We start from the raw sequence: 108,581 nt of genomic DNA on the forward strand, positions 1-108,581 counted from the left end.
CTCTTGACCATCTTTCGAATCATAGCTATCCAACGTCTTCGGATCGTAAGCTGACTCATACTCCGACTGCCTCTTGTCTTAGCTGCCAATCGCTCTTTTGCCTGACCCCATCGAAATATGGGCAGAAAGAAAGGCAATTTGCCCGCCGAGGGCCATGTCTCCGGCCAATCAAACAAGCCGCTGACCGCGCCCGCCCACGCCCTCACCTTCAAACAGGTTGAGCAGGAGCTCAAATCCGACGCCCTGAGCGGTCTTTCCGCCGAGGAAGCCGCCTCTCGGTTGCTGGAATTTGGTAACAATGACTTGGGCGAGGCAGAGGGCGTTCAGCCCCTTCGGATTATCGTTGCTCAAATTGCAAATGCCATGACAATGGTAGGTACATCTCTATGTTTATGCTCTGTTGTGAAGAATCGAGCCTTGCCAAAACTCGCGTGCCCGGTTCCTCAGCCCAATTGAGTCTGATATGTTCTTCAATTTCAACCCCATTGGCATTAGATGTGAGTTTCACTAACACGTGCCTGCGGAATAGGTCCTTATCCTTGCTATGGCTGTGTCCTATGGCTTCAAGTCTTGGATTGAGGGAGGTGTTATTACCTTCGTCATTCTCTTGAACGTCGTCGTTGGTTTCTTCCAGGAATACTCGGCCGAAAAGACCATGGATTCCCTCCGATCGCTTAGCTCTCCCACCGGAAACGTCGTCCGTCAAGGCCGGTCTCATGTCATCCCCTCCGGCGAGATTGTTCCTGGCGATCTCATCGAACTCAAGATGGGTGACACCGTCCCCGCTGATGTCAGGCAAGTTCCACTCACATCATTTCTCAGTCCAATGGTACTTTTCATTGATATTGGTCTAACAACTCATCAAATTGTGTTTAGACTTACCGAAGCCATCAACTTTGAGACCGACGAGGCTCTTCTCACCGGAGAGTCACTCCCCGTCCGAAAGGATGAGGATCAGGTTTTCCCCGACCACACCGGACCCGGCGATCGTCTGAACGTCGCCTACAGTTCCTCGACTGTTACTAAGGGCCGTGCAAAGGGAATTGTTTTCGCGACCGGTGTACACACGGAAATCGGCGCCATCGCCTCGGCTCTTCGAAAGAAGGACTCCAAGCGCCGCCCTGTCAAGCGCCGCCCCGACGGCACCGCCAAATCTTACCGATACCTCGAGGCCTTCACCCTCACCATCACCGATGCCATTGGCCGATTCCTCGGTGTGAACACCGGTACCCCGCTACAGAAGAAGCTGTCTCGCCTGGCGATTCTCCTCTTCGGCATCGCCGTTCTCTGCGCCATCATTGTCCTTGCCGCCAACAAGTTCGATAGCAAGACCGAGGTCATCATTTATGCCGTCGCCACCGGCCTCTCCATGATTCCCGCCAGTCTTGTCGTCGTCTTGACAATTACCATGGCGGCCGGTACCAAGAGGATGGTGGAGAGGAACGTTATTGTCCGAAACCTCAGGTCTCTCGAGGCCCTTGGCGCCGTTACCGACATTTGCTCCGACAAGACCGGCACGCTTACGCAAGGCAGGATGTTGGCTCGAGGCGCATGGATCCCTGCCCTTGGTACCTTCACTGTCGAGAACTCCTCCTCGCCCTTCAATCCCGAATCCGGCGATATCCGCTTCACCGAGAAGCTTCCTACCAAGATCGACTTCAAGAAGAGTGGTGACGCGGAAACCGGCCCTATTACCGCTGCTGCGAATCTCATCGAGAAGGGCAGGGATGCCTTGGTCGATTACCTCCGTATCTGCTCCTTTGCCAATCTCGCGACCGTAGTACATACCGACGGCGAGTGGAATGCTCGAGGTGATCCTACCGAAATTGCCATCCAGATTTTCGCCTCTAGGTTTGACTGGAACCGCCTGAAGTTCACCAGCGGCGAGCATCCCGCCTGGACTGACTTGGCCGAGATGCCTTTCGATTCGGACGTCAAGCGCATGTCTGTCATTTACAGGGAGAACAACACCGGCGCACTTCACGTTTTCACCAAGGGCGCCGTCGAGAGGGTCCTCGACCAGTGCATCAACTACCTCCCCACCGCCGACAGCACTCAATTGGTGCCCTTGGACGAAGAGATGCGCACACAGATCCTCCAGAACATGGAAGTCTTTGCTGGCCTGGGTCTCCGTGTGCTCGCTCTCGCCAGCAAGCCGTTCCAGGGTGTCCTTAAGAAGGGCGACGATGTTGATCGAGCAAGCGTCGAGTGCGAGCTTACCTTCCGAGGTCTCATCGGACTCTACGATCCTCCCCGTCCCGAATCGGCCCCCGCCGTGCGACAGTGCCACGAGGCCGGTATCTCCGTCCACATGCTTACTGGTGACCACCCCGAGACTGCCAAGGCCATCGCCATTGAAGTTGGTATTCTTCCTCAGAGGATGGACCGCGTGGCCCGCGACGTTGCGGCTGCCATGGTTATGACCGCCACGCAATTTGATGCCCTCACGGATGACCAGGTCGATGAACTTCCAGTGCTCCCTCTTGTTATTGCTCGTTGCGCTCCTAGCACCAAGGTTAGGATGATTGAGGCTCTCCATCGTAGGAAGAAGTTCTGTGCCATGGTGAGTTTCCATTTCGATCGACTTTAAAACGGAAAAAGTAGTATTTACTAACATGGGCGTTTTAGACTGGTGACGGTGTTAACGACTCTCCCTCTCTTCGACGCGCTGATGTCGGTATTGCCATGGGTCAATCTGGGTCTGACGTCGCCAAGGACGCTTCCGATATTGTGCTTGCCGATGATAACTTCGCCTCGATCGTCGCCGCCATTGAGGAGGGTCGCCGTATCTTTGACAACATTCAAAAGTTTGTGCTTCACGTGCTTGCGGAGAACATTGCCCAGGCTGGAACTCTGCTCGTCGGTCTTGCTTTCAAGGATGCGCGCGGTCTCTCGGTCTTCCCTCTTGCTCCTGTTGAAATCGTTTGGATTGTAAGTTTTGCTCACACCTACACACCCAGATTTGTTTCAAAAAAAAAAGACGAAGTAAAAGCTAATTCACTTTAGATCATGGCTACTTCTGGTATGCCCGACATGGGTCTCGGTTTCGAACGAGCTGTGCCGGACATCTTGCGACGACCCCCGCAGTCCCTCAAGACCGGTATCTTTACCCCCGAATTCTTGCTCGACATGGTTGTCTACGGCCTCTGGATCACCGCCCTTTGCTTGTCTAGCTTCACCCTCGTCGTCTACCGATGGGGCGGAGGTGAGCTCGGAGAGAACTGCAACGAGAGCTACAACGACTCCTGCGACGTGGTCTTCCGAGCTCGCGCCACAACTTTCGCCTGTCTTACCTGGTTCGCTCTCTTCCTCGCTTGGGAGATGATTGACATGAGGCGCTCGTTCTTCCGCATGCAGCCCGGCTCGAAGAAGTACTTCACCCAGTGGATGCACGACGTCTGGCGCAACCAGTTCCTCTTCTGGGCCATCATGATCGGCTTCGTCACTCTCTTCCCCCTCCTCTACATCCCCGTCATCAACAAGGTTGTCTTCAAGCATAAGGGCATCTCGTGGGAGTGGGGCATCGTCTTCGTCAGCGCGGCTCTCTTCTTCGGCGGCGTGGAATTCTGGAAGTTCTGCAAGCGCGTGTACTTCAGGCGCCAGGCGGTCAAGAAGCAAGGCACTGCTTGGAAGGACATGGACATCGAGCAGAGAGTGTTCGGCGAGTATCTCCAGCACGATTCGGGGCCGGCTTCGGACGAGGAAAAGGCTGCGGCTTCCAGGAACCCGGTGGAATGACTACGAAGGGGCTGGAAGCCCCGGCAGGTGTGCGTTTTGGTGGCGGCTGTTGAGCGTGAGGGTGAGTCTTGCGAATCAGCTGTGACCTGTTGCGGAGGGGAGGAGGTGGTTGAGGAAGTGGCTGGAGTCTGGGGGTGCGGTGAAGAGGAGACGGAGACGGCTGTCCAGAGGGGATGGTGGGCAGCACAGACGTCGTGTTTTGGCTCGCTGGTGGCGGCGTTACAAGGGGGATCGGAAAAGTCCGGTGGTGTTGATAATGATGAGAGGGTGCTCGTGAACGGAGCACCCCCGGTGTCCTCAACAACGGAGGACGAGGGCCTAATGGCGAAGTTTTCTTTGTATCGCAAGTCTTGCTACACTTTTGGGGATAGGAATGTTTTGGGTGGAACCAGAAAATCGGGCTCTCTCTCTGGCCGATTCTGTCTGGAGGGAGAGCTCTTAAAAGCTCGCCAGGCAGTCAGTCGTTACAGAGATAGAAAATATGAATTATTTCCCTGGCGAACAAGCATATCTCACGTACACTTTGTAGACTCTCACTGGATGATTTCAGGCACAGTGGCGTTGATCACCGTCTTCAGTATCAGCATTAAATCTGGGCTTCAATACCGCCGAAGAAGTCTCGTCTCTGGAGACGGACGACACTTCCCGGCGCGGGTTCATTTTGAGAAGGCGGTCGGAGCCCAGGCAACCAACACATTCCTTGACGTTGGATCAACCCCCCTCACCTTGAAAGTTGGCAGACCGTCACTGAACTTTTTCTCGTCAAACGAACCGGCTGCGGAATGGCCACGGATAGCTTCCGGAACTATTACCTTACTTTTTTGTATATTCTATATCCTACATCTCTTTTTTTTTTTTTTCCTTTGGCGAGATTGATTCACACATCACTTGAGCTAAAAGCGTCAAGCTTTTTAACCATGGCGGACCCTGCCCCCAACATTCAACTCCTCCAGGCATGCGTCGACCCAGAAGACGAAAGCTACTTCCGCCTCCTCGTCGACAACAAATCTTTTAAATACATCACCATCGACGTAGGCCTCTACGACCCCGACGACATGTGCTTCGGCCCCGCCCTCATCTCCCTGCTCCCACCCCTTCCGCAGGGCGATTGGAATACGGGCTACGTCTCCCGTGATGCCGTGACTGGAAAGCCTCACTTCGCGACGGTATCGAAAGCGAATCTCCCGAGGGTTACGAAAACGTGGCATCCCGTCGAGATCGATTACCTAGAGCTTCGTATGGGGCGGAAACTACGGTCTAATGTCTACGAGGCTACGTGTCCTCGCTTGGGCGAGTCGACGGTGATTGTCAAGTTTGCCCGGTTTCACTGGGAGGTGGGCTATCTGGAGCGCGAGACGGAGGCGTACGAATGGATAGAAGGTCACGGCATAGGCCCTGCTTTTCTCGGCCACTTGGCAGAGGAAGCGAGGATCATCGGGTTCATCGTAGAGCGCGTTGAAGACTTTCGCCACGCGGGGCCGGAGGACTTGGAGCTGTGTCGGAAGGCGTTGGGGAAGTTGCACGACTTGGGGATTAAGCATGGGGATACTAATAAGCATAATTTTCTTGTTCATGATGGGGAGGCTACGCTTGTTGATTTCGACCATGCTGGGAGGGGGGTTGGCAAGGACAAGTTGGAGGAGGAGATGGGTGGGCTTGAGGAGCAGTTGGGGGATATGTCTGGGAGAGGAGGGAGAATCATAGAAACTGACAGTCCTAGTTGAGATTCAGAATCCTGGCTGAGATGGGAAACTGTGGGTAGTACATCAGGACTGTGAATAAGGAACCTTTTTTTTTTTTTTTCTTAAATTTTATCTGATACCAAATCAATCCGCTTCAACGTTTTACTGTGACCTGGACTTACTGATGGAAAGGGACGAGTTGAGGGATTGGAGATGATTCCGTCAACGTGAACGCATCCGTCGCCTTTGCCATGGAGACCTGGAGAAGGAGAAATACTAATCAATACATGGTCGCATTGCAGCCCAGATCCAATGGTTCGGTCCGACGTGGAGATGCCGAGAAACCAAGGCACAAGCAGAAAATACGGGACGGCCTAAAGACGTGCCGCTCCAGAATGCTAGACACAATTCTTACCCTCACTCATCCAAGCCCTCAGTCATCGAGCTTTGGGCATGGTTACCTGTCACCCTCGTTTTGGCCCTGCAGTACGAGGACGAGAAATCATTTGTTGAAGATTGTTTCTATTTTTGGTAAATTTCCGGGGGCTGGCGCCGGGAAATATGTCAGTTGATCGGCGATATGGTTCCTTGGCGGACATGTGTGGCTGGAGGGAGTCGGAGTAAGACAAGGTCTAGCTTGGGCAAGGGGGTTAAGAAATGCCGATCTACTTGTCGAGCCTAATAGAGCTGATTACCTTCGATGATGGCAGGAAGCAAACGAGTAACCGATGAGGGATGGTTATTCTTCTCACTCTTCCGAAGCCAAATGAGCAGATGTCCAACAAGCAGGTGTTAACGAGCTAGCAGCCGTCAGGTCGCGATGTAAGACATTGACACGTCTTTGACGTCCTTGAGAGGTTGGTCCAGTGACTGGAGCAGACTCAGCTGGTTCCGAGAGAGGGGTGTTGTTGACTTGGCAGATGTCATGCCGTTCAGCGGACCGGGCAAGGTTGACCAGGAGAGGGAAGGAAACGCGACGAAATACGAGGATATGCGCTGGGAATGCTGGCCCACTTCGAGAAAAACACGAGGTTTTGGGTTCCTTCTCTGGTTCTCTCTGCGGCGAGACAGGTGGATGATCTTTATTTTGGGTGGATCTTGGGCTGGAGATCACAGAGGCTCTGTGGATGAAGAGGGTGATTAGAAAATATAAAAGGGGCACGTTGGTCCCGTTCATGACAGGAAGGAAAATCATTAATATCCACCCGCTCCGTTCGTTTCCCACAAGCCATACAGACAGCCAGACAACTACCACTGCTCTTCAAGCTTCCGCTCGTTTTACACCACGCTTCTCCAAAGACAAATTCTCAACTTCACCACCCTCAAAGTATTCTCTCTCCAAAACCAACAAAATGAAGCTCCTCCTCGCCCTCCTCCCCGCAGTCGCCCTCGCCGCCTCCTCCAAGCGCGCCGTCTGCACCCCAGGCACCTACACTTGCGACCAGTCCCCCACCGCCGGCTGGGGCTGGGCCGTCTGCAACACCGATGGCAACTGGGTGCGCGGTGGAGACTGCGCCGCCAACGAATACTGCAACATGAACCCGCTCAACGGAAGCCCCTACTGCTTGCCGTACCCCGCCGAACCGGAGGAGTGCTCGCCTGATTTGTTCCAGTGCGTCGAGGACAGTGAGGGTTGGTTTATTAATGTTTGTGAGGCCGGGAAGTGGGTGCAGAAGGTTAGGTGTGAGACGGGCAAGGTTTGCAGGTATGGGGCTGTTAATGGGTATCCTCAGTGCGTTAACCCCTAATGGGCTGGGGGTTTCGAGGTCCTCTCGTTGTTGATGGAATAGCCGTGGAGATGAACACCGCCATGGAGATGAGCATGGGGTCTGAGAGTGAAAGATGTACATAATCTGTTAATCACAAGAATTTACATACGCATTCATGGCGCACGCCGCCCGGGATCAGCGTCTTGTCCTGACGTTCCAGCTTAGTGAATGAATGAAGGAATCCTGTGGTTCGAATCCGCCCCGTCGTGGGCCGTGGTAAACAGCCACTCGACGCGAAGATGACCCATCTAGAAGAAATAGGGTTGTCAAGAGGCTGTATTCAACTGTTCGAGCCTAGTCCGTAGATTGCGTAGATCGCGTTTGTATCGTTAATATTACATAATTTTGTGTGTATACACCATTCATTACAGGTATGAGGGGGGTTTCCAGGTCGGTATGTCGCTGTCTGCTCTTTCCATCTGAGCAAATCTTCAATATCCAGAGGGGAGAGGGGATGTTGGCGCTCTACAATCGAGTCGGGCAGCAGCTCGCCACGTAGCGTCGCACCCAAGCCCAGGAATAGACTCGGCTCTCCGTGCTGCGCCATACCCGAACAACCTTCAGCAGCCCTTTTTCGTAGCCAGACACAAATCGACAAAGTCCCCAGGGCTCAAGGAGAAGCTTCCTAGCTTTCTTCCTCCCAATATCATTCCCTCTCATGAACTTTGCCCGAATCCAAGTCCATGTGTGCCTGCGGGTCGCATAGCCTTCGGGACAATATCGCCACGGAATCGTTATCGCATGCGAACTCTCTCGGCAACAACTCTCTCATCACCTATGAGGCGGATCATCTTTTGTCGGGTTCCCCTTGGCCTGATTCTTCAGCTCGCTGACAAAATGCCGGAAGAATGACGATTCCGGGGTCGACGGCAGCTCTGTGTATTCCCCCATATGTCAGCCTCAAAACACGCCTCCAATGCAGAATGAACTAGAAAAAGTGAACCCACCGGTTGCCTCGCCCGGGTGTAATGGCTGATCCGGATGTCGCCCATTCTGCTTCTCGTCTACATAACGTTGTATCCGACCGACAAACCGATGGAAGCCTGGACGTCTAAGGATCTAAAATTTGCGATAAGGATCACGAGGCGGTCAGCCCGATGATCGACGGCGCGGCATTATGCGAGGTCGGTCCCAGCGCCAGTCAGGTGACGGCTAACGGTGGAACCGCGAGACAAAGACTCACTGTTTGTATGATGTGATCCTGTTTGGATTTGTTTTGTTAGCTATGGCGTAGGGCCATGAATGGTGCGAGGAGATCGACACTGGGAAGAGTGCCGCAAGGACGCTAGTTGACGTACCTCGAATTGGATGAGGAGAACGAGGAGCGGGCGGAACATGGTGGCTGGCAAAGGAATAGCTAACAATAGTAGCACGGATCTGAGTGACCGCGGATTGATACGAGAAGGCGAGAGAAAAGGCGTAGGAAGTCAAGGATGGGGGGTGGCTTCGTGTATCAGATTCTTTCGATCTTTCGGAGGCGCGGAGTGGCTGAAATTGTAAAGCTCGTTGACGTATGCGATTCTGACTTTGCTGCTATTCCGGGAGCCGTATCAATGCGACGAAGTCGATAAATAGAAACTCGGCGTATTCGAATTCGCAAGGATTACTCGCTTCGGGCTACATTGAGAGGGCAGAGGGCGAAGGTGCACGCACCTGAGGCAATAATAGATGTGAGCATCATGACATCTCTGGAAGCAAAGGCGGAGATGCGATGCGTCTTCGACAAGAGGTCCGGATTACTAAGGCCCTTGAAGAGCTAGACCCCGGTAATTGCTTAATTCCCATCGTTGAGGAATATAGTGCTGTACTGAGTCTTGTATGTTGTTGTTTTTCACACTGTCTCTCCCATCGCACCTGCATCCCGCATCGGCATCGTCATCAAGGCAAGACGAGAACAAGCGCAATGCAGCAGCGTAGCTTAACTCTCGGAATCAATTCGCCACCTGCTATTATTACAAGCCCTCTGCTATCGTATCGTGCCCTGCAACCGCCACTACTTGCGTGCTAGTACCACGCCTGCTATAATACCCCATGTCTGCTAAGGAACCTTATGCAAGGCACCCGGTATTTGTATGCACCACATCCGTCATCTCGCCGTCCTTGCCGGACCGAGACCAAGAAGAAGAGAACAATAATCAACTTCGGCTTAGCCATTTCGAGGCATGAACACACAAGCCATGTGGACGACTCAGGTAAACGAAGCACAAGCGAGGGGCTGCATTGCACATGCTATCATAAGGCCACAGTCGGAGTTGCAGCGGCACCGTCAGACTTAGATGGGAGAGCTCTCCTCGGTCTGTGTGGCGCATTGGCGTCTCGACGTTTCATCATCCAAAGTCCCCTTCATCGAGCCAGAAGCCGAAGATAATTCGGTATTATTATTAGGCAGAGATGAATGATCTTGACGCCGTCTGTTAAGATGCGACCAAGATGTTTTCGAATCGAACAGGAACACTTCGATCCACACCACACCACGGCAGCCTGTCGATGCCGGCTCGCTCAGCTCTTGGCTTGAGCCCTGCTCGTGGAGCTAGAAACCATTGCTTTGTTCCTTTTTTGCCCTTTTCCGCCACCGCCGCCCGGCCCTTGCTCCTTTGCAATCGAGTGATTTGTCAATGCGTGTGCAACAAACCCACCAGGGGATCTCCCAAACATTCATGCGCAATCCCTTTCACTCGCCCTATGAGTCGACGTCACACGTTCGATACGTCGGCACTGGCTCATGGGCCTGCCGAACACCACTCCAATGGAATGGTAAGATGGAACAATTGAAGGAGGGGGTGCGGATGGCCAGATGGCCAGACGGGTGGGAAATGTGACCAGTTTAGAGGCCGTGGTTGCTTTCTATTCGCGTCATTCTGCGTCTGGGCTTTTGATCGTGGGGGCCAAGCCAGCCTTGGGCTTGGGATTGCCGCTTTCATTGAGCACTTGCGGCTTTCATTCTCCATCTCTTGCCTCCTTGCTCTAGAGAATCTGGGGTAGTCGAGGTTCTACAGCCGAGGCCGTCTGGCCTCTTTTTTTTTTGGTTGTTCCCTCTCTTCCCATCCCTGTTTTCTCAGACCCTCCCTCCATGACCCTCCTGCTCTTCCAGTGCTGTGAGTCTGACTCTTTCATGCACTCATCGTCCCACGTGCCGCCCTCATGATCTTCCCTCGGACCTCAGAATGAGCACGCAAAGCTCAATTGCTCACCCACACACAGAATCTCTCCATGACATCACCTCGGGACGATGTGATCTGACTCCTCGCATCTTGTTCCGCCCTCTTTAGATCTGTGCGGCCAGATGTAGGCAGCTACCTCTCCCGTCGCCATCATCGTCTCCCAATCCCGTTGAAAGTTGGCCCGTGAAGCACACAACCCCGAAACAGCCGATTCGGGTATTTCAATCTACTCTCCATTACAAGCCGCGCTCGCCTACCCGACTTAGAAAGACACCTTGATTGTATTGTATAGTATTGATCTCTTCCTTCTATGCACACCCCGCTGCACGCTCCGCAGCCACGCACCCGCACAACACGAGGTCTGTAGTTAATGCTCCCCTAGGCAAGTGTTCCCTAGCTTGGGGAAAGCATTGCATGTGGCAAACTGCACTTGCCTGTTCCTATCTTTCCAATCTTCTCGGTCTATTACTGTCCCCGTCTTAATCTCTGTCGTATACCTCCCCCAAGCTGCCTCCGCACGCCCTCCCCTCAGCGCGGATCCCATCAATCCTCAGCTCCGACCCCAATTCCTGCTATTTGGAGTAGCCACCGAGGATTACCTTGCGCCTTGCTCTCACCTTGCCACGGCCCGCAGCCGGTATTACAACGCCTCGTCCTAGTAAACATCATACTTTGAATATATATCATATCGGGCCTCCTTCTTTTTACCCTTACGTCTCCGCCTGCATCTATACCGCACTGCATCTGCGTGATATTGATAGAGAGAGAGCGCGCCAACTTGTTCGACCTCGTTTCAGAGTTTCCTCCACTTTATCTTCCGCCTCAATAACTCCCCGTAATAAACAGCCTAATTATATTATAGGACACCGACCCGGGAGAAACAAGCAGACGAGCCAGAACACGGAGAGACGCTGCGTCTGCCAACACATGCCCTTCTCCCAAAAGGGAAGAGGACCGATTTCAATTGAGTAGTGAAGGAGGGAAGAGAAAGGCAGCAAAAAAAGAACAAGAAGAAAAAAAAGAGAAAAAAATCTGTCGAGCTAATCCTTTTGGAGGGGTCTCCTCATAACACCGATCCGCATTGAAAGCTCTGTCCTTCGAAGATCATCTCCTTGCCCATTCCCCTCAGATCTGACCTGATCATCTGTCTTCCTTGCTTGGGTCTTCACGCTCTCTCTCTCTCCCCACAAGAACTCCACAACCATATCGTCATCAATCGTGCATCGCATCGACCGACGCGCAGGTACCAAGCTTTCGGGCTCGCCCGTCGAGAGCGGTAAGGACAAGCACGAAAAGAAAACAGGGACCTGCAGACTGCATGCGCTCCACCTGCCGATAAGCAGGAAGCAAGGTATTCCCTTCCGTTGCAAACTTTATATATACGAGGTCCTCACAAGCTACCCCGTCTCGCCTCTGATGCAATCGTAAACAACACAAAGCCTTCCATTGATACACACAAGCAATCGATAACTGATACCCCGAAATCATCGAATTTCTTTTTGAACCATGACGAAAGTACAACACACGTGGCTCGTCTCTCGATAACATGCCGTCAACATGAAAGCAAGTCGAGACATCATCACCGCCGTGGGGCTTACTGTCCTGTATGAGCCAGAGGATCCAAACGCTGCCGTCGCCGAGTAAGTCCTTTCCTATTCACTTCTTTTTTTCTGTTTCTTGTTTGCTTGGTATTCAAGTTGTTCGTACCGTCGCCGCTTACAAGCTCGGAATGCAATGCCAGGGCTGTTAAGAAGCTGCCTCAAACTAACACGATCATAGTGTAGTATTCGTCGCCGGCATTGGTGGCCACCCCGTCAAGACATGGCTCTACACACCGCCCACCGAAGTTCCCAAATTACCTCCAGCTTCCAAACTTCCCCGGAGAGCACGCTCCTTCCGATCAAAAGACGCCAAGGTCCTCACAAAGCTTAACCCGGCCCTGTCCAAGTCCTCCTCCCACCTCCGCCTTCTCTCCCAAGACAGCATCCAGACACAGACCGAACAGGAACAACAGCAGCAGCAGGCCTCCTCAGCGGAGCCGGCGCCGGAAATCTATTGGCCGTTAGATCTGCTGCCTCACTCGTGCCCGTCGACGCGTATTCTCACCTGGGGGTGCAGTACGGTGGCGCCCAATGGGCGGCTGCAGGCGAATCAGAATGATATTTTTGCGCATGCCGAGGATTTGTTGCAGGAGCTTACATTGTTGCGCAATGAGACGAATACGGTGACGAGACCGGTCATTTTTGTTACCCACTCGCTTGGTGGTGTAATTGTGAAAGAGGTACGTCGAGAAGACGCGTCGTCAAAGTCTTGTTCCGGAAACATCCATCACACAACACACACTCTCTCGACTAACACAACACTCTTTAGGTCCTCCGCCGCTCCGAAGCCGATTTTGAAACTCATGCGCGTGACCTCCTCCCTTCCACCTCAGCCGTCATCTTCCTCGCCTGTCCCCACCGCGCCAGCGAGCACGCCAAGCTCACCGACGCCGTGCGGTCCATGGCCAGCGTGTGTCTGGATATCCCTGCCGGCGACCACGCGCTGCAGTATCTCACGGGTACGAGCGGGTTCGAGATCGATCTGGGGCGGGAAGCATTTGCGCGCATGTGGAATGATTATAACTTTAGGGTTAAGACCTTTCAGGAGAATTTGCCGGTGGATGAGAAGAAGAGGCAGTCTGCCGCTGATTTTGTGAGTAAATTTCATGCCCCCCCGAGGACCACGAATTTTTATACGTGAAAAGAAAGGGTGGGAATAAAGCTGACTTGTGTTTTTCCTTTAGGAGGTGAGGAGAGCGTCGAGCGCCATTGGCGATCCGAGGGAGAGTGCCGAAACTTTCCAGGCCACCCACCTTGACATTTGCAAGTTCCGATCATCGCAGGATCAAAATTACAAGATATTGCTTTCTTCGCTGTCCTCCTTTATATTAAACGAAACCCACAAACGCCGCGAGTTAAACTCGAAAGAAAAGGGTACGTTTCCAGCCCGGGCATTTCCGTGACACTTGCAGAATTCCCAGCTAACAATCAATAGAATGCCTACGAGCTCTCCTTCCTCCCGGCTCGGCCTTCCGAGACACGCAACCCACCGCCTCCTACCCTGGAACCTGCCTCTGGCTCTACGACATCCCCGAGTTCCAAGCCTGGCACCACCGCCAAAGCGGCTACAAGAACAAGCTCCTCTGGATCAAGGGGAAGCCCGGCTCGGGGAAGACGATCCTGCTCAAGTCCCTCCGGAACCGCGTGGACAAGCAGTGGACCTCGGCCGGCAGCAGCGTCATCTGGAGCGTGGCTGAGGGCCGCGACCTTGACACGGTGTTCTACCTACCTAGTCAGAACAGGCGGTATGGACCTAACCCAGCGGGGGTGTATCGCAGTTTATTGGGCCAGCTCTTTCCCCAGGATTTGAAGTTGCGCAAAGCCATGTTGGCGCTATATGAGCGCAACGAAAAGTCCGGCGCGGAAACGCCCATCAGCGACGCCCAGATCGTATCCTTCTTCCTAGACGATTACATCGACCAAGTCATCGAAACACCAACGAAACGAACCTTTATCTTCGTCGACGTAGCCGACGACTGCGGCCCCGCATATCTCCAAGACCTTCTAGGCCACCTCGCTCAAATGGCGCGTAACTCCGACTTTAGCATCTGCATCGCCTCCAATCACTACGCAAGCGTCCAGCACCACGACACCATCGAGGTTGTCATGCGCGAGCACAACACGGACGACATCCTCCGGTACATAAGCCTCAACCTCATCGCCGAGTGGGAGGACCGGAACATCACAGTGCATCGGATCGCTGATAAAGCCAACGGCGTGTTTCTGTGGGCAGAGATTGTCGTCAATATTCTCAACGCCGCTATTGAGGAGGGCGCTATGCAGGAGCTTATAGACGATACCATTGCTGAGCTCCCCGCCGAGATCGACGGGCTGTACGAGTGGATCCTGAGCACGCTTTCTCCTGAGGAGAAAGATGACGCACTCTGCTTGATGCAATGGGTCATCCTCGCCTCCGAGCCCTTACGACTAAACGACCTTCGCGTAGCCGTGCGCCTCACGCGGCCCTGGAACCCGCAGAAATCGTCCCCCCTCGCTGCGTTGCAGGTCCACCAACCTCCCACATCGATCCGGCACATCCGCCGCCCGGGGAGCGCCACCTTCGAATCACCCTACCAATTCCACCGCTTCATGCGCTCCCGCTCCGTCGGACTCCTCGAACTCAAACCCGACACCCGCGACGGCGTCACGCACGAACCGCTCGGTCTGCAACGCGTACAAGTCATCCACGACTCCGTACGGAGCTTCTTCCTTTCGGGCAGGGGATACGCCTGTCTCGCGGGTGAAAAAGCCGCATCGACCGCGACATTTCCCGACGCCGCGCATTACGTCCTGCTGAGAGCTTGTCTGGATTACCTCAACATGTCGGATTTCGAATCTCTTGGCAATGGGCCGCTGTCACCGCAGACACCGCCGACGCCATACGAGGCCGAGAGTAAATTCTGGCGCAGGAACGTGACGGATCAACGGAACCTCGTCATGTCGTCTTACCCGTTCCTGCAATACGCCGTCGACAACCTTCTCTACCACCTTCTCTCCCCCTTACCCTTCCGCTACTTCTTCCCACAGATGGCTCTCCTCAGACTCCTGTCCTCCAACCGCTCCCGTCTCTGGCGGAGATGGACGTCCCTCCTCGGGGCGACGACGCCCTCTACCATCCTCTCCGCGTCTAAATCGGCTGAAGATCTCCTTACGCCTTTATACCCCGCCCGCTTCGCCCTCGAACGTGTCCTCCGCACCCTCTCCCGCCTGTCTTCGCCCCCCTCCCCCACAGCAGAGGCACCTACGTCTCCTTCCTCAGTCCTAGCGAGCAGTAGCAGCGCCATGGGCCTTTCGTCCCCGCGGTCCCCTTTGTCACCAATCACGCCCAGATCCGCGAGCGAAGTCACGACGCTGTGGAGTGCTGCGAGGGGCGGCGCGAGCACGGGAACGGGAACGGGGTTCGGGAGTTTGAGGACGCCGCTTACGCCGCTGAGTCCCGGGGGGGATTTTTTGAATTTGGGGGTTTTGTGGGAGGGGGAGGATGGGAAGAGTCATGAGCAGGGGTATGTTTTTCGGGAGGTGAGCGCTTAGGTGGTTTTCTTTCTTGTTTTTTTTTTTTTTTCTTGCTTTCTTTCCTTTGTCATGTCTTTTTTCTTATGTCGGCTATGGATCGTGCGGAGTATAAAAGAGGGATGGAAGCGCATGGAGGTCAGATGTGTAACGAAAGGGACAAGGAGGTTATCGAAGGCGTATATTAGATGGCCAGCCTTTTTTTTTCCCTCTGTTATTTCTTTCCTTGCTTGTTCTGTTGATGAAAAGAAAAGAGTCTGGTTCGTTTCAAAGTTTCTTGTGGTCGGATCATTCACCCTTATTCTATTCTGCTCTGTTGTTATTACTGCCGGTTTCACTGTTTTGTTTTGGGGAGATTCTTATTTGTACATCACATTTCAACTTCAACTCAAGTCCTTCCTTGATGCCTTACGAAGCAGGAGGCAGTGTCATAGAATAGTTAGGGAGACGCGAATATATCGTTGCTAAGTAGATACCTCAATATGTTATATATTTGAATCCCCTCTCTGGCGTGAAAACCGAATGCAGAATGAACACGCTGAAAGGGCATGTAAGACTGGACAGGAAGCTGGGGGAGAAAAATGAGATTAGGATATAATAGACATCTCGAAAACGCCAATTGCTATGCAAACTCATTACAGCAAGCACTTCGTAAACCATTTCCCCTCATGTAGACTTTCCACCCATGTATATCCGATTCTAACACCAAAGCAAAGAAAGAAGAATGCAACCCACCTTTGCCCAAAGCCTAAAGACAACCGCCGCCCCCTACTACACATCCCAAGCGCTCCCGCCGTCTCAACCTCTTCACCCTAGCCCACTACGGCCGCAAGTCATGCACCTTGAAGGCGAGCTTAGCTACCTCGCAGACGTGTCCTGCCGGCCGCAGTGCGCCGGTGTAGATGTTATCTATGTGGTGTTGGTGGAAGGTTTCGGTCTTGCTACAGTTGAGTATGTAGGGTAGACCGGGTGGGTTGGTCAGTCGGAAGATGCCATACCTATTAGCAAAGGCGATGTTAGTTTATAAGAAGACCACGGAAGAAGAAGAAGGGGAATATTAGGGGTAAACAACGTACGATGGTTCATGCCTTGGAGAACAGACAATGGCAATACTCTCCGGCATCATGACCTGGTACCCGGCCTGTGTGTGCAAATCTCTCGAGCTCATGAAGCACGACTGTGTAGGATGCGTGTGGATCCAGCCGATGACGAGAAGATCTTCAGAAATACAATAGTCCAGCATCGCCGTCTCGTTTATCGTCTCACACGTGTCGGGAGTTGACTTTTGCTCGGGGATCAGGAGACAGGTAATGAACAGAGCATTATTTACCGGTGTGCCACACAGGATTCCGCACGTCTCCAGGCCCTTGGCGGTGTTCGGGGCGGCGATTTTGAGGAACGACGAGCGCAGCTGGTCCGGGAGAAAGACGTAGCGGACGGGGTCGCCGTTCTCTAGATATGCCGCCGGACGGAACGAGACGCGTTTTGACGATGGTGGATCTTCGGGCGGACGTAGGTCGTGGGGGGCGTATTTGGCGGGTGGCATGGGCGGTGGTTCCTCTCGGCTGGCATAGGGACGTCTCTCGTAAGAATCAGAACCTCGATAAGGATCGGATTCTCGAATTTGAGGTTCCTTTCGAGGCCTTGGGGGAAGGCTGTTGTTGCTATAGTGAGAATACTCGGGTTCCAAGTCTGGGGTCCTAGTTTGTGGGGGTGGGGGCGGGCGAGGAGGCGGATAGTCGTAGTGATCCGTCCTCTCGCTGCTCCTCCTGTAAGGGTCCGGTTTGGGCGGCGTAGGCCGAGGTAGGAATGGGTTGTCGTCACGGTAAGCTTCTTTGGGTGGCCGTTGCGGTCGTGGGCTCGACGGCAGATGGGTCGTAGGCGGCTCGGCGATGTAGTTGACAGGCCTCGACCGAGACGTGGTAGGGTAATACGGCTGGGCATGGCTAGAAGGACGAGACGGAATCTCCGGCTCGGGCTCGTATGACCGGCGTTTGCTCGTCATAGAATCTAGCGTCCGCCTAGTCGCTTCAAGGCCAGCTCTCCAGTCGTCATCGGGATCTTGGTGATAGTCGTCTCGATAATTATCTCGGTAACCTTCATGCGGTTCGTAGCCTGGTCTAGATACTGGGCGAGCGGGTCGCACGTCTCGTCGGTAATCGCCATCGCGGTCGTAGTAATGGTCATCCACAGCATCAGGCTCTACCCAGTATTCCTTGCGCGATTGGGCTGGTCCTTTTTCGAAATTGGCAGGCCGGCTCACTCGCCTCGAGCCGTTGCGTCTGCGCAGCTCATCCCGAGCAAGGTCGACGGCATAGTCCACATTATCAGTTACTTCGACGATGCGGGGTGCGCTTCGAACAGGAGCTGGTCTCAAACTCTGCCTCTCGGCAGCGGACTCCCTGCGAGCAGCCGAAGCTACCATGCGCTGATAATCATCGTACTCTTCCTTGATTATAGGCTTGATCTGCTCAAGTTCCTGTACGACGTTGTCGAGGTCGTCCAACAGTGGCCTGTAAAGGCGGCGGCTTTCGGGGTCTTTGAATTCGGGGTGGATTCGAAGATGGTTCATAACCAGGGAAGATTCGCGGTAGAGCATGAGGTAGGCCCGGGCGTAGTCGCCATCGCGCAGAGCAAAGGATGCCTAGACGGGGGAGAGGTAAGGTTAGCAAAGAGGCATGTGAAGTCGCTACAGACGTAGCTAAGAGATCGAAAAAGAAAGGAAAGACAAAAAAAAAAAAAAAAAAGAGAGAAACTGGCAGCTTACCTCCTGGCGCAGAGTCTTGCATGACTGGATCCAGTATTTGAAGGGAATGTTGGTATTGAAGTAGAAGTCTTCAGCGCGATCGGTGATTTCCTTGATACTGCGGGGAGCATCAAAGCCGCCACGACCGCCGCGGCCAGGGGATGTCGGCATGAAGCTCATCGCGTTTGCAGCGCTCTGCTGGCTGCTATGTGGAGGTAGAGGATATGACCCGCGACGTTCGAGAGGAGTTGATCAGGTTGATTGTAGGGCGAGGCTCCGGATCGGCAATGGCAGGGCTAAGAGAGGAGGGGTGTGGCGGGCTGTGTGGGTGTCTGCGTCATGGTGCTGGTACAGCAGAGGTGCAACTGGTGGGGTGAAATGCAAGGCAGGTTTGGGGTGACAAACAAAGAAACGAGGGGCGGGAGCAAGACAGGTGACGATGGCTGAGGGGAGGACAGAGGGGTTTTGCCTCTAGATCCTTAGATAGATTGGCTTGTCAAGTACGTAGACTGCGAGGGAGAATAGGATCAAATGGGGAAGGCTGCGAGGAAATGGAAACGATTGTCGTGACTTCCTGTCCTTCGGTTCGGACGGGGAAGCTGCGGCGGTTTCAGTGGGTGATGTCTGCCCCTCACTACAAAGAAGAGAAACTAGAGTCTGTAAACTGGTGCCTGGCAGCTGGCGCGACGTGCTGAGGCGAACTGCATGGTGGGGTTACGCGGACGATGTACCCTGGGGCAAGATATACTCGAGACCCCGCCGTTCTCGAGTGGGAAATCAGGTACTGGGTAATATCAATCGACTTTACCTCTAGCTTCACAGATTTCAGGCACCCGCGAAAAGAAGGTTTGACTTGGCCAACCTTTGATGGGAACATTCATGTGGTTCAGGGTAGGAGCTCGACATCGATTGGAGGTCGATGGGTCTGGGGACAACAGGGTCCTTGTGAACTTGGCTGGTCAGCATCGTCCATCTGCCGAGATCTTTTCAACCCCCTCGGACAGTGGTTCCCCCAAACTGAGCAGGTTGATTTCGTCTGTTTGGTGAGTCCTGGTTGCGATTACAAAGATCAATATCAACTGCCACGTTGCTTTTTAAAAGCAGCCACTTTTAGTACACCCGCAATGAAAGTAAACGTTTTCTCTCCCCGCAAAAGTTGATCCCGAAGACGTCCAAGCTCTGCTCCCCTTCCGGTTCTGCAAGGTTAAGCAGTCTTCTATTGTGTGCGGGTCTTACTTCGTACTGAGCGAGCGCGTGTCAGGTTTGTGCGAGATTCCCACGCAGCGTCGACTGCGTGACCCGTTTGTTCGACACATCGTGTCCACCCGTTTGCTTTGCCGTTGAGGGGCAGTGGAAATCGAAAGAAGAAGAAGAGAGAGCCTGGCCTTTTGGGTCTTTACTTCACTCTCACATCCAGGCAAACTTTTTAAGAGGCGATCAGGAGAGGCACTAGTGGAGGATGGACTCGAATTGCCTAGGATTCAGCAATTCACGGAAGGATAGTCAGTCCTCGGGGCTTGGCGACCTCCTCCACATGTATGTCGGTCAGGCAGCCTGAAGAACCAACTCCGGCCGTGCCATTACGCCCTCTTTCAGGGAAATTCACTCCTTTCTGTTGGCTCTACTCTCCTGGCCCTAGGCAACCCGAATCTCCTCCGAGGCCGAAGGGAAAATGAATCGTGTTCATCACTTGATCCACCGGTGCCAAGACGGGGGCGCCAAGCCTTCGAATCGCAAAAGAAATCCACAGGACTCTCAGCGCTATTTAGTAAGAGTGCCAACGCATCGCCAACGCCTCAATGCTTCGTCCTCAGCAGTGTTAGAATTCCCTCCCTCACAAAGCCATTTCCGGTCCGGTCGCGACTCGGCGCCGAAATGGCTCGTCTTGGTGGGGCAAGTAATGGGGCAGTTCCGAAAACGGAGCCAATAGAAATGGCGGAGATTACCCCCGCCAAGGACAATGTTGAACATGCCAAGACCTCACGGATTCTGTGCCAAGGCACGTGACCCTTGACCAAGATGGAAGAATGTGAGGAAGGTGTGGTGTGAAGAAGGGTGAAGCGGAAGCTCATGCTTCATGACGAAAAAATGTTCGATCAACCTTCAAGTTTACTCGATATAAGCCTGCAAGACATAAACTGTACAATTTGATGGGATTAAACAAGAACAATGATTTGCCCAGTCCGAGATAGGCTATTCTCGATCTGACTCTCAGCACCGACTCTGGTTGAATGCCTGCACCTGGCAAAGGTCCGCATTGGACCGCCAAGCCCAGCCTGTGTGCGTCTCTGATTTCTGCCCAGTCGCTGGCCGACTTTTGGCTGGCTTTCCTTGCCCGGACACTGAGACTGGGCCAAAAAAACAGCACAGTTCACCATACAGTGGTGCCAATATGGCGAGATGAGCCCTCCAAAATCGACCGTTTTCAGCCCGCTCATCGGCCCAGGATCCTACCAAATGAGCGACGCATGAGACGGCACTGGAACACTTGACACGACTTGCGTGGACTTTTGGACATTCTGAACCAGGCAGGCGAAGGCAAAAAGAGTTGATCCCGTGCTCCATTGCTCTCCTCCGCTCGGTCTCCTCTTTTCGCTACGAGCTTCACCCCCTTTTCCCCTTCCGGAGTATTTCGTCATTATTTTCCATTCTGATTTTTTTTTTCTCTGGTAGAGGATACGCGGGACGATATGCTTGATGTGCTGGTCCGCTTCCCGCTCCCGCTTTCTCCGAGTTTGTAGCTTAAACTTGCTGGCATAAGAGCAGGGAAGAGGTTTTTTATCGGAAGATATCGGGCAACGACGAAGGGGCGGCAGGGGGGCTTCGTAAAAAGAAAAGGCAGCAAAGAACGGAAGCTGACCTGTGCGTCCCGACGAGATATTGATTTCTTCTTTCGTTGAGATGTGAGATACAACTGTGTACGAAGTAATCTACGTGGGAAAGGGCACGGCTCGGTTCGTTCCCTCTTTTTTTGCTCCCTCTCGCAAACTCGCATTATCAAGCTTATACGCATCGAGACGAGCGCGAAAAAGATATGGCGCCAGCACTAAATGACGTTAATACCTCTCCACCTCTTCCCAACGGCAGATCTGCCCAGTCGACGCCTTTTCGCTGCAGCCAGCTCCATCAAGCTGGTCCGTCGAAGCTTGACCAATTCCGAAGCTCCTTTTTTGGCTCCCCCATCTTTCTTAGTGCAACCATCCGCTGTACTATGACGAGCCTGGTCGAAGACTAAACCATGTTAGCCTGTATTCTCAGGGATCTAGCATATAATCCGACCGACGTATACATATTCCTTACAAAGTGCTCGTAGCCGGCTCCTGGTTTCCGATGCTAGCAAGGAGCAGGCATGGGAATAAGACGAGTCCGCGGCAGGAGGCTGAATCCTTTTTCCTCTTGGCCACCAGCACATCGTCAAGAAAATGGCTCTCGGATGAGGGGAAAGAAGAAAGTGAAGGCAAAACAGTAAACCAGTAGAGTCGGTAATAGAGGAGGGCAGCAAATCGCCATCCAGTTCGCCGCTTCGCCCCCCTCCCACTCTTCTCCCAGGCTATCTTGATCCTTCGTCGAAAGGGGCGGACCATCCCGTCCGCGGAATATCGGCACTGTGCATCCCATCCTCATTAAAAACGTTCAACAAGTGAAGTCGTAACACCAGCGAGAGGCTTACACGGCTATACCTTGCCTTACCATTCATTCCCCCCTTCCCACCCAACCCACCGCAGCTTTTTTTCCTTTTCTCTTGGCATTCGCCATCCCCTTTTTGGACCTTATTGCACTTTTCGTACCTCGTAAGCCCCGACTCCTTATCTTTAACACAGGTGGATCCGGACGTGGGCGGTCAAATGTGGATTCGTCGTTTGTAAATGGTCCCATCGTAGCATCGGAGAACCGGTCGTTTTTTTAAATTGAGGCGCAGGTGCCCAATGCTGGGATTATGGGATTATACGTACATGCTACTCGTGCTACGACTTGTAATAGGACGAGGATGTCTGGCTGAATCCGGAGATGAGACGAGGGCGTGGGTGAGCTTGGAAAAAAAAAGTACTACCTAATAGCTCCGGCGCGGAGCCAAGAAAGTAAAGTGTGTGTGTGTGTTTGAGGTGTCCTCGTCTTTTTCTGGGAAACTATATCTAGCCAAGGATTCCTCCCCTTCTCTTGTCTTGGAAATCTTCCCGTGATGTCAGTTCGTCTTTTATAGATCTTGCAAATCTTTAAGTCGTGTTAGCCTCGCATCTGCTAAACCAACACCATCCTTGCTTTACACAAGCATTCACTCATCGTCACGATATCTCAACAAGTCCAAGCAATCGTATATTAGAGCATCCGCAACCATGGTCATCAACGCAGACGGAAAAGCCATACCTACCAGGAGCCTGGCCACAGCTCCCAAGAAAGCAACCACCATCTCGGAGAAGACATCGGGTATGTCCATCACCACTACTATATCTTCTATACACATATATATTCTAACCATATCTCAGCCGCCATCGCCGCCATGACGACCTACTTCAACGTCAACCCCGGCCACCAAGTCTCCATCCCCACCAACATCTCCCTCTACTCCATCACCCAAACCTGCTACACAATCACCCACCGCACCTTCGCCCTCCCCGAAGACCCCTCCTCCGAGCCCCTCTCCGACCTAACATCCCCCTCCCACGTCATCGACGCCATCTTCGACACCGACGCCAAGCTCTTCTTCCAAGACGCGCCCCTCCTCGCCTACCTCACCCCGGACCTCAAGTCCTCTCTCCTCGCCCAGGCCATCACGGGACTCGTCATCTTCTTCCGCCGCCTGTCTGACGCCCTCAGTTACGAGGAGCTGCCCTTCATCACGCCTTACCTCTTCGCCAAGGAGCTTGAGTCCTTTAGGCACAGCGAGGAGAGGATCGCTGCTTTGGCTGCTGTTGAGGCTAGCGATTTGTTCGCGGGGTGCAGGGGCCGCGGGCAGATTGCTACTTTGGTTTCGAGGGTTGTGGAGAGGGCTGATGATGAGAGTGAGCTGTCCGATATGATTGAGGATGCTCATGTCCATGAGGATTCGGTGGGGATGTTGGGTTGGGCTGTTGAGAGGCCGCGGAACATGGGGCTTCCGTGGGGGTTCTCCATCTTGCCTGTTAACTAAAGAGGAGGGGTGGAGATCTTGCATTTAACGGCCTATACATGTTTTGGATATTCGGGAATTTCTTGCTAGTTTCTTTGGGATCCGGTTTTGGATTTGGTATTTTTTTTTTTTTTTCTTGTTTGATTTTTTTCCTGTTATTCTTCATCTCATGGCGCTGTCACGATACCCCTTGCTTTTGGATTACTTGATTATAAAAACTTCAGTGGGACAATGGAAAGGGGGAAGGTTGATATCAAGACGGAAACAAAGCGCCAATGAGATACGAACCGCAAACGAAAGCATATACACATACGCGTCTTCTTCCGAGATCCTGCGCGTCGATGCCGAAAGGGAAAATCCAGGGCGTAGGGTGTCGGGGGAAGGGAAGGGAATCGAGCATCGAATCACCACTTATAATTAGAATACAAACACAATTCGCCGCTCACATTTTGCCGACATGGTACATCCCGTGAAGTTGAGGTATATATGAAGGGAGACATCTAAGAATGAGATCCAATGGGGGGAATCGAAAATGAGGTATTTGTGTGTGATTTTTTCGTGTCGTCGTCTATGTCGCTACCTCTTTGCCCTTTCCACCGGGGGCACCACCCTGCGCCGCTTGTTGCGCTGCCGCCTGGACTTGAATCAGTTCTGCCCTCTTAGACTCGATCTTCTTCTGGATATCCTTGATGTTGTCTTCCACCCGGTCACTACAACATCCGTTAGTTGGCCAGGTCGAATGCCATGCAGAAAAGGCGGAAGGGGGAAGGGGGAAAGAGTAGCCAAGCCCGTACATTTCCTTTCCAATAAACTCCAACCGTCCCTTCACCGTGCCCTCAGCCTCAAACTTCTCCTGCTTCAGTAACACAGGACCAACGAGCTTGTAAATAGTCTCGCCTTCCTTCAGCCTATCAAACTCCTAGAAGAAAGCGCGGGAAACCCAAAAGCGCGATCGTTAGCCGTCCTGCTCTTCCCTCGAAACAAACAGAGTGAGAAAATTTTTCATCTCTCCACATCCATGCGCCTGGATCGTCCCGAGTTGTGAGGTGTCCAGCGCAAGGCCGTTCTCCGTCTGTCCACTTCACCTTACCTTCTTAACCGATTCATTCTCCTGCCTTTGGCTCTCGAGCTTTTGCCTGGACTGAACCGCCGCGTCGAGATCTACTTAACAGGTCAGCACATAAACCACAGAAATGCAAATATCCTATCCCATCTCCTAGAACAAGATCATCGCGGGTATCTTGCCCCTATCGCGTGATGCCTAAGATAGCGCGCGGGGGAGAGAAGGGGCAAAGGTGGGGGGAGAAACCCATTTCTCACCTTGCTGAAGCTTGGTGTATTCGTCTGACAGCTGCTGGAGATGCGCTTGTAATTCATCCATCTTGTCTTAATATGGTTCAAAGTAGCCCTTCTCTAACGGAGTTGAGGGACTTTTGATCGTGCTGCTCGAGTTGTGTTGTTGACGCCAAGTTCTGCGGTGGTCGTTGATTTTGGGTTTGAATTTCCGAGATGAATTTCTTGGAGGGGTAACATGAGGTACAAGATACACGGAATTAAAGCACCTCGTCACACAGAACAAATTGTATAGAGTACAAAGGGCCGATTCTTCACATCTGCTCAAACGACGAGAAACAATGTCGAAGCGAAAACAACATCGAGACATCTTGAGCTTTTCTAGCACTTCATATCAGGCTCTAGAAAACATGAGCAATTGCTCATCGACGAATCTTGAAAATCTAACCACCAGAAAAAGGGCTTAGCTAACTAGAACAAGGGATGCCAACAGATAAAATGCCGTCTCTACTTCTTAAAAGCTCTCAAAACGCCATCAACTGCCCTCAACTTCATCTCGCAGTTTGCTTGTTTTGCCCTCACGTTTTTGTATCTTTCCTAGATACAAAATGCCTCAAAAAGATGTATATATGTACTCCAACACTCCTGTGCTCAAGAGCCAGAAAAAAAATTGGACCAGGCCCTGACATTCCCTCCAACTTCAACAAGAAGAAAAGAAAAAGAAATAAAAGAAGGCATTCCTGCTCGCCATGCTCATGTTTCGTGTTCCCAGATGCTGTGTGCCTCCCTTATCATAAGCCCTTCCAGCATTAAAATCACTGACTTGTATCACTCCAAAAAAAAAACCAACAACAGCCATTCCAATTGCAGTGCCTGTCTTATGAGCCATCAGTGCCTGCCGACTTTGTCCAGTCGACATACTTTTGCAACGAATCTGGGGTTGATGTGGGGTGGGATTGCTTGAGAGCCTTGACAACATCACGGAACTCTACAAGGGGCATGGCAAGCTGCTCGTCCTGGATATCCAGGTAGTTCATCTCCATGGCCTGGGGGTCCCCAGGCGAGCAGGGGGCGTACTTTTCGACCCCATCAATGTTGACCTAGATAAAGCATGGCAAGTTAAACTCATGTTTCCTCAATTTGTCTGGCGAAACGGGGTGCAATGTTTTCTCTAGAAAAGGAGGAAAGAAGAAAACCAACCTTCTTGAAATGCGTCGCATGCGTAATCTTCCTCACAGGATACATCAAACTCTGATGCACAACATTCGTAATATCACTCCCAGAATACCCCTCTGACATCGCCGCCAGCGCATTAAAATCCTGTGGCGTTAACGTTGACGGCGTATCCCCCACCGCCAGCTGGAACAGCCTCACCCTCCCCGCGGGGCCCGGGAGACCGATGTGCACGATGCGCTGGAATCGCCGCCTCATGGCCAGGTCGAGACCCCAGGGGAGGTTCGTCGCACCGAGCACCAGGATGCCCTGGTTGTCGTTGTCGACGCCGTCGATTTGCACGAGGAATTCGGTCTTGATGCGGCGGGAGGCTTCGGATTCGCCGCCTTCGCCGCGGGCGCTGCAGAGGGCGTCGATTTCGTCGATGAAGATGACGGAGGGTTTGGCTTCGCGGGCCATGGCGAATAGTTGTCGAATAAGCCTGGAGAGAGAAGGAGAAGACGTTAGCGACGGTTGTCCAGGCATAATCAAGAAAAAGATGAATCTATGGGCGTAGAAACCCAACTTACTTTTCTGACTCTCCCATCCACTTCGATACAAGATCCGAACTCTTGACGTTGAAGAAAGCACCGCCCGTCTCCGTCGCGACCGCCTTGGCAAGATAACTCTTACCCGTACCAGGAGGTCCATACAGCAGGATGCCCCTCCAGGGCTGCCTCTTCCCTGTAAACATGGAAGGATACTTAATCGGCAGCACCACAGCCTCCTGCAACGTCTCCTTGGCCTCCTCCAACCCCGCGACATCACTCCACCTAACGTTCGGCTTCTCCGTAACCACGATGCTCTGCAGCGCATTCCTCAACTTTTCCGTATCCTCGTCCAACCCGCCCGTGGCCTTTTCCTTTTTAGCATTCGCACCTCCGCCGTTACCACCACCACCACCGCCTCCTGCTTTCCCGTTGCCGTTCGTCTTGGCCTCGGATTCGGCGAGGTACACCTTTAGCTTCTCGGCGCGGTCCATGTACTCGGCGGCCTTTTGCCGTATCATCTCCTTGGACTTGGCGTTCTTCTCCCATTTGGCGGCGAGGATGAAGAGCTCGATCGAGTTGGTGTAGAGTTGGAAGGCTTTGGCGTATTCTTGGGCGTTGTCGGCGTCGATGGCTTTTTTAACCGTCGAGATGGCTCGGCCGAGGAAGTCTGTGATGCCCGACATGGTTGTGGGATCGATCGATCGGACGCTGTGTGGGTGTGTCGTGTGCGTGAACGTAGAAAAGACGTGGGGAGAAGGGAGACGAAGGTAAAGAAAGAAAGAAGAGGTCGGCTATCGGTCGCCCGCTTGCCTCGTCTCCGTTTGTTCGCTGCAAGAACAACTTTGGTCGTCTCCGAAAGCAGACCTTTTCTCGCACTAGGTGTAGGGACTTCGCCACTAGAACAGCAGGCAGCCGCAAGTCCTAGAGTTAACGCTTGGATTTCTAAAGCGCAAAGCGAGTGCGATCCAAATGAGGTCGCCAAAGAAGGGGTGTCGTCGTTGAAGATCTGCGTTGATCGCCAAAGGTGCTGTTTACTTTGGGTCGGTTTTGGTACCAGGCGGGGGAGGGGAGGGAGACGATGCACAACAAATGGACGAAGTTGGCGGTTGCCCGGTGGCGCTGCAAAAGTCCAAGTACTTCGGACGAAGTATCGGTTTGAACAGGCACAGGCTGGTTCAGCGTGCCTTTTGGTGGACGGTCCCCTGAATTTTTCGGACCTACGCTAGCGATGTCTGCTACACAGTGTTAACCTTTTATTTACCTTGTAAATTGTAGAAATAAAACTCAACACACACTGTTCTCCCAACTTTATCACAAGGAAACGAACGGTCATGTCTGGAAACTACGATGCTCTTCGCAAGTTCATCCTTTGCATCTCTGCTTGCTGGGCAGCGCTGCTCTCTACTGGCAGCTCTTAGGACACGATCACTACAAGCAAAGGGGAAGAAAACTGTACGCAAAATCTCATGCATTACACCCCGACTCTACTATGTAAACAAGTTCTGTAATACTACAGAGAGATGACGAAAAACATTGGAGGATCCATTCAACATAGAAGAAACAACGACATCAACAGCAACAACGGGAATCGCATATCTCTTTTGCAACATGAACCTCCTAGAAAACTCCAAAAACTCCGTTCTCGCGCCCTTGCCGAACCCCAGTGCTTTCCGGATGGCGGAAGATGAAAAAGATAGAAGATAGAACAAAACAAAGACCGTAGCTCGAGAGAGAAAAACACTGCGATGATGTGTAGATAGGATTGGGACTCTGCTTTCCAACTACGCCTCGGCCTTCTTGCTCTTCTTCTTCTTCTTTCCGGCCGGGGAATCAGCCGCCTCGCCCTCAGCCGCCCTCTTCTTCGCATCCTTGGCAGCCTTCTTGGCCGCCTTCTCGGCCTTCTTCGCGGCCTTCTCCGCTTTCCTCGCGGCGCGGTCATCCTTGGACGAATCCTTGGTCGCCTTCTCTGGCTCGTCGACGTCCATCTCGTCGGCGGCGTCGCCAAGGATGGCCTGCATGGCCTGGACGGTGGAAGCCATCACATCGGCGTTCTTGGGGGTCTTCTTGCCTGTGGCGTAGAACTCGAGCCTGTCATCGACCTGCTGCTTCATGGCCTGGCCAAAGAGGTTGGTCGGCGTGCCGGAGAAGGCGTCGATACGAGAGGCGATACTGCACTTGTTGGCGAGATACCTCGAGATCCTTCCCTTGTTCTTGGCTCCAGCCTTGCCGATGGCGCTGCTGTGGTAAAGGATACCGTACTTAGGGGTGTTTCCCTTGGTCTTGAGGGCTCGGAAGAGCGCCTTCTCGGCACCGAGAATCTGGAGAGTCGAGGCGGGGTACTTAGCAAGGGTCACGAGAGAACCAGCCTGGGAGATGAGACGGGCAGAGACGGGCGCGCCCAAGAGCTCTCGGAGATTGGGAGCCACGAGCCCGACCTTGGTGTCAAGCTGGTTTGCGGTGGTCGAGCGACGAGAAAATGTGTCGACGGTGAGCGTAGCGAGATCCATGATCTGTTGCATGTCGTATTCGGTGTATTCGGGACCCATGGAGGTGGCGGCAGCGTCGATGATGGCCTGCGCCTTCTCCTCGTCGTCATTGACGAGGGCGGCAATCTCGTGGAGACGGTCCTGGGTGAGAGTGGCCTTGTCGCCGATGGCCTGAGCAAGCTTCGCGTAGGTCTGGTTATCCGACACGATGGTGGCGAGCTCAGGGAAGTGCGAGCCATACCACTCTCGAAGCCTCATCGTCCACTGGTTGAGACCCTTATCGATGGCCTCGAGGGCGGCGCTTCGCTGGATGATGTGCACGTCGTCACGGCTGGTGTTGAATTTGACTTGTCCTCGAGAGTAGGCATGAGCGAGGGCACGGCAGGCGGCGTTGATGTCGTCGGACTTAAGTTCCGAAACCATCTTGTCGCAGTAGAGTCGGATTCCGCGGAGGAGCGTATCGACGGCCTGAGAAGTCTCACGGCTCTCATATTGGTAGCCGGGGAATCGCTCCTTCAACACACGGGCGGTAGCCGAGTCGTAAACACCCAGGGTAATCTTGCTCTTCTTTCCACTCGTCTCGGGGAGGGTAGCTGCGATGCAGGACTCGAGAGCCTCGGAGAGGACACCCTCCGCAATCTTGTTGGCATTATCGAACGCATCGGCATATCCTCTAAATGGGGTGCGTTAGAGGAACCCAGACTTAAATCGGTGAAATACCACAGTTTTCTTCTCAATCCATCTCGGGGCCCAATTAAGCACATCCTCCCTTAAAAACCTACCGGAAAGGGGAGAAGCCTACAGGCTTCACGAGCTTGCCGAACTTGTCTAGCGAAGCGGCAGCATTTTGGTATTCGGCGCTCTGGAGAGCAACCCCGTCAATCTGGTGCGAAACCTGGAAAACCGAGTAACCCAGCGACGAGTCGTAGAGAATGTAATCGATTTGGGCGGCCATTTTTGCTCCTGGACGTGCCTCAATGCCAACCCAAGAATTGAGGTTTCGAAAGAGGCTGGGAAGTTATCCTGCGCCTCAAGTAGCTCGAATCGTACGGCTTCGAAGGAGAGCCGGGAAATTTAGTCGGAGAAGGAAGTAATGGGCCAAATCCAGAAAGTTAACTGCGTCAATTGCAGCTCTCCGTAGTAGGGAATTGGGTGGAGGAACGGTGAGGTTGGTGAAGGCTTCAAACAAAAGCTTTGTTAAATTTTTTTCCCACTCAGTGTGCTGAATTTTTTTTTTTTCGACCTTGGAAGGTACAGCAGCATTGTGAGGTGCCTGTCCCGCATTGGAAGTGTGGAGCATAAAAAATCCGTTATCTTATCAACACGTGCGTTGGTGTTTCTCACAGGTGTTGCCAGCCGGTAGGTCTAACATCGTCGAAGTTGGTCCCCAGAGACAGACTTCGTCCACTCAAACGCCAAACATGACGTACAAAGGCAGGAAAACAAAGATCTGGCAATCGACATTCGAGAGAGGAATATTTGCTTCAGGTAAAATATGCCTCTAGAATCGTAGCCTTATGTGAAGATGCTCTGTTAAGGACTCGGTTGGATCAAGGTGAGAAGACAAGCCTGTCGCTCAAATCGTTCTAGCATCCCTTCCCGGCTTCTAATGCCCGGCTTCTAAGAATAGGAGTCCAGCACTCTTGCGTCAATTGAGTTTTGTCTTTTGACAATCGTGATTTTAGGACGTGAAAGTCGGAAGAGGCAAACCTCGAGACCTGCTTGATCTTGGTAATCGTGGCTTTCAATCGCCGAAGTAGAGGATCGATGCAATACAACAATTGCACGAACCACAAACGGCTGCTTACTTTACATCGCCCCCCAACATCCTGAATAATCACGGAGAGCACCATGGACTGGACATGAGCGACATGAAGAGCATAGATGTTCATCGTTGCGCTCAATCCTGGCGTGCAGGAGATGCCCGTCTGCCACATTGTTTCCATTGCCGTGCGGGAAAGTAGACGTTGATATCATCGGCTCGGCGGAGAGGTCATCGAGATCCGTTAGCTTTAGCTGGTCTAAACTAGGAGGCAACCCATACAAGTAGAGAATCCGTCATCATGCATCTCCTCGAATTCTCATTCGACGACAACGGGGTTGAGAGCGTGGTGGGGGTATAATGGAGCCTTGGATGGCGAGGTAGCGGAGAGAGGCGCTTGGTTGAGAATTAATGTGGTTGTCCAACAGAAGATGGATACTGCGTCCGCATTGTGAAGCCTCAGTACAAGGCGATTTCTGCGTACAATTGCTGTCGTTGAGTGAGACTTAGAAGGCTTATTGTTCCTGCTGTGTCTATCCTCGTCCTTAGGCGAGAGCCACAAAAATAGATCTATGCAATCATTTGATTATTGGCATGCACACTCAATCTATCAATTGATCAATGAAACCGTTGACAGATATTGAGGCTGAAGGCTGTTCTAATGTGTGAGGCTTTTCGATAGTCCGCTCAGCCAGGCGTTCAGTGGCTGCAATCCGAGTCCAAGTCTGTTCAAACCCTGCGGTCAACATCTCTCTCACCCAGAAACAGCTTCTTGGCAAGCCATCCGAACTCCGTAGTTCTTGAATCAACCAAACGATCCCAATCTCCATAACCCTTGTTCAGCTTGCGAAGCACGTCGTCATCAGCATGCCCCTCATCGCAAACCGCCTGCCCATACCCAATCGCACCGGCCTGCTGAGCTTGGCACCCGGAAGTCATCGGCTGAGGCCGAGCTCCAGATCATCGATATCGTCACTAAGACCTGCATCGGGATGCCCATCCACGCACCGAATCGGAAAGGGGTGATGAGCCCTACTAGGCCAGCTATGCCCGATGTAGCAAATTATTATGCGAGGCCTCAGTCAAGTGCGGTTACGTGTCTGTGCCTTAGGAGAGTAGCTAGAGTGTATTACTTGGAACCACCCAAACTCAGTTGCACCTGCCAGCCCCGCGCTGAGCTACTGATGAACCCTGGTGGCAGCTTCCCTGAGTTACCCCCACCACCCCTCTCCTTCTCAGCCAAGGTCGAGGGCAGCTTCTTATTACTTCTTCTGGATCGGCGACACCTTCCAATTGTTGTCATCCCCGTGTGTGCCTCTTTCCCATTTATAGGTCCACTTCTTGTGTTTCAAGTATGTCATCGTGGCTTGTGAGCTTCATCTTATGACTTCTTCTCCTCTTCATCTGTCTCATTGGTGAGCTGTCCTCGACAAACCGATCATCAAGCTCCGAGTACTTAAGAGCAACGAGCAACGGCAGCTTTCCGGCATCATCCTATCTCACGAACTCCGACATCTTCTTTGCTGGCTTTAACCTTCATTCGCTTCTCGCTTCGCTACCCTTCCAGATTTATCAACAGATCACCAATCAATCTAACATCATCCCCATCACCATGGGATACCGTACTGTCGCCTACTTCGTCAACTGGTAAGCTTCCATCCTGGATATTTCCTCCCAATTCCAACCACAATCCCATCTCTAGAGGCTAACGGAAATGATGAAGGGCCATTTATGCCCGCTCGCACCGACCCCAGGACCTCCCCGCCGAGAACCTCACCCATGTACTCTACGCATTTGCCAACATCAAGCCTGATGGTGAAGTGTAAGTGTGGCCACGAAGATGGCCAACGGGTTCGAACTATACTAACTTTCTGCTCTCCAGCCATCTAACCGATGCTTGGGCTGATACCGACATTCACTGGGACGGCGACTCGTGGAACGATGTCGGTACCAACCTTTACGGATGTTTCAAGCAGCTCAATCTCTTGAAGAAGCGCCACCGCAACCTTAAGGTTCTACTTTCCATCGGAGGCTGGACCTACTCCCCCAACTTCAAAGGACCTGCGAGCACCCCCGGAGGCCGCCAGAAGTTCGCCGAGACGGCTATTGACCTTCTCAAGAACCTAGGCCTTGACGGCCTTGACATTGACTGGGAGTACCCTGCAAATGAAGCTGAGGCCGCAGACTATGTTGAGCTCCTCCGGGTATGCCGCCAGGCCTTGGATGCCTACGGAAACAGCCTACCCACACCCTATCATTTCGAGTTGACCGTGGCGAGTCCATGCGGAACTGAGCATTACCAAAGGATGGACCTCAAGGGCATGGACCAGTATCTGGACTTCTGGAACATGATGGCTTACGATTACGCTGGCGCCTGGAACCCCGTTACGGCCCACCAAGCCAACCTCTACCACTGCGCGGAGAAGCCCGAGTCCACCCCATTCTCCACACAGGCCGCCGTCGATTACTATGTCAACGCGGGCATCCCCCCTAACAAGTTGGTCATTGGAATGCCGCTGTACGGCCGATCCTTTGCAAACACCGACGGTGTCGGCCGGCCCTATCAGGGTGTCGGCCCGGGCACCTGGGAGCAGGGTGCTCACGACTTCAAGAAGTTGCCCCTCGATAGTGCCGAGGAAGTCGATGATCCTTCCGTTGGCGCGAGCTACTGCTTCGATCCTAACACCCGCACTTTCGTTAGTTACGACACAGTGCCCATGGCTAGGACGAAAGCGGAGTATATCAAGGAGCGGGGTCTTGGAGGTGCGATGTGGTGGGAGAGCAGCGCCGACAAGTCGGGCGATCAGAGTATCATTGGGAACGTGGCGGATGCGTTTGGTAGTGGAGGCGGTTTGTTGACGGGTGAGAACTGCATCACTTATCCCCACTCCAAGTACGACAACTTGAGGAATGGATTTCCTGGCCAGTGAGAGAGAGGTGGTGATTAGACTTGTCTGAAAAGATGGATTAATTGGCGGAACTGTAATGGCGATGATGAGTATTCATAATACAGTAGCATCAACAAAGTAATGACTACATCACGATTGACCTGGGCGTTCCAAGCAGTGACATGGTCATAATAGGGCGACAGTTGGGTATGCAAGGCTACAGTTTAGAACAAGTGACGACATGAAGAAAATGAATCACAGGAAAGACGTGAAAGTTTTGTTCAAGCAGTAATTGAGTCTAATGCTACAACGCCGGTATCAAATCCTCAAGTTCGCCCAAAAAATTGCATTCCGTCGTCATTCCCGCAAACTTTTCATGTACTTTTTTTATTTGGTCGTCAAACCCCATTTTAGTTCTTGTCGAAGACGTAGGTGAGGTGGCAGCGGCCACAGTATTGGCGGTCATCCATGGCAGCCATGAAGACACCAGCACCGCACTGTGGGAAGAATAGAATTAGTTGCCCGTTCGCCAATAGAGTAGAGAGGCAGAGAGATAACTTACCGTCTCGTTGGGGCACTCGCGCCTCAAGCGCTCAATCTTGCCATCGGAGTCGACCTTGTAGTACTTGAGCACAGCGAGCTTGACCTTCTTGCGCTTGTGCTTGATCTTCTTGGGGGTAGTGTAGACCTTCTTCTTCCTCTTCTTGGCACCGCCACGAAGACGGAGGACGAGGTGGAGGGTCGACTCCTTCTGGATGTTGTAGTCAGAGAGGGTGCGGCCGTCCTCGAGCTGCTTGCCGGCGAAGATCAGGCGCTGTTGGTCGGGGGGGATGCCCTCCTTGTCCTGGATCTTGGACTTGACATTGTCGATCGTGTCCGAGGACTCGACCTCGAGGGTGATGGTCTTGCCCGTTAGGGTCTTGACGAAGATTTGCATGTTTGCCTGTTGGGAAAGAGAGCAGAGGCTCTTGCGTTAGATTGGATTCTCTATTTGTGCCCACGGGGTGGACGGGGATGGGGGGGCCTGCTGTCCCAGCCTTTTCTGCTGGCCACGATGCGATGCGAACGAATTCGGGGTTTCAAATCAAATGAATGAGTGAAAGGAATGAAGAGAACGACGAGCGCATCGTGGCAGAAAGAAGCAGGGCAGTAGAGTCCTTGAACCCCGTGGGCAAACTGAACAACATCTCAAGACATACCTCGACAATTGGAAATTGCCTTCCTAAGCAAATCTTCAGATGCTGTGGTTTGGTGGAGGGAAGAGAAGAATATTATAAAGTGGTGTGTGGAGGGTCTGCGAATTTGATATTGGTTCTGTGATCTGGGTGAGTAAGCGACCGGCGTCCAGCCCTCCCCCTCTTGCTGGTCAAAGCTTGCTGGGTGCGCTTGGGTCAAAGTGTGTGGATCAGGATCTGAGAATTTCGTCAACACGTCACGTGATGTAGGGTTTCCAAAAAATCATGGGGGCAGGTTTGTGAGCCCCGCCATGCAGATGCACTGTTGTCAGCAAGCCAATTTACTATTCCTGCTGCTTGAATTGACCCAGCCAATTCTTGACCTCGAGAATTTCTCCCACGTCCCTCTACTAACCACAACAGCAACTTCGGTACGTCCGCCTTGGAAGTTCCTCTTCTTCCTTTCCTTTTCTTTTCTTTTCTGTGTAGCTAACAGAAAGCCAAAAGACATCGTCAACATGCCTAAGAAGAGAAAGAATAAGTACGATATCTCCATTCCTCAAGTCCTCAGCTCCAATCGATCGAGCAAGCTGCTGACAGTCTTCTCAACAGCGGTCGCAACAAGAAGGGCCGCGGCCACGTCAAGCCCATCCGCTGCTCTAACTGCTCGCGATGCACTCCTAAGGATAAGGCCATCAAGCGGTTCACCATCCGAAACATGGTCGAGTCTGCTGCTACCCGTACGTTTTTCTCGCTGGACACCTACCGAGCGGCCGAATCTGGAGTCCCTTCAATTATGACCACCTCGCGGCTACTGCCTTGTGGGATGGGCACAATTTGAGCACTGGGAAAGGCCCATCAGCCAGCCTTGCATTACTAACATTCTCTCTCTCCTAGGTGATATCTTGGAGGCCTCTGTCTTCGGCTCCGACTACCCAGTACCCAAGATGTACCTGAAGCTGCAGTACTGTGTCTCTTGCGCTATCCACGGCAAGATTGTACGGTACGTTTGTCCAGAGGGGTGACGACTGCACGCTGCAAAAAGATTTCAACGCGTTGCATGCGCTTCAGACGATCCTTGGTTGTACTTGTTCAATGAACAGAAGAACAACCCCCTCAAAAACCTTTCCCCACGAGGGAATCGTTTCTCCCCCCCAAATGTCCTTCGGTCTTTCCCCAAAGCTAGGTTGGACATAACAAAAAGAGGTACGTTGAAGCGCTAACTTGGATTCTCTAGTGTCCGATCCACGGAAGGCCGCAAGAACCGCGCCCCTCCCCCGAGGGTCCGATACAACAAGGACGGCAAGAAGATTGTCCCCACCCAGGGCAAGTCCTAAAGAAACAGCTTAACAACATTTCTTTAATGATGAGGCGTTTCGTTGTTCAAAATCACATTTTTTAAAAAATGGGACGGGGTTTTTAGTTTATGAACTCAAAATAAATGACGGTTACCTGGGAAAAACAGGGAAACGGAAAAGGCATTTAACTTGAACCTCCCATAATCTTGGTTGTCTCTCTTTCCCATGTGACGTTGTGATGTGCCATCCTCGATAAGAGACTCCTATCGTCCCGCTCCTCATATGCGGAACCAAGATTCAGTTTCGAAGACATGTATCATTATCAATCTCGTAAAGCAAAAAGACGTGAACAGAACGATATAAAAAGTTGCCATGTAACCCAAACCATTCCCCAACTTCACCCTGAACGAAGACCCCATGTCCCATGACCACGTATATAGTAAACCCGACCGATCTACACCCATCCCATCAACCCATACGAAAGAAACGAGGTTAACAACCCCCCTTATATCCCCCCAGGCCTAGGCCCCACCAACATCGTAGTGTAATCCCTATTAGGATGCGGTAGAGGCGCAGGCTGAGGTGCGGCCGCCCGCCCGTGGACGTAGTCCTTGTTCTCGATCGTCACGCTCTTGGTCATGTGGTTGACCTTGTATACGCCCACGAGGCGCGAGGCGAGCTCGAACATGTTGTTGCGGAGCGAGATGACGATGAATTGGGCGTTCTTGGTGCGCTCCTTGATGTAGTTGGCGACGATGGACACCTGTAGTAGCCATGTTAGTCGTTTTCTGTGAGAGAGACAAAGATAGATGGGGGGAAGGGGAAAACTCACATTTCGGAAATCCAAAGCGGCGTCAATCTCATCCATGACATAAAGCGGCGTAGGCTTATAATGATGCAAAGCAAACACCAAAGCCAAACTACTCAACGTCTTCTCACCACCCGACAAATTGCTAATATTCTTCCAGCTCTTCTTCGGCGGCATAACGCTAAACAAGATGCCCTCGCTGAACGGATCTAGCGAGTCCACGAGCTCCAGCTCAGCATTCCCGCCCATCGTGATCATCTGGTACATTTCTTTAAGCCGCAGCGAGATGATGCTGAACCCTTCCATGAAGCCCTCGAGGCGGAGGCGACGCAGCTCGTCGCACCGCTTCTTGGCGGCGTCCCGGCTGGCGACCTCCTCAGCGAGGGCCGAGGCGCGGTTGGCGTGCTCTTCGACGCGCCGGCGGTATTCGGCGAGGACGGAGAGGTCGACGGCGTTTTGAGTCTTTTCTTCAAGGGCGGCGATTTCGCCTTTGAGTTTGTCTTTGGACATGCCTGAGAGCTCGTCCCGAGTGTACCGTGGGATCTCGAGGGTGTGGGATTTCCTTGCGGGCTTGGTAGGCTCTTCCACGGATGAGGAGTCGGCCTCCTCGGAGCCCTCGTCCTCTTCAGTCTGAGAAGTTTCTGAGGTCTCCTCCGAGTCTTCACCCTCTTGCACCTTTTCTTGTTTTACGGGAGCTGGGGCAGGTGATGACTCGCCGGTAAGGTCCTCAATGTCCTGGAGCTTAAGCTTAGAGAGCTTGTCGGTCCAATACTCCCTCCGCCTCTTGTTCTCCACCAACACCTTCTGGTTCTCCTCGAGAGTATTCTTCATCTCGATCTCAACAGCCCTTGTAGCATTAAGCTCGCTCGTCTTCTCATCAAGATCAGCCTTCAATCCCGCAAGCTCCTTCTTCGTGACAGCAAGCTGCTCCTCCGCCGCCTCAGCCCTCGCCTTGAGCTCGTCGGCGATCTGCCCCTGATTCTCGATTTCGCTCTCGAGTTTCTCGAGATCCCGCTCCGCAGCCCCAAGTTCCTTGCTCGCCTTAGCGTGGTCCTTCTCGAGCTTGATCTTGGACTTCTCCGCCTTGGCCTTGCGCACCTCGGCGTTGGATGTCTCCTCGTTGTGCGAGGAAATCTCTTCTTTGAGGGAGTCGACCTTGACGCGTTGTGCGCGGAGCTTCTCGCCACCGACTTCCATGATTTTGTCCTGAAGCAGCTTGATCTCCGCCTCTACGCTCGACGTCTCCGCGTGGAGCTTGTCAACCTCCTTGTTGAGCTTGGCGATCCCCGTCTCTAGGTCGGCAACACGCTTGTCGTCGGCCTGAGAGGGTTGATGCTCCTTGCTGAGTTCCTTGATACGACGATGCGCATCGGCAAGGTTCTTGGCTGCGCTGTCGACCTCGAGGCCGATCTTTTGCATCCGAGTGTCGAGCTTGGGGATCTCGTCGCGGAGGGAGCGGAGCCTCGTTTCCAGCTCCTTCTGGTAATCTTGGAACTCCTGGAACTTGGCCTCGATGGCCTCTCGGTCGGCCTCGTACTTGGCAACCTGCTCCTTGGTGGTCTCCTGCACGAGCTTGGAAGACATGAGGCCCTTCTTGACAGTGGTTCCACCGCCGGTCATGGTACCCGACTTGTCAATGAGCTCACCAGCGAGTGTGACTACCCTCCACCTCTTTGCACCGTAGGCGATCCTGTTAGCCTGGGCTAGGTCATCCGCAACAAGGGTGTCCTGAAGGGCATGGTAGAAGGCGGGCCGGAACCTGTCTTCCTTGGCCCTGATGAGATCGAAGAGGCGAGGGGCATTCTCTGGGGTCTGGATGGGAGACATGTCCCGGGCTCGAAGCTTGTCCAAGCAGATAAAGTTGGCACGACCAAGGTTGGTCTTTCGCAGGTACTCGATACACTGCTGGCCAGCCTCGACGGTATCGGTGACAAAGTTGTCAAGGGCACTGCAAGCAGTGGAAATGGCAACATCATATTTAGAATCAATGGTGCCCAGGTTACCCAGTCTGCCGTGGAACCCATCGATACGACCAGACTCCTTCATCCGCATGAGCGCAGTGAGGACATTTCCCTGAGTCTGGCTCTTGGCCAAGCTCGAGCGAGCCTCCTCAGCCCTCTGCCGCACGTTGGAGACCTTAGTCCGGATCCTAGGCTCCTGTGAAGCGAGATCCTTGATTTCGGACTCAACATGCTTCGCCTCCTCCTCTAATTTGGCCTTCTCGACCTTGCACTCCTCCAGCTCTTGAAGCTTGGCAGCCTTGTTCTCCTCGATGGAAGCGACCCTGGCCTGGACCTCGGCGAGCGCAACAGCTCCGGCATTGGCCTTCTCGCGGAGAATGTTGAGCTCACTCTCAGCGACGGCAATGGCGGACTGCTTCTGGTTGATTTTCTCGTTCCAGGGCTCAAGAGACTTTTGCTTAGCGGCGATCTTGTCCGAGAATGCCTGCGTCTTGCCCTTGAGGCTGTCCCTGATGCGCGCAAGCTCCTCCTCTTCGGCCTTGACCTGCTCCTCCAGGGACGCGATCTCGGCCGCACGAGACTCAATCTCCTCGCCACACTCCTCAATCGTCTGCTCGGCCTCGGCGGCGGATTTCTCAGCGTTGGCGATAGCCTTTTCGAGCTTCTTGCGCTTGTCGTCGAGGAACTTTCGCTTCTCGTCGAACTTGACGCGCTCCTGGTCAAACTTGGCCATCTCCTTAACGAGGGCCTGCGTCTCCTTCTCCTGCGCCGAGAACTCCTTGCTGCCCTTCGCGTAGGCCTTCTCGAGCTGCTTGATGACCTCTTCGCTGCCGTGGTGCTTCTCCAGCTCGGCGTCGAGCAGCGATTGGATCTGCGCGATGGCCTCTTCGGTCACGGCGATGTTGTCCTCGACCTCACCCATGTAGATTTGGTAGAGGGCCGCGTTCTTCATGGCGAGCTCGTTCTCATCGCGCACGTACGCGATGGCCTTGTTCTTCTTGTCTTCGAGGCTGTTCTTCTCCTTTTCGACGAGCTGGACACGGCCGCTCTTCTCGATGCACCGCTCATTGAGCGTCTCGACCTCAGCGGCGGCCTCTTCGATGGGAGTCTTGTACTTGGATGTGCCGATGATGTCCTCCAGGTACTCGAGCAGACCGTCCTCGTGCTCGTTGCCGGCCTTGGCTTTCATCTGGGCAATCGACTCGACCTCACCCTGCAGAATGAGGAATCGCTTGTGGTCGAGATCAACACCGCGATCTCGGAGCAGAGTCGTCACCGTTGTGTAGTCGGAGGTCTTGTTGTTGATGTAGTATTTACTCGAGTTGTTCTTGAAGGCCTTTCGCGAGATGACGAGATCGGAGTTGGGAATAACGGTATGGCCGCCACCGGGCTGTTTAGTGTTAGTAATGGAGGCTGAGATAGGTGGGAGGTGAAGGCTTCAGCTCCAACATACCTGATCAAGGACCTCTTGGAAGTGGACAGCGACCTCGCAATGATCCAAATCGGGATACTCTGCCGAGTTGTGGATAAGAGCCGAGATCTTGCCCTGCCTCATCTTGCTAGCTCGGAAACCAAAGACGAAAAGCAGCGAGTCAATGACGTTGGACTTTCCAGAACCATTGGGACCGACAACAGACGAGAACGACGCGTGGAACGGTCCGACCTCCTGGCGGCCCGCATAACTCTTGAAGTTTGTGAGGATAAGGTAGGTGATGACAATTCGGGGCTTCGGTCCCGTATCCTCGGCTTGGGGTATCGCCATGGTACGCGACTTGAGGACAATATCCATGGGGCGCATGAGCACTGTGTCCATGGGCTTAATAGGCTTTATCGTGTTGTCGTCGGCCGTCGCGGGACGCCGCTCGTTGACTGCGGTAACAGTAATATCGGCCAAAGGCGCGCCCTGCAAGACCGACGGCTCAGGAGACAGGGAAGGTTCTGGTGTTGGAATTGGTAGGGTTGTCTCCTCTGGAACCGCCTCCTGCTTGACGCTCTTCCGCTTCCTGGTCGCCGCCGCCTTCTTCACTGGCTCTTCGACAGTAGCCGTTGACATAATCGTAGTGTCCGGCTCCAGCACCTCGGAAGGTTCCACTGGAGCAATGCTCTTCTTCGGCCGTCCGCGAGCGCGGGGTGCGGCGGTGGAGGTGGAAGCGGCGGACGCGATGGATCTCCGTGAGCGCGTTTGCCTCCGGGGGCTGCTGGTCTGGGGCGCAAACTCTTCTTCGTCGTCGGCCGCGTGCTTGGTCATCGTGGTGTTCATTTCTTCGTCGTCTGAGGAGTCGACGACGGTTCGTCTTGTCGCGGCGCGCCGCGAGGGACGCGACGATGCGGCAGTGGACATGATTATTGTGTGTGTGGTGTTCTACAGACCGCTTGGCCTTGCTAGAACTGAGCAATTGAAAAGATCGGTCAAAGGAAAGAAACAAAATATTAAAACAGCGCACCAACTACGTGGGTGAACGTCTCCGAAAACGACTTTGAAGCTTGATATCTGGAGTCGAGTGGGATGGAAGATACAAATTGACTTGTGGTTGTCCATGAATGTATTGTTTGTATTATGTTCTTTCCCGATTGGGGGTTGTAAACAAATCAGCCACACTTTTGTTGACTTGTGTTGTCGCGATCCACAATCCGCCGCCACTTCACGCGGGGCAAGGTAAGCCACGCAAGTTAGAATCAAGGACGGGACGGCAACAGCTGTCAAGCCATGATTGCAAAGAGCTTCCACTCTCAACCTCTTCCAAACCGCCGACTCTCATATCACGAAGCATTGAGAGCTACAAGACGCAGCCATGGCGACCTTTGATTACCGAAAATTCGAGCATGTATTCTACAACGTGAAGCCGTTTCCCAGCCGCGAATTCTTCCAAGAGACCGAAGCCATCCGCCGCAAGTTCGACGGCGCCCTCTTCATCGATCGTGTGCTGAAAGCTCTGGGTGTAGGGAAAGGTGAGAGCTTCCTCACGACCCAAAACAGCTATCAACGGAGCCAAATTATGCGGGAAAAAAATACTAATACTTTTGATTTGCAACTTCTCCAGCTAAGATATACCCCGCCAAGACTGAACATGCCCTCCGAACACTCCACCAGCAGGTCTGCGAGGCCAACATGACGATGCACCACCGTCTCTCCATCTTCTACTACGTCCTCCTCGATTTCGAATACGCCAACAAGCGAACCGCCTTTACCGAAGACTTTGCCACTCTTAGCGGTGTGCCCAAGAAGTACCAAATTTTCATGCGGGGCCTGTGGCTCCTCGACAGGCACGAGTTCAAGGTACAGTCCCGCCAGGAACTCTCCTGAAAACAGAAAAAAAAGCTCACGCCTAACACTCCCTCTCAGAGCGCCCTAGAATACATCGCCCACCCCTCCCTCATGCCCGACTTCGCCGATGACATCATCACAACCTTCATCCGCCACGCCGAAGACGACACCCTCGCCCTCGCCTACTTCCACACGGTGCAACCCGTTCTCAAGACGCCGCAGGCCCTCGAGCTCCTCTTCTCCGCCCTGGCGGACGCGAGCATCTCCCAGGCGCTGCACTACTCGAGGACGTATCCCGAGCACACGCGCCAGCTTCTCTTCCAGCGCCTCGTTGGGTCGGTATTGGAGTCCGGTGCGGGCGAGGAGGCGGGTGAGCGGGGCGTCGAGCTGATTAGTTTGCCGCTGGATGCTGATGAGGAGAGATGGTTTGAGGAGTGTCTTACGACGGAGTTTGCTAAGCATAAGAAGGCTAAGGATACGCTGGTTATGAGGAGGATAGTAACCGGGAAGTTGGATGAGGCTGTAGCTCAGAGGGGGCTAGGCAGTCAGTGGGGGACCATCATTGAGTCAATGAAGCAGGGTTTGGGTAATAGGGTTTAAATGTGGTCAAAGGTATGATTGATACTCGTCCGTCCATGGACTTGAATGAGCGTTAGTTTTATTATGGAGTAAGGGAGTTGGGGATACCCATTTCAATTCGTCTGAGATCTTCACTGAGGGACTACATCACAGTTATCTTTTTAACCTGGCCTACAGAGCACTTCAAAGCCAATTATGAACGAGAACTTGCCTTCAATTTAAGATTGAGGCCTGCTTAAAAACAAAGGGGATGACAACCTATATCTACCCTTTTCCTAATGATCCTTTTTGAAGAAGAAAAGAAATTTCCTCAATACCACGAATTCATCCATCCATCCACGAAAGAAGAAAAATCAATCATCCATGCGTCAAATCAAGCAGCCATCATACCTGCGACAACGACAGCAAAGGCCACGAAGAGGCCAGTAGGGGATCCAATGCGAGCAGAGGCAGATTCATCACCCTCATCAGACTTTCCAACACCCTCGCCATCCTGATCCTTACCGTCGGATTGCTTAGAAGGACGAGTACGGGACGCGGTGCTAGTGCCGGTGCCGCTGCGGTTGCTTCCCGAAGACGGGGCGGCCGAGACAGCGGGGGCATGAGACGAATGGTGAACGGGAGCATTCGAAACGCTGGGGACGGCCGGGACGGCGGGGACGACCGACGCTCCGTCATCAGGGTAGCTCTCGGGAGCAGTGGGAGCGGCCTCGGCGGCACTGCTTCCCGGAAGAGGATCGACCGGGATGATGGGAATGACAGCTTCCGAAGAAGATGGGTTAGGATCTATGGTAGAGGTGGAGGTAACAGTGACGGTGACCACGGAGGGAGTTCCGTAAAGGGGAGTGCCCTCAGCAGGAGCGTCAGAGGTAGTGGTGACCGGGAGATTCCACTCGTCAAGGTTGGTGGGCCAGATGCTGTAGACCCCATCCTGGTCATCTCCATCTCCGTCCTGGACGCCAGGCTACGCGAGGTCAACAATTTGCTTTTCGGACCGGCAGATGTGTCGAGGCGTGGATAAAAAAAAATTACTTACCAACCAAGGGGGGCCAATATGAAAAGGAAGGCCCGAGGCTGAGGCGTCCTGCTTATCGCCATTGTCGTCCTGGACACCCGGCTACGTGAGGTCAACAATTTGCTCTCGAACTGGTAAATGTATCGAGACGTGGGATGAGAAAGTTTCTTACCAGGAAGGGACCTCCAACGGGGAAAGGAATGGCCTCAAGCTACGGCAGGAGTAGTCAGTAAGAACAGTTCCCTACGAGCGTGTTCTCGAGATGGGAGGGTGTCACTTACGGGGATGGGAGCCATGGGAACAGGCGACCCAAGAATGGCGGGAGCCGTGACATCCGCGGGAGCATCCGCGGGGATATCGGCAGCCGAAACGATGAGAGGAGCGCCGATGAAGGCGTAAGTGATGGGGGAATACATCTTGATATCGTCGAAAGGAATAATGGATGCTTTCTGGATAGAATATTGGAACAGATGAGGATGAGGGTACCAAGAAGGTGAGGGATGACAGGATGTAGAGAGGAGGATAGGAAAAGAAGAGGGAGGCAAAAACAAGAATGAGGATGTTTAAATAGGTGCAGAATTTTCTACTGGAGCAAGGAGCACGACAGAAGGAGCGTCTCGAAGGAAGGAACCTCTCGAAGCTCGAAGCTCCAGTCGCGCCGTGGTGATTCAGCTTCATCTTGATATCCCACAGAAGCAGCGAGGACACGAGGCGTGGAACAGCTCCTTCCCTGACTTTTGGGGAATCACCTGGACGACTTGAATAGACCAAGACCTGAACTCAATTGAACATAAAGAACTGTACATAGAAGATGCTTGGTCACGTCGATGGCCCTGTCTTCCACCATTTGATCCTTGTATCCTGTCTTCGCTCAGAACTCTGTCAACTGCCATCTCTATCCCGATCTGTGCCCGCCCGATCCATCTAGTCGTTCGTTCGTATCGATTAGTCGTTCGTATCAACTAGCCCCGAGTTTGAGTCCTTCAATGTTCGTATCAATATCCAGGGGGCTGGGTGTTGGCCAGACAGAACGAGAACCTTCCTGTGTGAACGGAGAACGCCCACATCTATTCGCACTTCATCCATATCGCAATACCAAGTCATGGGCCTCAAAGAGTGATATTAATCGAATCCTTCACGTTTCTATCCACCGAATATTAAGCCGTAACACTTCCCCTCGAGAATCGCCGCCATCCAGCACATAAACCTAATTCAACATGAACCTTTTCGAGCCACATGGCTCCTAACATTAAATGACAAGACGACAAGAGGTTAAATTTGTACAAACGAAAGTTCAATCCGAAATGTAAAAAGGAAAGCCAGATCCAGTCATAACTTGAATTTTCCTTTTGCTAACCTTTCCCAGCTTCCTCTGAGCAGCGATGTGCGGTCCTAGGTTTCTAGGGACTCCACGGCTCGTCCGCAGGAACCTCTGGCTTCACCTCACCTTCCTTGGGCTCTTCAATCTCTACCTCACCCCCGGCAGGTTCCTCCACTTCAACCTCTCCTTCAGTAGGCTCCTCAGGCTCCTCAGGCTCCACTTCGCCTTCGGCGGGCGGCTCCTCAACCACAACCTCTCCCTCGGCAGGCTCTTCAATCTCAACGTCTCCCTCAGTAGGCTCCCCAATCTCAATCCCTTCAGTAGGCTCCTCCTTAACTGGCGGATCAACCGGCGCAGTAGGCTCAACAGGCTCCTCTTCGACTGGAGTCTCCTCAACAGGCGCAGGCTTAAAGTCCACGTCTGGAACATCCCCATTGCACGGAACCCACTCGAACTCAACCTCTTCCCTAACAGGCCACTCTTCGGATCCGAGGAAGAGACCGACGGCGTTCTCTTCAGAGGCGGAAAGACGCGCCCTCATCCGTATCGTGAGGGGTCCGAGGGCGCCGTCGTCTCGGACGCAGCGGCTGACGAATGGAGTCTCTTTGAAGTCTTCCTCGAAGGTGACGCGTTGGAGAATGGCGGTTTCGTTCTGGATGGGGTAGTCGATTTGCTTGGTGACCTATGATTTTGCGAAATTAGATACTTTCCTCTGTTTTTTAATTTATTTCTTCTCTCCGTTCTCATTCCCCCTTTTTCTTCGATTTTTCCACAGACTCTATTGTCAACTTACAGCAGGATCCGTCTCCCAAAACATGGTAGCAAATAAAGACAACGCAACTTTAGGCGTCGCATAAAACGTCCCCTCGCCCGAAACCTTCTTCGCCGAAAGCGCGAACCCGGGCACGCCGCCGACAAATGTCAGATGGGTAGCGCAGTTGACGAAGCGGTTGAGGGGATCGTCGGGCCCGCCGACCATGGCGTTGAACTCGGCGAAGGAGACCTTGATGCGGTTTCCCTCGAGGTCGACGTGGTTGAGGGAGTCGTTAAAGCAGCTGGTGCCGGAGAAGACAACGTCTTGGATGAAGGGGGCGGCGGGGGCTGCGGGGGAAGCGATGGCGGCTGTTGCCATTGCGGTGAGGGTTGATGTGAGGAGGGCTTTGGTTAGGATGCCCATTTTTTTTGGTTTCTTGTTTCTTCGAAGTCTGAGCTGTGTGAGTGCGGTTGATGGATGGGGAGGGCGAGGTTTGCTCCGATGTTGGGCTCGGGAGTGGGTATCAAATGATGAGAGCAAGAGGAAAGGAAGAAAAAAAAAAAAAAAAAGGAAAGATAAAGATGAAAACCTATTATTCAGAGGCCGAGCAATTCAATATATTAATTGCGATAAGTGTGATTCTTTCTCTCATTGCTTCCATTCAAGGATCGAGTCCAGCATCGTGAGAAAGGCTGGGCGAGGAGGCGGGTACGCGGGAGGCGGCGAGAGAGCTTTGCACTTTATACATCAATCGAATCAATTCCATCTATCCCGCGATGCTGAATGACCCGGAGAGAGATTGACCGACCCGCCGCGTTGCCAAACTTGGGAAGACCAGTTCACGAAGGAACAAGCCGTTTAGATTGGGAGAATCCTGATTTAGGAACAAGAAATCGGAGAATATAATCGAGGTTTCCTCGTCCGCACTTTTGATCCACCGCTCGCTTCACACCCACCTGTGACATTTGATGCGGCCGTAGCTCCAAAGATGGCGGGAAGTAGAAGACGTTCTCTGGATGCCCCTGAGAAGAAAGAGGAAAAGCGGAACTTGTGAGGCCACACGTCCTGGAGCGGTCAACCGCATATAGGCTATATATATTGCGCCGCAGCCACAAATGTCCGCTCTCTCGCCACCCCAACCGTTAGAATTCTGGAGTTTTCAAGTAACGCTACCAGTTGAACTGTTCAAGGAGGCAGCATATTGCTCAGAGTTCTATCATCGGATCTAGATGCTCGTAGCTCGGTCTTGGAGTGATCTACACAAGCCACGAAAGGTCGATGTAAAGTCGCTGATGAAATCTAATAGGGTTTCGATTTACACTGAAAGAAAATCCATACAAGTTCTCAGTCTCTCCTTTACAAATGAAGATAACTCCCATGACTAGGCTAGATCGGCTCTCATGCCCTCTCATTCCCATTCAAAAATGCCATCGGGAATCCTTCTCGTCAACATAAACTACCCTATATTCCACTATGATGAAGGGTCCGAAAAGAAGAGAAAGGGAGATTTGTTGCCTATTCGTCCCTGAAGAGGCAATTTGGAGCCGCGCCACGTTGACTGGTTCAGCGGATGCGGTTAATATCAAACGGTGGCTCGATCAAAGCAGCAATGGCTGCATCTCAGGCCCCCCCCCCCCCCCCCCCCAAATATATAATACGACAGTTATTGGTTATAGCATATAGTGTTCCTCACATGCCTCCTACTACCCTCCTACTATGTCAAATGAAAATAGAGAGGCGAGAGGCATATTTGCATATGCATCTGCCCACACAGTCTGATGATGGTAATGGAAACAGGAAACCGTCTGGGCGATCCCGTCTATCGTTGACATGTCCATGACCAGGACCAGGCAATTAATTAATGTCTGTTCGTCAATGCCGTGGTATGTTTAGACGAATTGATCAATTCTATATTTGTCAGTTTGATGGGATGGGAAGAGTGAGAGAGAATTCGAGGGGCATTAGAACCACAGCGGGAACCTGCAGGCTTTCTATTCAGCTGAGCTTGGAGTTGTTCTTCTCGAGAAGTAGACGCTCTCAGCTCGACGGGCATTCTCACGACGCTTGACCAGGTCACCATTGGATTACACGACACCCAATAAACGTAGCCTCAACTCCTGGTACCATCCAACGAAAGGCCCATGGCCGACACCGTCTTATGCGGGGGGTGCCGGGACCTTGGGGGCCGGGCAGCCTCTTTAGGGGCTCTTCACAGCCATCAGGCATCAACGAATTCGAACCCACCTGCTCCTCTCTGCGACACGCTTCAACGGCAAATACATTGTTGTTTCTCCCTATCTTCCCGTCATCATGCCTCCCCCTCCTCCACCGCACCTGCGAGTCATCAATCCGTTCTACTACCACCCAGAGGACGTCTCATTCCCAAGCTTCCCCCAGCTCCCAGTGGAGCTCCGAATAGCCATCTGGCACGCCTCCCTCGAACGGCATCGCCTTCTTGAAGTCGAAATTGCCCCTCCACCGCATGACCAACGGACCCGATCACGATCGCGGCGAGCCCATCGTCCACCTCGTCCACCTCATCCACCTCGTCAGCCTCGTCCCTACCGAACCAAAAATGCCCTCGGAAGGCTGGTTAGCGGCCGAAATTACAGCATTATAGTCCACGGCATCCAAATACACAGCAAACTGCTCCGCGTAAGCCGGGAGTCGCGATGCGCGGCCCTTTCCTTCTACCGCGTTCATCTGCCATGTTCTTTCGAGTGGTATCCGAAATATGGGCGAAAGGTCGAGGCGATGCTCTACTGCAACCCCGAGTTCGATTTCTTTAACCTCGAGGGGCAGGCGAAGGACGTCGTAGCCTTTATCCACGACCTTCGCGCCCACGATCCACGAAATGTCGGGCTCGTGAACGTCGCTCTGGGGGCTAACACCCTGACGAGCCTGCGACATGACGGCCACGAAATCACCCACCCCTGCGTGAAAGCCTCCTTTACCGACTTCCTATCGCAGGTCCGCGAGGTTGTCTGGGTAGCCCATTCCATCTGGGGTCGCACGATCCGCCCATATAATGGCCATGATGACAGGTTCGGGTTCAAGTTCAACCACTCCTTGCCCGTAATGGGACAGACGCCTCGCTTCGAACTAGCGAAGCGAGACCCGCGACCCATCGGACCCGAACTACAATACGTCCTAACTGCTGCTTCTGACCCACGGCGTCTGCGAATACAGTGGCGAGAGCTCCTAGACATGTGGCAGGCACGCCCCGCCCGACCGGCGAGGGAGCGTGTCCTCTACGCCTATCGCGAACCACCGCACCGCGGTCTGCTCTGGGACGTCGCGACGGCGCACCGCATGCTGAAGGACGAGGAAGAAGGGTGGCTTAAGACGCAGGAGATCTGGCGGGGCATCTTTCGGCGGTTCGAGAAGAAGGATCCTCCCATTGAGGGGCCTGAAGAGCTTGCTAAATCTGTAAGGCCCGCCATTGGGTTCTGGCTGTTTCCTGCCGAGGCGGCCGGGGAGACGGAGGGGTATAATATGGAGATGAAGACGGTGACTGATCTTTCAGGGTACTGGCCTGAGTTGGCGTTAGAGTGCTTGTCATAGTTTGTTCTGAGCTGGGTTCCGCAAGCTCTGGGTCCCAGATAATTGATACCTCACCACCACCCAACTAGGGGCTATCACGAAAAGCGTCTGCGTTCATCTCAAACGTCACGTCGTACTCATGACCTATTCCTTGGTCTCTGAGATTCAGTCCTGTAGATATCTTGCTTGACTAATGGGACGCGAAGGGACCCAACTCGCAAATGGTCAGCGAACTTCTGATCTTCGAAAAGAGATGAGAATGTCATGGCCACACGACCTGGAGTGGCCAACCGTATGTATATAAGCTATATGTTGTGCCGCTGTCGCAAATGTCTGCTCTCTCGCCACACCAACCATTAGAATTCAGAAATTTCAAGTAACGCAGCAACAGTTGGGCCGTATTGCTTAGGCCTCTATCATCGGATCTAGATGCTCGTATTTTGTCAGAGCTGAGTAGCACAACCCACAACACAAACAGGTCTATGCCGCCCGCTCACTGGAATAAGTGACAATAGCTGGGAGCCACACCGCGCAGAAGAAATGGTCCAGTGGTCGTCGGAATGGTCGGAATGGTCAGGTAGGACGTCAGGAAGCCAACGATCAGTCGGAATCTGCATCTCTAGACATCACAGCTAGAGAAGAAAAGAGAAAAGTAAAGATAGAAAGAAAGTAGTATTAAGAAAAGAATAGTAAAAGAATGACTCTCGTGGCGACGCGTAGGCCAAAGGGAAACGACCAATTGCTCTCTGCTGCAGTAGTTTCCCTCCGCCGTTTTCCGCGCTGCCCCTTCTTCCTTAAGTTCTACTCTTTAGATGTGGGAGCCTTCTTCCCCTCTTATGTGTAAGTGAGGTTCAGCTATGTAGCACTTCGGGCTTCCTCCGTGGCGGTACCGATCCGCAAAGTGGCGCCGCCGAATGCCGGTGGCCCTCCGCACCAACACAGTATCTCGGCCTTGGTTTGCGGCGGTTCACACAAGACTTGAAGGGCCGATGTGAAGTGGCCGATGAAGTCGGATGGGATTTCTTACACAGAAAAGCAATCCATACAATTTCTCAGCTCTCTATTGGAAACTAGATTAGCTCTCATGCCCTTTCATTCCCATTTAAAAATTACAATCGATAATCCTTCTCCTCTATATAAAATACCCCAGTTCCGCCCCAGCGAGGGGTCCGAAAAGAAGAGAAATGGAGATTTGACGCATATTCGTCCCTGAAGAGACAATTTGGAGCCGCGGCACCAAGAGATCTTCTCGCCACAAAGACATTATCATGCGAAATGTCAATGACCAATTGCCCTGGAGGGGCTGCTGTTATCCAGTATCAAAAGTACTGCTCGACAAGGATTTAGAGGCTGAGCCCGACTGCTCCGCAAGATCTTCTGGAAATGAAAACGGAAACAACTCGCAAAACTCTTTCGCAGCTAGCGGTTCATCTCCTCAGCAACGAAGTTTCGCGGTACAGAACGGGTTTTTGGGGGCGGCGATGGGGTGCCCACCTTCTTCGTGCACGAACTGCACTTCAAGACCGCCGTTGCCCTCACGACGCTTGTGCGACTCGCTATAAACCTGGTCGAATATATGCAGAGTCATATCACCAAGGGAAACCCTGTCAGACGACTGCCGCCGTACCCAACCCGGGGAGGCTGCCTGTTTGGTTACTGCAGATTAGTTGGTCGAGTGTTAGTGCGAAGCTCAATGTTAAACGGCCTTGGAGAGCCTGGTCTCGTCTCATGGCTCACCAAATGCAGTCCACACGGGCCGTCCCTCTGGGCCATTCCAATGTACAGCTAGTAATCGGAGAGCTTTTATACCGCGCTCTTCGAATACGAGCAAGCCATATTGATGCTCGCCTTGGACATATTGCCTTGGTGCTACAATTAACATTTCCATCTTAGTACTAGGATATTACCGCAAGACATACCCAGCGAAAAGTAGCTGTTCTCCTAAACTTAAGTGTTTTGAAATCCGGATCTCGTGGTTACTCCTTAAGGCCAAAATTGTGTGATGTAAAATCACAAGTTCTGGAACCGCGATATTAATAGCTGCTACACACGTCCCCTTGTTGGGCTTAGAATCTTAGATCGAAACGTTGACACACCTTCGTAAGTCTGCAAAGTGAGATTGGCAAGTTCCACGTCTGGATGGGCTACAAGATACAATACTAGGCTGTTTTCTTCTCGTGCGGGGAGTATGGCATTGATCCGGACCCGGACGCAATTGTGGCTCGAGGCACTAGAGGAAACCTCGAGAAACTCAGATGAGGACGCTGGATCTCGGATAACCTTGAAGACAAATTGGCCATTGGCGACGACCCTATTAGAATCACTGAGTCAGAAATTATTCAATGCGTGACAAAGGGGCTAGATGGTATTAAAATAGCCACGTTTGAGCTATGCCACGCCGTTGTTACCTGCCTCTCGATGAGTGTCACGGAGCGGGAGATATCTGCAAGCGGACTTGGGTCATAGTGAACGAAGCCATGTCCACTCAGAAAGAGTCAGCCAGCTTTTCCAGACCAGAAAGGGCATAGGAACGAACGTACGGTGAGTCCGCTAGCGGCGCTATCGGTGATAGAGGCGACGAGAAGAGTTGCCTGGCCCAGTGTTCCTAGAATCAGCAGATTAACTTGGCGCTCATAGTCAAGGAGATATAGATCAAAACCTACGTCAGCTTGTTCCCATATAGAAAGATTACAATCCAAACAGTAGTGTGCATAGCCCTCTGGTGAAAAGCCCGGCGGGTAGTAGCATCGCAAGTGTTGCCATTGGTTGCAGGAGTAACAATAGACTGTGGCGCCGATATCCGACCGTGTCAATGGTAATTTGCAGATGCAGTTGAATCTCGTAAGGATTCCATCGCCAGAGCTTGTATCGCCGTCGTCATCGTTGACGTCGCCTACGATGGCATTGCCAATTTGAACTCGAGGAGACTCTTGAGTCTGAACACTAGTAGATTCGCTAGTAGATTCGCTAGCAGGTTCGGAAGTATCTGAAGAGGATCGACACTCGGCGGAGCCCGTCTCGCTTTTATCTCCTTCATAGCCGCACCCCTCCTCTGCCAATATGAATTTGATTGGTACCATTATCTCTTCGTAAGCGCCCGGGCTCTCCACGACGTGCTGCCGAATCTCTTTGCCCAAGATCCATAGTTCCTGGTGCATATGTGGTTTGGGGCAGGGATTAGATCCGAGCCAGCGACCTACCAGGCAAGAGAGAAAGTCCAACTTATCCTTGGCACTCTTGGAGACCATGCGGAATGGATGGGCGCGGGCACGAAGCCCACGCACAGCCTGTAACGCAACAAGCGGGAGGATTCGGAACGGGGGGTCATCATCCGGCCTTTGGCTCTCTAGATCTGTGACATTTGCCGTCAATCCCCTGCTCGGTAAGATGGCATTGATACGCTCCAAAAGATAAGCCAAACTCATGTCCAGCACAAAGAAGAGCCTCTCATCTTGCCGTAAGTCTTTTTCCTCCTCCGGAAGAGATTTCATTTCGCGTTCCAGCGGGAGTGTATCAAAATCGAGCCAGCCTCCGGTCTCCCCCACCCAGAGTGTGACAGGCACCCTCTCATTTACATCGGGGAGATATCCTCGAAATCCATCGAGGAGAGAGACATATGGCTCCAGTGGGGGAAGACCGAAATGCAGTTCCTGAGCGATGAGAATGGAAGCCAAGGCGAAGGTCGTCGTGCGAAGGTGCACCTCGCCAGCCGGCTGGTAATCGAGTTCGAACCCCACCAAACGGGAGACAGGATTAGCACCGAGTGAGAGAAGGGAGCGTACGATATTACCATTCTGGATGGCTTCTCTATAGATTTTCGACGAGGGCTGGCAACCGATGGCAGCTTTAAACAATGCCCTTAACACTTGGTCCGCAAGATGGCTGGAGGAAGGGTCTTGTCGTATCATTGATATGGCGAAATCTTCGAACCCCTGGATCGCTACCACCAGTAGGAAGGGTAGTCTACCGAAATGATCAAAGAGGTAGCCGGCCTCGTATAGGTCCCAAGCATTGTGTAACGCCTCGCGAATTTGATCTTCGAGAGACGGCAACAAGGCGTATCTCAAAGTCGTTAAGAAGCCTCTCAGACTGTGGGGTAAAAATCTGGAACTGACGAGTTCTCCGTTGGCTAACCGGAGATAACGGGCTTCCGATGGCGATGGATCGAACGAGAGTATCTTTCGGCCCTCCTCAGAGTCCATAAGGAAGTCGTAAGCAGTCCGGTGAATGAAGGATACTTTGGAGTATATGTGGTACCGTACAATGTTGGAACATTCGCTCCGTGGAATAGTTGCACGCACTTCTAGAAGCCCAGCACACCGCTTCCGTATCGAATCCGCGGCTTCCTGACATATACCATCGATGTAGCTTTCGTCGACAGGGTTTCGAATATCGCCCAGAACACCTGGGCCAAATGACTCCGTCATCATCGCCATGAACTGGAATAGATCCAATTTGCCACCTCGGTATCGTGTGTGAGATGTCGTTGCCACCGGCCCCGCCCCGTCAAATGTTGCAGCAGCGAGGACTAGATTGAAATATTCAGCTGCAGTCCTGCGGTATACGAGGCTGTCTTCGTTTAGCCGCTTCCACATATCAGAGTACAACCCAGATAACTCTCCAGGAAGAACACTAATACGAGACTCAATCTCCTCTTCAGTGTCGCCGTTGGCCCACCCGCGAGCAACGCTTCTCGTCACGAGCTGCAACCATAAAAATACCCCCTCAGCCTTCCAGACAAGGTCATCTATTATCCTGGATGGGAATTGTCGCTGGGATGGAAGAAGATCGTCATGGATGTCATCACTAACGTCGATCTCTTCCCGCTGGTTCAGGATTGTATCGGCATATTTCCACATATCTCCGCGCGTGAGATCCTGGAGTCGCATTTTCTGCACGTTTCTAAAGTGATTCTGGAAAGGGTTTTCTGCCCGGCTGGCTACGCAAATCTTGACTCGCGAGATGCTCTTCAAATCGTTGACCAGCTTCAGCAGCGCCGGCACATCATCCAGGCATATTTCGTCAAGCCCATCCAAGAAGATACAGACTGGCGACGGGTAGTCGGATAGAGTGGCCAGAAAAAGTGATTTCAGCTCTGCAACCGACCAGTCAGTGTCCGAATCCTTGTCAGTGGACGAACTCAGGGCGCCAAGGGTCTTCTCTAAGACTACCGACTCGCGGGAAACGGCCTGGTAAAGTAGTGTGCACAGAAGGCCTTTCATATTGCGCTGCATTGTGATCCCTGGCTTCCAGAAGAAGTGAGAAAGAATGACTGGCCCTTCCCTCCACATGGCCAGTGACGTCTTCGTCTGATCGGCCGTAATAAGAAACTTGACTAGGGTGCTCTTCCCGGAACCCGGCTTCCCGCTGATCCAATAAAGACTGCTCTCTGACCTCAGCCACTCCTGGAAGTCATCCCAAGGCTTGTCCATGGTATTATGTTGCTGCCGCGTACCTCCCTTAGTCGATGAGTGCAAATCCGATTCGGTGTCGCGGAAAATCCAGAGGAAGGTATCCTGGTGGGAATCGGTAATGTGGTTGTACCGCTCGTTCATGCTTGGGAACTTTAGGCTGTGAAGGAATCTTCCTCGCGGACCATCACTGTCCGGACCGGCTCTAACATTCTCTGAGATGTGTTGGGTAGCTTGATCAATACTTTTGATTGTCAGTTTCGCGAGTGACTCCTCCACTGTCGATACCTCTTTGGTAACGTGCTGTTCGATATGACGTGCCACTTCTTCGATGTGATCCTTTGTTGACTGTGCCTTCGATTCCACAAGGTCGCACAGATTTTTGTGGCCTCTTCCGCATTGTATGATGAAATGTTGGACAGACTTGTCAAGTTTTTCAAATCCTGTCTGCTGCTGGGCTTGAATGGCGTCGTTCTGTGTGCTATTGGTAGGTGGTAACTTGTAAGTAGGCAGGTATTATTAGAACCGGCGTGGCAAATACCTTCACCTATTGCTATACCACTTACCATACACGAAATAGGAGATGGGATTCCATCGTATCCTGGTACCGTTGTAGGGATCCTCTCAGTCTATTCAGGCGATTTTTTCGCCAGAGTGTCCGGAAGGTCGCGCGAAGAGCAGTCATTGGAGCGCCTTTCGTGCCAGCGACTGTGACGAATTGGACTTCTTCTTGTAACGCCCGCGCCACCACGGCGCATTTCCTAGCCAGGTCTTCGAGCTTCCTTTCGTCTGCCCCCTTTGGAGTCCTCTTCTGGCAGTATACCTCTACCTGGGAGGCCAAGGTTTGGAGTGCCATCGCGTGGTCTTTCAGTTCGTCGCCTGGCGGCTCGCGTCCATCATAGAAGGCTTTGCAAACTCGGATGGCCTCAGCAGAGAAGCTGATTACTTGAAATATATTAGCCACTAGCCCGAGAACCTCGAGCCCTGACATCTTGAGGTAGGGGCTTCCACAAGGCCCTGGCGTTTCCGGAATCTACAGTATTTGGAGGACGGGTATCTGATTCCAGACAAGAAGGATTGACACACACACACACACACACACACGGTGGGGAAGCGGGGTAGAGAATCGTCCTGCATAGCCTTTGAGGCTGCATTGCACCCAATCATCAGCCCCATCAACAATAAGGACGAGGCTGAGGAATACATGACGCTGAGGACCGCACGATTTTTGAGCTTTCCAGATTCTCGAATCTTCTGAATTCTCGAAAAGGGGAAGATTTCCGTAGCTTCTCTAGGCCCTCGGAGTAGCAGCAAGGACTGCGATGATACCAACACATGTTGGTATCCTGGGACTCGGCGTTCGACTTAATGAGCTGGTCGTAAATGGAGCAAGAGATACTGGCGTCATTGTCGCCCTGTGTCTACTTTCCGACGAAATCGAGCAGCTGGTCTCCGCAGGGGCCGACGGGACAGCTTCCGAGACTTTTGTCACTGGTGGCCGCTCACCCACGAGATGAAGGCGGCCCACTAGTTTAGGGGCTCCAAAAAAGACTCGATCTATCCTTCGACTCGAAGCGGCTGTCGAGGCGACAGTTGAGGTCTCGCGATCTCGATATAAAAGTTACACCAAGTAATACGATTACGGGTACAGTCATTCACCAATAAGACATCGGACACGGTACACTTCTGAGAAGATGATGATCCGGTTATCACAGTTCGAACGAGCCCACCGCATTTTTAGACAAAAAATTTATCATTAAATTAAAATATCGATGGTTTCTTGCAGTCCTCGTAAATGGTCTGCTAAAAGGGCGAAAAAAAAATAAAGAGGGCCGAGCGTGGATCGAACACGCGACCTAAAGATATCTGCAGTGTCTTGCGTCGTACTGCAATCTTTCGCTCTACCACTGAGCTATCTGCCCTACGTTCCTGAATGGTCGGCTTCACAGATGGCTGCATCTGTGTTGCCGTGTCGTGCACTCGCCAGGACCACATCTGCCTAAACCCTTTCCCAGACCCTCGCTGCATGCATTTGCAGGTCTTGTATGCTAACCACGATGTCGGTCCCACAAGGCCGGGGAGGCCGTAGGAAAAGAAGTCCGAAACCCGTCTGAACTCCGGCATGGGCAATAAGAGTTCTCAAATCTCGCTGGATGATTCTGAACTCTCCCTCTGAGGGAGCATGATAAATCGGGAGTCCATTCCCGGATCTCGCCGACGGGTCGGGGTTCATGGGCCTCAACTCTTCGAGCCGGCCGAAAAAAAGTTTTCGGGGAACGGTCCCGGTATCGTTGAAGCTAGCTCCGATATGACGAGGTCCGTCGCTTCAAAAACTCCGCCAGTCGAAAGACCAAAACACACAAGACACCCAAGTCCAAGGACAGAAAAACAGGGAACGCAGCCCCTTCCTGCCCCTGGCAGAGCACCCAGACAACTACCGCCAGAACTAGACTGGCGGCTAGCAGTCCCGGTGTCACGGAGGAGACCCAGCGCTCCTAACTCTAGGTCGCCAGGCCCCCACCGCAGCGACCGTATACGATGCAGGATTCAGCCGATCCGGACCCGTATCGGTGAAGTAGAGCAACTCTCACCTTCGTGACCAGGCAACCCAGTTTACTCCGCAAGCAACTGGATGAAAATCCCGAAAAACATTCTCGTCACGAAGACGGCAGTAGCCCGCCCTAGCCGCAATCTGTATTTACGACCCTTCGGGACCTTAATATAAGGCCGCCAATGGAGAAGATGGACAGAGGGCATCGACGAAATAATGGAAGTGCTGCGTGCCTTTGGCGAATCCTAGCTTCCCCTCTAGTGCCCCCCTTTCTGGCCGGAGGTACTCGGGGTGTTTTAGCTTCGCATGCCTCGTCTCGTCAGAGGGTGGCGAGCGAGGCGGCACTAAAGAAGCGATGTGCAACAGCATGCATCACTCCTCGGGTCTCGAGAGAACCTGCGAAGGGTTAGGCGTCTTCCGAGAGAAGAGAGGGAGACAAGAATGAGAACTCACTCTAAAGCAACCCTTATGGGATGCCTGACAGGTTGAACAAGCACTGCATGTACCTGCGATATCTCCCAGTGAGTGGCCCACTCGGTATAGGTTCTCAACGCCATACACATTTCGAGGGCCGTGAGGCCGACGGACCAGCTGGCGAATACTCTCATGAATCTCCTAGAATTCCCCGTCAGAAGGAGCAAGAACTCAAAGGACATTGGCGTCCCTCTGGATGGAAAGACACAAGTCATATAGGTTTCAAGCCCCTCATGTCCTCTCAGCTCATCTAGGGTCTCCAAGGCTCCGGCTTCTATCACCAGAGTTGGACAATCGTCTCGACCCGCGCATAGCGGTCGTGGACCACCTGTCCAGTCCCCTTCCTCTTAGCTTCCTCGTTTTATTTGCACACCAGCGTCCGAGGCGATACTTCCTCCCCAAGTCCCTGCAGCGTGGGATTAACGGATGATCGGTTCTTACCGCATCCGCCTAAACCCATTCCCAGATTCTCATTGCCAACCTCTGCAGATCTTGTGCGCCGATCACGATGTCACCCTCACCATGCCCTGGAGGTCGTAAGAACAGAAGGCTGAACTCTAGTCGTAACGCACCACTGGTGGCGATATAGGACGCAGGATTCAGCCGAGCTGGATCCGTATCGGCGATTCTGGCAGTCCGAGTGATTGTTATCGTACCCTGTGGGCAATCTGGCTCAGGTTCAGGGTCGTTACGGGTGTTTGTTGCGCCGTGTCGAGGACCGAGTGGGACCTCTATCCACTTCTCAAGCTGAATTCGTCTGTGGCGGCGATCAAACTTGGCGAGAAGAGCAATCTTGACTTCATGGTTTGACGCCCAAAACCACCATCTCATGTCCTCTCTCAGTTCGTCTAGAGTCTCTGAGGTTCCAGCTTCAATCACCAGAGTTGGCCACTTGTCTCGACCCGTACGTAGAGGCCGTGGGCCACCTGTCCAGTCCCCTTCTCCTTCACCTCCTCCAGATGATCGGAATGTGGTGGCCGCCATTGTGTTCCATTCGTCTCGAAGGCCCATTGTCCAGATTCGATTTTCGACCTCCCCACCAAGGACACAATGCAGCTGCTCATGCACAGCTGTCGGGATTGTTATTATCAAGATTCCTTTCTGGGGCATATATCGTCGGAATCTGATACGTCGCCGCTTCCTCTCTCTCCCCTTGTCGATGGCGGTGCACGCCGTCGGCGAAACACCTGAAGTGACGTGGAAGTTAGTCTTGGGAAGTAACAGGTGCAACGTATAAATTTGACGATGATGACTTGTGGCGTACCCTTAACAGTAAGGATATCTCCATCGACTTTTTCGACCTTTTCGATCTCTTCAAACAGCGCCTCGACAGTCGTGAACTGCATGACCGGCGACGATTCGCTTGGTGGGTCAGACGCCCCCGCCGTCGTGGCCAAATCCATGTCTTCTTGCTGCAAGTTCGGCGTGAGCGTAATTGGTAATTGATAGTGCTGCCCCCCGAAATACTGAGATGATGAAGGTTGGATTTGATGGTTCTTGAGATGGTGTTGGTGGATTTGAATCAATGTTGTCTCCTGAGAGTGAACTTCCTTGGTTTGACTTGCCTAAATAAGTTCCTGGGCAGCACGCCGATTGGAACGGAGCTTCTCCGGAAGGTACGAAACTCTTTCGACTCCACACCATGGCGCGCCCTTCCGAGCTAGACGGAGTCCCTTTGTAACGATGTAAATAAAGTTGGTGAAGCATCAATGATCAATTGATCCATCAATTATTCCGGTTTTTGTTCGGAATAATATAATAATATACAGGACCGAGGTATCGACATCATTGATACATCAGGGGGATTCGAGAACGGTCTATGGCAAAGCGCACTGCCATTAATTGATTCTTCGTAAGTGGATGAGACAAAGCTAAGATGTATCTTCAATGAGTTCCTGATGCTGTCATCAGACACGTCTCTCAATGATGTTATGCTTCGGGGGAAAAAGGTTAACACGAATGCTTGCTTCTTCTGCTTACTCGCTAATGTCATCTGCCTCCTCAATCGGGCTCTCAAGCGCACGGGAATTAAACCTAGATCCGCCCGACGTTATCGGGCATGTGCCGCTGGACTGGAATACAGAGTCTGCGAGAAGCTCATGGCCGAAAGTCGTAGGGTTATCCAGGTTAGAACTAATGTGCTCGATGATTGTAATGGTGGCTGATTGAATCCCTTCCTAGGTCCCTCTCATCTCTCGTAATTTGCAGCTTCGAGGAGAGAAATTCACCTTAGATATCACGATGAGGCTGTTGAACCTGTCTTAAGGGTATTCAAACAATATATTCGCAGAACGAAAAAAAAAATCTCAGCAGATTTCAAGTCTTTCGTTCAATCCACACGCATGACTCGGCCGTGACAAAATTCAATACAAACACACAAGGCTAAAGACCGAAGTGATACAAAAGACAGAGCGCCATGGTGAAGAAGACGCGGGCTCCGCCGAAGCTGGTGATTCCCCCGGGAGAGGAAAAACAAAGAGGACAACCAATCCGAACAACAAGGAAAATGGAATGAGATGACTCGAAGCGTTGAGACGAGCCCTGTGCAACCTGCTCCGAAACCCATCGCTGGCGAAGGCACACATGAATGAAAATGACGACGAAGAAAATAAAAAGAGAGAGGGGAGAAACAAGGGGAAAAAAACGCAAGATGAATAACTACAAAAGAAATAAAACGAGACAGAATATTTCAATCAAAAACGCTTCCTTATTGCAATCTGCCCAAACCTTCTTTTCCAAACGCCAAACCTCGATGTGTACCCCTCATGTCATCCCCAGCAACACCTCAAATGCGCCGCTGCGGCATCCGCCTCAGAGTCAAGCTCCAAAGCTCTCATCCACACCTCTCCGGCACCATACTTCGTCAGCATGGCCACCGCCTCGTTCTGTCCATACCTGGCGGCCATGCGAGCAGGCGTGTCGCCCATATTATCGCGCATGTCGGCATCAGCGCCCCTCGAGAGGAGGAGTTCAAGCTGGTCCAGGTCTCCAGCTCTAGCCGCTAGGTGAAGAGCGGTTCTGCCTTCTCCCGTGGTGGCGTTGATGTCCGCTCCATTCTCAAGGAACCAAACGCATTCATTTCGAAGAAGAAGCGTCGCGGCCTCGAGAAAGAGTTCATCGATAGGCTCGAGTAGCGCCATGGAGAACCCCAGCTCCGGAATAAACTTGAGGACGTCGACCACGCTCATGGGGCCTAGAGCTTCAAGCTTGGGCCACTTGAGGGACCGCAAGACCCATTCACGAATGACGCCGGGACCTGGCGCATTGACGTCAAACAGCCCAAAGGCCTGGTAAAGAAGCGACCATCCAGAATCTAGCCTCGCCGGTCCGCGGTCCATCCAGAGCTCCAGGACTCGTGCCATGAGGGGCTGCAAGTGGTCACGCCCGTCTTCACTCAGATACTTCAAAAATGCGAGAAGTTGCGTGTACGGGTGCCCGCGACCGGGGAACACATGTTTGCTCGCACCCTCGAAGCGTCTGACCCAATCGATAAAGGCCTCATCGAAGGGCAGTGGTCCCAGCAGCCTTCCGGGTTCATAGTCGGTTGGGTACAACATGGCCCCGTGGTCGAGAAAGGTCCTGATTATCTCCAGGTCTTTGATGTTGTCCGTGATCCGCGCAGCATGGTGCAGCGGCGTGACCCTGTCCGCCGGGTAGGTGTTGAACTGCAGCTTCCCATCGCTGTGCTCGACGAGGAACTTGAGCATGCGCAGGTTCCGCTTCTTCGCGACTTCTTCGAGGACGTGCACGCCCGTCGAAGTCCGAACCACAACTTGATTGCCCCTCCTGAAGCGCCTGCCGTCACCACCGGAATTCTCCGCCGAGCACTCCCTACTAATGATGAAGGGTGCGCCGGCCGTGACGAGATACTCGGCAATCTCGGTGTGTTCCTGGCACAGAGCCACGTGAAGGGGCGTCCAGGGGGCGGAAGGCCAGTAGGGGTAATCACAATGCTGGCACTCGCATAGGTTCATGCCCACCTTGTGTAGGCTAGCGCCGTGGTCGACGAGGTACTTGACCACCGAGAAGTGGCCCTCCTTCACCGCAACAAGGAGCGGAGTACCCGTGGCATGCTCGCGGTATCCTGGGAGGTGGAGTAGGCCCGAGCGATTGATATCTCCGCCCCACGACTGGGAGAGGGCAATCGTCGTCACCGAGCCTGTAACGGCTCCGTGAAGGATGGCTCGCCCTGCGTAAGTGGCGTCATGGATGTAGAGCTGAGGAGTGGCGAGCTGATAAAGGAGCCGACTGGTGGCAGCGAGGCATCTTAGTCGCGCAATGTATTGGCAGCCCGGGAGGCATTTGTGGTCCCCCTCCGGTGTAAGGTGCGAGATGATTTCTAAAATGAGTTCGGGCGGCAACCGATCCATGGCGCTGGATGTGAATACCCTCTCCGCGAAGCGGCCAAGAAGTAGTATTACAAATAAAGGATTAGGGAGAGCTGTAAAATGAGGCAAATCAAACAGCAAGCAGGAGCAGTGACAGTGACACACGCTGGGGAAGCACAGGGACACAAAATGCGGTGTCTCGTCTTGGGTCAAGGAGGACAAACAAAATGAAAAGAGAAACAGGAGTTTCGCAGGGAACGAAGAGGAAGGAAAACTGAGAGGTGAAAACCATCCGGGTCGGAGCGGATTCCCCCTCCTTCCCAGACATTGGTCTCGTCGACACAAACTCGTCATGCTGTTTTTATGAGTCTATCGGAAGACGTTCTAGGCCCGCCGCCCACGTAGTTTCTACGCTATTCAATGGCCTTCCCCCCCCTTCGTTTTGCCCATAGCTCTGGTGCGTTGTCTGTTCATGGACTTCGTGGAGACTTCATCAGGGTACCCCCAGTCGATCAACAGGAAGACACACACACTACACACATCATTTTCTCTGCCGACGTTGTAGCGCAAATGTCTCATCGGTTAAGACCCCCAAACACGCGCGCACTTGCCCAGGGGGCCCCCGGTCCGTTGGTCTGTGGATTGGTGGATAAAGGGAGAACGTTAAGCAGGATACGCAGGACGGGCAAAAGTATCGTATGCGTCTGAGCAAACACCCGGACCCGACAGTTTGGAACCCTCCCCACGGTTGCAGGCCCACAGGATAACCGGTGAGGTCCAACGAACCAGAAAGTCCGGGTCAATGTGTGATAGAGTGCCAGTGGAACGCCAAAAGCAATCTTACACGTCCCAAAAGGCATGGATGCATATTGTGACGGCCAGGCTTATCTGTCCCGCGCCGGGCTGTATATGAGGAAGTGCTTGGGTTGAGACGAGGGCCTTTTTCCCGACTGGAATGCTCAATAGTACTTGTAAAGAGGATGGTGGGGGGCGACTGGAATGCTGCTATACTCAGGAGGGGGACACGACCTAGACTCCTAGGCAGAATGGCGATCTTGGCCCACCAGCTCAACATCCGGGGGATTTGTGGAAATGAAGGTAAATTACCAGGGCGCTTCTGAGCCTTGTCTCGGCATCCCGCCACGATGGTAAAGTTTCAATACAAAGCTAATGCTCCGAGGTACATCGATCCGTACCTTCGGTTGCATGACGAATGTGAGACTTGGGTGTACTGATGGAGTATTCCTGCGACGCCGCAAATGTCTCACTACCGGAGAGTTCACTCAGGTCTTGCCGAGATCCTCCCCAATGGTATAATAGAATCAGCCGGTCAAAAAGGTAAGACGCACTCGCGTCGGCCCGTGGAGCGTTGGGCTCGACGACAAAGCCGGCCCACTAATGAACGACAACAACGAGGTCTTGCACAGTCCTGTCCGGACATCACTCGCAGCACGACATCGAGTTTTTATTTTGGCAGATGCAGGATGATGGAGGAGCGTATGACAACATTAGACTAAACCACGAGTCCTCCTCGAGTAGGGCCACGTCGAACAACTCTATCCGGGTCTATGTCTGGACAGGGAGTCGCGGAGAATTCTACCTGGTTCTGTCCGGGTCACTTGATGGCCGGGCCTGGCCACGAGGGTTCTTGTTTCTCGTCCGCCCCCCTCTTTCGCTCGCTCTACCTCTCTCAATAATTATCGTCCTCGCCCTCCCTCTCGGGTCGAGAGGGGTGTAGAAATCGGGTCATAAGCGGGGGGCCATGATGGAGGGGGCAAAATGGCGTTGATGAAGACGATGATTGAAAGACCTTATAAGGCAGCACGATATATGATTTGACTGCTTCAACCACCTCGGATCGGCGATGAAATCCTTCCAGCTGGCTCTGCTCCCCCCCTAAAATTGTCAAATTGTTGCCAACGGCTTTCCCACTTGTCCAATCCAATTGTACCAGTACGAGTCGTGCCGCACTGCACCCCCATCACATGTTTGCATAATGCGCGGAGACACGAGGAAGGAGCTCTCATTCGCTAGGAAACCGCGCCTCTTGGCTAGTTTCCAGCCTTGATTCCGTCTAGAAGGAACCGCTGACGTTTGTCATCTTGGCCGCCCTTGTCGGGAATTGTCGCTAAGTTAGAATGCGGATGCCTTTTTTCCATTTTCTTCTCTTTTCTCTTACAAACTAAACGAGGAACAGCCTCCCAGCCGCGCCGTAATATCTTGCATCAAAACTCAGGGCAGCAGCGTCTCCCACCCGAGATTGTCCGTTGAGACGCAACACGCTTCGACCATGCCGACCTCTCCCTCTGCCATTCTGTCATTTTTCATGCCCGTGTATAACTTTGGGGGCCGAATCAAAAGTACTGCCTTGTATATCCAAAGTTCTCGTTGCGACGCTGTGATGAGGCATTCATGCCCATCCTGGAATGCTGGCGATACCGGTTGAATGCCCCCAAATAACAAGATGGAACATCGCCAAATGACCAACGACCAACAAACAAAGTGCAATACACCACCCAAGTACACCATCCAAGTACACCACCACCCCCTACTTGACACTTCTCCCTGCGTTCGTCTTGCATAGGCTGACCCTTTCATTGATTGCGAATTCGTTGCAACATTTATGAAATGCTACTCTTGCCTCATCCCCATTGATCACCCGGACCCGGCAACGATTGTGACCACCCAGGAACCCTGACAGCTCGGATTCGGTTAGATGCTGGGTATCTTCGTACTTCGTACTTTAGTGTCCCTTAGTGTTCCAGCCTGGTGGGAGAGTTGGGAAATGGAACTCTGGCATTCACTCACCTTCTCCCGACATTCCATGTTCACTTGATGCTGGTTCGGCGAGGTACGAAGACATATTTTCAATATCGACGTGCTGTCCGGGGTTGTTCAGTCCCTTGGGGATCCGCCAATCCATCTCCCCTGTCGCTTCGGCGAGGCGTTGATAGCTGACCGAAGAAGGGAAGTATCGATCTTTCCAAATATTCAAAAGCTCTGCCATGAAGTGCTTCGGAGGAGGCTGCAATGGATGGTGGGAACTGACTCAAGAATGTGTACTGCTGTACCAAGGTACTGTGTCATGGGACAGGATGATCTTCGTAGTAGGGCTCTTTCCCTCGTCTGCCTCGTCCTCAAATATCCAATTATGAATCAATAATGAGACAGCCACGACGTACTTCGTACTTCGTAGTTTAAGTGAGAGAAGCTCAAAGTCTCTGTACGAAGAAGTACTTCGTGCTTGTACTTCGTACTCGAAGACCCGAGGGAAGGAACAAGGGAAATAACCTCGACTGCAGCTGCCGGGAATAAGTTGTCGATATTACCGGGGCTTCAATGTTCCTTTCCTTTTCGGTTTCTGAAGGTGCGAGGGGGCCTTGTCAACAACGGCCAGCCACCAACGCAACGTGAACACACCAACAGGACACACCAACAGGACACACCAACACCAAGACACCATCACAGCATACCTTCTAATTATACTTCCATTTGCTCCGCCCCCTTTACCTATCAATGATCTACTTCGTGCAGCTGCCCGGTCTTGCGGTCTGAAGGAAATCCTGCCCTCCGTGTCCTGGTTGCCGGTCGATTTCTCCGGGTTCGGTGATCATCCGGCATCACGAGCATGGCAAGCTATCTTCAGGTCAAGAGTATTTCTTGTCGGTCTGTGTGCTTTCCGGATGTTGATAGAACGGTTTTCGAATTCACCTAGCTAATCAACATATTTCTTATCTTATAACGACATCTTTTCCGATTGCGATTGTGGCTGATATGGTCGGTGACGAGCCCGCAGATGGCGAGCGTCCAAGTCCGCCTCCAAGGCAAGAGGATGGTTCGCGAAAGAGAGAAATGGGGCCGCCAGCCCCTTCGCCGTCACCTTCACCGACGCTGTGGCCAATAATTCGTAACGCGAGGCTTGCTAGTCCAGGGCGACCACCCGCCGGTTTTGAAGCTGTGATGGGTCGCGAACCGGTTGCTGCCTATTCTCACCACCGACTGTAAGACCCCTGTTTTCCAGACCTGTCAAGTTAAATTTACCGCTATATTTCCCAATCCAGATCCATAGTTTTACTCATTTTCGTGCTCTGTTGCTTATCCTCCATCTTTTCTTGTATTCGTTGTGCGCATCCGCTGATTTCGAAATCACACACAGGCCGCGTGTCCGTAAAGGAATCCGTCGCCGCAGACGGCCGAATTAAGGAGATGCGCATGCAATCGCCACGACCATCACCACCGACTCTCACGATCCAGGCTCCGGAGGGACCGGCTGTCGAATTTTCGGGTGCAGAGTCATTTAACATCCGCCCCAAGGCCAATTCCTCTCGATCCTTGTTCGGCCCAGATCTCACCCATTCGCCTGAACCTTGGGATGCCCCAGAATCAGACAATGGGCAAGGAAACTCTTCGCCTGTGTCAAGGCACTCGACACTTCTATCCCCAAGCGTCCCGCAATCAAGCGACCATCTCACTCCGATCTCAGAAGCCTCGTCATGGGGACGATCGCGTTCGCTGTCCGACGTCACAGTTTCTACTGTTCAATCCTCAATTAAGCCCCCAGAAACAGAAGACACCCCGCGGAACCCGGATGCGCATAAAATCTTGTGCCAATGGCGCTCGTGTACTTGGCCTTCTTTTGACTCTCGTGAATCCATGATACGGCATGTCAAAGCCTCCCATTTACTCATTTGCCCGTTTCCGGCCTGCTCCGACAAACCTTTCGATGCCCAAGATCAATTGCGCAAACATGTGGGGGACTCACACACACCCGGGTCTAATTCGGTCACTGGGATCGGGGGGGACGCTGTGACTATATGGGAGGACAGGGTCATGGCTCGAATCCGTTTCAATTTTCTCAAAGGGCGAACATGGACGCTGTTGGATAAGGTTGTTGAACAAAATTTGCTCAGCATCGATAAGCATAAAAGTTGGTGTCGAGAACAGCTGGCCGCTGCAACTGCCCGCCTTAAGAAAGATACTCTGCCCTTCGCAGTTCTTTGGGAGCACTGCATCCTACCATTTCTTTCCAAGTTTATCGAAAAATGGTGCGGTCGAAGTTACGCCGTCGGTGTTGTCCGCGGGAAAGGCGAAGGGAATAACTCCCGCTGTGTCTACATCATGACGAAGAACAAAATTTCTCGGTCTAGGCGGTTTTTAATTTCTCATCAGATATTGGACCTTCTCGTCGAACCCTACAGGGAAAGTACCTCCATCTCCTTTTCCGAAGGCCAGGTGGCGCGTCTCCGTGAAAGGGCCGTCGACAACTCAGAGCTTGATGAGGTTTGCGAACCGAGGAATCCGCATCATTTCGAGAGGCCCTGTATGGGTGATAGTATCGGACTTGAAAATGACGAGGCCACTGCAACACTGGGGCCTCGCATTAGAGTGGACGACAGGATGTATTGGCTCGCCAGCTTTCATCCATTCGTCGACGTATGGGAGAAACCAGTGGATATTCAACACCCGTCACTCATCGATAGCCGCTTCTGCGACGCGAAGCGAAATAAACTGGCGGGGAAGAACTTGCCATCCACGCCCCTTGGGCGGCTGAATCACGCTTCGGGGTCCGATCTAACGACTACCCGCATATCGAATGAGCCGTACTGGAAGAACACTGCTGCCGATCCGCCCAGACTCGTGACGGACTGGTCGCTTATTTCTTCTAAAGACCGGGGGGCAAACTATGTTCGCATCCTCCCAACTGACAAAATATACCCCAAAGTCTATGGCGTTACTGTTATGTCCCACATCAAACCCGGAGCAGAAGTGGTGGCTTCGGGGAGAACATCGGGTCTTCAGCGGGGCCGGATTTGTGAGGTCCCAATGCTCGTCAGCGGCAGCGATCCCGAGGACGGCCGAGATGGCAACAGAGTTAACATATCCACTCGCGAATGGTTCGTGGAATCTCTTGATCTAGATGGAAATGGCGATGAGTGGATTAGAGGCGGCATTGGCGTGCCGGGAGATAGCGGAGCAGCCATTGTCGACGCGAATACTTCCGTTCTCTACGGCCAGCTTTGGGGACGGAACCAGGCTTCCGGTCCTGGTCCTCGGATAACTTACTTTACGCCAATCCGCGATATCATCGACGATGTCGTTGAGAAGTGTGGCTGGGATAGTCGCCCGGGGCTTCCCCAAGTCGAGGATGGAGAGCTGATCAACTTTCCTACTTATCCTGTGTGCTGTAGCCTCCTTCCCGAAGACCAAGACAAATCCGAGACTAATGCCAGCTCGCAAGTGTCAGCGTCGGCATCGATGGTGGCGCGCTGCACGCAAAGAAGCGAGGGAAGCCCCGCGCCGTCCGAGAGGACGATCTCGGGGCCAACCTGGCAGCCAGATAGGCAGGATTGGGGTCAGACCAATTCTCTTTTATTCGGGCACATGGGTCCCGGGGCTGGGTCTACTACTCCCTTGATGGGTCTTCAGAAGTCCGGCAGGAAGCGGGCGAGCACGTTTGGGTCTGACGCAACTAGGGGGCAACTGCTGAAACGGGCCAGGGTGAAGGAGGAAGAAGAAACAGAAGAAGAAATCTAAGTTTCTGACCCCAAAGACGCGGTGTGTTGTAAGGCGCAAAAGAAGAGTATATGGACCGGGGGGGTTGGAAATGACAAAAACAAAAAAAGCAAAAAGTTGCCCTCTGAGGGGATCGAACCCTCGACCTCTGGATCTCCCGGTAGTGTCCCTTCCGGGTCATGTTTATGAGACCAGCGCTCCACCGACTGAGCTAAGAAGACGAACCAATTGAATTGAACTCTGTCTCTCTTAAAACAACTTCTATTTGCTGGTCTTGTCCTCATCTTCATTTTCACATTTTCTTTTTTATTTATTTATTTATTTATTTTTTTTTTCTTTTTTATATTTATTTTTTCCCGGTCGGTCTTCTATTTCTTTCGCTTCTCTCTGGCATGCCTACTTAACCTACCATTCCACCACCGCGAGCCATCTTGCGGGCCCGTTGATCGCGCCTATTATGGTTCGCTCTTGAAGCCTTGTGCGCCTCCTTCCTGCGCCTTGCCGCCTCGGTGCTCTCGCTGGATTCCGCAGGCGCATTACCGCTACCGCCTCCGCGACCGCGACCCCTTCCTCGGCCACCACCACGACCTCGGTGCGGGCGACCGTGTCCGCCTCTTCCGGCGGATGAATCGCCACCGTCCTCGGATTCATCTCCTCCTTGCCAGCGGGTCGAGACCAGCTCGGTCTGGACGCCGCTGAAGCTCGTGTACTTGTTCTCGAGACGGCGCTTGAGGTGGGGGCTGCGCTCGAGCAGGACGGCCCAGCCTTCGATGGCGTCGTCGGTCATGCCCGTGTCCTGGCGCAGCTTCTCCCTGTCGTGACCCGTCCTGGCATAATCCTCCCTGGCGAACACCCTGGGATTTGCTTGGTAAGCTCTGTAGAGAGCCTCTTCGATGACTTCCCTGTCGGCGTCGGCTTCCTCGTTCGCTAGCGGGTCCACGGTGCCACCCACGTCGTCGGCGTCGTAGGTGTCGTCCCGCTCGTCGTCGTCGGAGTCGAAGGCCGCGAGGGCGGAGAGGATGGCTGCCTTGCCGGGGGCGGCGGACTTGTCCTCCAGGAGCTCGTCGGCGGTCTTTTCGGGATCTCGTTTACCGAAGTGGAGCTTGGAGGTTTCGACGGTGAGCTGGTCGAGCTCGTCGTCGTCGTAGACGTTGCGTCTTTCTGGGATGAGAGGGGGAGTTGGGTTTGGCTCCATGTGGACTGTTTTTGCTGGATGGGTTGATCTATGAATTATGTTAGTCTTCAGTGAGAAAAGAAAAAAAAAAAAAAAAAAAAAAAAAAAAAGAAAAAGGCAGGATAGAAATAAAAACGTACAATTCCTCGCTGCGATCAGCGTCCGCTAGATGCGGCGGAAGTGACTCCTCAAGCAAATGAGCAATCACAGCCTCCGTATCCTCCCCATACTCATCCAGCAACCTCGCAACGAAGCCCGACCCCAAATCCGGAAAGAGATCCTGGACCTGAGAGATCTGCGACATGCGATGCACGTGCATTTCATTGCGGAACCTTTCGTTCTCCTCATCGAGGACGACGACGTTCTTGCCTTTATCCAGCTTGCGCTTCCGCGCGGCCGGTTTCCGCGTGCTTGCTGACGCTTTCTTGTAAGCCTCCAACGCGGCGATGCGGGCCTTTAGTGCTGAGGTGGCGGCGTCTGCTTCTTCGGCTTTGTTGAGGGTTTGTCGGAGGAGAGGGGTGGCGGTGACGAGTTCGGGGACGAGGCTGTCGTTTGCGTTTAACGGACCGGCGCGGTGCGTGTCCGCGTGGATTTTAAGAGCATACAACTGATCCGACAACATGGAGAATCGCGGATTCCCATCGGCCAGCAGCCCGACGAGGCACAGATACGTCGTCGTGACGATGGTTCTCCGCAACGGCGGATCCGTAAGTCTGTATCCCGCCACGAGGGCATCGAGGAAGTCGGAGCCCGCGAGGAAGATGGCAGCCGCGTCGGGGGAGGCGTGGAGGAGGTGGTTGAGGCGGGAGAGGGTTGTTTGGATGGCGCGCGGGGAGCCGTCTATTCCTGATTCGAGGTCTCGTGAGAGGGATTTCTTGAGGGCGAGGAGGGAGGTTTCGAGGGGCTGTTTTGTCGCGTCGTTGGTGGCGAGGGAGGTTAGGAGGGGGGTTGTGAGTTTTCGGGGGTAGATGTGGGAGAGGTCGGCGAGGAATTCCCACGATAATAGTGGAGAGGAAGGGAGGTAGACGAGGCGGGAGGCGAGCGTAAAGACCGTTCTGAGTAGTGTCTTGGAAGCTGGCGAGGAGCCTAGGATGGTCGTACCATGTTGGGAGACTTCATCAGCGAAGGCGAGGAGGAAGTCTGTGGAGGAGCTGTCCTTGGAGAGCTTGGCTTTGAGCTCGGCATCGGGAAGCTCGAGGTAGGCGGTCGCGAGGGTGGACCAGGCGACTTGGCAGGTTATCCAGTCGGAGGGCGGGAGGTTGTCGCGCCAGGTTGATATGGGGAAGGGTGCGAAGGGGGGGAGGGATTGAGCCATTGTGAGCGAGGGCAATATTAGTTGGCTTGGATTTGGTGCTGAAGTCGTGGTTGTCGTTTGATGATGTTGGGAGCTCTTGGAGCTTGAGTAGAGGTTATGGGTGGGGCCCTGAACTGCTCTACGGGATGGCGGGGTAGTTTGGAGGAGTTGGTGTTAGAGCAGGATGGAGGGGCAAAGGAAAGGTTGATTTGTTGTTGATGGCTACATTTCCAGAGATCCAACGAGACGAGGAGCCTATAAGTACTTTAGATGGACGGCAAACACCGAGATGGGAAACTAGGCAGCAAGCCGGCGTTGATTGTTGTTCTTAGCAGAATTCTGGAATAAGTTCGACAGTTTCGTTTTAGTCCTTGTTTTTGCCTCTTTCACCGGATGATTCATAGTGACACGCTACGGATATCTTTGGCTGCCACCAGCTACAAGATCAAGGCATTCATGTCAGCTCCAAGTACGTACCAAATCTAGCTTTCAACGATCTGCGCACAGACCAGTTTCTGAGGAAAAAAGAGGTACGTACCTCTTTTGCCCTATTTTCAGGCCCACGAAAAATTCCCTGCAGAAAATACCACCAATATTTTTCCAGCCTACCCACTTCGTCATCTTTTTCTTTCTTCCCTTGATACCCCAACCGCCTTCATCACTTTGCCGAAACGCGCCAGCCGTTCGAGTCGTGAAGGAATCTATTCCGAATAATCAAAAGGGAAAAAAACTACCCTCTCAACACCTCCAATACCAAACAAAATGTCTTACAACAAGGGCGACAAGGACTTCGGCGAGGCCCCCGTACGTTTCTTCCATCCCCCCCCGCTCATCCCCAATGCGCCGCGCAGGACTTGGGGCCACAGTCTTTGCTAACAAGAAATCTCCAATTGTATAGAAGGTCCACAAGATCCGCATCACCCTCTCCTCCCGCAAGGTCAAGTCCCTCGAGAAGGTCTGCAACGAGCTCCTCGAGCGCGCCAAGACCAAGGACCTCCGCGTCAAGGGCCCCGTCCGCCTCCCCACCAAGACCTTGAAGATCACCACCCGAAAGACCCCCAACGGTGAGGGTTCCAAGACTTGGGATACCTATGAGATGAGGATCCACAAGCGTCTGATTGAGTATGTTGTCTCCTGGAGCCGAGGGTAGGCTTTTTTGCTAATTTGTACATAGTCTTACTGCCCCTACCGAGGTCGTCAAGCAGATCATCGTCAACATCGAGGCCGGTGTCGAGGTCGAGGTTACCATTGCTGCTTAAACAGCGGTAAGGATGCGCTAAGACGGGAGGAATTGAAAAGACATGACAAAAAGGTGGTTGAGAATGGCTTTCGCGTGGATTTTGACCGGTTAGACGGTTCCTGCTGTAGATGCGGGTACCAGTTTTATCTCGAGACTCAATATACCTGTGGAGCCAGCTACGATCTGATGAATCGTGGGAAATATCTGTGAACCTCACTGTCGTAGGGGCCTTTGCTTTGAATCTAGTATATTGAACAGGCTGATAGCTAGCTTCTCTTCGTTCTAAGAGGAGGAGTCTAGGACTACGTTCGTGGGTGCCATGAGCATATACCAGCCCCAAGCCAACGTAGTATTGTAACGCATCATCATGCATCGTCAAGAAACGACAAAATGGGGGCAACTAACCTCCCAATCAAGAATACAAGTAACCACCCTCTCAAACCATGAAAAGAGAGAAGAAAAGAAAAAAAGGAAAAGAAAAAACGACACAATATATCCTAGCAAACGCCTCAAGATGCATGTTTCATGAAACAAATCCCCTCCGGATGCGTATTATATTTCCTTCTCAGACGTTCGCTTCATGCCTTCGGACCATCCCATCCTTCATACATCACCCACGTCTATCCGAGAAATCTCCCAAAGAGGAAAAGACTCCTCTCTCCCCCTACACATCCCACCGACACTGGATCCTCAAAGGTGCCACCTCCGGCAACAACCCATCAAACCTCCCAGTCTTCCCAAACGCATCCCACAACGTCTTCGCCGACGCGATAGCCGCCTGGTCCTGCGGTTCCGTCTCGGGATTATACGCCGGCGGGCCGTTCGGGAACCAGATCTTGACCCACCTACGCGTGGCAGGGTTCACGTATCCCGGTACGTCGCCGCGATACGTGACGGGTTGGCCCTTCCAGGTAGTGAGCCGGCCCATGGAGCTGGTTGAGTAGGCCGATGGAGGGGGATGTTGGATCTGAGCGCCGGGAGGGTAGGGGTTTTGCGGTTCGGAAGGGGCGGCGGCGGCAGCGGTGGGTGTAGGCACGCCGAAGGGACTAGGAGTAACACCGGCCTGAGATGGCTGGCCGAAGACATTCGTGGTTGCAGCCGGTTGCGCTGCTCCAAACACGCCGGTTGGCTGTGTGTCCATGGTAGTATCCTGCGTCTTAGCAAAGGGGTTTACCGCGCCGGTCTGAGACTGAGCCGCCGCGCCAAACGGGCTAGCGGCTACAGGTTGACCGAATGGACTCGCAGTGGCCGTCTGAGCAGGAGCACCAAACGGACTCGATGTCGCGGGTTGTGAAGGTTGACCAAATGGGCTAGCTGCAGCAGGCTGAGCCGGCTGACCGAAGGGACTCGCGGCTGCTGGTTGGCCGAACGGGCTTGTTGTGGCGGTTTGTGCCGGCTTGCCAAAGGGGCTCGTCGTAGCCGGCTGTGAAGATTGACCGAAGGGACTTGGCTTCTGCCCGGGCTGGCCAAAAGGAGTCGCGGCCGCGGCGCCACCCGCAAATGCAGAGAATGCGGTGCCACCCGATGGCGCACCAAAGGGGCTAGGCTTCTGTCCCATGGCACTGGGCTGTCCGAACGCCGAGGTCCCGGCGCCCATCTGCGAGGGCTGACCAAAGGCACTTCCTCCGGAAGCTGGCTGGGCTGGCTGGCCGAAAGCGGGGGCTCCGAATGGGCTAGGTCGCGCACCTAGGGTCGATGTTTGGCCAAATGCGCTTCCAGGTTGGGGCGCTTGTCCGAAAGCAGATGTGGGTTGCGAAGGCTGGCCAAAGGCCGGTGTAGTTGAAGTACCGAAAGCCGACACGGGCTTGGATACGCTCCCGAAGACAGGAGTTGCAGCAGGCTTTCCAAATGCGCTGCCACTGGGCTGGCTAGGTTGACCGAATGCGGGCGCTCCAAAGGGACTCGGTCTTTGTCCCATCGTCGACGGCTGGCCGAACGCACTCCCCGTCGCGGGAGCCGTTCCAAAGGCGCCGCCGCCGGCGGTACCACCTCCGCCGAATGGGCTCGTAGTTTGTTGCTGACCTCCCATCGGGCGCTTCCCCACGGCAAACTCTCCCGTCGTGCCACCCGGCGGGTTGGTTTGACTGATGATATCTAGCCGGTTGGGATGTTTATTCGCGCCATTGGCGATGAATTGGATCGCGTTATCGAGATTCGAGACCGTATTTTGCATCTGCTGCTGGGCGTTTGTGTAGAGTTGTTGGATTTCTTGGAGCTAGACAAAGAGAAGGTAAAATGTCAGTGCCTTGTCAGATATTGTGTATGATTACTTGCATTTTTTGGTCATAGACAGAGGAAACCCCAGGAAACGAGCTCTTCTTCACATACTGCTTGTTGCTGCTTTCCAGCCTGTACTGCCTTCTCGTAATGTAGCCTAATCTCGTCGGTACTCTGCTCTCTTGGATAACCTCCAAACAGTTGCTCGGGCGCGTCTCGACCGGGGCCGTAGCAGGAGAGGATCCATGTCGGGGGCTCGGAGGTGAGATCCTTTTCGATGGTATCTTTGGAGAGGGAGTATGGCGCGGAGCCTGTGGCTCTACTCGCCGGGTTCGAGCCGAAGACTTGGAATCGGTTGTTGCGAGCCGCGCCGGGATGTTGGAACTTGCAGGAGTCTGGGGGAGGGCAAAAGTCAGTTCTGTGTCGCGAGCGCACACGCTGTTCGATGTTCGGCGGATCTGGTGGGCTGGGGAGGAGCTTCGGCGAAGCTTCACGGAGGTGCGCGCGGGATGTAGGGCGACGTGGGTAGTTACGTACCACCAAACTTGCAGCTGCCCATCTGGTAAAAGCGGCATACTTGTGCCATGGTGTCTGCGGCCGACTATTTTTGGGCGACTGGACGAAGCGAAATGGAGATAGCGGAAAGAGTAGTCGGGTGAGAATTCGAATTCAAGGATTGGGCATTCGGAAATGAGTAGATCAAATTTCAGAGACCTCGGATATGCAGGGTCGGTCGGGAGCACGCGAGAAGTATGGGAGTCGGCGTTGGATTGAGTGGAGGAAGGGGGAAAAAAAATATTAAGGAGGCTGAAGTGGTTGATGTGATGTTGAAGTCCCGAGCTGCAGCTAGCCTAACTACGGACGGGGCATTTGGAGGGTTGCAAATTTCAGCCTTGCTGCATTGAATCTAGTGACAGATCTGGCACGGTGCACTGATCTGCAGGGGAAGGAACCGCCCGTAACTCCCGCCACAGTGGCTGTATCACCAAGACACAGCGTCAAATCAAATGGGAATTGATTCCATTACTGCCAATAGATTTGATTCTTCATCCATTGGGTGTCCCGCCACGTTCGAAACACAATTCACGTCGTCTAGCAACGAACAAGATTTCAGTCAAGGAGTTCGATTGGTCTCACTCTCAAGTCAATGACTCGTCTCTCTCCAAACCTCTCTCTCCGTTCTCCTCTCAACCAGCTCAGCTTACTCACTCCAAGTACCCCTTGACGCCCTCAACCATGGTCTTAAACGCCCCGTTAATATACGCCGGATCCCTCCACTCCTTCCAATCCGCCGTCAACAACCCCCAAGCCTCATCATACTCCTGCGTCCCCGACCGAATGTAGTAGCACCCATTCAACACCCAATAAAAGAAGCCCGCCTTCTGCTCAGGAAGGTAAGTCGACAAACACTGCGCATACACATCCCTATGCGCCTTTCCATCCTGCGGGAACCCAAACTCCGTCAACATGGTAGGGAACACATTGACCGTGCCACGGTCCTCGGCGTGCATGGCCTGGAACCCCTTCTTGTACAGGTTCCCGCTGAGCGACTGGCAGCTGCCGATGGTGCGCTCGTAGTTGTGGATCTCGAGCACGAGCTTGTCGGCGTGGCCGGGGAAGTCGTCGCGGCTGAAGCGCCCGTTGCCTGGGGTCAGGGCCGTGCCGAGGAAGACGGGCTCGATGTACGTGTCATAGCTGAGGCCCGAAAGGAAGATGAGGACGTTGGGGTTCGACTCGAAGATGCCTTGGGTGCCTTGGCGCACGAACTTGTACCAGCTCTCCCAGTTGTAGGTTGATGCTGCTGCGGCGTTGTTGGATGGGTTGCGGGGTTCGTTGCGGAGGGCGATGGAAGTGAGGGCTGTCCAGTTTTTGCCCTAGAACAGGGTCGTCACAGTCAGCATACGCAAGTATTTGGATCTCGCGAGAGAGATACAACTACTGTGAGATCTTGAAAGACGGGGGAAAGAAACAAAAGAAACACTTACATGCTCGGCCATGTACTTGAGCCCGCGGACCCAATTGTTAACGGGAAACTCGCGGTCTCCCCACCACGCGTTGCCGTCCGTCTCGCCACAACACCACTTGGCCTTGGAGATGTGGTTGTCCAAGTGGACGTAAATCTGCTGCTTAGCACACTCGGCAGCGACAGCGTCAAAGACCTGTTTTCAAAGAAAGAACGGGTGTCAGTACATTCACATCCCGCCATTTTAGTATTGCCTTTAACACGACCCTACCTCGAGGCGTGTCGTCTTGGCCGTAAACGACGGGTTCTTCTCCAAGACCTGCGCCAAGATCTTCTTCCCATTCTGCTCCCCCAAAGCCTTCACAAACGACGTCTCCAGATCCGTATCGCCATCCTTGGCATAAATATCGTCAATCATCTCAATCGCAAACGTCAGCCGGATAGCATTAATACCCGCGCTCTTGATCTTGGACACGATGTATTCGACCGACTGATGTTGCAGACCCTCGGGGACCATGGCCTCGCCGTGGCCCGACCAGTTGACACCGGCGTATGTGACGTTTTTGCCCGAGGCGTTGAGGATCCAGCGGCCCTCGACGCGGAAAGGGCCGTCGGGCCATGATACAGTGGACACTTCTTCCTGGCGGCGTTCGTTGGGGAAGGCCGAGGAGAGGAGGAAGAAGAAACTCGCTGCTGCGAGAAGGGATGGAATAAACATGACCATGGCTGTGTGTGCTTGTGTTGAAGCCGGAGTCTGGCCTTTCCTACTCCTAAATATCAATCATAAGTGATAGCATCGCCGACTTTTCGAGAGTTGAGAGGGGGAGCTCCCGTTCTTTAAAAGCAAATTGAAATTCTCTCGTTCCATTTCCCCATCTTTTTCCATTAACCATGGCCTCATCTATTTTACTTGGCTTCCATCGAGTGGGAATATCACGTCCAGCCGAACTCGTCTTTCGCCCCCTCATGGTCCCCTGCGGGTAATATCAAAGCCAATATCCTGCAATTTCTCCCTCCATATTCCAGAAAGAGCGGACGGCAATGGACAGGATACAAATAATATATATTTCCATCCGATACACTACCAAAAGAAACTGCGATCCCCCACAAATGGCGGCCTCTCGTTTGTGCGCTTCTTTGACTCGTCGCGGATATGACTTTTCTCCATAGAGCTAGCTACCTTGACAATGGGTAGTCCCCAAACATCGCCAGGATGCTTTTTTCCCTCTTCTTCTTTTGCCTCTCTCCTTTTCGAAATACAAGCCCCAGCAAGCTTCGCCGAAATGGGCTCGAGGGAGATACAACCTCTAACAACTTGGCCACAGCTTGCAATCAGATCAAAAGAGGAAGAAACTAAACAGTAAGGGGATCAACACTGTTGTAACTTCTGTAACCGGAGCATGGGGCCGAGAGATCTGGGGGAAATTAGGATTGGCGGCCAATTGCTGGCGATCTACAACGCTTCCCGCACAGGTTTCCTTGCTCGTTTTCCCCCGCAATAGCAAAACGATTGGTTTGTTTAATGATACCCGGGTATGCCGTTTTGGAGATTTTTTGGACGGACTGGAGGTGTACGATTCTTGTAAGAGCTCTTGGGGGTCTGGTATTGACTCGAAGCTATTTCAGTCCTCGTCTCACATAAATTCCTCCAAACTTCTTGTTTTTCAGGATCTCAGGATTGATTAGACGTCCCTGTAGCGCCGTCACGCAACTCTTTCAAAGAGACTACTTATTCATTGTTTTATTTTCATCATTCTCAGTCTGCTCATAAGAGTATATGTAAACACACCCACCCCTCCGTACAAATACCGCTTCCAATCCTCCCTTCTCTTCATTCCCCATCCCCAGCTCAAGCCTCAACACCCTCCCTCGGCCTAAACTCAATCATAGGTCCATCCTTCATGCTCGTAAACGTATCAATAAGCTGAAACTCCTCCCTCCTATGCCTCCCCCACTCCAAATCCTCCCTCCCCTCACCGGGATCAACAACTCCCACGGCCCTCCTCAAATCATACAAGAACAGCACCCTCGCCAACGTGATGCTCATCTCAATATACGCCAACCCCTTTCCAATACAACCCCTAGGTCCAATACTGAATGGGCAGAAAGCACTCTGCGCAGTAGCAACCTCATCTTCCGTAACAGTCTTTCCAGTCACGGGATTCGTCTCGCCAGCGAGCCAGCGCTCGGGGATATACGTAAATGGCGAAGGGTAATACTCCTCGTGGTGATGAATAGTGTAGTGCGGCGTTCCGACGACTGTACCAGCGGGAACGAACTCGTCGCAGATGGTCATGCCGCCCGAGAGGACCTCGCGGGGGAGGAGGCCGCCGACGGAGGGGGACATGCGCATGGCTTCGTCGATGCAGGCGCGGAGGTAGGTGAGAGAGGTAAGGGTGGCGCCTTGGCGGATTTCTTCGACGTCGGTGAATGTGGAGCGGATTTCCTGGGTGACGCGGGCGAGGGCGGAGGGGTTGCGGACGAGGTAGAAGAGGGTGGCTGCCATGGCTGTGGAGGTCGTGTCGGAGCCGGCGATGATGCTGAAGGCAGACATGTTAGCTATGATATCTTCTTTGTTTCGTAAGAGTTCGAGCTTCGTAAAACTTACAGAAGGTTGGACTCGGCCCAGAGCTCGGGAGTCGTGAAGCCTTTGCCAGTGTGAGGATCCCGCGCCTTGAGGAGGTAATAGAAGAAATCGCGTCGGTCGGTGTCGTCGCCCATCTTGGTGCGTTCCATGAGCTGGGACTTGCTGTAAGCCATGTATCGCGCCCTGCCGGCAGCAATTTCGGGGAAGAGGACCTTGTCGACACCGAGCTGGTCGACGAGGGGCATCGTGCCGCACTGAAGAGAATGTCAGAAAAGGGTTTGACAAAATTAGGACTGGCCCAACCCGAGAGAGAGGAAACTTACGATCAAATGCCTCTTGGTCGCAGCAGCCACCAAGTCCAACGCGTACCTATTCTCCGCACTCTCCAACATCCTAAACGCCTTTCCAAAGCACAAGTCTCCAAGAATATCCATAGCCAAATAATTACACCAATCACTCATATTCCTAGCCGGGCTCCACCCTTTCTTCTCATCAACCACGCTCACAGCACCCTCCTTGCCCCTAGGTCCGATCTCCTCGCAGAAAGTCCGCACGTTGGCGAGCACGTACCTCTCCATCTCCTTGACGGCGGCGTCGGAGAAGCCGTGGCTGATGACGCGGCGCTTGCGGGCGTGGATCTCGCGGTCGCGCGTGTTGTGCGTGTTCGGGGCCGGGTGCACGAAGGCGTCGTAGAAGTGGGCTTTGCCTACGTTGGAGCGGTAGGAGTAGATGGAGCGGAGGGCGGTGGAGGAGTTGAAGGAGAGCCCGTTGGGGGCGAAGCGAACGATGGGGCCTGTGAAGATGTGTTAGCTCTGACGGGAGCTATGGAAGGGGTTGTGGTATTGAGGATAGGGGAGTGGTAGTACCATATTTCTGGTGGAGGCGCCAGAACTGGAGATGGCGGTCACCCTTCCAGGCGTGGTAGAGCTGGTAGCCATTGGTGACCTTGGCGAGCCAGGGGCCGGGATACTTGGAGAGAGGGTGGAAGAAGAGGCGGTAAACGACGAGGGCGAAGAGCTTGGGGCTGAGTTAGTACATCTGATTTTCCAAAGAATTGGGTGTCGCTTTGCTTAAGGAAACAATCAATATCTAGCTACCGAGCTTGACTTACGTAGAAAGCGCCCGCCGCAAGAGCGGCACCGAGCCAGAAGAAGAGATGGCTGGTGTGGAACTGCATCTCTGTGATGTGAGTCGTCTGTCAACCTCAAGCCGAAAAGAAGAAAAAGAAAAAGAGATCTATTCCAATCCCTCAGTGTCTATCATCCACTACGAAGTAGACAACTTGTTTTCTCCCTTGGATCGACGAGATATCGTCACCACATCAGTAGGAAGTAAAAGAGTAATCAAACACGTTGAAAAACCAAGATAACCTCCACCTATTTATCTCCTTCCATCCTCAGGAACAAACCCTCGGCCTTATCACATCACCCTTTCCACCTTTTCATTCCGCTATCTCAACTCTTCCATTCCGTCCTCCGGCCCTACACTACCCCGAGTCGATCCCTATCAAGAACCCCCAATTACCCCGGCTTCCCACGGCATTGTGCCCAGAGCTTCCCCAGAGAGCCCAGACTCCGCCCCCAATCCAACCCCAGACTTCTTTTTCCCCGTATTTGTTTAAGATTTTTAGCGCTGACCCGGCCGACGTCATGGGCTTAAAATACAAGCCGCGGGGAAACCCTCTACGCCGGGAAACGGCTTAGCGTCGGCTACACTCGGACGCCCTGACCAGCTCTCGCCGGAGGTTCTCCACAATCAGCCGGAAGGGGGGAAGAACAAGACACACGAGACGCACCTACTTTTCTCTCCTTGGACTGGTGAGGGAAAAGGACAAGGAGAGGACATTAATAATGGTTCCCCCCCATCTTTCTTATTTTTAGACTATTTTTCGAGTCTCAATCGTGATTTTTTTTTTTTCCTTTTCCTGCTTATGTTGAGCCGCGTTTTATTGGTCCGCCGAGGAACCCACATTTTTTCGGCCCCGGAGCAGAGCGGATCCCGATCCTTCCGTGCCTTGGTCCTGGAGAGGGAAGGAACAATACTCCACTCCGTACACGTACAAGTATGTGCATATGTAGCATAAATATGTGTTTCCATACACCCGGCGGAGGAATAAGAAAAAGGAAAAAAAACAGCGCAAGATTACCTCAAAAAAATTCCGGCATGTGAAATGGAAATGTTCCGAGGTAACAGTCCCAGCGAACCGGCGAACTCTCCCTCGCCCTGGCAGTGTTTAATTCCTTCCGGAATCTAGACCCCCGACAGCAGTCTCGACACTCAAAAGAGAACCTGAAAACGTGAAATAAATGTAAAAATAAAAGTGTCAAAAAAGACATGCAACACCAGGGATTCGCTTGTCGTCACCGACCAAACTACTAATCTGGCCCTCACAGGCTTATCTAGGGAAGAGCGGACGGGGTTCCGAGTTCTCCTGCGGGTATGGTCGCATGTATTCGATTCTGCGTCCGATAGCTCTTATAAAGGCTGGGTGTTGTCCGCTGTGTTGATGGAAGGAATAGATGCAGGAATGGGTGCAGCTTCAGCTCCGTGCCGAATCCCTCCTCTCAAGCTATGCCTCGCCTAGCTAGCCCGACTCCACAACTCTATCAGAACCGTCGTGGACAGAGAAGTTTTTCGCTTCAACAGAGATCTTCTCGCCTACTCGCTGTTGGACAGACAAGAAAACATTGGTCAAAGTATCTTACACCATTAAGTATGAAGAAACAAAACCGGGGTAAAAGAGCTACAAGAGAAAGCTTCCAAAAATCCTCCCGTAATCTGCTCCTTATCCGCAAAATAAAACCCCTCAAGCTCCTTCATAGAATGAAGTAAAAAAGAAACGCCTACCCCTTGATATCCATCCCTCCGTATCATTAGAACCCCCCCTTATTCATTGGATATCCTTATCCATATATATATAATACTAGAACACAATAGATCCATGCCGAGATCTGAGCCTCCCTACCCCTACCAAACCCCCCAACCGCATCAAATTATCATTTCCTAATTATAATACCTCGGCTCATCAAACACATGATACCTGTGTCCCCTCACGCCATCCCCCCTAAACATCGCAGGGAACCTCCACCCCGGAGGCACCTCCGCCTCCGTCGTTCTCCTGTTCCTCGCCTCGGCATCCATAGCCTCGAGCTCAGCGCTCTTGGCCTCCGTCTCGGGCACCACGAACTTGGCCACCTGCAGCTCCGTATCGGTAATTGTGCTGCGACTCACGCGCGCGTAGCCCACGCGCTGCAGGCCTTTGAAAAGGATGTACTCGCACCATCTGTCCCAGTCCGACGGGTCGACGTCGTGCATGCCCGACACGTCCGAGACGTGCTTGTTGTAGTTGCCCTTGAGCGGCTTCGTCACGAGGTACGAAAGGAGGAAGGCCGGTCGGTCGGTCGAGCCCATGAGCTTGGAGAGGTACTCGCTCTGGAGACGCCTATCCTCGACATCCTCCTCCTGGCCCGAGTGGAACACGAAGACGTCGACCAGTCGTCCGTAGACGTCGAGGGTGGCGTGGATCGCCGGCGCGAGCTCTCCTACGGGGCTAGGGAGGAGGTGATGCGTCGAGTTGAGGATGGGGAATTTGCTGAGGAGCGCGGCACCCCACGTGTGCTTGTTGGGGCCCGGACCGTAATCGACGTACATGCCCAGGTCCTCAGCGAGGAACTGCGTCGTGTCGCGGTTGCCCATGATAATGCGCTGAAGGTCAGACTCCAGGAGGCCAATAACGTCGATCTCCAGCTCCTTGATCAGGTCGCGCATGCGGTATTCCGATGACCACATGTCGTTGTCGAGAGAGAAGTGAATCGTCCAGATACCCGCCGTGATGAGGTGTTCGTCGGGATGGTAAGGCGTGTAGTCGTTGGATGGCACGCGCCTAACCGTCGCGGAGAGAAACAGGATGTTAATGAGGGCAGTCGCAGCGGCGTGGTATTTCTTGTACTGAGATGGGGAGTGTCTCCGAACAATGGGCCGCTTGCTATCCGCCTTGGCGCGTTGAGCGTGCAAATCGTACACGCCACATCCAATGAGCGCCATCAAGCTAATCATGATCCAGTCGGTGTGTTCGCGCAGGAACGGTCCACCGGGTACGAACGCGTAAGCAACAACCCACACGTGGAAGAGCACCATGAAGTTGTAGATGAGAAAACCAACGCCAAACGTTATCACGGGATTCTGTCGCGCGGCATTGCTGATGAAGGGAATGGCGATGGACATGAGGTAGGTGGCCATCGTAAGTGCGCCGTAGAAACCGAGCCAGTGCGAGTAAAGAGTAAGAACCGCCGCACCCGCGCAGCCGACGGCGTAGGCGGCCCAGCTCGTGACAAGGTTGTGGCGGTACAGGCTCACGATGAGACCGGCGCTCATGGCGGCCACGGTGCACCAGCCGTGAGTGGAAGAGTAGGGTCCGCGGATGGGGAATCCCTCCCAGACCCACAAAATCATCGTGCTCGTATCAGAGAGGAGTGAGTGCAGACCGAAGAACAAGCCTGCGAAGCCGAAAGCCGCGAGGATCGCAGAACCTCCCTTGGGGGAGGCCGGCGCCTGCCCAGACGTCAGAGGTGCCCTGCGCGTATATCTCAGCACGGCCAAAACACCAAGAACAAGACCAGTTCCGTTCCAACCGCCGTTAGCCGCATGCATGATGGGCCAGATAGGGTTGTTAGTCCACCATGCGAACTTCATCGTGGATGAGAGGATCAGGCCGACGGCCAATGCGAGGATCTTGCTCTCAAGTCGAACCTCGTGGATCGATTCGGCGTAGAAGGTGGTCGCCCAGGCGAGACATGACATGAAAACGCCAAAGCCGATGATGCACAGGCGAATCGGGGGGTTCTCGACGAGGTAGGCGGCAATGCCGGCGAGCGACAGTAGGTGAATAAGGCGCTGGTTGTTGACGAGGTAAGATCGGATCGACTTGTTGGCGAGAAGGAACGGCGATGTCGTCGTCATTATAAAGGCCTCGTAGCCAGAGATGCCCATGTGCCAGAGAGGGAAGTCTACACATCGTTAGACCTAGAATTGGGTGGGTTACCATTGAGAGGAAAAGACTTACACCACACGGCAACTCCCAGACTCGTGATGACGGACCAAAAGACATACTATATGTCGTTGTCAGTTTTCGCAACTCATATCTCCCCGAAGCGACATCTCATTAACGTACTCCATGATAGACTTCCGCGGCCGTATCGAACGCCTCGGTCCAAGTGAATCGCAACGATAAGACATTTCCAAGGGGCAATTCCTTCCTGAACAAGTTATATTCCGTCAGCGCTCTCGGTCTGCGTGCGCAAATGTCCATAGTCCAGAGAAGGGGGATGTCATACTCTTTCTCAATCACAGCTGAGGGCACATTGCTCGCATATCTAGAAGAACAAGAATAAACATCTCAGAAGCAGCTCTTTCCCACATTGCGCTCACACGAATAGTCAAAGAAACCAAGGGGAAAACGGCACCTGGGACAAACCCAAGACACGCGCCCCAATATATTCGCATTTCGTAAGAAAAACAGAGATGTGGCGGTAATGTACACGTCTCTCATTTTGGAAGCCATTGCACGTACCCCGTAGTCGTTCCCTTGACGTCCTTCACTACCACCTCAAAGGTTGAGAAGTCGAGAGCGGTTACCGAATCGAAGGCGACGTCGAAGAGGATGAGTGACCATTCGAAGAAGGCGTAGGTGGTATAAGCTAGTAAGGCAAAAGAGTCGGTATTAGAACAAGGGAGTGCGGCTAAGTTTGCCTAGTCGCGTGGGTTGGACAAAGGCTTGGGCGATGCGAAACATACCTCCAGGGACTCGGTGGATCTTGTGTTGGAGGAAGAAGTACACCATGGGAACTAGAGTTCCGAAGAAGGCGGTGGCCAGGTATTTTCGATACTTGATGGCCTTCGTATTCGGGGGGCTCAAAGCAATGCAACCTAGAGTCCAAGGGAGAGTGCCGACGAGGTAGGCGATCATGAGGATATCGTGCCAGTCGTGATCATCGGTCGACGTGATGTAGGTCCAGCCGCCGCAAGTGAAGGTGCGGAAGAGGCCCATAGCGGCGACGAACTTGGGCAGGGCGTGGCCCGGCTTGCGCGTTAGAAGGTACCATAGTCCAACGAGGGCGAATCGCGGTCCTGTTGTGTTTGGAAAGCCAAGCTTGTTAGTTGTGCCCAGGAATTCATGCAGGATTTTGCCAAGAACTTCCGCAAATTATTTGTTGTGGTTGGGGAAATGGGAAATGATGGGGTCGAGTCGCACAGGCCCAGAGAGGAGCAAACAGCACCGTACCTGAGGTGATGGCAATGAAGATCTGGAATATCGATCGCTCGGGGTATCGGTCGCCAATGGTCGCGGAAACTGAGGGGAACCACTCGTCGGGGTACCCGAACCACTCGTTCTTTACGATCTTGTGGTAGTGAAGTAGAGAGCCGATGATGAGGGCGGAGAGGAACGCGGCTAAAGTGGAGACGAGGTCAGTAACCAGGGCAGGCCAGGCAATGCCGGGGATCTGCGAAGGGCTGGTCAAGTTGTGGGGGACAGCGCAGCGTCGGAAGCTGGAGGAGCGCATTCCCAAGCCAGCAAACAGCTAGAAAACAGCTGCAAGCTGCTGGAACTTGAGAGAGGTTAAGGCTGGATTCAACAGGCTGCACATACTATATGCCACGACGGTGTGAGACCAAGAGACCCAGGTGCCGTTGAAGCTCAGAACCACGCCGCCATCTTTGTCCTTGTAGCGGGACCCCATGATCGCGGGAGAGGTGGCGGTAACGGAACAATGAAGGTGAGAGTGACAGCTCAGCAGCGGATACCGATTTCGGAAAACGAGGGGAAAAACAAGAAACGACAGGTAAGGAAAAGAAAGAGATATGGGGATGGTGGATTTCTCACCGACCGACACCCATTGGAAAAAATCAGTTGAACAAGGATCCAAATGGAAAGTCGGAGGGAAGAAAGAAGAAACCAGAGAAATTGAGGGGAAGAAAAAGATGGTGGTGTCTTGGAGTAATTTAGACTTGGGACTGGGCAGCGCCGGATTTGGAGCTATGGCCCGGATTCCTCGGATGATGATGGGGACAGTTTTGGACACAGCAAAATTGGGGGGAAACTGCCGCCGCGTTAAGTCTGCGAGTGAGCGAGTAAGCACGAGTGACAATCGGAGCACAAGCAAGAGCGATCGATCGATGTGCAACTTCCGCCTGCTCGGGCACTTTTCCAGTTTTCACTTCCCACTTTTTCCACGGTGCTCCACGGTTCTCCACGCCTGTCGCGACTAAAACGCAAGCCGAACCTTGCTCGAAGGAAGAAAAATTGATGACGGAGGTGGTCTTGGCAAACAGAGCCAGGCACCACAAGGGTTGACACAGGGGTTGTCAGTGGGTAATAGGTCAATGAGGTCAATGAGGCCAATGATCCCCCCCTGTCCCAGGCACTCCAAGGGCCGCTCCAATGTCAGAATCAGGCCTAGGTTCCGCAGACCGAAAAATGAGGGCAGAGGAGATCGGCCAACTTTCCAGCGGGGCTAACACCACCACGCTCCACTGTCGTACTGTCGTACTGTGCTGTTGGGGTCTTCGATCACTAACAGGCCCGTGCTAGATAGATTATGTCAGATAATACGAACTATGAGTACAATTGTGGAGCGACGGACAAAACGGAGTCCGCAAATTCTATCGATACGTACCGCGCATTTTTCAGTCGCGTCCAAGGGGAATTGACCTGTGATTTTGCCTCGGTGTTGAACAAAGAAAGAGCTTCTGCTTATCGCAAATCTGATAAGAGATATGCCCCACATGCACGTACCTTGACCTCGAAAAAAAAAAGTGAAAAGAAATGATGGGGAAAAAAAATTAATAATTTTGGATCCTCTTGAGACGACACTCCAACTCACACCAGCAACACCAGCAACACCATCGGTTCTCCTCCCGGGTGAATCCGAAGCCCACCATGTCCAACGTCGCTGACAAGGCCCGGTTCTTCCTCGAGCGGTCTGTCCCCCAACTCCGCGAATGGGAGGAAAAGGAAATCTTCTCCAAGGTATACATGCAGCTTGCGACTCGCACTGCTAAAACCCCTTGCCTCGCCTCGCCTCTGGCAATAGAGCCCCGAGACATGCCTTACTGACACACAATCTCCCTCTCTCGAACAGGAAGAGATCCGCACCATAGTCCAGAAGCGAAATGATTTCGAGCATCGAATCCTAGCCCAGGGCAGCCAACCCGCCGACTTCTCCCAATACGCAAAATGGGAGCAATCCCTCGACGCCCTCCGCATCAAGCGCTGCATACGCCTCAAGCTCCGCAACCTCACGTCCGCCCACGCCAGCCAATCGCGCATCCTACAAATCTACGACCGTGGCGTCGAGAGGCACAAGTTCTCCCGTGAACTATGGCTCGAGTACCTAGACTACATGGCCAAGGTCAAGGCCTCCAAGAGGTGGAGGAGGGTCATGACGAAGATGCTGAGGCTAATGCCCTCGGACGCTGCGCTCTGGGTGCTCGCGGCTAGGAGATCCGCGGGCCACGGCGATATGGCGACCGCTAGGAGTTTGTTCATGAGGGGTTGCAAGTTTTGCGTCGCGGACGGGACGGTGTGGGTCGAGTATGCGCGGTGCGAGATGGAGTGGCTACAGAAAATGGATGAGAAGAGGAAAAAGACTGGGAAGAAAGCCAAGGATGTTATCAAGGAGAGCCAGGTCGAAGACGAAGACGAGCTGCGCCTTGGTGGAAGTGACAGTGAGGACGACGGAGTCGACGAAGACGGCGTTATTACTCGGGATCCCGACGTCCTTAACACGAAACCGAAGAAGGTGTTCAATGCCGAGACAAAAGAAACGCTTAATAACCCCGCGCTAGATGGCGCCATCCCCATAGCCATCTTCGACGTCAGCAGGAAGCAGGCCTTCTTTTCACCGACAGTGGCGGAAGAGTTTTTCACCATGTTTTCCGACTTCGTCTACACAGTCGTTGCCGGGCCCAAGGTCCTTCAGAACGCCATGGATGCTATGCTGGAGAGCTATCCCACTTCGGCGGAGACCTGTTTCTGCTATATCCAGCAACCCGTTGCGGGCGTGTCGCCATATACTGCCGATTTCCCCCGTGGCCTGCGCACGGTATTTGCGAGGTTAAACGAAGGGGTGGATCGTACGGAGGATAAGGCTGCTCTTCAGGCCAAACTGGTTTCCTGGATAGACGCGCTGTTGCGAATGGAAGGCTTGGATTCTGCGATTGTCACAGTATTAGAGCATATGAAGGGGTTGGTCTCTCAATAGGCGTAATGAGGAGCTGGCAGTTCACGGAGTTTAAAACCTTTGCATATTGGGTACATCACGACCACATAACCTACATCACGGCTTCTGTCTCTCACTCTCCAGCGATCCTCTTACTATTTTCTCCTGTGATCAACCCTTGTGATGTTTCCTCGCCAAATCTTACCATTCTTGCTTCATTATAGGTTCCATGCCGTCAAGACAGCTTTCATCGTGATGTGGCATCTCGAACAAGGTAAACTCGATCCTTTCCAGACCCCACAAGATTGTGGGGGAAATTAAGGAAATAAAGTCAGGCAAGACACGTATCGTTTCAGAAGTAGCAGGGGTAGAGGCCGTCGCCCAATGGCAAAGGTGTTGGAGAAGCTCTCAACGGATATTTACGCGCGCGGCTGCCTGGTGTCATCCATTCGGCATCGCCCCGTGGAGCCCGTATTTTCGACCCGCCTCCCCGCTTTCACAGCCCGATGCGCGATCCGAGCCACTTCCACTTCCACTTCTTCCTCCTTCACATTGATGCGTGCAAATCTCATATACTACTTCTCGGCATCACGCTGACTAGACTCCAAAATGTTGTCATCGAGCGTATTTGATTTGAATTAGGATCTGATTATGGTTAGTTCTAATCACAAGTGTTAGGTGTACTTTATATTATCCCACTACTAATAACTAACACCGTACAGTCTCTTGACCAGATATACCCTGATCCGAAGGGAGGGGGAGATCATACTGAGAAAGTCGAGTACGTTATTCGATCAGCGTACCTTACCTCTCCCGACAGAGGCCAGTACCATGGAAGGGCATTGTCGCTCAATGGGTTTAGCGAGTTGTGCTCTTATTGACGACTTTTCAGCATAGTCGCAGTGCCGGGGCTAAACCCGAAAAACAAGCCAGCCGCCCAACACGCGCTAGACACTTGGATGACACCCGGGGGTAGTTTGTGGCTCCGTGACGACCTTCCGAAAAAACTGCCTGAATCCCGAATCTTTATGTACGAGTATGATTCCGCAGTAGTCTCCGGCGATGACAAGAGTACCTTTATCGACAAGGCAAATGACTTCTTAGAGAGACTAAGAGTCAAGAGAATCAAGGACCCCCATAGGCCACTGATACTATTGGGCCATAGTTTTGGGGGGCTTCTCATCAAACAGGCCTTAATCAACGCCTTTAATAACCGGAAATATCAGGATATTAAGAGAGCAGCAAGGGCGCTTGCATTTTTTGCTGTGCCTCATCACGGCGAAGATGGAACCCTCATAAGCATTGGAAGGAAGATTGCTCGTACTCTGGACTTCCAGAAGGGTGGCAGCCTCTTAGCTACGCTGCGTGATGGCGGGATATTCAGCGACGTCATGCGAGAACACTGGAAGCATAGGCTCCTAGACTTTCATATCGTGTCTTTCTGGGGTACTCGCGATAAGGTAAGCTAGGCTATCCTAGATATTTGAGGGACCTGCTGACTTTCTAACTCGCTCCCGTCTGAATTAGATTGTGTCAAAAGCAAGCGCAACATTTGGGCTGCCAGGGGATAGGGAGAACTTGGTTAGCCTGCAGGCGGACCACTCCAGGATCTGTAAATTTGGGTCCGGCAACGAGGATCAGGACAATTTGGAGCTTGTTCTGGCGAATATTCAAGACCTCTATGAAGCGGTCCTTGAAGAGGCTGAGAAACAGGGTGAGACGGGGGATGAGAAAGAGTGTGAGTCTCCGACTCCCCGTCTACCATCGGCCCCATCAACCGACCTTGTGGGCGGGGATAAGATAGAAACACGCTTTATAACCCTGCGAGGTTCTACTTGAGGGATATCGTACTGCTCGTAAGTTTTGGGCTAGTTACGAAGATGAGGTTTACCTACTTCATCACACCACACGACTACTTGGACCATCAGAATCCTTGCTACGCCGCAATGTTGCAATGGTTCATCCTTGACGGTGCAGTTCGGCCGCTCCTTGATACCGACGCCGATGTCCATGCAAAGGGTCGCAGAGATGGCCGAACGCCACTTCACTTGGCTTCTCTGAAAGGCTATAATATGACAGTCCAGCTTGCGCTAATGTCGAGGCAAAAGGGTTGTGATAGCCAGACGCCCTTGACACCAGCGTTGATGAATGCCCAAGATACAACTTGAACACCTCGAGCGATTACGTTACTTTCATTCCCTTTGAAGAAGAAGTGATGCATTGTTTATATATTTTCCCTTCCCTTTCCAGGTGACCAGTATTTGTAGAGAATATGCATGAGACGCTACATCACCATCTGCTGGGGATGTGTGGGCTGTGGTCACTCTTAAACGGTCACACTCCTACCTAGGCTGTGAGCGAAACAGATGTCTTTCACCATCCATGCTTCCAGTAGCGACCCAACTGTCCAGCTTCTCAGGCCACCAGCCACTAGGCGAACCGACCATAGGTGGTAATGAACGCGACAAGCCTAGCAAGTGGCGTCCTTCAGTACCGGAACGAATGCCTCCTACGTCCACCAGGTGTTCCTGGCCGGGTGCCGCCACTGCAGGAGCCGTAATTCCGGATTCCTTGGCCGCTGCCTGCTTATTTTCTTTTCTCGGGTACACCGTCCCCAACATAATATAGTTAGCGCCGCGGTTGGCTGGCATGTCGAACCATCCTCTTGTGGTTATTGGCCGTCTTCGGAGCTTTTTATAAACTCCGTCGATAGCCTCCGGAAGAAGCCGCCTGCAAAGTAGAGCTGACCTCCTCTAACTTTGGTTATCAGAATGGTGAGCGTAGAGCGTTCATCGGAAGTATGCATTCACGTAGAGCTTCCCGTATGGAATGTCGAACACGGGTGGATTGGCTTGTCAGGAGTCGGGCTATGTCGCCAGGCTCTCACTGTGTTTTGCCCCAAACGAGAATGCATATAGCCCTCTAGGTAGCCATCGGGCTTCCATTCCATTCCATGCATGAGGCATTACCCCGCGCAGCCTTACGTCGACTTCGCCCCAATCCAACAGGGCAGGCTGGCATCATTAGGCTGTAACCAACAGACCGCCGCCAAGGGTTCGCATGCCCTCCCCTTCCTCCCCATCAAAAATCAAACGCCTCAGAATCGGCTGTAGTGGCTTTATATTCTACGAGCATATCGGTTCGTAGATTCGACCTTTTTCAGAAGCGTCATCACAATGAGTTTTGGGTTTTCAGTGGGCGATTTCATCGCCGTGTTCGACAAAGCGAAGAAGTTGCACGACCGATTTGCCAATGCACCGGCTCACTTCAAAGCCATATCGAATGAGTATGTTTGTCTGGACTCTATATTTCCGAAGCTAATATGGTTCCAAACAGGGTGTCGAGTCTTACTGGCGTTCTCAAAAACGTTGAACCCTTTCTGTCAGAGCGCGATATGGCCGGGTGGCAAGAGGAACAGCTAAAAAAGCTCCTTGTGGAATGCCACAACGTTGTCACCGATGTTGGAATCTTGGTGAATGAGAATTACTACCTCGAGCCTTCGAATGCCCACGGAATGCGTGGGAAGGCTCGAAGGACCTGGAAGAGATTGACGTTGGAGCCGAAGGACATACAAGACCTTCGCTCACGGATGAACTGGAATGTGACATGTCTGAACGCCTTTACTCAAACACTGACAAGGTACTGTCTCCGTTTCCTAAACTTCAACACATACCATTATACTTACTTGGTATAACAGCAAGGCCGTCATGGACACCCATGCGTCGGTTAAGATACTGCGCGAGCGCCAAGACAACCGCGAGCAAAGCGAAGAGCATATGCTGGTCCACAACTGGCTTTGCACTATTGACTATGGCTCCCAACAGAGCGATTACATCAAAAGGAGGGGCCTAAAAACGGGCGAATGGCTTCTGGACTCTCAAGAATTTCGAACGTGGCTTGGGACGGATAAACAGACACTCTTCTGCCCGGGAATTCCTGGCGCGGGAAAGACGATTCTTACTGCAATCGTTGTCGAGCACATCATCGGCAAGTTTGGTCAAGATCCAAACGTTGGAATTGCCCATATTTATTGCAACTTTCGGGAGAGAGAGAATCAACAACTTGACAACCTGCTCGCCAGCCTTCTTCTGCAGCTTAGCAGGACAAAACCGTCCACGCCGAGGGTTGTAGCGGAGCTTTATGAGCGGCATAACCCCCGTCAGACACGGCCATCCACGGATGAACTCTCAAAGGCCCTTGAATCTGTCGCTGTTTCGTACACGAGGGTTTTCATTATCGTTGACGCCCTTGACGAGTGCCAGACGGATAAGCGATGCCGAGACAAGTTCCTCTCTGAAATGTTTGCTATCCAGGAGAAATGCAATATAAGCTTCTTCATGACAGCAAGGTTCATTCCAGACATCACGAGCAAGTTTGACGGGAAGACGTGGTTAGAAATTCGAACAACTCGGGAAGACATAGAGCGGTATCTGGACAGTCGTATGGGAAACCTGGATTCGTTCGGCGACTGGGACCAGGATCTACGGGAGGAGATCAAGAAGGCAATATCACAGGCTGTGGATGGAATGTACGTTGAGATGTTGCTTCGCGATGGAATGTCTACTGACTCTTCTTCAGGTTTCTCTTGGCGAAGCTTTACCTCGACGCGCTGGACGATACAACTTCGGTGTGGGAGGTTAGAAAAGCGCTAAGGCAGTTTGAGGTGCAAACTCCAGGATCAAAGGAAGCCGAGCAGCAGAAAGTATTGGATGGGGCATATGACGAGGCCATGAGAAGGATCACGGGCCAGAAGCCATGCTTTCGAAGGCTCGCGGAGAAAGTTCTATACTGGATAATCTGCGGCCGAAGACCCCTGACAACATCAGAAATCCAGACTGCTCTTGCGATAGACGTCGGAGACATCGAGCTTAACGAAGAGAAAATGACGTCGGTCAACCGAATGGTTTCAGTATGTGCTGGATTGGTCACAGTTGACGAGGAGTGCCATATCATCCGCCTAGTGCACTACACAACACAAGAGTACTTCCAGCGAACTCAAGCACGATGGTTTCCGACTGCTGAGGCAGATATTACGACAATCTGTACCACTTACCTCTCATTTGATATCTTTGAGAGCGGACCTTCTCGGACGGATAAGAATTTTAAGAAGCGGCTACATTCGAACCGGCTCTACGACTACGCTGCTCGCAATTGGGGACATCACGCTCGCAATGCTTTAGACGGCAGCCAGGAAATCGAAACTCCGATGCAGGAAGAGGCAGGACAAGTAATACTGAACTTTCTAGAGAGAAGGGGGAACTTGGAGGCAGGGGTCCAAGCATTATTCGCTACGAAAACATCGTGGGGTGGCGATTCCCATAATAGCCAAGACTTTCCACGTGAGACTTCAGCACTTCATCTAGCAGCATATTTCGGGATTAAGTTCATATTCAAGGCTCTTCTTGATACTGCTAATGTCGATCCTGATATCAAAGATAGCGATAGCCAGACGCCGCTACACTGGGCTGCTAGGAATGGCCATGAGGCTGTTGTGAGACTACTTCTTGATAGTGGGGCTGATCCCGATATCGAAGATATCTATGGCCGGACGCCGCTACACTTGGCTGCTTGGAATGGCCATGAGGTTGTTACGAAACTACTTCTTGATAATGGGGCTGATCCCGATATCAAAGATTACTATGACCAGACGCCGCTACACTGGGCCGCTAAGAATGGCCACGAGGTTGTTATGAAACTACTTCTTGATAATGGGGCTGATCCCGATGTCAAAGATGACGATGGCGAGACGCCGCTACACTGCGCTGCCAGTGATGGCCATGAGGCTGTTGTGAAACTTCTTCTTGATAATGGGGCTGATCCCGATATCAAAGATTACTATGACCAGACGCCGCTACACTGGGCCGCTAAGAATGGCCACGAGGTTGTTATGAAACTACTTCTTGATAATGGGGCTGATCCCGATGTCAAAGATGACGATGGCGAGACGCCGCTACACTGCGCTGCCAGTGATGGCCATGAGGCTGTTGTGAAACTTCTTCTTGATAATGGGGCTGATCCCGATATCAAAGATAGCTATGGCCCTGGCCAGACGCCGCTATACTGGGCTGCTAAGAATGGCCATGAGGCTATTGTGAAACTTCTTCTTGATAATGGGACTAATCCCGATATCAAAGATGATAATAGCTGGATGCTGCTACGCTGGGCTGCTAGGAATAACTATGAGGTTGCTGTAAGACTTCTTCTTGATCGTGGAACTGATCCCAATATCAAAGATGACAATGGCCGGACACCACTACACTGGGCTGCTGAGAATGGCCATGAGGCTGTTGTGAAGCTTCTTCTTGATCATGGGACTGACCCTGATATCAAAGATAGCTATGACCCTGGCCAGACGCCGCTACACTGGGCTGCTAAGAATGGCCATGAGGCTATTGTAAAGCTTCTTCTTGATAATGGGGCTGATCCCAATATTAAAGATAGCTATGGCCGGCTGTTGAGAATGGCCAGGAGGCTGTTGTGAAGCTTCTACTTACTACTGCCAACGTCGACATCGATCGATAAGATTTTTACGGCCAAACTCCAACTCAAGTTGCATATTTCAATAACCACTCTTATATCGAAGACTATTTAATTGCACAAGGTACATCTATCGATGACTTTTTCGGCCTGGACAACTTATTTTCGTAAGGTCGCGGCCATGGGCTTGGAGGGAATTCGCTAGTTTATAGGGGATAGAGTCGAAATGTTTGGCTAACTGCCGATGAAAATATAAGATAGTTTATTATCCTATTACTCTTAACATTACCTTTGCGAGAGAGGGGTCCGGGGAAGGTATTGGATATAACCTATTTGAATTTAACTCGGGGTTTCTAGATGGTTCCAATCGCTCGCTAGCTTGAATAGAGCGCTACTTCAGCAGACAAACAGCTTCTATCGATTCGTTAACGAATGAGGCTCAGATCACTGTATAGAAGAAATGATGGGCAAAATAGATAAATCACAAAGACATTCTAACTGAAGCACGTAGAGGCATATTTGTATTATGGTCCATCAGAAAGGGATAACATGGCTTCCTTGCTCGCTGACCAGACCAAACCAACTACTTCACCAACTGCAGGGCCATTCGCCTACGAAGCACTTGCTTTAAATGAGGCCTTTCTAGATCATACCGCTGAAGCGAATCAGTTTAGGGACTTTGACAGAGTCGAGCAAGGCCATCAAATAAACCAAACATCCTTTCGGCCAAGGAGAAGACTGAGACTTCGAGGAGAACGGGATAGAGAATGAAGGATGTTATGTGTTGAACGAGCATCAAACAGGGTTATGTTCAAACGAAGAAGTTTATCTGAAGTAGAGCATGGCAGCTTGTCCCTCTTCTAGGAAGCCACCGTGTTGTTCGTACAACATTGGTATGGTTTCACGTCAATGCTTCCACCGAATACCAAGTCTGCATTACTGGTAAACTTTCTTTCGACTCCATCCGTTGTGGTTCTTACGCAAGCAACTAATGAATTGTTGTCTCTACCTAGGCCACTGGGAAAATTCGGCAAGGACTTTGTACTTTCTGGGTCATGAGAAAACCCTGTAGATTCGAGAATATGAGTTGAATCTACTAAAGGCTTTTCGATGGTTTGGAGAGACCCCCTTCTAAAGACTTGTTGGTTCCTCGTTTGTGGGTATTGGCCTATGGAATCCGGTCATACCTGGGAGAATAGGGTCAGCACGGCTGGAGGAGAAGCAATCACTTATGTACGCCGTACTTAGAATCTGCTGCGGATAATATATGTAACTCGATATGGATAGGTCCCTCCCTATCTTAAAGGGGGAGACACCTCGCACATCGAGAAGCGTTGTTTGAGGCGAAAATGAGTCAATTTTCCCTTGAACTTGCCAAGAGAGAGGAGAAAGAGTGCCATCAAACTGACTCCTAGGCGTCCGAGATGGGAGCCGGCCCATCGGATTCGTCCACAGACAATGAAGAGGCGATGGTGGAGTTCTCTGACTTTTGATTTGTATAACGTTATTGATGCTAAATTAGTTGAAGTTTCCAAATGTTATATTATTGAAGGTATAGTCTTGGTCACCGTTCCTGTTCTGATCATCCGGGCGTTCTCGTTTTGTTCGTTCAGTATGATACTATACTCGGGATGAGTCCCGTTCTCCGGATCAGAAGTTTTCATAAATTCCCCATTCACCTAGTAGACTCTGTCTAAACGGTATCGGAAATATTGGCCCCCATCCGCATCGACAAATCCCTGGACAGCATTAACGACATAGAGTCCGTCATGTCGGATACTAACAGGTGGTGCCCAAGCACCTCCTACCTTTGAAGAACGCAACACCCCGGTAGGATTTCGGTGTTCGTGGGATGCTGCAAGAGCGATATAGGAGGAGCTCAACTGCCATCAAAAGACGCCATGGGACAGGTAAGCGCGAAGGTGGTCTTTCTTGATCGATATAAGGGGGTGCAGGTCTCGATGGTATCGGACAAAAGAAACAGAAGTAATAAGAAAGAAATCAAGAGTGAGGTGACGAAGACAAACAGGTCGTCTTTGATCGCTGCCGTTTTAGACGTAAGGCTGTACTCTAATGATGTCTTCCTCCGTGTATATGGCATGTCTTGACTTGTTGATACATTCGAGGTGGCATTATGTATCGAGGCGTATATGAAAAACCCCAGTGTCTGATGTAGGGAAACAGCCCATAATTTCAGAGAATGGCTAGTCCGACAGCAAGCGTACAAATCAAGGTGTATCATTTCCTCGAGGTTGAGAGTCGACGCGCGCAGCGTTGTCTTCGGCGCTGTCGCTATTCTAGTCATTGGACGGCGCGGATTTCGAAGCCTTTTTTGCCTGCCTGCTTTTCACTGTCAGGGCCATAAAGGAAATTCTTCGTTTATATATCTTCTTCGCACATCCTTGTACAGGTTATAATTCTGATCGTCCTATAAAGATCACACTGAAGGACGAAAGGGGCGGGTGAACTCAACCTGGCTGCTTTGAATCATGCCATTCTCCGTACATCGTCTTCGTCTATCGTTTTTTATAGTGTCACAAAACGGCGCCGGTCCATCTAGGCGGGCATGCCCGGATATGTATGTTCAACTCTCAGACGCCGAGGAGGCTAGTCGTCAAGGACCATCAGAACGCGAGGACCAGTATGCCCCCGCGGACTCATCATCAAGCCAAATTCTCTGTCAGCGCGTTTCTGACAGATCTAGGGCCTTATGAGTGAGCTTAAGAGAAAACGGCCTTGCGAGGCTTTTAGCGCTGTTTCTAAGTGAAAAAGAAAACTGGCGTTCATGATGACGGAAAGTAAGAAGGAGGTGAGGTCCTGCTGTCCATATCTAACACTAGTCTCGTAAGGAATCCTGATGTTTTCACCTCGATACACATCTGCAAGCCGCTGTTTCCCGGCGTTTCCAAGATCTGCGACCACTCTTGCAGCCTTTCACGCTACTCTCATGTAGTCGCCCTAGGATGTTATTAGCTTGATCCGCAGCATTGTCATTGTGGATCCAGATAGTGACGGCGGCCGCCGTAATAGTGCCCGAGCCCAGGATCAGCGGCAGTTAGGCATGCCCCCATATAGCAAGGACAATGTCTACTACACGATGGGCGCCCCAGAGCAGTCCTATCACTGCGAGTTGGTCTGCCAGGAAGTTTGAAGTAGTCTCTTCAAGCTCGAGGTCTTCGCTTGTTTGCTGCCCCCCAGACCATTGTTTCAGTGAGTTCGCGTTGCAAATGGTCTTCGTGCTGTTGGTAAATGTCTACCTACACCCAGGAGAGGATGGTTTAATCGTTTGGTACTATCCTTCGTTGCCTTCATGAGGGAGGGTATCGACAAAAGCGCTCCATTCATCTGTGTCAATGGTATTGACCCATCTAAATTCCTCAAGAGATACGAGGACTGCTGTAGTATTGCCCGAAACGTTCGGTTTTCTTGTGCTAAGCATACACAACAGGAGGCACACGGTCATTTTATTTCCTTTAAACTTTCTTGAAGTAAGGGTGCATCCTTCGCAGCCCTTACATACAGAGCCCAGTAGCCTTAGCTGGAGGACGTTCTATCGCTGAAGATTAGGTAGATATGTGAGTATCATATCATCTATGATATGCAGGTACTTAGCTCCTTTCAAAGTAGGCGTTGGAACCCTTGACTTGGCAGGTCCCCAGCAGGTTCCTTAGTGGAATCACTGTCCGATGCGTTCCCTTCCTCATCGTCAATCCTGGCAGTCCTGATTGTCATGACATGAACAGGTCTTGCAACAGCATAAGAGGTGGTCGTCGGCTCGGGCACTCGTGTACCAAGCCTCTGTCGGACAGCTTCGAGGATGGCTTCGCGACCATCAGTGAGAGGCACATCGCACCTCCAGTGTATACCTCCGCTATCAACGTCCCCGACCACCAGGGAACAGACCAGCCGACGGAACTCCCTCTGATCTTCGTCAAGGCCCTCATCACCATCAGGCCAAAGGCTTGGGACAACATGGCTCTGATACCCTTCACCCCATTCCTCAACTGACTGATTACCCGGACAGTCAGGCTCGTCGGGCCAAAGAGTCGCCGACCGAGGGGGCTCTTGGTAAGTTACCTGCGCAGAAGCATTGCCTTTTACAGCGACATCCCATGGGGGCAAATGGTTCTCAGTTGGGTATAATCTTCGAAGTCAAGCAGTGAAGCGGACAGAGATGTGGCGGCCCAGCTTTGGTTATAAGGAAGAGTCCCGAATAAAATGTATTCTCCCACCTTTCTTATACTCTTCGACAAGGGTCGTTTCCCCATCGCACCTTGGTCCTGGCCTGCGGTCGTCCTCTGTCGCTCTTATCACCCGTTCTTCCTTCGCAATCGCAGCCTAATCGCTGTCGGAGAAGATGGGGAAGTACCCGCTGCTTTCCGTATAACTATATTCTTACTGTTCCAGTGATCATATTTATTCCGTCCGCGATTTGTTGAAAGTTGAATGGTGTGTGTGAGATGGTTGCCATTCTCCGTAAAGCTTGACTAGAGCAACCCGGCTTTGCAATATTGACACTGCAAATTGGCCCCCAAGGTTGGTGAGCGGTCATGAGATTTCTTCAATCCGTATCACGCACGCATGGTGAAACACTCGAACCTGGGAAGATTACCGCACCGGCAGGCAATACTAACGGTGGCTTCATTATTCGTTTCCTTTGGATAGGTTGGAGAATTGGCTGGGGTATCTCATTGGAGAAACGTTCATTCCATGAATAGGCCCTTCCCGCACGTGCGAACCACTTGGGGTTGATAATCTACAGGCGAACGTCCCCGTCGGACTGGTGAGGGCGTTTCTCATGATGTCGACGATTTTGGTCATCGAGTCGTGGTAGAGGACGAATAACGAATAACCCTTTACCCTCTTCCTCCGGGTCATACTCTGGTGAGTATAGATTTAGGAGAGGGTTGGGAGCGTGTACGCTGGGAATCCTAACACTAAATATCTTATCCCATAACAACTGGAGGGTGTTTGTCAAATCTCCGACTGTGTTTATCATGGGAGTAGCGGTGACCATGTGAATCGCCTCACAGCGTTCTCTGGGCAGGTAATTTATGAAGGTTCCATCTCGTGGTTTGGCATGATAAAAAAGAAAAGAAAAGAAAATTGCTGAACCCCCCCCCTTACCCTGGTCCATGTCGGTGTCATCTTGGTCAATCGTTTGAGGACGTCACCACGCGCTCTCCTTTGCAGGCATCAATGGATGGAGAAAAGTTGAGTGGAGAGCTTGCACGGGGAGTATACGTTTGAGAGACGAATGATAGACAGTGGGTGGAGATCGATATATCAAGGGCGCTCTATTTTCCTGCCCGTTTGGCAATCATCCGACATGCGCCATAGCAGATCTTACTATGCCCTTGAAATTGCCGAGAGGAGCGAAGCCGTTCCTCTGACATCGCGTGGATCGGACCCCGTGGGTTTGTGCCAGGTGGGGCCAGCTCCGATAACACACTGGCATCTAGGAGCAGTATATACCAAAGATGGTTGAAGTTATGATCTGTTTGTGCCAACATCACCCCTGGATCCCTCTGAGTTAGAGTGTCTTAAGGCCGGATGTGATAGCTTAATTGGTAGGGCCATCATCAAAGAAAGCAAGACTTGAGTCTTCAGTCGGATTCCTCTCGCGAGGGAAAGGTCTGTGGTGGGTTCATTTCATAACAACCGGGTCGGCGAAATGAGCCTACTAACGTGGCAAGAGGTGAAGGCGGATAGGTAGGCAGGTACGCTTGTCAAGGCATCTGCTTCCACCATTCTCCATCCAGTAGGGTATATAAACATTTTCATGGGCGGGGCGCAGCGTGAGCGAAGGCTGCTGTGTCGCCAAGGTAGCGCCGATATGATCCACTGCATCCTCTGAGGGTCCGGGGCCAATAATAAGGGTCTCATTACTCGTAGAACCCACTGGGAGCCATCCGTCTAGGCCCCCTCTGACATGAACCCTTGATGCTCCTTTGACGGCGGCGGTTACCTCGTCGCTCATGAGGTATTCGCGAACGATCACGAGGCGTGGTCGGCCAATCGTGTTAGCGATCCTTGCGCTGAATCACATCCAGGCGCTCAGCGAGGTTGGAGGTGGCCACATGGGTTGGAGCCGAGCCGTACACCTCGCCGATGTTTGGGTATGCCAGCAGTACCACCGTCGTCACAGCAATCGCTTTGGGTCTTCCCGGATCCCGCAGACCCGAAGATCCCAACGTTTCCCATGGGGACGAAGTCAAGGACGGATGGAACCTTTCCCGCGTACCGTCGACAACCTACCCAAAGACGACCTGCAGCTCATGGCGTGCTGCAGGGATATAATCCATAAATATGGATATTTATGTAAGACAGGGGATCTAGGTTGAGGGTGTATACTGTTGGGGTTACGAAATGATGTAGAATATGTGGATTCTTCCCAGCTCCACGATCAAAATGTCATATGGGGCTACAGAACCCATCGATTCCCATGCCGCTAAGGCGGGACTGCGTCATACTTTACGCCTTTCACGGAGAAGGAAAAAAATATATATAGTCGATGAGAGATAAGTCCTAGGTGTGCTAAATGGAGCCATATAACGGAATTGGAAGGGGGGGTCTTTTATGCAGGCGAATAACGCGGAGGAGGTATTGAAAGTTCCAAGCCAATATATTAGGCTGTTTGAGGGAACGAGGCGGAAATCCAAGCCCAAGAGGCCAACCGACTGTTCGATCGAACTCAAAATGAGGTTGCTTGGTGCCTTTGATGTCGTTGATGCAGCTTGATTCGCATTCACTAGTAAAATATGTCGGACGATTATCCTCCTTGCCGCTGATCCTTCAACCACTAGATCATGCCCAGGCAAGGGACGCTTTCTTCCCCTCAAAGCAGTATGTAACTTTCATTCTGGCGTTGGGAAGGCGTCCGCGTCGAACCGGAAGATCTCTCCACACGCTTGCCATAACGGCCAGGCCTCCAAAAGGGAACCTGGCCATTTGGGTCCAAGATAGGTAACAGAAAGCGCTTGCGAGATCTACTCGTGGCTCACCAGCTCTCAGAATCAACGGACGGTGGGAGGCGACGTGGATGATATATATAATTGGGTCGGCGTGCATCACAACCGAGTTATCCGTGGAGGCCTCGATTCTTATACCGCATGTGGAATCGAAAGCCTTCCATTCGGGGGGTGTCGAGGTCGACAAGGATCGGCTAGAGTCGTCCGATCGGTACCAGTACCCGAAAGTACCAGATAGCGTTAGATTTCCATACGTGTACCATCTGTACGGCATCTCTCCAGCGCTTAGGTTATTAGGCAGGGCTGTAATATCTTGCCTGGGGAGGCTGGGGGCTGTGGAGAGTTGATATTACCGAATTGGCGATTGGTGTGTATGAAAGAGAGCCAGAATTTTATAGGGTTCGGAAGACTGCCTCTTGCGAAAGAGTTCTGAATGTGCAATTGCACAGTTTACCCTGGGAATTCGCTACCTCCCTCCAATTGAGGGATAGGGCATCGAGGATTTGGCAAATCTCTTCTCCCCGGAGGTCCTCCTAGAGATGCACGGGTACCCCGACAATATATTTGGTAAGATACTGCATAGTAGCCTCCACTGACTTCAGCAGCTTTGGGGCAGCTGCGCCTTTGGTATCTGGTGTCTCTCGATCTATGGTTTTAAATGTTCTATTAGTATCTCGACTTATAGAAATCTTGGAATGCTGGGTGTTAGGAAGAGTAGAAGGGGAAATAGGATAAGGAGCAGGTTGAAAAGCAGAAGTTAAGAAAAAGTTAATCTTATTCTTATTAAGGGAGGTAGTAAAGGGCAGGAGGAAAGAGAAGAAGTAGAGGAGACCAACATGACTATTCTGCCTGTGTTTCCATCCGCCATTTCATCAATTATTTTTTTTTTTTCGATAATTTCTGCATTATTGATGGATTTTTTAGAGCCGTCATCAGGACTTCGCTGATATCAGGGTAGCGCTTTCTTCGAGGAGGCCGGAAATGAGTCTGTGGGAACCCTACAAGCTGAAGCAGGACAACACGCAAAGGCTGGACAGTCGAGCTGACTGGTTTCGACTGCCACCTACCTCGGCGATATCATTGCCAGCATGTTGCCTGTGACCTCTGACCGAAAAGGAGCCGGTAGGCAGGGAGGCAGCTTAACCAGTGCGAGGTCGCAGGTCAGTATTGGTCAACTTGATAATAGTAGCCGTGCTGCCCCCTTGTCTGGGACACTGGCTCCGAGCTTGTCAGGATCGACTTGCCAGCAGCTGAGAAAGGACGTCGTTTCGTGAAATCCTGCTCGATGGGTGCAAAGTGAATTCCACGGTAAACTTCTTTCCAAACTCCAAGAGAGGAAGCTTGTAAAGATAGACAAGTAAAGGTTTTTTTCCGTTTATATATAAAAATAAAAAAGAACAAAAAGAGGAAGAGGAGAAAAAAAGTCCGTGACTTCGAGTATATTGTGTCGCCTTGAAATCCACCCAGAGATAGCTGAAAGGCGTCCCGAACGAAAAGCAGGTAACTCCGCAGGAAGCCTGCCTTGTAAGTCTTTCCTTGGTGAGGATTACGCACTGGTACCGGCCACGGAACGAGCAAACCTTAAGGAGTTTCCCTACAAGTTCGGGGCTTACCACATCGATCATCTTGTTAGAGATGGGAGTAAGTCCGCGGGCCCGATGCGCACGCCTGCCCGTTTCCCTAGCTCCTCCCCCAACCACACCACGGCCTCGGGAGGTTTTGGGCTTTCTACCTTGCCCCGGGTGGAATTATCTGAGGCGCCGCCCAAACGAGGTTCCCGGCTTAGTACGCACTTCACTGACTCAAAGTACCCTAAGAACTAACTGAAAAGCTCTACCCTCTGGTTGTGTGCTAGTCGGCCGTCGACGGTATCCATGTCGCCTACCCCACGCTTCCACACTTATGGCGATTCGAGTATCCCGACTTTCGTAGAGAGCGTCATACAACTATAGTTCCGACGTCTCTTCATCCCAGATCATGGTAGTCCAATGGGCCGGGTCATCAAAGTGTAGACAGGAAACCAGATATCGAGTGTGCCAGGCTCTTTCACCTCCCGCCCAGAGGGCTCGGTACGCCTTCATCTGTCTTCCTTCTTGAACTGTGAACTTGACGCCTGCGGAATAGGAGGGATCATCTGGTCGAAGTTAGCAGTACAATGGGACAACAGTAATATTGGATAGTCCCAAGGTCGCAAGGATGAATCCGGCATGAAGAGCGGGAGTATCGTACTACCCAGAGATGGACGGGCTTTATACCAATCCTAGAGCCACGCATCTAGTTGTATGATTCCGAGGCCCCGCGTGGGCTTCAAGTTCGACCTGCGGTGCATATACGACATCGAGGATGTCGCTGTAGATCCTGCCACTCCATTTCAAGCTCTCCCCGCACTATCCGAAACAAGACGCTCAAATATAGGCAAGGCCGGTCCGTTCAACGTACATGCTCCAGCTGCGAAACGCCGACGAGGCCGAGACCCACAAATGCCACGAGACCACTATCACAGCCTGATTCGTTCCGTTGCATCTCAGACTCACCAAAGGTGCTCCGTCTGAAGTAAAAGTCTGCAAAGCCCTGCCTCTGAGAAACGTCGGCAACAGTTCGAGTGGCATTTGAACTTGGATGGTATTTGAACTCGGCAGCGGGATGGGTTGTGAGATAGAGAGATGTTCCTTTCACTGCTACAAATCGGACAACCCGCCAGAGTCAGCTCGGACTGAAGTATTCACGGGACCTCTCGGAAGCCGAGAACAACAAAATAGGTGGTCTCGGTTCGGGTCAGATCTAGGCCCTTTTTTGAACCTCGCTCCGTAGCCAAGTCAATAGTGAAAGCCATTTTAATCCTTAGGGAGCAAGCCATTAGGTTGCGCAGTTTCGATGCCAGAGGTAATATCGTGTCCTGCAATGGATGTTCTGAGCTGAAGGCAACTCTCTTCGAAGCTGATGGAAGGCAAGAAACCGATGTAAGTTGTCCGGATTTTCGACGGCGCTCGGGAGCTCTTGAGATCTCTCTTCCGGGAGAAGAACTGGGAAATGGAAGTTTCAATCCATCTGTACCTGGGATATGATGGAGGCCTTCGTTATCTCTAGATGTTAAGACGAGAACTGCCATGAGTGCTGTCCAGTTGTAGTCGTCATAAATCCTAGCCGCAGCAAGAAATTCAACCTCTTGGCCTTCATCCGAAAGGCCAGGGCGCCTGGAGACGAAACAATAGGTATCGGGGAAATTAGATTGTGCTTCAAGTGTTGGAAGTGGCCTTTCCAACGTAGTAAATTGCTCGTTCATGTCCCCTCAGCATTCTATTATCTGCGTGGCGGAGGGTGATGTCGAGCTTTTTAAACCCTCCTTGGCTCATAGGAAGCGGAGAGATCTAACTTCCCGAGCTGGATTTCTTTGGGCAATGTTGGATTCGCACGCAACGTCCACGGCGCGTTTTATCTGTGGGAATAGAAATAATAAAGTGGGAGAAGCAGAAAGTTGATTCGCGAGTTAGTTCGTCCGGAACCCGCAAACCAACGGTACGTGGAGTGTATTATTCCATGGCCCGTCCGGGCAGATTTTCGCGTGGTTTTCTCATTCCTTTTTAGCCCGTGGCCTTTCTCCTCACCTCTGCACGTATTTCCCTTATTTCTTGTTGGTGTACTGATTTGAGAAGTGAAGTTAGGAGGCCAGATATCAACCACGGCAACTTTGCCTGAACATTGGCCTCTCCGGAAATGCTGAACCGTATTGTACAGTTAAGTCCTTCTTTAGTGTGTGCAGGGCGCTGGTCGGCGGAGCCACATCCTCGATCAAGGCACTCCAAGCAGCGTCTACCCGTCGACATGCTATGCGCAAACCCTTATCAAACCTCAGAAAGTAAGGGCCTTAAAGGTTGTATCTGAGCTGACAGCATCTGCTACTGGGATGGGTTGGTCCCGCGCTGCCGAGTTCATACCATCCGCACGAAGGCATCGGATCTTCAATATGTGATATATATCGCCCAACCAATCATCCCCATTTGTCGATGTAGTCCGCGGTGATATGGTCACTGGTGTCCAATATCAGCAATGCCAAGTCTGCTCGCCAGGCGCCCGATTCGATCCTCGGGCCGCAGTTTTCAAATCCAGCTCTTTGATGGACGGTGACCGGCGACGACGGTGACACCAGCCAGGAAATCCCACAGAAATATAGTCAGCGAAATCCATTGGCTTGTATATATAGCAAAAAATCTCCCATCTCAGATTCCCCGTTCTGATCTTTTCCAACTGGGTGAAGACAATCTCTTTCAAAGACCAGCCGAGTAGCTCCATGAGAAGGCTTGCCCATGTTGCCATCACGTCGCCATTGCCGGGTGAAAGCGTGTCGGGTTCACTTTGCCTTGAAAATTGTCGGGCCAGCATAGTGGCCAAGCACATCCGATGACACTATTTGGCCTTGTATATTTGTTTGTTCTTTTTCCTACACGCCGCCATATATTGGTCGGGGGAATAAAGTTATAACGGCAGAATGATGGTGCGAATGGCTGGCAAGATAGTTTGGAGAGTACGTTCAAAGGCCGCAGGCGAGCATTGAGCCAAGAATATAGTCGTCTCGGGCGTTGAATTAAGAGCATCTACCTGTTTTCGTATATTGCCAGCGTCTTGTCGCTCATATAAGAAATCGAAGCACAGAAGATATTGTCGACTCCAGGTCCAGTTGTGACAGAGGGATAAGGAACAGCGAAGTTCATGTCAGCAAATCGGAGATCCCTCCGCGGGAAGTCTGATGAAATATATAAAGGGAAGGAAGGGTTTCTTGAGAGGTGACTGACTCTGGTGGCCCGTCTTAGCCACATGCACCACGTACACCACGGGGTCAGCCCGCATGACCATCTGGGCGCTGCTGTATAGCATTGTACGCAACCAGCCAAGCTGGCCTTGTTTCCCCTGGTGCTTGTGGCGCATGTGGTGGCGGAAACACCCCATTTCGAGGGTGTCGAGGTCGATAAAGTGCCTCCCCGACGCATTCCAGAGGGTCCTTCCACTACCCGAAGGGAGGGTTCAAATGGCCCAAGAAACAGTAACTTCCAACCCGACGTGGTGTTCGAGGCAGGGGAGAGACGCAAACAGGGCTATTCATTTCGCCGAACTCATCAACGATACGGAGTATATATAATCGGCTTCCATTGCAGTGCCCTTGGCGGGGCGAAGGAAGCCCACATCACTGGAAGAAGACGGGACGGAGGGTATCGACGTCTGTACCTCAGATGCGGTACTGCAATCTGGGCCACCTGGCACGCTGCCCGTTGTCACAGTCAAGGTGAAGTGGCGGAGGCTCCAAGAAAAGATTGACTCCAAGGAACTCTACTGAGTAGGTAGGCAGGAGAGGTAGTTCCTGCAATGTAGTCAAGGTCTCTGGGTGAAAAGCTGACAAGAATGAACCAGAATTGGTCTCTGTCTAAGCATATCATGAATTGACTGTCACGGTGGGACTTCGAAGGCGGCACCGCTGTACCTAGACCGGCCGAGACCGCCCAGACCGTCGTAAAGCGGCCAATCCTCTTAAGCCCAGTGATGTGTTCTGAGGCCCAGATACTATTAACCTCGATGTTTAGGGCATGAGTCTTGAGCCTATAGTCCAGCAGCCAGCAGCCCGCAGCCGGTTGATGACGACGAGGTTGACGATGTTTTAGCACGAACTTAGCCAGCGAGCGTGGAACTGGACCAGTTTGCTTGGAGCGGTGATGCTTGAAATTTATGATGCTGAACGCCATGATGAGGCTGAAATATGAGAGCTAGTCCTCACGCGCGTTGGCTCATGAGTACGTGTAGTGCATACTTGAAGGGACAACATGGAACCTCGTATCGTCGGCGTGACCTCCCGGCAGAAGAAGCGTTAAGCAATATCCTAGGTCTTCGGCTAGATGTTGAATGGCCCGACGAGCGTCATGACCGCCAGGAGCAGACCAGCACCGTATCCGGATACAGTGGCCACGGAAAGCGCCTCAACCGGCCTCGAGAGGTAGTTTGTCAGAGCCGAGCAACACAACCCAAAGTGATATTGAAAAGAAAGATAAAAGAAATGGACTTCGCAACGCAGCCTCCGAAACTAAGGGGAACAACTGACAACTTGCAGCTGCTCACACTTCCCTCTTTATGCATGCTGAACTGCCTGTCTGTCTAAGTCTTCGTCCATGATCGCGGGAGCCACCCTCCCCTTATATGTGTAAGTGAGGTCTGGCTGTGCGGCTCTTCGAGCTTCCCTTGTGGCGGTGGCTGTCCCAGTGTGACGCTGCGGAACGCCAGCACTCTATGCACCAACACACTAGGTTCAACATAACCACCACCCCCTCAGAATGCTTCCCTAGGCAAGGCGCCGCTCTTCGGCCGCAGCGACCTTCCCGCATCTGAAGAAGCAGTCCTGATGTGACGCGGCGGATTTACCTAACATGCCTTTGCCTCTTTGAGAAATGGATTATCGTCTCCCAGGTCGATCTCCGCATGTATAACCCACAGCCGCGGCGCATTGGCTGAAGACCATACACATCTGTGTGTCTTTCCATTTATATCCAGAGCGCCGACTTGTTGGATGGTCATGATATAATTGGATAAATTCGGTGCGGAGCCGCGCGGGAACATCAGCCGAGTGTCTCGGTTTGTCTCGTCTTGGGTGACCACCACGCCCTGGTACGAGGGTAAGGTTTTCTTTTGCCTTATCATGGGCGTCCTGCGTAGAGGATGTGAGTTTGGAGGGCAACGGCACGGCGATTATGGTGTCCTGTTAGATGTGATGGGGAGAGCGATCCTATATATGACCTTGTGGTCTCCATTTCCGCGTCTGTTATCGAGAATTCACCGTCTTCTTCGTCAAAGGGGACAATGATGAACGTCCCCCGTTCCCAAACTAGCTCTGGCTTCGTCGCTGGTCCTATAGATGCGGTCTTGATCTCCGCTCTCCGAAGGAACGGAAACACAGTCGAATTGAGGGATAGAGCGTTTAGGACGTCTCATCCCTCTCCGCCGCGGAAATTTTCCAGATA

At 52.5% G+C, this 108,581-nt stretch overlaps 24 protein-coding genes and 6 pseudogenes across 24 annotated transcripts; 13 read left to right on the forward strand and 17 right to left on the reverse strand.

Moving 5' to 3' along the window:
* Positions 1 to 117: 117 nt before the first annotated feature.
* On the forward strand, positions 118 to 3,738 carry SAPIO_CDS10188 (Sodium transport ATPase 5; the record flags this gene model as incomplete). The annotated part of the gene is made up of 4 exons (XM_016783825.1): positions 118 to 372; positions 530 to 2,563; positions 2,629 to 2,931; positions 3,007 to 3,738. 4 exons carry the CDS (start codon positions 118 to 120, stop codon positions 3,736 to 3,738), a joined length of 3,324 nt encoding a protein of 1,107 aa, XP_016638677.1.
* Positions 3,739 to 4,655: 917 nt separating this feature from the next.
* Positions 4,656 to 5,462, forward strand: SAPIO_CDS10189 (annotated as a pseudogene; the record flags this gene model as incomplete).
* A 1,310-nt stretch (positions 5,463 to 6,772) lies between these two features.
* On the forward strand, positions 6,773 to 7,168 carry SAPIO_CDS10190 (annotated as a pseudogene; the record flags this gene model as incomplete).
* Positions 7,169 to 7,960: 792 nt separating this feature from the next.
* SAPIO_CDS10191 (uncharacterized protein) lies at positions 7,961 to 8,526 on the reverse strand (the record flags this gene model as incomplete). Its single annotated transcript, XM_016783827.1, has 4 exons — positions 7,961 to 8,064; positions 8,137 to 8,248; positions 8,373 to 8,390; positions 8,488 to 8,526. The coding sequence occupies 4 exons, from the start codon at positions 8,524 to 8,526 to the stop codon at positions 7,961 to 7,963; spliced, it is 273 nt and encodes a 90-aa protein (XP_016638678.1).
* A 3,381-nt stretch (positions 8,527 to 11,907) lies between these two features.
* Positions 11,908 to 15,482, forward strand: SAPIO_CDS10192 (uncharacterized protein; the record flags this gene model as incomplete). Its single annotated transcript, XM_016783828.1, has 5 exons — positions 11,908 to 11,990; positions 12,130 to 12,631; positions 12,721 to 13,044; positions 13,136 to 13,325; positions 13,387 to 15,482. The coding sequence occupies 5 exons, from the start codon at positions 11,908 to 11,910 to the stop codon at positions 15,480 to 15,482; spliced, it is 3,195 nt and encodes a 1,064-aa protein (XP_016638679.1).
* A 799-nt stretch (positions 15,483 to 16,281) lies between these two features.
* On the reverse strand, positions 16,282 to 18,387 carry SAPIO_CDS10193 (uncharacterized protein; the record flags this gene model as incomplete). The annotated part of the gene is made up of 3 exons (XM_016783829.1): positions 16,282 to 16,459; positions 16,538 to 18,105; positions 18,229 to 18,387. The coding sequence occupies 3 exons, from the start codon at positions 18,385 to 18,387 to the stop codon at positions 16,282 to 16,284; spliced, it is 1,905 nt and encodes a 634-aa protein (XP_016638680.1).
* A 4,154-nt stretch (positions 18,388 to 22,541) lies between these two features.
* SAPIO_CDS10194 (uncharacterized protein) lies at positions 22,542 to 23,335 on the forward strand (the record flags this gene model as incomplete). The annotated part of the gene is made up of 2 exons (XM_016783830.1): positions 22,542 to 22,632; positions 22,692 to 23,335. 2 exons carry the CDS (start codon positions 22,542 to 22,544, stop codon positions 23,333 to 23,335), a joined length of 735 nt encoding a protein of 244 aa, XP_016638681.1.
* A 547-nt stretch (positions 23,336 to 23,882) lies between these two features.
* Positions 23,883 to 24,695, reverse strand: SAPIO_CDS10195 (uncharacterized protein; the record flags this gene model as incomplete). Its single annotated transcript, XM_016783831.1, has 4 exons — positions 23,883 to 24,024; positions 24,109 to 24,233; positions 24,405 to 24,475; positions 24,635 to 24,695. 4 exons carry the CDS (start codon positions 24,693 to 24,695, stop codon positions 23,883 to 23,885), a joined length of 399 nt encoding a protein of 132 aa, XP_016638682.1.
* Positions 24,696 to 25,485: 790 nt separating this feature from the next.
* On the reverse strand, positions 25,486 to 26,993 carry SAPIO_CDS10196 (Vacuolar protein sorting-associated protein 4; the record flags this gene model as incomplete). The annotated part of the gene is made up of 3 exons (XM_016783832.1): positions 25,486 to 25,707; positions 25,808 to 26,261; positions 26,350 to 26,993. The coding sequence occupies 3 exons, from the start codon at positions 26,991 to 26,993 to the stop codon at positions 25,486 to 25,488; spliced, it is 1,320 nt and encodes a 439-aa protein (XP_016638683.1).
* A 1,098-nt stretch (positions 26,994 to 28,091) lies between these two features.
* Positions 28,092 to 29,751, reverse strand: SAPIO_CDS10197 (Nucleolar protein 56; the record flags this gene model as incomplete). Its single annotated transcript, XM_016783833.1, has 2 exons — positions 28,092 to 29,469; positions 29,579 to 29,751. 2 exons carry the CDS (start codon positions 29,749 to 29,751, stop codon positions 28,092 to 28,094), a joined length of 1,551 nt encoding a protein of 516 aa, XP_016638684.1.
* A 2,419-nt stretch (positions 29,752 to 32,170) lies between these two features.
* On the forward strand, positions 32,171 to 33,488 carry SAPIO_CDS10198 (Endochitinase 1; the record flags this gene model as incomplete). The annotated part of the gene is made up of 3 exons (XM_016783834.1): positions 32,171 to 32,205; positions 32,282 to 32,380; positions 32,441 to 33,488. The coding sequence occupies 3 exons, from the start codon at positions 32,171 to 32,173 to the stop codon at positions 33,486 to 33,488; spliced, it is 1,182 nt and encodes a 393-aa protein (XP_016638685.1).
* Positions 33,489 to 33,856: 368 nt separating this feature from the next.
* Positions 33,857 to 34,383, reverse strand: SAPIO_CDS10199 (Ubiquitin-40S ribosomal protein S27a; the record flags this gene model as incomplete). Its single annotated transcript, XM_016783835.1, has 2 exons — positions 33,857 to 33,943; positions 34,009 to 34,383. 2 exons carry the CDS (start codon positions 34,381 to 34,383, stop codon positions 33,857 to 33,859), a joined length of 462 nt encoding a protein of 153 aa, XP_016638686.1.
* Positions 34,384 to 35,139: 756 nt separating this feature from the next.
* Positions 35,140 to 35,958, forward strand: SAPIO_CDS10200 (uncharacterized protein; the record flags this gene model as incomplete). The annotated part of the gene is made up of 4 exons (XM_016783837.1): positions 35,140 to 35,162; positions 35,234 to 35,361; positions 35,519 to 35,624; positions 35,859 to 35,958. The coding sequence occupies 4 exons, from the start codon at positions 35,140 to 35,142 to the stop codon at positions 35,956 to 35,958; spliced, it is 357 nt and encodes a 118-aa protein (XP_016638687.1).
* Positions 35,959 to 36,424: 466 nt separating this feature from the next.
* Positions 36,425 to 41,029, reverse strand: SAPIO_CDS10201 (Structural maintenance of chromosomes protein 4; the record flags this gene model as incomplete). The annotated part of the gene is made up of 3 exons (XM_016783838.1): positions 36,425 to 36,682; positions 36,752 to 40,078; positions 40,142 to 41,029. 3 exons carry the CDS (start codon positions 41,027 to 41,029, stop codon positions 36,425 to 36,427), a joined length of 4,473 nt encoding a protein of 1,490 aa, XP_016638688.1.
* A 451-nt stretch (positions 41,030 to 41,480) lies between these two features.
* Positions 41,481 to 42,553, forward strand: SAPIO_CDS10202 (uncharacterized protein; the record flags this gene model as incomplete). The annotated part of the gene is made up of 3 exons (XM_016783839.1): positions 41,481 to 41,637; positions 41,730 to 41,965; positions 42,032 to 42,553. The coding sequence occupies 3 exons, from the start codon at positions 41,481 to 41,483 to the stop codon at positions 42,551 to 42,553; spliced, it is 915 nt and encodes a 304-aa protein (XP_016638689.1).
* Positions 42,554 to 42,905: 352 nt separating this feature from the next.
* On the reverse strand, positions 42,906 to 43,963 carry SAPIO_CDS10203 (uncharacterized protein; the record flags this gene model as incomplete). Its single annotated transcript, XM_016783840.1, has 4 exons — positions 42,906 to 43,496; positions 43,569 to 43,649; positions 43,720 to 43,758; positions 43,829 to 43,963. The coding sequence occupies 4 exons, from the start codon at positions 43,961 to 43,963 to the stop codon at positions 42,906 to 42,908; spliced, it is 846 nt and encodes a 281-aa protein (XP_016638690.1).
* A 984-nt stretch (positions 43,964 to 44,947) lies between these two features.
* SAPIO_CDS10204 (uncharacterized protein) lies at positions 44,948 to 46,045 on the reverse strand (the record flags this gene model as incomplete). Its single annotated transcript, XM_016783841.1, has 2 exons — positions 44,948 to 45,550; positions 45,662 to 46,045. 2 exons carry the CDS (start codon positions 46,043 to 46,045, stop codon positions 44,948 to 44,950), a joined length of 987 nt encoding a protein of 328 aa, XP_016638691.1.
* A 1,887-nt stretch (positions 46,046 to 47,932) lies between these two features.
* Positions 47,933 to 49,186, forward strand: SAPIO_CDS10205 (annotated as a pseudogene; the record flags this gene model as incomplete).
* A 1,414-nt stretch (positions 49,187 to 50,600) lies between these two features.
* SAPIO_CDS10206 (uncharacterized protein) lies at positions 50,601 to 55,171 on the reverse strand (the record flags this gene model as incomplete). The annotated part of the gene is made up of 4 exons (XM_016783842.1): positions 50,601 to 50,729; positions 50,793 to 50,810; positions 51,706 to 55,057; positions 55,143 to 55,171. 4 exons carry the CDS (start codon positions 55,169 to 55,171, stop codon positions 50,601 to 50,603), a joined length of 3,528 nt encoding a protein of 1,175 aa, XP_016638692.1.
* A 2,880-nt stretch (positions 55,172 to 58,051) lies between these two features.
* SAPIO_CDS10207 (uncharacterized protein) lies at positions 58,052 to 59,004 on the reverse strand (the record flags this gene model as incomplete). The annotated part of the gene is made up of 2 exons (XM_016783843.1): positions 58,052 to 58,788; positions 58,866 to 59,004. 2 exons carry the CDS (start codon positions 59,002 to 59,004, stop codon positions 58,052 to 58,054), a joined length of 876 nt encoding a protein of 291 aa, XP_016638693.1.
* Positions 59,005 to 60,369: 1,365 nt separating this feature from the next.
* SAPIO_CDS10208 lies at positions 60,370 to 61,971 on the reverse strand (annotated as a pseudogene; the record flags this gene model as incomplete).
* Positions 61,972 to 67,326: 5,355 nt separating this feature from the next.
* SAPIO_CDS10209 lies at positions 67,327 to 68,463 on the forward strand (annotated as a pseudogene; the record flags this gene model as incomplete).
* Positions 68,464 to 68,842: 379 nt separating this feature from the next.
* On the reverse strand, positions 68,843 to 70,931 carry SAPIO_CDS10210 (uncharacterized protein; the record flags this gene model as incomplete). The annotated part of the gene is made up of 2 exons (XM_016783845.1): positions 68,843 to 69,665; positions 69,757 to 70,931. The coding sequence occupies 2 exons, from the start codon at positions 70,929 to 70,931 to the stop codon at positions 68,843 to 68,845; spliced, it is 1,998 nt and encodes a 665-aa protein (XP_016638694.1).
* Positions 70,932 to 71,672: 741 nt separating this feature from the next.
* On the forward strand, positions 71,673 to 72,169 carry SAPIO_CDS10211 (uncharacterized protein; the record flags this gene model as incomplete). The annotated part of the gene is made up of 3 exons (XM_016783846.1): positions 71,673 to 71,714; positions 71,809 to 72,032; positions 72,085 to 72,169. 3 exons carry the CDS (start codon positions 71,673 to 71,675, stop codon positions 72,167 to 72,169), a joined length of 351 nt encoding a protein of 116 aa, XP_016638695.1.
* Positions 72,170 to 72,814: 645 nt separating this feature from the next.
* Positions 72,815 to 74,953, reverse strand: SAPIO_CDS10212 (uncharacterized protein; the record flags this gene model as incomplete). Its single annotated transcript, XM_016783847.1, has 3 exons — positions 72,815 to 74,365; positions 74,479 to 74,762; positions 74,905 to 74,953. 3 exons carry the CDS (start codon positions 74,951 to 74,953, stop codon positions 72,815 to 72,817), a joined length of 1,884 nt encoding a protein of 627 aa, XP_016638696.1.
* Positions 74,954 to 75,572: 619 nt separating this feature from the next.
* SAPIO_CDS10213 (uncharacterized protein) lies at positions 75,573 to 77,054 on the reverse strand (the record flags this gene model as incomplete). The annotated part of the gene is made up of 3 exons (XM_016783848.1): positions 75,573 to 76,241; positions 76,353 to 76,526; positions 76,602 to 77,054. 3 exons carry the CDS (start codon positions 77,052 to 77,054, stop codon positions 75,573 to 75,575), a joined length of 1,296 nt encoding a protein of 431 aa, XP_016638697.1.
* Positions 77,055 to 78,179: 1,125 nt separating this feature from the next.
* Positions 78,180 to 80,094, reverse strand: SAPIO_CDS10214 (Cytochrome p450 family protein; the record flags this gene model as incomplete). The annotated part of the gene is made up of 5 exons (XM_016783849.1): positions 78,180 to 78,870; positions 78,939 to 79,171; positions 79,241 to 79,710; positions 79,784 to 79,934; positions 80,029 to 80,094. 5 exons carry the CDS (start codon positions 80,092 to 80,094, stop codon positions 78,180 to 78,182), a joined length of 1,611 nt encoding a protein of 536 aa, XP_016638698.1.
* Positions 80,095 to 81,920: 1,826 nt separating this feature from the next.
* Positions 81,921 to 85,477, reverse strand: SAPIO_CDS10215 (Protein cwh43; the record flags this gene model as incomplete). Its single annotated transcript, XM_016783850.1, has 6 exons — positions 81,921 to 83,923; positions 83,980 to 84,025; positions 84,088 to 84,289; positions 84,487 to 84,613; positions 84,711 to 85,043; positions 85,198 to 85,477. 6 exons carry the CDS (start codon positions 85,475 to 85,477, stop codon positions 81,921 to 81,923), a joined length of 2,991 nt encoding a protein of 996 aa, XP_016638699.1.
* Positions 85,478 to 86,853: 1,376 nt separating this feature from the next.
* SAPIO_CDS10216 (uncharacterized protein) lies at positions 86,854 to 94,616 on the forward strand (the record flags this gene model as incomplete). The annotated part of the gene is made up of 11 exons (XM_016783851.1): positions 86,854 to 86,943; positions 87,008 to 88,161; positions 88,858 to 88,916; positions 89,069 to 89,595; positions 89,663 to 89,873; positions 89,936 to 89,991; positions 90,906 to 90,933; positions 91,331 to 91,421; positions 91,472 to 91,774; positions 91,833 to 92,663; positions 92,714 to 94,616. 11 exons carry the CDS (start codon positions 86,854 to 86,856, stop codon positions 94,614 to 94,616), a joined length of 5,253 nt encoding a protein of 1,750 aa, XP_016638700.1.
* Positions 94,617 to 98,347: 3,731 nt separating this feature from the next.
* On the forward strand, positions 98,348 to 98,620 carry SAPIO_CDS10217 (annotated as a pseudogene; the record flags this gene model as incomplete).
* Between the last annotated feature and the right edge of the window lie 9,961 nt (positions 98,621 to 108,581).

This window comes from Scedosporium apiospermum (assembly GCF_000732125.1).
Source record: "Scedosporium apiospermum strain IHEM 14462 chromosome Unknown SEQ_SAPIO_0165, whole genome shotgun sequence".
In the NCBI taxonomy this organism is placed as follows: Eukaryota; Fungi; Ascomycota; class Sordariomycetes; order Microascales; family Microascaceae; genus Scedosporium; species Scedosporium apiospermum.